At 38.9% G+C, this 144,179-nt stretch overlaps 1 pseudogene; it reads left to right on the top strand.

The window, feature by feature from the left end:
• Positions 1–57,253: 57,253 nt before the first annotated feature.
• On the top strand, positions 57,254–58,063 carry LOC118008152 (annotated as a pseudogene).
• Positions 58,064–144,179: the final 86,116 nt, after the last annotated feature.

Here is a 144,179-nt window from a genome sequence, read left to right as displayed (position 1 = left end):
CTGAAAAAGTGACATTTGAGTAAAGACCCGAAGATGATGAGAGAATAAGATGTCAAAGTGAAGAGATTCCCAGGCAGAGGGAGAGGTATGTGCAAAAGTCGTGAGTTGAGGTGGGAGCTAGGTCTCCTGGGCTTTTGCTTTCTGTTCCATGAGTCAATCTGTCTCTTTCCATCTCTTTCTCCCAACACCACACTGCTTTGATAGTTATAGCTTAATAGTAAAGTTTTGTACATCTACCTCATTTTGCTTATTTGCTTCTTCACTAGGGTCCTTTGTTCTTTCATACAAATTTTGGAAAAAGATTGCCAATTTTCCTGAAAAGCCTTGTTGGAATTGTAATTGGTATATAATAGACTATATAGATCAATTTGTGAAGAGCATCTTTATGATACTGAATCATTTTGTCCACAAACATGTTACATGTTTCCAATTATTTAGCTCTTATTAATGTATTTCAATGCTATTTTATAATTTTCCCTATACAAGACTTGGCAGTCTTTTTTTGTTTTTATTTAAATTTCAGTATAGTTTAACACAGTGTTATATAAGTTTCAGATGTATGATAGAGTGATTCAGCATGTCAATACATCACCCAGTGCTCATCATAAGTGCACTCCTTAATCCCCATCACCTATTTCACCCATTCCCCCATCCATCTCCCTTCTGGTAACCATCAGTTTGTTCCCTATAGTTAAGCGTCTGTTTCTTGGTTTACTCTCTCTCTCTTTTTTTCCTTTGCTCATTTGTTTTGTTTCTTAAATTCCACATATGTGTGAAATCATATGGTATTAGATTCATTCTGAAGATATGTCTATTTTGTTGATATTATAGAACACATCTAAAAATACATTTTTAAATTCTGCTTCAAGGGGTGTTAATTGAATATAGCATAGTGGCTATGAGCTTGGTCTCATTGGATGTAGCCTACCTGGGTTTGAATCCTGGCTCTGCAAATATTATTGTGTAAAGTTTCTTAAAGTGTAAAATAGGAATAATATATTGTTGGGTTGTTGTGATTATTGAAGTTAGTTAAGATAATTAAAGTGCTAATGATATAGCACCTGACTCAGAATAAATGCTATGTAAATGCATATGCTTTTTCTTGTTAATATTATATATTGTTTTTATGCACAGTCTCCATACTAAATGTTCCTTATTTCTCATAATTTGAGGTAAGTTTTGCTTTTCTTTGTAGACTGTAAGACAAATCATCTGTAAATAATGACAGTTTGTTTCTTCCTTTCCAATTCTTACAGCTTTGATTATTTTTTCTATTGTCTAAGTGTACTTGCTAGAGCCTACAGTACAAATTAGAGTACAAGTGCTGATGGTGAATCTCTTTGTCTCCTTCCAGATTTTAAAGAGAATATTTCACATGTTACATCATTAATAATGATGTTTAGTATGGATTTTTAATAGATAACCTGTTTTTCAGATTAGGTCAGTTCTTTTCTATCTGAATGGATGCTATAGAATACCCCCCTTCTCTTGGTGAAAATTGGAATAGTCCAACATTAAGAGTTTGTTATTCAGTGTTTTTTATGCACTGTGGTGAACTGCTTAGATAATTTCTGAATTATTAATCTAGCTACTGTAATAGCTAGTTAAACCCCAGAGCTTCAAAATAACAAAATCAGGGTAAGAAAATTCTTAGACCTGTATAAGGAGTTTCAGTTAGTGGAGGCAGCAGAAGGTTTTCATTATATCCCATGTTTTAGCAAGGCTCCTGTGTGGTGTTTAAATATGAGAATCCACTTGGAGCTGCTCAGTGAGGCTGCATTATGAATTAATAATGTTCTCTGGTGACCAGGCTTTTCACTACATTTCTGTGTAAACTAACAACTCATAATAGTGTCTCTGCCTAGAAATAAATGCCATGAACAGTAAAAATAAGATTGGGGAGCATCATTTTAAAGACAGTTTATACAAAGGAAATTGTTATCATGCTTTCTTCAGATTTTAATTATCCAATTAGGTTCTGAATTTTAACAACTGTTTACCTTTAAGAAAATCATGCAATTATGTTCAGAGCAGTTATTTTACCAGACAATAAAACTATAGGAGACTAGAAAATTCTCTCTTGTGGTTCACAGAAAATAAGGATAAGAAAATGTACTAAAAGGGAAATGAAAGAAGATAGAAAGAAGTTAATGTGTTAGAGACTGCCAAGGGAGTCAAAACAGCATTAAATATCAGTGGGGAATGGACTTGACTTGTTTTCTTTCTAAATTACTTTTCAATTCCCATCCCAAATGCTGCATGTCAATATTTTAGCTGGTGCCATTTTAAAATTCATCAAAGTACATACATACGGCACAGACCCAGTTCATCTGGAATTCACAAAGTTCAAAGGCTTGGTATTATTATCTTCAGAATGTTGGGATGAAGGGAGCAAATGTCTTTTGAAAATGTAGTCCTTTATATCAAGCACCCTGGGTTCACTCAACAATATTAGGGGAGTTGTTTTGAGTTGTTTGCATATAAGTCTGCAAAACTTCTTTCCTTATGGATTGTAATGGAGGACTAGGTTTTTCTGGAGACCCTCCTTTGATGAGCAAGTGTTTACTGAGTAGCTATGTGTCGGGCTCTGTGGTGAATCAGTCAAAGTTGCTCTTTGGTAGAACTCACAGTAGGCTAGGAATGACAAATAAACAGAAAATTACAATGTTGTATGATAAGTGCTCATAAAAGTAAGCACTGAGGATTGTGAAAACATTGAGGAAGACTTGACTACCTCTACCTGTAGCATTCAGGATGGGGGGCAAGGAAGGCTTCAGAGAAGCTCTGGCTTGTGTACAGGAAATTTAAGGTAAGAGTTCCTTTGCTTACCAGTGGAGCAGGATCAACTTTCTGGGCATGTCACCTGTGGAGGCACATATGGCCCCATGCACTGAAGGAACCCATGCTTGGTTTCAGTTCTGCTGGTTCCATCTTGAATTTCTTAAGATGCCCTCATTTTTACATTTTCATTTTCTATGGGGGCTTGCAAATTTTGTAGCCAGTCCTGCAGAGGAAATAGGGGACTATAAAGAAATCTGTATCTTCTCTGTCCCCTTTAGGGGCTACTAGACTTAGGATGGGAGTAAGTGGCTTATATTGACAAAGAAAAAAAATGGTACAATGCAATGGACTGAGTGTGGTAAAAACATGGATGAAATATCAAGGCGAGTCAGAGAAAAAAACAACTAATTTTTTCTGAGATGGAGTGGGATAGAGAAGGTGTTCCTGATACACCTTATGTAGAAGAAGAAACAACTGAGTTAGATTTTGAGAAACGCTTTGCTGATTTCACAAAAGGTGAAGAAAGGCATTTTAGTCTGAGAAAACAACATATGCAAAGAAAGGAAAGCATTCATTCGCTGAAAAAAAATTTATTGATTGCCTGCTTTGTTCTAGGCACTATTTTAGGTGCTTGGGGATGGAGCTGTGAGCAAAGCAAAGTCCCTTCCCTGGTAGAGCTTGCATTTTCATGAGAGATCTGGACAATGAACAAATAGGTAAATAAACTTACAATGTCAGATGATAGTAAGTACTATGAAGAAAAATAAAGCAATGTAAGGGGTTAGAGAATGGGGAGAAGGCTTTTAAAATGCAGTTTCTGAGGTGATGACATTTGAGTAGAGATTTGAATGAAGAGAACATGCAATGTGGAGGGAACAGCCGGCAAGTTTAAAGTCCTGATGCAGTAATAGCACTAAGATCTAGGCAAATGTGGATGCCAGGGTGAGTGGAGCTCAGTTGGGAAGGGAAACAGTGGCAATCAATGATGGTGGAGATCTAGACAGGAATTAGACCATGGAGAGCATTGTAGACCATGGTAAGGACTTGGATTTTATTCAAAGTGAGATGGTTGGTGTTAGTTAAGAGCAAGAAAAGACCTTGTCGGACTTGTATTTCAAAAGGTTACCTCAGCCGCTGTGTGGGTAACAGACTGTAGAAGGGTAAGAGGAGTGGAAGCAGAGGGTGATGGCAGTGGCATCATCTAGAATGGCCTTGGTGGAGGCATTGAGATATGCTTATATTTGGGTCTGTGTTGAAGGCAGAGGCAACATGATTTGCTGATGGATTAGGTGTGGGGTATGCAAAAAGATGCTTCCAAGGTTTATGGATAGCCTAAGAAAATGGAAGAATGGAATTGCCTCTCAAGTTGGGTCTTATAGATTAGGAGAAGGAGTTTGGACATTACCTCAAAAATCATAAGTCACAAAATAACATAATAAATCCTTCATTTCAGAAGGATTGTTTTGAATGTCATGTAGGAACTCCTTTGGAGAAATGGGAGAGGGATCAATAAGGAGGCCATCATAACAGTCCACGTGAAAGATGGACAAGTGCTAGGAGCTGACTTAGAGAAGAGGAGGTGAATTTGAAAGAAGGTCCTGGATTCTTTTATACACTAAGTATTTTTTTTAACACCTGTTTTCTAGGCATCATTTTTGGGGCTTGATGATACACCAGTGAATAAAACCAATAATTACTTATTCCATTATGAGACTTTCATTCTAATGAGAGGAGAAAGACAATAAAATAAATAAGTAATGTATGCATGAGTTAAGATAGTGATCAATTCTATGAAGAAAAATATAACTGAGAAGGAGGATAGTGTAGGAGAGGGGGTGCAGTTCTAAGTATGGAAATCATACCAGGCCTCACTGAGAAAGTGACATTTGACTAAAGAGGCAAAGGCTTTGATTTTGAATTTCTATAAATCCATTCATTCATTCCACAAATATTTATTGAATGTATACTGTGTCCCCAGACACTTCGTTAGGTACTGTCATTCAGTAGAGCTTAATTTTATTTTTCCCTAACATCTGGAAGTATAAACAATGTAAATAATGTTCTTAAAAGACCTTGGCAATGTTTGTACTGCAACTGCCATGGCCCTTTGGGATCCCAGATATCCTTTATTGAATGCCCCCACAGACCAAATGCCACTACCGAAATAGTGGTTATAGGGACTCAAGGGAGGAATTAAAATATTTGGCCGCTGCAGCGAAGGACTCTAGTGAACTGAATGGGAATATAAACTGAGGCTTAATCTGATAATAGTGCTCTTTGAAAATGCCTATATGGTCGAAATAATGTAGGAAAAGATTTTGTAAATTATAAAGCCACATCTCATCAGAGAGACCTTCCCTGATGACTCCATCTAAAATAGCAGTGTTGGGGGGCGCCTGGGTGGCTCAGTCGTTAAGCGGCTGCCTTCGGCTCAGGTCGTGGTCCCAGGGTCCTGGGATTGAGCCCCGCGTCGGGCTCCCTGCTCCGCGGGAAGCCTGCTTCTCCCTCTCCCACTCCCCCTGCTTGTGTTCCCTCTTTCACTGGGTCTCTCTCTGTCAAATAAATAAATAAAACATTTAAAAAAAAAATAGTGTTGGCTCAAACACTACTCCTTCCCCCCACTTTCCTGCTTCATTTTTCTCCATATTAGTTACCACCAGCTGATATATTCTGTTTCACTAAGTTATGTGGGTTTTTTGCCTGTCTCTTTGAACAGAATGAAAGCCCCATGAGGTCAGGGATTTTCTGTTTTGTTCACTGCTGAATTCTCAACATTTAGTATAATGCCTGGCTCATAGTATGTGAGTTCTTATTCCTTTAAAAAAATACTTTTAAATCGTTAAATATATAGATTTTAGGCAGGAGGAAGAAGAGGAGGAAGACTAGGAGGATGATGTTATGAGCTCCTGACCCAGTAGAAGTTGGCACCAATAATTTTGTCAGGTATATCTGTACAGTCTGAGCCAGTCCTCTCTGGTCTTTTGGCATGTATTTTTGGTAGAGCTGGTCAGGTTGGGTGGCCAACCATCCTGGTTTCCCTGGGACCGAGGCTTTTCTCAAGAAAGGAGATTTTCAACGCCAAGATTGAGAAAGCATCAGGCAGATGAGGATGGTTTGTCACTCTCTGTTTGGAGGTACGGGTGGCATTTGAGAATGCAAGGTGCAACCAAGTTAGCACAGTGTGGTATTCATATTCTACCTCTTCTACTCAGTCATCCTATGAATTTGACAATTCCCTTCCCGCCATGAGGTCTCTATTTTCAACATCTAGAGAATAAGGATTTGAGCTGGCTGGTTTCTAACAGTCCTTCCAGCTCTGACAATCTGCAGTTCTTATTGCCATACATAGGAATTGAGCCCATTATATTGATCTACCACAGTGACCTTCTCAGCAACAACTGAGCGAGCTAGCCAACTGAATCCAACCACTTAAATTAATAATTGGGATAATATCACTTGTCATTGGGAAATGACACCTACATTTGTTTTAAAATTTTATTCCAGGGCACCTGGGTGGCTCAGTCAGTTGAGCAACTGCCTTCGGCTCAGGTCATGATCCTGGAGTCCCAGGATCGGGTCCTATGTCAGGCTCCCTGCTCAGTGGGGAGTCTGCTTCTCCCTCTGACCCTCCCCCATCTTGTGCTCTCTCTCTCTCACTCTCTCTCTTTCTCTCTCAAATAAATAAATAAAATCTTTTTAAAAAAATAACATTTTGGGGCGCCTGGGTGGCTCAGTTGGTTAAGCGACTGCCTTCGGCTCAGGTCATGATCCTGGAGTCCCTGGATCGAGTCCCGCATCGGGCTCCCTGCTTGTCAGGGAGTCTGCTTCTCCTTCTGACCCTACCCTCTCTCATGTGCTCTCTCTCATTCTCTCTCTCTCAGATAAATAAATAAAATCTTTAAAAAAAATAATATTTTATTCCAATATTATTATTGGGTGTTATTTTCCAAATTAAGTGATTTATGTTGGAGCTGACTCCCAACAAAATTTTCCCAGTGCTTTTGATGTGGTCCTTGTTGCCCTTAGGCTGATTAGGGAGGTGGAGGGAAGGCTGATTTTTAGTGACGTTGAGGAAAGACCTCTGTCTGCCCCAAATTGCTCACGCATTTGTTTTTGAGGACTTAAAGTCTATTCATAATGGCATAAAATTTAGGAGGAAAATACGTGTATTTGTTATGTGTATCATAACACAGTCATATTCCCTTATTCAAAATGGAGTATAAGGGCCTGATACTACAATTCTTTTCTCAACATAGATCATCAAGGAGGAACAGGAACACCCAGAGGACTAAAAGGCCAAGATTGGGAAGAGGGCAAAGAGCTTACCTTTGAATTGAAAAAGCCTGTGGGATCAGACATCACCATTTTGCCCAAGGCACCATTATGGATCATGTATCCCCAGGCCCTTATACTCCTCTGCGGTCTGGGTCCCCAGATTAGTCAAGTAGTATTTTTATAGTGACAACCTTCTATCTCATGCTCCTTATTATTTTGTTTCTTTTTCCCCCTCAGACTGATTTACTACTTCAGCACTGATGACACAGACATTTATCTGACCTACAATCCTCATGAGTTCTCTTAACTCTAATCAATTCCCAGATCGTTGACATCAAATTTGGGCTCATACATAACTGCAGTTAATATTACATGTCAGAATAAAGATAAAATATTTGCTGTGGATGGTAAATTTCTATGGAATGAGTAAATTTTTACCTGTCTTGCTTTCTTGCCTGCATTGAGTCCAACTTCTATATGTACTGTGTCATATTCCTTTGTACCTTTCCCTTTCCCTTCTTGTCTTGTAGTCTGAGTTTTGCCTCGATACCTCCTACTGAATCCATTTTCCCCCCTTCAGTTTCAAATTATATTGAGTATAGACTTTTTAAAAAATAACTCTAGTCTCATATTTTCCAACCATGGTATACCATTTTGGATACCATTTTATAGTTTGTCCTTATTTTTCCAAATGCAGTAGTTTCATATTGGCCAGACTATATAACTAAAGGCAACTATATTTACATACTCATAGAATTTCTCAGTCTTGAAGATGCCTCAGAGGCCATTTATTTCCAATTCCATATATGGTACTTAAACACCTTTTCCTCTGTTTTTAAGTATCTCAACTGATGGGAGCTCAATATTTTGGAAAGCAACTCAGTGTAACACAGGGCAGCTCCACCAGCTAGAAATGCCTGTCTTACTTCAGACTGAAGTCTGTCTGTCTCCATAGATGTCTGGCCATGGATTCTAGCTCTACTTCTTGACACTACCTAGAGTAAATCCCCTTTGTCCAAGTAAGAGCCCTTTAGAGATTTGAAGAGAATGATGTCCTTGTGTCCTACCTAAATCTTACCCTCTCCAAATTACATGGTCCTGTTCCTTCACAAGTTCCTTGTATGACATGGTCACAGGTCCCTATTAGAACTAGTGGATAATACTTATATTATTACCTATTTCATTGCACAAATTTTGCTTCTGCTGCCTAAATTGTTGCAGAAACTTTTTTTTTTTTTTTTAACACTCATACCACACCAGTGATTCTCAAAGGGTTGTCCCTGGACCAGCAGCATCGGCAACAACTTCACTTGGGAATTTGTTAGAAATGCAAATTCTCGGATTGGACCCCAGACCTATTGAATTAGAAACTCTAGCAGGTGAAGCCCAGCAAACTGTTTTTTAACAAGCCCTCCTGGTAACTGTAATTCATGCTTGAGTTTGAAAACTGTTGTATTCTTGACTGATATTCAACCCCCTAAATATTTCTTCCACATGCTGCTTCTATGCCAAACTTCCTTTCCCAAAGTACTTAGATATGTGGCTTATGTTCGCTGAATTCAGTACTGCATTTCATCAGATTCATTCCACTGCCTCATTTTGTCAAATGCTTCTTGGATTCTAATTCTCAGAGTTAAGTCACCAAGATGGTGACATAGGCGGCTCCTGACTTCACTTCCCCTCAAAAGAACAGCTAACAACCCTTCATGGACAAGATACCACTGAGAGACTTCTAGAACATGAGAACGAGGCTGAGGCACCCCGCCACACCACAGAGGTCAAGAGATACTGCATTAGAAGGGTAAGAGAAGCAACTACATGCTGACCTGACTGCATTGCCCCTCCCTGCAGGCTGGCGCAGCACTTTGCAGGGGGTTCTGATTCTGTTCTACAATGTACTTGCTAACCTTCACAAATCTGGCTTTGTGTCAACTGCAGTTTTGATAAACTTGAATCAAATACTTGTTTTGAAAAGGTTTCATTTTTAGGGGTGCCTGGGTGGCTCAGTCAGTTAAGCGTCTGCCTTCAAGCTCCACATTGGGCTCCCTGCTCAACGGGGAGTCTGCTTTTCCCTCTGCCTCTACCCACCCCCACCCCACTTGTGCTCACACTCTCTCTCTCCCTCTCTCTCTCTCTCAAATAAATAAGTAAAATCTTTTAAAAACAAAGGTTTCATTTTTCTGTGATAAAGCTATGTTCATAATTTTCCTCAGAGGAAAACTTAGGTTTCTAAGCCCCTGAAACTGACAGATTCTGAGGGGAATGTGTTCAAAGTAAGCTCTTGTGTATTGATTTACTTGTCCAAAGAAGCTAGAACTTGAGGCAAGTATTGGAGAAAGATGTTAATGATTCAGAAAGAGGCAACCCTTAGTCTAGAATGGGCCTCCAGTCTACAAAGTGGAGGCAGTTAACCAACTCTTCTTGCTTCTGTAGCTCAGATTAGCTCTTATGGTTCTCAATCAACCCTGACATCACATTGGAATCACCTGGGGAGGTTGAGAAACTAGCACCCCTAAGGACTCAATTCACTTGGTCTGGAGTGAAGCTTGGGCATGGATTTTTAAAAATAGTTTCTGACATGAATCTAATGTGTAGCTGGGGTTGATTGAGAAACATTGGAACAGGAGTTATTAGGGACTTTGGCATTTACCTGAGTGAGATGGCGGCCACCACAGAGTTTTGAGCAATGAAGTGGCTATGATCTGACTTAGGGGTTAATAGGATAACTGGCTTCCTTGGTGAGAAGAGGCTAAGATATGTGACAGCAAAGACATCCAGAAAAAGTGCTATGGACATTCAAAGAAATGGGAGATCCCTGCTCAGGGATGATTAGGGAGTCTTCACAGAGGTGTAGGCTGCATGGGAAGCAGATTTTGCAGCTGGGAAAAGGAGGCACGTGAACGGAATTCCAAGCACGTGAAATGACATGAACAATGGCAGGGAATATTTGTGGAATGTAGTAACACTGTAAATCAGAAACAAGAGAAGACAAGTAGGTTGAGGCTCTAACTTTGCAGGTCCTGAGTGCCACGGTCAGCATTTTAAACTTATTACTACAATCTAGGAAAAGCAGTTGAGAGCTTTCAAGCTGGAAAATGACATTACTGAAGCTATATTTGACTGTTTCTTCTCACCCATCTCCCCCACATCCAGTTGCTCATTAAAAATCACGCTTCTGTCTCTGATGTTTCCACCAAATTTATCCTTTCTCCTTCACGACTTCTATCACTCACTCTTAGCTGAAGTCCCCATTCTCTAAATGCACAGTGCCAACGATCTCCTCCCTGGCATCCCCACATGTGCTATCTGGAAGATGGAGCAGACTCGCGCTTTAGCTTCAAATGTACCACTGTACTGTTTTCCTTTTGCATCCTATTGCGTTCAAGACCCTTTTAATTGTTCCTAAGGTACTTCACCAGCTTTTCTCCTGCTCCCAACAGACACACATACACGCACCCTAACCTTCCTTTTCTCTTTACCTTACCAAAATTCTTAGTTGTGTTGTATCGCAAGAATTCCCTCATGTTGCTGTATTTTTCAAAACCATAATTGTCAGTGGTTACATAATATTTCATTGGCCATCCTCTGCTGTTGAACATTTAGATCCTTATAATTTTGAGAGGTAGTGAATTATCTTTGTGTGCATATTTTTTTTTTTATTTCCCCAAGATAGATTTCCAGAAATGGGATTACTAGCTCAAAAGCAATGAAGAGCTTTGTGATTCTTCACACCTATTTCCAAATTGCTTTCCAAAAGTAATGTAAAAGAGTACTGGCTTCTCTGCTCTTACCAGTACTGGGTAGTCCCTGCATTTAAGTTAATGGATCATAACTTGTATCTCATGTTTGTTTTAATGTATTTTGCTGATTCTTTGGGTCATGATATATGTGTGGTATTTCTTGTTTGTTTTTGTGAGATTGTTTAATTTCCTTTGTCCATGTATCTATTTGTGTCTTTACTGATTTTGATAATCTCTAAATATACTTAGGATATTAATCCTTTGCTCTTTGATTTGATAGACTTGTGCGTTTGGCCAAAAGAAGTAGCACAGCTCTAGAATATACCTAGAAATACCAAGCATTATAGTTTCCTAGGGAAGGAACTTCTGGAAGAATGGTACTGGTGGGCAATGTGAGGTATATTCATATAGCTGGTATATTTTCAGAAACCATAATGTAATTTCACACACAAAAAGATATTTCTCACTTGCGGGTAATATCAAAATCTGAGGTTGTGATACCAAAATCTGAGCTTACCTTATGTTTATTGTTATTCCTCTACTTTTTCTTGTGCAGTGCAGATTTACTCATAATATTCTAATGACTTTGCTTTATAGTTCCGCTGCTCTTGCCAAATAAGTAACTGTAGCTCATCCAAACTTTTCAGGTATTTGTGAACATAGACCATATGACAGAATTACTCATATGTGTTTTCCTTCTGTTCATTAGCATGATGATTATGAGGGATGTTTTTCCCTAAAATAGGGTTTTATAAAAATTCTCAGAAAAGTCATCTTCCATCATTATTTAATAGTTCAGTTTAGCTAAAAAGTATAATTATAATATCTTTGATTACAAAGTCACAAAAATATTCCCTTTGGAACAAACATCACAGCATTACAAGACCTGTCGACGACCTTTCTAGAGCCCATATGAAGACCTTGTCTCTAGGGAGCAGGGGGATAGAGGTAGGAGATATTCACGTTTTTTCTGTAGTTGGGCATGCTCTTTTGCTTTGTGGTTCTCTGATGCACAGTTAGATCTGAAGTCTCCCCTCCCCCCCATCCCAATCTAGACAGAGTTGGAAATAGTGGTGGCTGTGGTTGCAATGGTGATGGCTGGGCATAAAAGGGGCTGGTCCTCTCAGAGAAAATCATAATGATGGATGCTGGCATTTTCATAGACTCTGTATTATTTTATTTGATTTGATTTTTTAGATTTATTTATTTGAGAGAGAGAGAGAGCAAGCATGGGGGAGGGGCAGAGGGAGAGGGAGAGAGAGAATCTCCAACAGACTCCCCACTAAGTGCAGAGCCTAACACGGGGCTCGATCCCGCGATCCTGAGACCATGACCCCAGCTGAAACCAAGAATCAGATGCCCAACTGACTGAGCCACCCAGGCACCCCATAGGCTCTATTATTTTAGAACAGAATCTGGGGCTTTTCCTCTTGATATTCCTCAAATCCACTAAGGCTGTACTTTGCATAATATAGGTGCTCAATAAAGGTCGTCTGTAGGATGGAAGCATGAAGCTGATGAATGTAAACCATCATGGAATGTAAATGTTATGCATTTATTTATTTTTTATTTTTTAAATTTTTAACATTTTTATTTATTTATTTGACAGAGAAAGACAGCGAGAGAGGGAATATAAGCAGGGGGAGTGGGAGAGGGAGAAGCAGGCCTCCCGCAGAGCAGGGAGCCTGATGCGGGGCTCAATCCCAGGACCCCGGGATCATGACCTGAGCTGAAGGCAGACGCTTAATGACTGAGCCACCCAGGTGCCCAATGTTATGAATTTAAAGGGGAACCTGAAACTCTTCAGTAAAGCTTACTTATGGAAACAAGCTGAAAAACAGTTGTAAAGACTGTGGCAAATTTAATGTCAATTTTTGATCAGGCAAGTTTGTCAATTGTTTGTGCCTCACCGATAGGCTGGGAGAACTGGTTGAGAATCAGCTTCCAACATGGAGGCATTTGGTAGTGATGTTGGTGGGGAGGGGATATATAATCTTTTTCTGGGTAGCATATAGAGTCTACACTGAGAGGGGAGGGATAGGGAGGGAAGTAGTTGGTGGCGGTGGGGAGCGGGTAGAGAGAGAGAGAGAGAGAGAATATAATATTTTAAATTTACCTGTCCCCAACATAAGTGTGTGGATGGGCATTATATACAAAGCATCCAGTTTCAGTGTGCCTTTGCCTTGTAGCTTAGGATTTCCCATTCGGTTTGACTTTTAGAAAGAAGGATGACAGTAGGGCACCTGGCTGGCTTAGTCACTGGAGCACACGACTCTTGATCTCGGGGTGGTTAGTTCAAGCCCCATGTAGGACAAAGAGCTTACTTAAAATTAAAAAAAGAAAAGAAAGAAGGATGACAGTTTCTACTGTAAAAGCCTCACCACCATTCATTCCCATACTTTGCTAAGAGTTCTAGCTTTGCATTGATGTTTCTTCTCTGGAATCAGGATTAAGTGGGTGCCCTCCCAGAGTAATTTCAGGAAAATCAGGTTGTTATGTCACGTTGCTCTACCTGGTCTTCTGTTTCAGATCAATTATTAAGAAGCAAAGTAGTGTGGAGGTTGTACTGTCTCCCTCAGGGGCTTGGTATGCCATCCAAATTATAGATAAAATCATTTTGTTTCCGTTAAGTGATGGCTGTACCATCTGTCCACTTTGCCTCTCCTATTCAGAATCTCAGATGATTTTTAATGTTAAAAATCATTACACCAAGAGAATATTTTGTGTTATTTTCGAAATTGCTTTTTATACAGTGGGAAGTGCTCTGAATCACTGCAAGTCAAAGCTTTTTGTCAAGATGAGACTGAAGGGTGAATTCAGATTGGAACTGAAGTTAAGGTGAAAAGAGAGAGAAAGTTTGGAAAAAGTGCAGAGAAAAGCCCCTGCTTCATAAAATGAAGACCCTTCCAAGGACTGTGTTCTCTACTCTCCAGCCATCTTAGCAAGGGTTCTTCCTATAGGTCAGGGGCAATCAAAGGATGGAGTGGAGTGCTTGGGCTAGTTTCCACAAAACTCTTGACAGGGCTTTTTTTTTTTTTTATTCTTATGTTAATCCCCATACATTACATCATTAGTTTTAGATGTAGTGTTCCATGATTCATTGTTTGTGCATAACACCCAGTGCTCCATGCAGAATGTACCCTCCTCAATACCCACCACCAGGCTAACCCATCCTCCCACCCCCCTCCCCTCTAGAACCCTGTTTGTTTTTCAGAGTCCATCGTCTCTCATGGTTTGTCTACCCCTCTGATTTCCCCCGCTTCATTCTTCCCCTCCCGCTACCTTCTTCTTCTTCTTCTTTTTTTCCTTAACATATATTGCATTATTTGTTTCAGAGGTACAGATCTGAGATTCAACAGTCTTGCACAATTCACAGCGCTTACCAGAGCACATACCCTCCCCAGTGTCTATCACCCAGTCACCCCATCCCTCCCACCCCACCCCCCACTCCAGCAACCCTCAGTTTGTTTCCTGTGATTAAGAATTCCTCATATCAGTGAGATCATATGATACATGTCTTTCTCTGTTTGACTTACTTCACTCAACATAATACCCTCCAGTTCCATCCACGTCGTTGCAAATGGCAAGATCTCATTCCTTTTGATGGCTGCATAATATTCCATTGTATATATATACCACATCTTCTTTATCCATTCATCTGTCGATGGACATCTTGGCTCTTTTTTTTTTTTTTTTTTTTAATTAAAGATTTTATTTATTTATTTGACAGAGAAAGACACAGCGAGAGAGGGAACACAAGCAGGGGGGAGTGGGAGAGGGAGAAGCAGGCTCCCCGCTGAGCAGGGAGCCTGATGCGGGACTCGATCCAGGGACTCCAGGATCATGACCTGAGCCGAAGGCAGTCGCTTAACCAACTGAGCCACCCAGGCGCCCGACATCTTGGCTCTTTCCACAGTTTGGCTATTGTGGACATTGCTGCTTTAAACATCGGGGTGCACGTACCCCTTCGGATCACTACATTGGTATCTTTGGGGTAAATACCCAGTAGTTGACAGGGCTTTTGTAAATAAGATAATATATAGAAATAGGTTATGGGGAGCCTGTGTGGCTCAGTGGGTTGGGCGACTGTCTTCGGCTCAGGTCATGATCCTGGAGTCCCGGGATCGAGTCCTGTGTCCGGCTCCCCGCTCAGTGGGAAGTCTGCTTCTCCCTCTGACCCTCCCCCCTCTCATGCTCTCTCTCTCTCTTTCTCTCTCATTCTGTCTCTCTCAAATAAATAAAATCTTAAAAAAAAAGAAATAGGTTACTATATTAGCTGGTATATAATAAGCATCATAAATAGCAGCTATTATATAGTATAGCATATTACAGTAGAAAAACTGATTTGGGATCATTACCAGTTACACCATTTCTTAACTGTATGGCCTTAGGCAAGTAAGCTAATCTATCTGAGCCTCAGCTGACTTTTTGGTAAAATGGAGCCGATGATAATAATTCAGTTCATAGAGTTGTGTGGATTAAATCAGATCAAAGTATATCCAGCCCCTAGAACAAGATTTAACCCTCAATAGCTTTCAGTGTGGCAGCTCTAACTAAAATGACCACTGTTTGCAATGTCACATGATTTCTCTTGAGTGTCTCTGCTGCACTCTTTTTCTAGCTACTCCCAGACTGTTTAGTCTACTGCATTGGTTTTCACCATTCTCCAAAGAATGGATTGCTGTGCCTATTTTATGATGGTAGTTGCACTTAATCTGTTCAGAATTCACCATTAAAAAATAAGTAGTTCGGGTGCCTGGGTGGCTCAGTTGGTTAAGCGTCCAACTCTTGATTTTGGCTCAGGTCATGATCTTAGAGTCATGACATTGAGTCCCACATTGCATCTCATCAGGCTGCATGCTCAGTGGGGAGTCTCTCCTTCTCTCTCTGTCCCTCCATCCCTTTCACTCTCTCTCTCAAATAAATAAATAAATCTTTAAACTAAATAAATAAATAGTTCAACCCCACTTATTTTGCATGAGAAGAAACAGGGTCCAAAGAGGACAGGGTTTGCCCAGCTCATGCATTTTGCTACTGGCAGGACTGAGCTGGGACCCAGCTTTATTGACTCCTTGTCTATGGTTCTTTCCTCAATGTCCTCATGGTCCCTCTTAAGGACCTGCCTTTTTTAGCACCCAGATCATTCCCAGAGCACATCCAGCCTTATGAGAAGAAGCCTCCTTACTCACTCATTGCAAGTCAAGACGTTATTTTCCTAGTTTTGCTTTTGTTTTGTATTCATGACATGAGATTGAATTAAAATTTAAAAATTCAGTTCCTCAGTCACACTAGACACATCTCATGTGGTCAATAGCAACATGTAACTAATGGCTACCATATTGTGTAGCATGGATATAGAACATTTTGCTCATTGCAGAGTGTTATTAAGTTAACAAGGGTCTTTAGCCTTCTCCCACTAGGGAGAGAGTTCAGAAAACCAGGCCCCCACCTGGACCAGGTCTTACCTTGGCTGCCTGCTCACTAGAATCACTGAACAGAGTTTGCCCTCTTCTCTCTACAGTAGCCATAAGGGAAAGACATTATTAACATCTTGGTAAATTTGATTCATGCCACAGATATTCAATGAAGCATCTGCCATGTGCCAGGGACTGATTGGGCAATAGAGATATATCGAGGAATAAAACAGGCAGAGCCCATGCCTTCATGAAGCTTACATTTTAGAAGGGGGAAAAAAACCCAATAAATTATTAAATAAAATAAATCAATAAACAAAATAATGTCAAATACTAAATACCGTAAAGAAAAATGTAGCCATGTAAGGCTGATAGAGTGACAGAAATACAATTATAAATAAACAGATAGAAAGTCTAAGGACATGGTATTTGATATTAGAGCTGGATGAAAAAAGGATCCAGTAATGTGAAGATTAGAGGGAAAAGCATTTCAGGTAAGTGGAGATAGATTGCAAAAGGAAGCCATTTGATGTATCCAAGGAACTAATAAAAGGTCCATGTGGTTGCAGTACTGACAGAAAGAAGGAGGATAAATCAAGCTGAAGTTGAGAAACAAGCCAAAAAAAAAAGAAAGTTTTTATCTTGTTGTAAGTGTGATAGGAAGACATTACAGTGTGTTAATCAAGGGAGAAAAGTGACCCGATTTATATTTAAGGAAATTGCCTTGAACTACGAGGTGCCATCATGCTGGAATTTTCCTGTGTTGGATCTCTTGTTTGCTGGATTCCCTCTTTTTCTGGGTTTCCTTCCTTATTTTGATGTTGCAAATTTTCCATAGCTTTCTTTTTAAAAGTGCAAGGGAGATTAATTTGTAGGCACTACTTATCTGGAAATATATTTTCCTTGTACTGTTGATTGATATTTTTTTTTTTAAGATTTTTAAAATTTATTTATTGAGAGAGATAGTGATAGAGAGAGAGCATGAGGGGGGAGAGTCAGAGGGAGAGGCAGACTCCCTGCTGAGCAGGGAGCCTGATGCGGGACTCGATCCTGGGACTCCAGGATCATGACCTGAGCCGAAGGCAGTTGCCCAACCAACTGAGCCACCCAGGCGCCCCTTGATATTTTTTTCTTGATATAGAATTCGAAGTTGAATGTCATTTTCTCTCATTTTGAAGGCATTACTTCATTATCAAATTAGCTTCCAGTAATGCTGTCGAGAAGTTTGATGGCACTGTAATTCTAGATTCTTTGTATGTGACCTATTGTTCTAACCTCTCTGTAAACTTTTAGACTTTTCTTTTTATCCCCAGAGTTCTGAAAGTTCGTGATATGCCTTGGTATGGTGCCTTTATCATGCAGTGTGCTGGGGGAAAGGCAGAACTTTACAAATTATGACCTCTTGTCCTTCAGTTCTAGGAATTGTTCTTGTATTTTAAATATATGTTTGCTCCGTTCTTTCTTTCTCCCTCCTTCCCCTTCCTTCCTTTCCTCCCTGTCTCCCTCTCCCTGTCTCTTGTTCTCTCTCTAATATCTCCTTATAATTTGGATATCTTAAATTGATTCTTTAATTTGCTTATCTTTTTTTGTCTGCTGTGTTTCTGATCCTTGTTTTCAGTTCCGCTTTTTGCATGATATACTGGTGTTTATTGCCCAGTTTCTACTGAGATTTTAAAAAATATGTAACCATATTTTTATTATTTTTAAAAAGATTTTATTTATTTATTTGACAGAGAGAGACACAGCGATAGAGGGAACACAAGCAGGGGGAGTGGGAGAGGGAGAAGCAGGCTTCCTGCCCAGCAGGCAGCCTGATGCGGGGCTCGATCCCAGGATCCTGAGATCATTACCTGAGCGGAAGGCAGACACTTAAGGACTGAGCCACCCAGGCGCCCCTGTATTTTTATTTTCTAAGACCATTTTCTTGTTTGGGGGATGTTTCTTTTTTAATATCATCTTTTCCTATTTTATGGATTTAATATATATCTTCTTTATCTGAGATAGTTAATTATTATTAATAAGATTATTGATAATATGTTTTGCTTCTTACATTATTTCTGTTTCTTAGTTTTTTTCTTATGTTTGTCTATAAAGGTCTCTATCCTTCCTTTGGAAAGTTTTCTCAAATGTCTGTTGTCCCTTGGATGTTTGCATATTTAAGAGTGAGACAGTAAAAATGCATTTGGAAATTCTAAGCAAATACATTTTGCTGTTGACTAGTGGACTTTGGTGTGGTAGATGCCCATGTGTCAGTACTTAGAAGTCATTTATCCAGAAATGGATATTCTAATCTTCCCCCTTGGGATCTAGCCTAGATTCCGAGAACTGTGCTGGCCAAGGGAGATCAGAAATCTATATTTCCCTATGTTTTCTTATGTTCTTTAATGACTTGATGCTTTACATGTAACTCCTTAATTCATTTAGGATGCATAATAATATATTACAGTCTAACATACATATCATAAGATAGCATAATGTAACATAATATAACATTAGTAGTTTTCATATACATAGTCCAGTGGTTTCAGACAGAGCCTGAGTTTGAATCTTGACTCCACCAGTCACTAATTGCATGACCTTTGGCGGTTACGTATTGTCTCTCTGTGTTAGTTCCCTCTCTGTAAAATGAGGATAAATAGAATCTACTACATAGGGTTGTTGCATTACAACACGTTAATATATGTAAAACTATTTGAATAGTTACTGGCATACAGTGAGTGCTATCTCATGATTAGTTATTATTTTTAATTACTCTGTATCAGTACCAGAGTGTTGTAATATTACAATTACAGTGTTTTAAGACCTGTGGAAGAAGAATTAGAATTTTTTCTGTGGCCTCATCTGATAAAACTAGGACTAATTAACGGAAGCCTTAAGGAGATGAATTTAGTCAAAATAAGGAAAAGAGGGGCTTTTCTAACTATTTATAAGTTCCCAAAGATGGAATAGACCACCTCAGGATTTAATGAGTTTTCTGTCAATGGAAATGTTCAAGAGAATGTTCATGAACCATTTTGTGAGTTTTGTGTCAATGGAAATGTTCAAGAGAATGTTCGTAAACCAGTTAGAAGGCATTCCTAGTAGCAAAAGACTATTTGCATTGAATGAACATTGAAGCACTTTTAAAATCTGATATTTTATAATCTCAACACCATAATCAGAGAACATGAGTGGGTCAGAAAGGCAGAAAAAGCAGTGTCAGCTTGGCCCTAGTTTTTAATGGCTCTGCAATTTTGACTAGGCAAAAATAAAAGAAGGTCTTTGTTACGCTATAATGGGCTATCATATACAACAGAACTGAAATCACATGTATATAAAGTATGAATTATGGGAAAATAAGTTCAAGTATAGAGAAAATGTAAAAATTTAGCTAAGCTTTGGAATGTCTAGGCAAAACTGCTTCATGACCACAGGAAAATAATCCACATTCCTCCTCAGTGGCATTTATAATTCAATAAAATGAACAATCAATATCATTATACTTGGTATTAAATGTAATGTTATGAGTGGGTGGCCAGTGGTGGTTGTGAAGAAGATAGAAAGCATTTAAGCTGAAAAGCAAAACATCTTTCCTGGCTTAATAGGAGCACATGTGTTTGTTAATGTTCTGGAATTCAGAATTTCTTCTCAATCTTTTAAGTTATACTATACAAAGACACCTTGATCTCCCATCTTATCGATCTTAAATTTCACTTTCCTTTCAAATAATTACTGAGTTCTGCTCGCAATAACACTCACTGTGACAGTTCTGTGTATTTAAAATCCTAAGTAAGTACGGAGGAGATTGAAAGCAAATGACCCCTGCGTGCCCATGACTAAACTTACTCACTGGGAGTGAGTCCTAAGCTTTGAGTTGCTTTTCCAATGGGGAGATCATATGTGGATTGAGCCCCAGCTCTTTCCGTGTGCACAAAGACACACATTTACAAAGTGCTTGGGTTAGGTATCAGCTGGAATCACAGAACTAGAATGCCTTGAGATGAGACCTGTGACCTAGGTTGGGAATGAAGGTAGTGGGTAGAAGTTAAGGGCACAGCTTTTGGAATCAGCACATCTTGACTGTACAATCTTGAGTGTGTCCTTGACCTTGCTGAGCATCAGTTATCTTTATCTGTAACATGGGGATAAAACTATGTCATAGGGTTGATGTGAGGATGACAAGAGATGATGTATATAAAATTATCTGCATGCAGCCTAGCGCTAGTAGGCTCTTAAATACTGAATTATGAAAAGTGATGGCCAGTCACTTTAACACTTGGGAAAGGGCACAGGGGATAGGAAGTCAACGTGGATAAAAATAAGAAAGCACAGGGGCACCTGGGTGGCTCAGTTGGTTAAGCGACTGCCTTCAGCTCAGGTCATGATCCTGAAGTCCCGGGATCGAGTCCCACATCGGGCTCCCTGCTCAACAGGGAGTCTGCTTCTCCCTCTGACCCTCCCCCCTCTCATGTGCTCTCTCTCTCTCATTCTCTCTCTCAAATAAATAAATGAAATCTTTAAAAAAAAAGAAAAAAAAAAGAAAGCACAAACTGTAGGTAAAAGAATTACAGGCGATTTTTATTTTTTGGTTTATATTTTTCTCTTCTTTTTCCCCTTTATTCTACAATATGCAAGCAATGTTTTTCTAATCAGTAGGAAATAAGAATTCCTTATTCCAAACAATTATCATAACCAAAGTCAATTGTGTTTGAGCTGTGAAATCAGTTCATCACCTAGGTAGTTGAGATCTGAATCTCTGACTGCTTCTTATCTTGAGTTCAAATGGTTTCCCTAGAGGGGCAAGGCCAAATGGAGAAGCTTGACCTTGTAAACTGTGGTCTAAAAATATGCTAAATAGTCAAAGAACTATATGAATACAGACTCTTTGTGCTATGAGCCAGATCCTGTTGTATGAAGTGGGGGTTGCAAGAAGCTGAATAATGACCCCCCCCCAAAGATATTTCCCATGTCCTAATCCATGGAACCTGTGAGTGTCATTTTATATGAAAAAAAAAAGACCTTGTAGATGTGATTAAGTTGAGTGTGTTGAGATGGAATCTCACACGTAGGCTGTAGGCAAGAGGTGGAGGGAAATTAGATCCAAATGCAAGAGGAGAATACAATGAGGCAGAGATTGGAGCAATGGGAGCACAAGCCAAGCGATGCTGGTAGCCATAAGAAGCTGGAAGTGGCAAGGAACAAATTCTCTGCTAGAGCCTTGGAGGGAGTAGGGCTGGACTGACACCTGAATGGTGGCCCAGTTAAAATGAGTTCAGGCTTTAGGCCTCCAGTGTGTGAAAGAATACAGTTCTGTTGTTTTAAGCCACCAAGTTGGTGGTAATATATTACAGCATCCAGAAGAATCTAACACATGGTTATTGTGACATGCATGAAACATGGTCTCTGGCTATGAATCTTCAAAGACTAGAGGGTAGAGGAAAGCATAAAGAGAGAAAATGACAGTATGTTGTTAAATGTGACTAAATCTCCCTGTGAGGTCTGAGGAAGTCATTTTCAAGGAGAGATGATGCTGGAGCTAGGTCTTAGAGAATTAGTACAAGCAACAGGATTTGCCAACCAATCTTATGGGATGGGGGTACTAGCCTCTTGAGGGAAATGAGTTGTGGTTTCGGTCCTATTTGGGTAGCACGGTGCTTAGTTGGTAGCAGTAGTGAGTAGGGCGCAATGGAGAGGCTACTGGACTGAGTCAGGAGATAGATGTTCTGTCATTGCAATGCCACTAACTGTGTGACGTTGGGCGAGTCACTTCTTAGATCTGTGCCTCAGTTTCCATATACAGGTTTCTCCTGCTAGCTGAAGGTAGAGTGTCCCTATGAAACCTTTCCTATGCCAAAATGGCATAAAGCAAAGAAGCAGTTACCACTAATTTATATGGAAAAATTTGGAAGCGTTCCCAGTCCCAAAAAAAGTACCTCTTGTGGGCTTTTCTGATACCTTAGGATATATCTTACTAACAGATGCACAGAATAAATCGAGATAGAGCACAGATACCCACAGGCACAGTTCAAAGCCCTGGTGGCTTGATGCTGAGATGCTGAATGCAGTGAATGCTCTTTTCACTTTTTGCCTTTTTTCATAAAAGTGAAAATCCTCTTTGGATTTCTTTCAGTTAGTGAAAATGGATACTAACATAGGTCTTTCATAAAAGCAAAGTGGCATAACACAAACCTTTGAAAAGCAGGGGATAGCTGTATATAAAATGCCAAGTTTGGACTAGATTTCTAAGGGTCTCTTGCTATGAGAATGGATTTATATGAATGTAAATCCATGTAAATATTTGCACATTTATGCAACAGACCCTCAGAAGACATACAAGCATTTATTGCATAGTATGTTTACCAAATTTTCTACTATTAAGATGTTTATGTTAAATTAAAATAGACTCCTAGCCCATATTTAAATAATACGGCTATAGACATTGAATTGGAATCCAAGGGAGAAAAGATAAATGAGAGCAAAAAAGGTTAGCACTTGATGACAAATGCTTTTTAGTCTTCATGTTATGTCACAGTGATGGAGTATAATGTGCGAGGCTGGAATGGTTTAATCAACCCAGCTTCCTCAAAACAAAACAAAAAACCACCACCAACAACAAAAACTTGCTCTGATTCTTTGCTGAAGCCTTAATAAGAAGGTTAAGACTGTCCCCTAGGGTAGTAGGTGAGATGAGGCAACGGTTGCTCATGACAGCACTACAGATCATTGGTAGGATTGACTCAGTGACTCAAAGGAACAGGTGAGGAGAAAGAAATTCAGAGGTTATTAACCAATTTCTCTTTCCTGCTAAGCTAAGGAGGAGCCAAGCTCATAGTCTGTTTTCTTCATGGCATTAGGACCAGTCTTCTTCTATCAGACCATATGTAACATTGCATTGGTGGTGTGTATCTGTATGAATCTGAAATCCCCTGTGGAGGAGACTTCCCCGAGGAAGTGGCCCAAGAGGCACAGTGAGTCAGGTGAAGGAAGAATTGGGTGTTGCATGGTGTGAGCCTCAGGCAAAAACAACAGTAATGACAACGGGCCAGGTGAGAAGCAGCTTGTTGTGAGCAGAGAACCCCACCTGCTCTGGCATTGCTGGAACGTAAATTGTGGGGCAGAGCCTAGTGAGAGTTGAGCCTAGAGAGTTCACCAAGGGCCAGGTCACAGAGCCTTTTGTCTTTGTAGCCAAGAAGCTTGGATTTGAACTTGTAAGCCAATGGAGAACCTTTGCGAGTAATACTGACAGTGGAGTCAGGTGGACCGATAGCTGGAAGAATACGCACGGAAGGCAACTATTTTGAATTCCATACGTAAATAATGCCAAGCATTTTACAAAGCTTACTGGAGAATCAGTATAATTGAGAAGGGAAATTATGAAAGTACACATCAAGCAATCGTATGAACTCAGAGTTAGAACAATGGCTCTGACTTAAGGCAATGAGTTGAGGTTAGATTCAAGGGCCAGGATTTCTTTTGGGTAAGTTCTCTGCCAGCAGTTCCAGAAACTTCAGTGTTGCCTGAAGACGTATTCTATTTGTCTTAAAGGATCATGTCCTGAATTAAGGTGAAGTTCCTTAGCAGGACTTTTTAAAGTCTCTTTACTTATCTCTTTGCCTTTGGTCTTTCTTCCCTTTATTCCATTTTACATGCTGTGATCTGATTTATCTATCAAAGCATGACTGTGATCATGCCCTTGTTACAAAACCACCATTGACTCACATCCCCATTTAACCACTGCCTAAAAATACAAATCTAGATTTTTCTGTCCTCAGCTCTCTGGTTCCAAGCTAAGGTTCTCCCATTATCTCTTATTATTCCTTTTCATATACCAGATATTATGGCCGAACTAAACAACTGTTTGCTTCTCTTAGCATCGTGTGTGTTTCTGACTGTGGTTGTCCCTCGTGTCCTTGTCATCTGTGCCCATTTGCCTTCTATCATTGGCTAGGGCCCAGCTTAGGTGTTTGGTCTGCCATTATGCTTTTCCTGATCCACCTTGTAAAATTCAAGCTGGATGTCTTCTGTTTCCCCCACCCTCACCTGGTATTTTGTCTATACCTGTCTTATAGTTCCTCTACCTTGTGTTGCGTATCAATGTCCCTCAACTAAGCTTACTGAGAGGAGAAAGGATCCAATATTACTCATCAAAAACTCCATTTTTTATGTGGTCACCTTTGCCTGGAATCCTCTTTTATCTGGGAGAAGGCCTGTATACCTTTTAAGGCCTAATTCATTTATTATGCCTCCAGTGTCTTTCCTGACTTCCTTTTCCCCAGTGTAGAAGAAATTTTCACCCACCCGTTATGCTTCCATAGCCTTTTGTTCATTCCATTATGGCCCCTAGATTGCAAGTATTAATTGAATACTGAAGTTCAATTTATACAAATGTCACCTTTTTTTCCCCTTCAAGTCAAATTCTGACAATAAAGAACAATGGCATGAAATCTGAAAGCATGGGATCTTTCCAGACATGCAAAATTAGCACAATTGATGTATTTTGTGAAAGCATAATCAAATCCATGAGGGATGCCAACATGTAGGCACATTAAGCCTTATCCAAATGTGTTATCCCACATCTCTTTCTTCTGATTGGCCATGTAGAAGCTACCATACCTAGGATAAAGCACTGCTGGATTTGAATGAAATTAGGATTAAACTAATTCTTGTAGAGTATGTGGACTCATTTATCAAGAGGGATTTTTAACGAGTATATTTGCAGGTGCCATATCTATACAGGTTAATGTCAGATGAAGAGGGAAGTCTTCAGCAATTGCCTCAAACTTCAGTCAGCATTAGAGACTCACTTTTCAGGCACGATTTCAGGGCTGGAACCTGACTGAGGTGAGTGAGACACTCAACTGAGATGCAAAATTTAAGATGTTGCCAGATTGAGTGGTATCCATATTTAAAAGCTTGGATTTTTTTAAATCATGTTTTAAAAATATTTTTGATTTATTTATTTTATTTTATTTTTTAAGATTTTATTTATTTGCGAGAGAGAGAATGAGAGACAGAGAGCATGAGAGGGAGGAAGGTCAGAGTGGAGAAGCAGACTCCCCGCTGAGCAGGGAGCCCAATGCGGGACTCGATCCCGGGACTCCAGGATCATGACCTGAGCCGAAGGCAGTCGCTTAACCAACTGAGCCACCCAGGTGCCCTATTTTTGATTTTTTAAATACTGCATTAAAATATTATCTTGCTTACTGAGTTTTGTGGCATCCCCCCTTAATTTTGCATTTAAGGTGGGTGCCCCACTCACCTCACACTAGCCTTGACCTTTCTTGGTTTATAGCATAGACATACTAAGATTTACCCTCATTTTGTCTGCCTCACCCCTGGACCTTCAAAACCAGGTGACTAACTCACACATCAGGCTTGATGGTACTTCGCCTGCTTTCAAGATCAATGAATACAATGTATACTTTCACTCATGAGTAATTCTTCTTTAAATATTTTATTTATTTATTTGAGAGAGAGAGAGCACAAGCGAGAGGAGGGGCAGAGGGAGAGGGACAAACAGACTCCCTGCTGAGTGCAAAGTGGACATGGGGCTTGATTGCAGGACCCCGAGATCATGGCCTGAGCTGAAGGCAGAAGCTTAACCAACTGAGCCAAATAGGCGCCCCTCATGAGTAACTCTTGATGGACACTGTGTTGTCATGGGTCTTGGGTACCATATTAAGTTTACTGAGAAACTCAAACAGTTCAAATTGGTAGACTGCTTTGTTTGTGAAATCCAAAGTGGATTTCAGCAGGTAGTGGGACCTAAGGGATTGGTAATATTAATATGTGAGAATTTTGCATTTCTTCAGGATAAAAGGAGCTGACTATAAGAAACTAAAATAATCTCTACTGTTGGCATAGTAGTCTGTAAGACATTTCTTTTCTTGATTCACATGCATCTAGTGATATTAGGTAAGGAGTATTTTTAATCTCTAAAGACTGCAGCACATGATGGTGGGCCTTTTCAATGACCTCTGCTATATAGCTACTTAGGAATAAAAATTAATATTAAGCACATGAATTCAAGGGCATCTGTCCAAATTCTCAGGTGGATTTCCCCATTGCCTTTAAAATCTAATAATAGTTCACACAGTACAAGCTCTCACTGAGCTTTCCACTCCATCTTATTAATCATCAGTGTCCTAGGATTTTTCTTACAGAGATTATAACCTAACTCTAATAATGCTGGGAAATGTCATAGCAGCTAGTGTTTAATCTTCAAGTACTTTTTTTTATTTGAATCAGATAAAGATTGTAGTTTGCTTTTTTGGAACTTTGAACATAACCAGAAATTTATATTGTTATGTACAGCATACATGTCAGTAAAGCAATTGAGAATCAGAAATTGTAAGGATTGTTGGCAATCATACTTTGCAGTGCCTTAATTTCATAAACGGGGAAACTGAGACCACAAAGGTAACACTGTTATTACAACCCATGCTTCCTTTCCTTAGATATACAGTTGAGCCTTGAACAGGGGTTTGAACTGTGCAGGTTAACATATATGCAGATTTTTTTTTTAAGATTTTATTTATTTATTCGACAGAGAGACACACAGGGAGAGAAGGAACACAAGCAGGGGCTGTGGGAGAGGGAGAAGCAGGCTTCCTGCGGAGCAGGGAGCCTGATGCGGGGCTCGATCCCAGGACCCTGGGATCATGACCTGAGCCGAAGGCAGACGCTTAACCGACGGAGCCACCCAGGTGCCCTATGCAGATGTTTTTTGATAAATACAGTGCAGTACTGTAAATGTGTTTTTTCTTCCTTATAATTTCCTTCATAGCATTATCTTTTCTCCTTCATAGCATTATCTTTTCTCTAGCTTACCTTCTTGTAAAAATACAGTATAGAATACATATAGCATACAAAATATGTGTCAATTGACTATGTTATCTGTACTGTTTCTGGTCAACAGTAGCTTAACAATAGTGGTTAAATTTTGGGGGAGTCAAAAGCTATACATGGATTTTTGACTGTGTGTGGGGGAGGTTGGTACCCCTAACCCCACGTTATTCAAGGGTCAGCTGTATTTATGTGCAGCCTGTGGCTTTATTTAATGAAAAAGTATATGACTGTAAATATTTATTTGTCCATACTCATCTGCCTGATTTGGGGGGCACATTTTATCTCTCTTCTTCTCTACTAAAAAATAGTAAGTGCCCTTATTGCACTAAGTACTATATGCAATGAGTGAAATGGACAAGGTTTCTCCGAGCCTTTTTTACCCCTGCACTTTTAAATCACTTTTCAAGTCTTTTTTTGTAATTTTTCATTTCTTCTTTCACATCTAAATATTTCTCCTAGCAATTGGCATTATTTTGGTTTTATGAGCAAAATATAGGTATTGCAAAGGAAGACAGGAGATAAATAAAGAGAACAGACATTTTTTTCAGTTAGGCTTTGGGGGACATATTAAGACATTTGAATTTAAAAATCACATCTTTGAACCTGAATTTTATTCCATTTCTATCTGGTATACTGGGGAGCACTAAGATGTGGGTGAAAGGTTTGGAATCAGATCGGACTATCATTCCAGAGTCTGCCATCTTCTAGCCTGAATTTGTCTTGGTTGAGACTTCCTTGTGCAAAAACCTCATGCCTTTGGAAGGGGGCTTGTGGAATATTCCTACTTTTTATGGAGGATTTTCCACTGGTTATCCTAAATGAAAAATAATTCACTTGATAATATTCACTCAGGATTTGAGGCCCTGGCTATATGATAATGTACACAACTCTTAAGAAATTGCATCCTGGGCGCCTGGGTGGCTCAGTTGGTTAGGCGACTGCCTTCGGCTCAGGTCATGATCCTGGAGTCCCGGGATCGAGTTCCGCATCAGGCTCCCTGCTCAGCGAGGAGCCTGCTTCTCCCTCTAATCCTCCCCCCTCTCATGTACTCTCTCATTCTCGCTCTCTCAAGTGAATAAATAAATCTTTAAAAAAAAAAAAAAGAAATTGCATCCTTATGGAATAAGAAGACACTCCCTAATAGTCAAATTCCACCCCTGACTCTTGGCTTATGGACAATATATTGGCTATTATACAAACATGGAGCTATAACTAAATGCTTCTCATATCAGACACCATGCAAAGGATTTCATTTCAACACTTGTACCAGCATCCATGTAAACTATGGGGAATGTCCAAAATAGAATATGAAATGAAAACTTCGTCATGTCTCCTCCAGACAGATAGGAAAATCTCTTAGAGCTGAAACTTGATTTTTACTTAAGACATATCTTTCAAACACCTATTATATCGTTAATATAATCATGTGAAATTCTCCTTCGTGGGCACTTTACAAAGGTTTTCCTTCATAAAAACCGTGATAGAGAGTTGTAAACAAAGGCAGTAAAGTGTTCTTGAGTAGTTCCCCTGTGAACATACTTGACGTGAATTAGAGCAGCAACCTTCTTTGTTTTTTTCCAGGCACTGAGTATGCAGATGCATGTGACATGAGACTCTTTCTATTGGTTTTCTTTTAACATCCTTTCTTTTGGTATGGTGAAACCTCCTTGAGCATATCACTAACAAATTAATGCTCAGTTCCCTAGGAACTTAGTTGTCAGGAGAGCAAAAATGTACTTATAAAATCCAAGAAACTTGACAAGATAAAGAACTAGCAAAGGCTTCTGGCTCACTCCTATAAAATGCACCTCAGAATTCGTGGAGGGGAAATAAGTATTTCAACTATGGTTGATGAACTTTTTTTCCCTCTCATACCCTGAACAGAATTTTGAAATATGATATACCCTCTCATGTATTTTAAGTTGATGGTTTAAATTTATCTTTATGAGCTTACACAGTTGTAATGGTTCAATTCTTAATACACTGTGGATATTTAAAATAAAACTATTATCATGCTTTTAAATGAAATTCAGTGGAATCTAAGTACCATTTATATGGGAGCTCAGTATGCAATAAAAGGGAGGCAATGGGGGTGCCTGGGTAGCTTAGTCGGTTAAATGTCTGCCTTGGGCTCAGATCATGATCCCAGGGTCCTGGGATGGAGTCCTTAATTGGGCTCCTTGCTCAGCAGGGAGTCTGCTTCTCCCTCTGTTCCTCCCCCTGCACGTGTGTGCATGTGCTCTCTCTCTCTCCCTAACAAATAAATAAATAAAATCTTTAAAACAAAAAAGGGAGATAATGAATTATGGGTAAAGGAAGATTGTTTAATAAATGATATTAGGAAAATAAGCTCATTATCTGGAGGGGAAAAATAGACCTGATTTCCTCTCCACCACCATATATAATGTGGGACAGTGGATGAATTAATGACCTAAATGTGAAAGAAATACTATAAAGTGACTAGAAGAACTGATAGATTATTATCTAGGTTTGGAGAAGGAATTTGCTATGGACTGAATATTGGTGTCCTCTTAAAATTCATTTGTTGAAGCATAATCCCCAAAGTGATGGTATTTGGTGGTGGGATCTTTTGGAGGTAGTTAGGTCATGATGATGGAACCCTCAGGAAAGGACCATTAGTGCCCATATCAAAGAGACCTTAGAGAGCTAGCTCACTTTCTTTCCACCATGTGAGGCTACAAAAAGAAGTCCGCAGTCTATGACCCTGATTTCAGACTTCCAGTCTCCAGAACTGTGGGAAACAAATTTCTGTTTTTTATATTTTGTTATAATAGCCTAAATTGACTGATTTTTTAAACAAAACTCCAAAAGTGCCAAATACAAGGCAAAAATCTGATGAATTTAATTACACTTACTAAAATTAAAGATTTCTCTTTAACAGAACAGACCATGGACAATATTAATAGAAATGTGATAGAGTGAGAGAAGATACTTGTCAGTGTCTAAAACGAAAATGAATATATAGATTATTCAAGGGACTCTTCCAAATCAATATGAATGTAAAACAGTAACCTCAAGTGAAAGACTGGCAAAGGGCATGAACTGCCATTCTACAGAAGTAGAAACCCAAGAGGCTAACAAAACTATGAATCAGAAATGAAAATTAAGAAAAAATAACATATTTTTAATCCATTAGAATGATGAAACATACAAAGCTTGATCATACCACGTGTTTGTGGGAATGTGGTGAGAAGGGAACCCTCATGCCCTGCTGGTGGTGTCCACATTGGTGAGTCATTTTCTGGAAAGCATACTGCTGGCATTTAGTCAAAGTACAATAGAGATACACATACTTGTGGACCCAATCGTTTTGCTGAGTGTCCCAAAAAGCGTTACACAAAGGTCCAGGCATGGGTGTATACAAAGATATTTGTTGTGGTTTTTATTTTATTTTTGGCTGTGGGAGGGATTTGGATGCAAACTTGTCTATTACTAGGGGAGTGGTTAGGTAAATGTAGTGGGTGTGGCAGATAGAAAGGACTAAATCTACATATAGCAAAATGCTAAGGGAAAATAGCAAGGAAGGGGATGAAATCATAACCCCAAACCACTTACATAAATTTAAAAGTACGTATACACAGAAAGATAGACAGTTTACAAGACATATGAATAAAGGGGTGTGTGTTAAATCAATTACAATGGTTATCTTTGGTGGGAAAAGAATGGGAGAGCAGATTGGGGCTAAAAAAGAATAAGTAAGTATATGTAAAATAAAAAAGGGCTTTACAAAGACTAATAATTACAATGTGCCGCAAATTGAAAAATAAGATTAATGCCACACTTTCCACTTGAGATTCCACTAACAGGAATGGAGGAAAAGGTTCTGAGGAATTTTGGGCTTAAGTCTTGCCAATATGTCAATGTCTCACTGCAGACAGTCGTGTATTGGATCTTGTCAAGTGAGTGTAAAAAGTTAGACTTATCGACTAATTTGAACAAAACTGTAAGTCTGATACTGACATCAGTTCTTTTACCTTCAACTCTTTTGGGTAGAAAATATGGCAGAGTGGGAAGAGAATGGCCTTCAAAACCAGACACCCCTAGGCTTGAGCACCAATCCACCATTTATACCAGTGTGGCCATGGGAAATCTGTCTGTGTCTCATTTTTTCATCTATAATATAAGGCTAATCATGCTGATCTTATAGAATTGGGAGGATCAGTGATAATGTTTATAAATTATTTGGCCATCAGTGAATGGGAGACAATATTATTGCTGTTGCTGATTATTCTATGAGGCACAGAAATGTGTCAGCAGTACACTGGCCTGCTTTGTTATGTTTATTATGTTTTTTAAACAGTAATTAAAATATTAGAAGATAAAGTATTTGAATCTAATAAAAGGGAATTTCCCCTTAATTCAATATGACATCTTTTACAGTGCATCCACTATGGCCTAAGCACAGTGTTAGGGACTGGAGTGGGGCTGGGGAGGTGAAGAGGGAAGTAACAAGAAATAACCATAGTCTGGGTTTATCTTTGCCTCAGCCTCGGGGTAGTGACAGACACACAGTGTAATGAATGTGATGCAAGATGGACTCAATTATAAATATTTATAGCTCTTCTTTCTTTTGCCTTTTCTGTGATTTTCCCCAAATTGCTTTGCTGTGAATGCTGGTAAGTCTGCTGGAGGCAACTAACTCCTTCTCTAAACAAATATTCTTTTAGTGCCCATTCTGTGCTAGTTACTGAGGTGGATTCAGTGGTGAACCACCCTACAGTTGACCAGAAAAAATATGGAATGTCTTGTTCAAAACTCACACTTTGGTGATCTGGGCACCATACCCTGAACTAATTGAAGAAATTTGCATGTATCTTGAGTATTGAGAGTTGAATGAAATGTGTCCCTTTATGGTCTTGCTGCATTTTGGGAGGAATCCTGTCTTATATTCTGTATGTGAATTTAGAGGGGAAGTGCCCATTTCTCTGATAATTTATGGCAGCTGGAATCCTGTCTGCTTGGCATTAAAGTTGGTAGTCTTGGCTGGTTTTTAGCTTCAGAAAAAAGTGTGGTTAATAAAAATAAACTACTCTTTACCGTTGTAACTTACAAAGCATAAACGTGTTTGTTGTCTCATTTGGTCCTCAAAACAGTCTTTTAGGTAGGTAGCATCATGTTGTAGGAGTCAAGCCATGCATCACAATTTGGACTTGAACTCCAAATCCACTCCTGTGGCTATTTCTACTTTTCCATAATGACTCTTAGGATGGGGAGTGTTCACTTTCATTTTTACTTATGCATATTCATTAAATTATTAAAGTAAAACTAGGTTAAGTAAACTATTGAAAACTCCAGCAACTATTAAAGTTGAAATTTCCCTTTGTCTTTTCGTTTCTCCTTTCTTTCTATTCTGTGGTATCTTTACTCCTAGGCTAAACCCACGACAACGTGCATTCCATCCACCCTCTTCTGCCTTCTTTGGGCCTTACTCCATTTAGAATGTCTTCTTTCTCTTTTGTACACTCAGCCTTCTCCACTAGCTGCTACTTCTTTGTCATCGAGCACAGTCAATCATTTTCTTTCCTAAATAGGAAAGATTTTTTGTGCTATATGCATCCTCACCTATATCCTTCATGCTTTGAATAGTTTAAGCTTCTTGAAATAAATAGCTCAAGCTTCTCAAAATTATCTAGTCCTCTTTTCTGAGCTCTTGTCCTTCTTTTCTCTTCAAATCTTTGCAAACTTGTTTCTTTTCTCACCAGTCTACTTAAACCACTTCTCTGTTCCTTTTCTCACCAGTCTACTGAAACCTCTCTGTAAGGTTGTCAGCCTGTTAACCTGGTTGGTCCAAGTTTAGCTGCCTTAGGCGTGGGCTATTGTATCAGGCGATGGTGATCATTACTTAATGCTCTTATGACTTGCCTATGTAGATGATATAGTAGGTCTGTTGACAGGGTCTAAACATTGCATTTTTTTAGCATCTCTTACTTTGGTGCCCTAATTCAGCAGGAGGTTTTCCAAGTGAAATGAAATAGCCCCCCCTAACAAGGGCAAACCAACAAAATAATGAGTCTTGCAGAGGAAAGATTCTACTTGCCTCATGTTATCAGGCTGTTTAGGTGACCTTGATCAAATAACATTTCCTCTCTGAATTTGTGTTTCTTCATAGCAAAACCTAGTGCACTTCACAGGGTTGTGGTGAGGACAGAATGTGTGTGAAAATATTTTGTAACCGCTAACGTATGTCATACACTTGTACTTGGACTCCCAGGCTGTGTAGCCTAAAGCAGTGTCCATCAATGGTTTGCGCAGTTCTCTAAACTTGTTTGATGGACTGTGGCAATAACTGTTAGAAGACCACATGGTTCACTGAGGGCCTCCTGAGCAAAAACACACGGAAATGGAAGAAAGAAACGGGTCTAACAAGCTTGACCCACTGCCTTAGCCTTAGTTGTTAGGGGAGAGGAGAGGTTTTATGGAGAGTTTGGAAGCTATTACTCAGGATTTCCCCGGTCCAGTTCCCTTTGCGTGGATGCCAGAGTCCTCAGCAGAGAGAGAACCGTAGATGAATATGCAAAGGGCTGTTTCACTGCTCAGATGTGTGTCCTCTGTGACAGAATGTAATACAGAGAAGTTGAGCATTCTCTCCCATTCACCACAGACAAGTTCGATCATTTAAGGGTTCTAGCGCAGCGGTGGCAGAGCCCAGCAGGAGACGGCAGGAGGGTCTGTGGGAGACTAGTGCCGGGCACAAGACTGGGAGCTCGGGCGGAATCCTGCCGTGTCCAGCAGGAGAGAGCGGCAGGGCCGCTCAGAGGCAGCAGCTCTGTCAGCGTGGCGAAAGTTAAGAGCAAATGCAGGTGGTGTACAGAGCTGCCTGGACTTGTTCATGAGAAAAATGCGCGATCCCCTTTGGGAATTTCCAGAAATACGTGAAAGTGTGGGGATCTGAACCAGAGGCTGAAGTCCTTCCGGAGTGGGTAACATAAGAGGATAAGACATTTGGGTTGGTATTGTTAATCCCACTCAGCTTGTCCTGACGATCTCTTGAAGCCTGGAGAAAATTGACTTACAGACCTGAGCTACCGTTTCATTATCAATCAGCCCATTTATATTTCTGCACATATATTTCTATTTACTGCACAAGCACAGGGAACATTGTTCATATCATAATCTCTGGTAATGACATCCCTTTGAGTTATGCAGCCCCAGAGGTAGCCTCTTCTCATTAGGTAATTGGATTTTTCTCTACTCGCTTGTTGCTCCATAGACCTCACTTTCTTTTGGACTTGTGCTATAATTGTGCATATTTTGCGTAAAATTCATCTCCAAAGAGAAATATCTTGGGAGAAGTGTATTTAAAATTATGCAATAAACATTCAGACTGACATAGTCACATTTATAGCTCGAATGAAAGCCAAACCTCCCGAGGTTTAGAATGTCAATAAATGAAAATTAGGGTCCCTGGCCCCTCACTCTTCAACGCTTTATCACCAGGCAAAATTAAGGAGTTCATGGTGATATTTTAGGGCCTGTGTGGAGTCCTCACACTGCCCAAGTAAATCAAATGAACACGATGCAATCACTTCTTTTTTAGTATCTTGATTTAGCCATATTAAAGACACCTGTCAACTAGAGTCGGGAAGTCTCACTGAATGCAATTCCCTAGCTATGAACACTATGCAGTCTTCCTTCTGATTCATACTATAACTAAGTAATTGGTATGACAAAACACTTGGGATTGCAAGTTAATAAAATTCAAATGAATCTAGGATATATTTCAAGAAGCAAGTCAGTCTTACACAGAAATTAAGCAGCCTACATGTAGTGGTATAGAAATTGATCTTATAAATGACTATCATAGCAATATTGTGAAGTCATAAGGCAGGCCACTTGCTGCCAAATAAAATGAAAAAAAAAAAATAACCATCTGTAGCACAGTGATTCCTATTGAATTCCTCAATTTATGTGTTGATTATAATACAACTTGGAATTGTGTTCCAGTTTAAAAGAAACATCTTTTGTGGTGGCAGCCTCTGAGAAAATGTGTATCTACCTAGATGTGTGTGTAACCAGACTTGACAAAAAATTGTTAAAAATGAATTTACATGTAAATTTAGAACTTTGAATAAATATTTCAAAAAGCCATCTGGGTTTATTTGTGAGAGAAAATTTGAAAACGAGGGCATTTGAATTACATGTTGGAATGGTTCTGATAAATATATAACCCCTTTCAATAGCTAATTATCCTAGAATTACTGAAGAAAATGTAAGTGCTATCTTTTCATCTGCGGTAGTCACTTATTGAGTATGTGCAGCATCCCATTGTCAAGTCTTTTCTAGAATAATATTTTTAGAAAGATGTGAGTGCCACAGTTAGCTAATTTTTATTAATAAAACATGAACCAAGTGGAAATTTTACCACACAAAATAGAACATTTTTTTCTGTTTTGCATATCTTCTGGAAGAATATCATCATTCTTAATTTAATATTTCAGAACCTGCTCAGGATATGTGATGGTAATATTAAAACATCACATCATTTATTACCAATTACCTTTACTGGTTGGTAACTTTACTGAGTTTCTAGGAACTGAAGTCAGTCCCTCAAATTCTCTAATAAATTGAGAATTTAACATGAAGGAGATTCTGTGCTCAGTTTAACACATATATTCAGTTTCTGCTACTTCCTTTGTCTTGAAAATGCTTCATGCAAATTAACAAATACTGAATTTCTCCCTTGTCTAGTCAGAAGATAGATGTTTTTAGTACCTCTTTTGTAATTTACTAGCTAGATGACAACTTTTCTGGAACACGGTTTTTCATTCTGTAAACTGGGGCTGATAATAGCTGCCTAACTTAGAGCTTTTTTTAGGGGGTCTCACAATCAATGCAGGTGAAAGTACAGTACTTATAAAACAAAGTGTAACGGAGCTTTGAATTTATAACACAATTGTTGTTATTAATATATTGGCCAGTAAGTGAAGTTAACAGATCACTTTCATATAGAACATCTTATTTTTTTAAGCCTTAATAGGAGTCACATAGATCTGCGTTCCTGCCCCAGTTGTCTCACAGGGTCATGGGGAGGGTTGGAGGGTTGCATGAGAAGATACTGTGCTGTAAACATAATGCAGTATTGGTATTGTCCTGCTCCATAATATATTTTATGAACCGTTGTTTTTAGCTTCAGAGATGTTTTACTCCTTTTTCTGTTAACAAAATTGCTACAAAATTATTTATGGAAAATACCAGAAATTTTCTGTTCCTTCAATTTTCTGAGAACAGTGACCTTTGAACACAAACCTACATCAACCTCTTTCCTCCCTTCTTCCTATGCCAGGTGCCAACTGTTGAGTAATTTACACAGTGTCCTGGATTGATTGAGCCACTATCAATGAATCAGTCCATTTCAGGTGGATTTCACAGGTAAGTTATCCTTGGGCTCAAAACCAAAACACGTATGATTTTGAAACCAAAAGTTGCAAGAACAAGTTCTGCTGGAAAGAGAAAGAATGTGCAAGATTTCATTATTTTATATTTTCAAGATCCTGTGTCTGTCAAGAATACAGTATTCTTGTATTTTAAAAAATTTATATAGATGGTATTATGATAGGCATTGTGGCTTCTGATGTTTTCACTCAGTGCTGTTTCTAAGTTCTACCCAAGGGGGGCTCTAAGGCCCCCTCTAATTTATTGCTTCTACTGCTGCAGAGTATTACATAGTACATATCCACATTTTTTTTTATCCACGCCCTTGGTGATGAACACCTTGGTTGCCTCCAACTTTCAATACCACAAACAACTCTGTGGTGAATATCCTTGTACTTACCCTTTTATGGTCCTGCAGTGTGAGTTTCTTTAGAGCGATATTCCAGGAGTGGGGGCTGCTGGATCACACAGTATGTATATACTTAATTTCACTAAGTTCTGCCAGATTGCTTTCCAGAATGGCTACACTAGAGTACACTTCGATGTACATGAGAGGACATGTTACCTCCCAGCGTTTGATATCAGATTTTCACATTTTTTACAGGAGTATGGACGTCAAATGTTAGTTCATTGTTTCATTTTCATTTCTTTGATCACTGGTGTTATATATTCAGTTTTCCATTTCTGCGAATGGATTATTCATATTTTTGTCCATTTTTCCTATCGGTATCTCAAGAGTTTGTTCTGCTGTTAATTTGAATATCTTATATAGTCTAGATACTAATCCTTTATCAGATTTTGACAATGAACATTTCATCTCCCAATCTGTTACCTGTTTGTTAAGATTACGTGTCTTTTGCTGAACAGAAATCCCTGTTTTGAGCCATTTTATCGAACAACTGCATCACTAGATAATATTCAAAACACACAAAATAATTTGTTATGCTTATGTAAATCATGAAACGTGATGATAAATTAACACCCATGAATCCACCACCCAATTTAAGATCAGGAAATTACCAATGGTGTTTAGTGTGTCTTTGTCCTCGGCATAGCAATTCCACCTGATAGCAACCCCCTCCCAGAGGTAGCTGTTATTAAAAAAAAAAAATGTTTTTATTCTCATGAGTGCTCAATTTTAACCAGTTTTTATATACATCCTAAACAATGTATTGTTAATTTTTTCCTGTTTTAAAGATTTTATTTATTTATTTATTTATTTATTTATTTATTTGAGAGAGAGAGAGAAACAGCATGAGAGGGGATAGGGTCGGAGGGAGAAGTAGGCTCCCCACTGAGCCGGGAGCCCGGATGTGGGACTCGATCCCAGGACCCTGTGATCATGGCCTGAGCTGAAGGCAGTCGCTTAACCAACTGAGCCACCCAGGCGCCCAATTTTTTCCTGTTTTAAAACTTAATAAAATGGTATCAATCTGTGTATATTCTGAATCATGTTTCTAAGATCCATCCATGTCAATGTGTGAAGTTACCCTCTTACACTGTGGGTATTCATCCTTTCTGATGGCTGAGTAATATGTATATATGAACCACATCTTCTTTATCCACTCATCTGTTGAAAGGCATCTCAGCTCCTTCCACAGTTTGGCTATTGTGGACATTGCTGCTATAAACATTGGGATGCACGTGCCCCTTCTTTTCACTACATCTGTATCTTTGGGGTAAATCCCTAGTAGTGCAATTTCTGGGTCGTAGGGTAGCTCTATTTTTAATGTCTTGAGGAACCTCCACACTGTTTTCCAGAGTGGCTGTACCAGCTTGCATTCCCACCAATAGTGTAAGAGGGTTCCCCTTTCTCCACATCCTAGCCAATACGTGCTGTTTCCTGTCTTGTTAATTTTTGCCATTCTAACTGGTGTAAAGTGGCATCTCATTGTGGTTTTGATTTGTATTTCCCTGATGGCTAGTGATGTTGAACATATTTTCATGTGTCTGTTAGCCATTTGTATGTCTTCTTTGGAGAAGTGTCTGTTCATGACAACTTTAAAAAGTATTCTGGACTTTTTGCTGGTTATATGTGTAGCAAATATATTATTCCAATTGGAATTGTTCTTTTCAGTTGTTTTATGGTTTTTTTGGAAAACATAAATTCTAAGTTTTAATGTAATTTAATTTAGCAAACTTCCCCCTTATGAATACTGTTTTTTGCCTGGTTTTAGAATAATTTCCCTACCCAAGTTATAAAGTGAATTGCATATTTAATTCAAAGATATTTAGAGTTTTACATTTCTGATTTAGGTATTTCATATATCTTAAGTGGATTTTTATGTGTGGTTTGAGGTAGAGATCCATTTACATTTCTTCCATATGGAAAACAGTTGTTCCAGCAAACCGCATTATGTTTATTTTTGTGGTTTTCCCACTGATCTGCAATGTCACCTGTCATCTATCAAATTTTTATGTATCTTTGGGGCCTATCTTTGGATTTCAATCTCCCCCACCCCCACCCCGTGCCACGGTGTCACGTGGCACTGGGTTTTGTCTTTTGTATTGCAGTTAAGTATTATCACTGCACCAATATCATTCATTTACTCATTCATCCCTTCAACCAATGCTAAGCATCCGCTATGGGCCAAGCACTTGTCTAGATCATTAGATCTTATCAGTGAACACAAGAGAAAACTACCTGCCCTTCTAGAACTTCCAGTCTAGTGAAGGAGAGCATCAATAAAGTTATAAATAATTAAAGTGTATAAAATATCAAATGTTGACAAGTGCTGTGAAGAAAAATAAAGCAGAGACAGAAGATAGGAAGTGTCAGATGGGTTGAGGATTGCTATTTAAATACAATAGTCAGGGAAGACCTCACTGATCTTAGTGGAGACCTAAAAAAGATAAAAAGGTGAGTCACAACAGATACCTGAGGATACAACCTAGCAGGTAGATGGAACAGCTATCCGAAGAGGATAGCAATGCAGAGAGGCCAGTATAGCTGGGAGTGGAATGAACAAAGGGGAGACAAATTCAGAGAGATTGCATGGGGCAAGAACAATTATTACAACACACTTTTAATTTCTAAAGTTTTATAAAAATCATGGTATTTTGTAGATCAAATCTACCCATCTTTTACAGGAATATCTGGGTGACTTGGCCATCCTTGTATCGCTATTTCTCTAAATACAATTTAGAATCAACTTATCAAATTCCTGTAAAAGTCTGTAGAAATTTGATTGACATTTCATTGAAAGTATATATCAATTTGGGAAACTGTGATATGTTCTATCCTTCTGATCGCGAGTTTCCTGATGTAGAAACATGGTATCCCTTTCATGTACTTAGGTCTTCTTTTGTGTGTGTTTGGGAATGCTTTACTACTTCTTCGGTGAAAGCATTATACATACATCGTTAGTGTGAAAACCTGCATATGGGGTCTGCTTGCCACTTCCCTCACCCCCTGGTCTACACTGTTTTCACTATACTGCTCTTTTTTCTGTCCCTCAAGCACCTCAAGCACACTTTGTACCTCAGGATGTTTGCCCTTGCTGTCTCCTCTTCCTGGAATGCCCTTCCTCCACATAGCTGTGTAGATCCCACCCACACCACCTTCAGGTTTCTGATCAATTGTGACTGTATTAGTGGGGCTTTTCCTGACCACCCAGTTGAAAATAATGCCCTCCCTTCACCTGCTGTCTCTCTTTTCTTTGTTTAGTTTTATTTTCATGACAGTTTTTACTCATCAATATCTATTCAAAGTGTATGTTCCCCCCCATAATTATTAAGTTTTTGAAATAGATATAAAAATCCCTAGAAATTTTGTGAGCTCCTCTGTGGGATAAAGCCAGAGGAGTGAATAAATACAGTCTGCAAAACCAAGTGGCTTCTAAATCACTGCTCCCCAAGAGAGCAAATGTAACAAGTTCTTCTCTCAGTCCAGTTTGGAGAAGCAAGCTAGTGCTTAGTCTGAAAATGCAAATTTCCACTACTGCACACTGGGTGTTCTTTATGGTTGGCCCAAGTTCACAGGATATCACTGATCTCTGACCATTGTTTTCATCACTAGGTTTGGAGTGCTGGGTCATCTAGTAAAAGGACAAGTTAACATTAGTGGAGGATGTTGCTACATTGTTATTCAAATATCTATGTCATTTAGGGGTTGTTTGGAAATGTTCCCCTTTAACATAGTGTTCTCTCTTTCTCTGAACATATATGTGAATATATATATATTCCCTGGTGTGACATCTATTTGTAATATTGATCATTGAGATGTGAAAACATTCCTTATTATAAGTGGCAGTCTAAGAAGAAAGGATCTGAAGCAGAAAAATCACTACTAGGTGTAGAAAGTGTGAATTCTGCAGTATCCTCCGATATATATTAATATCAAAACAAATCCCTTGAGCAGATTCACCTAAGTTGTATTGAGCAGTGTTCATCATGAAAACATCCCAGGCATAAATGCCCAGGACTTGAATTTTGCCATTTAGAGCAGGAAACATAATTGCAAAGAAAGGGTCATAAATATCAATATTGTTCACATTACTACCTTTTGCTGAGTGCCTACTCTGTGCCAAGAATGATGCTGGAAATCAAGAAGCATTAGGTCATGCAATCGTCAAACAAGTCTGGCAAGTAGGTACTAACGTTATCATCATGCTAATAAGTTACTTGAAGCTCAGAAAGCTGAAGCAACATGCCTGTGTCACATGACAGCAAGAGGAGTAGCTGGGATTCTAACCCAGGGGTCTGGATCCAAAAACTCTGCTTTTGCCTACGGCATGTTGTAGGCTACATTGAAGGCTGAGGAGACTGAGACCATTTGTAACCATAAAAAAAACACAGAATCACAGTTTCACATCTAGACCACCCAATCAGCTCATTGAGGGGCATGTGGAAAGCGTAGCTCAGGAAGTTAACTAATTTTATTATTTGTATTTATCTCAAGTTACAAAGCATTTTTTACACATTATCTCGTTGAACGCATTATAACGACAGGTGTAACTTCCATTTTCTAATTGGTGAGGTGCAGAGAGATTCTTACTTGCCTGGAGTCATCTAGAAACCAGGACTCAAACCCAAATCTTCTGGCTCTAATAGATGTGTATGTTCCTGGGGCACCTGTTAGTGGAGCCTGTGACTCTTGGTCTTGGGGACATGGGTTTGAGCCCCACACCGAGTGTAGAGATTACTTTAAGAAAAGTAAGAAAAGATGTATATGTATATGCATATTTTAAACCTTATTCTGAATTATTTAAATGGTTAGGTAATTTAAAAATATGAAATTGATTTGTGTATGTAAAATTAATTGCTGTTTGCCCTTTTCCATTGAAACTCATGTGTGTGTGTGTGTGTGTGTGGGTTTATTTATATGTATGTATATTTCTATTTACCAAAAGTTCTTTAATCAAAGGGAAAGCATAGTTTTCTTGTTAAGTTATAGTAGCGGTTGTAGAAGGGGGCATCAGAGTGATAATAAAACATGCCATCTATTTTGCTATTCTAAACACATCTCCTTATTTTTAAAATGTAGTTATGAAAAGCATAGTTTTAAATCTGCAACATATGGCACACATTAGTGATAATACATGTTTGATGGCTAAAACGCTACATTTTATTATTCCATTGTGATTTCTATTTTATTATTTATTGTCTGCAGTTAGCAAAATGCTATTATCTTACCTCTAGGCAATTGTTCTTTGCTTTAAGGAGATGAGGTTGCTTTTTGCCAAGTTCATACATCTTTGGAATAGCTATTTTATATTTGTTCAATCTTGACATCTAGATCACAGTATGTATAATGTAGTGTAGTATCATTAGAAGCTCTAGAAATAAATGGTTCCTAAGAATATGAAAATACAAAACAAATAGAACAAGCAAAAGAGAATACTAGTGGCAGATTTCAATGACATACTACTTTTATCATACCTTTTCCCACGTTTCATGTTATAAAAAGAATTTCTTGAATTCTTGTTTTCCACTGCAATAGGCATAGCAAACAACATGTTTAATCACTGTTAATGTTTCCTTTTAGATTTGATTACTTTCTACCTAATTCATCATCTCATCTTGTCCATTACTGCTTTCTGTTTACTTCAGTTTGCAGACGTAGAAAGTGTGAATTCTGCAGTGTGTTCTGATAAATATTAATAGCAAAACAGATTCTTCTGAGCAGATTCACCTTAGGTTATATTGAGCAGTATTCATTATGAAAAACTATCTTGTTAAAATAATAGTAACAACAAATTATTCTCTGATTGTGTTATATTATGACTAATTAAAACCAAAAACATAACTCTGACCTCAGCATAATTTAATGTTCTCCTGCTATTTCCCTGGACTTATGACCATTTTCTCTAATGTAATTTTCTATGTTGGGAAAAATGTAATATTTTTTCTCTTGTGGATGTATATGTTCCAAGATAGATTGACTTTATAATTTCAGAGATAATTGAAATAAAATATATAATCAAAGTTAAAGTAAATATATATATAGCCAAGCTAAAATGCTTTTCTGATCAAAAGGATATCCATTCTCCCGGCACCTGGCTGGCTCAGTCCATAGAGCATGCGATTGATTTCAGGATTGTGTGTTGGAGCCCCATGTTGGGTGTAGGGATTACTTAAAAATAAAAAATCTTTTAAAAAAAGGATATCCATTCTCAGTAACCATAATAGTTTTTCAGAAGTATAATCAACTGTGAGTGTGAGTGTGTGTGTGTGTTTAAGGATTAAGAGTATTTAGAATTCAGTTCTTGTTCTGCTACTAGTTAGTTGTGTGACTGTGGGCAAGTCACTTCACTGTTCTAGCCTCCTTTTTGTCATCTGCAATGTGAGGAATTTGGCCTTCCTAATCACTAATGCTATTTCTGTGTGTGCATTTTCTTTGGTAGCCTAGGTCAATTGCCACAGGGGACTAGAACAGAAAAACAAATAAGACACAGCTTTGACATAGAATAGGTTCCCGAAATATTTGTTGAATGAAATAGAAATAAATGCTGAAAAATGGAGTGATCAGCCTAAATTCTCTGCTCAGAACTGATTTGCCATTAGAAGCTTCCAGGTAGAGAGAGTAGTGTTAACTGGCCACCAAGTGCTCATGATTGACCATTATTTACCCTCTGATTGGCTTGACTGAACCCTAGTTCTCCCCATGGGCCCCTGAAATTTGACTCACCTGAAGCTTAAGCAAGCACCAAGGTGCAAAATATCCCCCCCCACAAGTTCATTTTGAGAACTGAGAATTGGTTGACCACAGAGAAAAATATTTCCTGATTTTACCAAGCGGCTCATTCCCAACCCTTGCCCTTCTCCTCCACAAAGTTCCTGCTAGTCCTGCCTACTCCTCCTTATGTAAGAGAAACTTTTCTCTGTTTGGTTTTGACACTCTCGTAGATCCTGAGGTCGAAGTGTTCTCCCTACTGTAATAGTCTTTTTGAAAAAAGTCTCTCCTTAGTTAGATCCTTAGTCTCTCCTTAGTTAGATCCAGGTTTGTTTCTGGACTGGTTCACTGATCTTCATAGTTATATTTAGCCTGATTCGTACAATTAAGCACAAAGATGAAGCTATGCAGAGTCTATGCCTCTATTTGAATTTCTCTATTGTGGCCTCCATCCTCTGACTGCACTGAAACCTTAACTTTGAATATTTTGTCTTCCTTGTGGTCAGACATAGAATTGAGGCTACATTGTATTCTCTCTTCAGTATCTATACAACTTTGACATTTCTGAAACATCCTTCTCACATGATCCTTTAACTTGTATTTTCAGGATCTGTTTGCTCATCCCTTCCCTGTCATCTGATTCTTGTAATTTGAATATATGTATCTAAGGACTTGGTTTAAACTTTCCTTTTTTAACTACTACAGCTTTTTTTTTAAGTTACTCCTATAGCTTAAGGATGCTTGCAATGATATATTTCCCATCCCTAAGCACTGTATTTATTTCTATTTTCCCATCTTCTGGATTTTTTAACTGGACATATAGGGAAAGGATTGGGCCCCTTCCTGGCCTAGTTGGGCCCTGTAGGACAATGAGAAGCCTCAGTGAGATTAACCATTTTGTGAGGAAACAAAGTGCCGAAAGTGGAATTGGTTGAGAACTTCAAATTGAGAACTCTCCCAGCCCGTTAGTGTTTCCAGAAATTTCTGTAACTAAATAGTGTGATTGTTGACAGCTAAAGAGAGGCTCTTAGTTGGCCACACCCCATTATAAAACATAGTCATGTTGCCACTCAGCGGGCTTGTCTTTGCCCTCATTTCATCTGGGCTTGCACAGCTTTGGCTTCACCATTCACATGCATTGACCATTAACCAGTCAGTTCATGAACCAGCAGGCATCTGAGCACTACAGTAAACCTCTGCTTACTTCATTCTGTTAGACCTAACAATTGTTTTTAAAAATGGGAGGGAGAAAGATTGCAGAGAAAGTGTAAAAACATGAATTGAGAGAAAGTGATGGGAAATAATAATGGAGAGAATGTGAGCCAAACTTGGGAAAATAAAGTTAGTAAAGGAACAACGTAATGAAAGGAATGAGAAAATAGAGAATAAAATACAAGAATGAAGTGTAACCTATGATACTGTAGAAAGCAAGAGTGAGTAAAAACGAGAGACTGAGAAAATAGAAATTTATAAACATGACAAAGGGGACAAGAGAATATGTGAAAATTAAAGAATACGAGACAGTTTAATGTGGGTGAGATGAGCCACTGAAATGAAATTTGAGAATGAAAACATGTTAGAGAACAGGAGAAATGTAGAGAATATGCTGAAAACGTGAGATTAAGCATGAGAATAATGTAAAATAAAGTACAAGAGCGTTTACAGGGAGAAAAGTGAGGAAATGAGAAGATGAAATGAACTAAGAGGCTTTGGTAACAAGCAAATAAGAGAGCGAGGTAAGAAAAAATGGGCGCAAGGATGAGAAACTAGAATGTTGGAAAAATGGAAGAAAAAGAAAAGAATGAGAAACCTGAAGAAACGAGAGATGAAAAACAAGGGTAAGCAAATAGAGCCAGGAGAGCATTTGCTGGAGTTGGCGGAGATGAGAGTGGAGGCGTCCTGCGGGCGAACCGGGGGCCGGCGGGCGGGGTGGAGGCCACGGGGCGGGGCGGGGGACCGCACATGCGCAGGCGCACATTCTGGCACCGACGGTACTTGGGAGGGGGTCCCCGCGGGGTCGCGGGTAGGGATCAGGAGCGGGTCGCCACCGGGGCAGATGTCAAGCCTCACAGATTCAGGTCAGCAAGGCAACCCGGCGGGAGGGATGCTGGAGAGTCCAGAACATTCAGAATGGAGGGGGCAAAGCGGGGCAAAGCGGGGCAGGGCCGGATGAAATGTGGCCCGTCCCTGGAGTCTGACCATTTTAGCTTGGGGTAGGTGGGAAGGAGTGTACAGACATGTCTTTACTCTGAAGTTCGAATTCGTTTGTTATACTTTGGCTGAGCTCTAGAGTCTCACGATTTCAGCTTTCAGAATCCCGTATCCTTTCTTTACCCTTACCTGGAGGTTGAATTTGCTTTCCTGTTATTTATTTATTTATTTATTTATTTATTTATTTATTTATTTATTTATTTATTTATTTTTTAAGATTTTATTTATTTATTTCAGACAGAGAGAATGAGAGACAGAGAGCATGAGAGGGAGGAGGGTCAGAGGGAGAAGCAGACTCCCCGCCGAGCAGGGAGCCCGATGTGGGACTCGATCCAGGGACTCCAGGATCATGACCTGAGCCCAAGGCAGTCGCTTAACCGACTGAGCCACCCAGGCGCCCCTGCTTTCCTGTATTTTAACTAATCTGCATGAAAAGAGGCTTCTACTTTGTAAACGCCCATCTGGCCCTCATCACTTGCTGCACTGAAATGGGAAGCACTGTTGCGACATAAGAGTATTTTGGACACCTTGGGTCTCCTGTCACTAGCGGAGGTCCCTTACTTTCAGCGCATAAGGGCTCCAGAAACTCTCAAAATTCCTTATCTGTTGTCCTCCCTGTGTTTTGCACAATTTTCCTGTTTGGTCAAGTCTTTGTCATCGCTTTAAAAAGAAATGCTTTTGTTTGGTTTGTTTTATATAGATTTTTCAGCAGGTTTATTGTTTATCAGACAGGTTTATCAAACAAATGCCTCTGGTTATTTATTTAAATTCTATTTTAATGACAAACTACTGCTTTTTAGGGAAGGTGACAGAGATGGTTTGTCTTTACTGTGCTAAATTAAAGAGGTGACTTTGGATCTTGAGCTAAGGATAAATCTAGGAAATGTCAATGATCTTGTGATTTTTGAAATGTGAAACAGTTTATTAAAATTTCATATAAACCACTTTTTAAAGAATATTCCATATTCTCTTTTTAGAAGCTTTATGTGATGAATGAGTGAAAGTGAATTAGTAGGTTCTAGGAATTAGGCATGCGCTTGAACAAGTGAACAAAAGAGAATTTTTTTTTTTTCCCTAAACAAATGTGCGTCCATGGTACCATCTAAGCTAGGAATTTACAGATGGAAAAAATGCCTCAGGATGATTCAGTAAATCCTTTTACCATGCAGATTTTTCCGCATGAAAATTTCAGTTTCTTCAGAGGGGAAAAAAGTTACCTTGATGGGGAATATATATATATATATATTTTTTTTTTTTTTCTTTTCCTTGCAAAAAATAGAAAATCCAACATGTAGTAGTGAGATCTATCAGGAACTGTTACTTCTAGTCAGTGGGCTGGTACTTGGCATTGCTGAGAGACTTGGGTCTAAGAGTTTACTAAGCAAGTAAAATTCATTTTTTCCCACCAACTGCTTTCTTCTCCCATACAACCCATTCTTTTTTTTTTTTTTTTTTCCTATTAAGCATTAAAAAAGTCATTGTCAGTTTATGGTGGGTTTGAAAACTGAGTCACTTGCTTCACACCCTGTCTTGGTTTCTAAGGTCTACTCTTGGAAATTTTCTGTTAAAAGATTCAACATATGTTACATGGAAATCTTTCAAGACATAACATAATAAAAAAGAAAAAAAGATCTTTTTTTTGAAGTATATTCACAATTCAAGAAAATGCCTATCCTCTGAATAGCTTATGGATAATTATTTTAATGTGATAATTCCCAAATAGATAATGTGTTTCTAAATTATTATATTTAGTAAGCTATTTTTATTTCTACATTTTATCTCATTGTAATGTAACTTCTAGATCTATATTTATTTGTTGTTAGTTCCTGTTTGTTTCATTTTTACTCTTCAGACTTTTGGCTTATCGGAGAACATTCTAATTAATATTTCTGTAAATTAATGGTAAGGGTTTTACAAACTACAGAATGCAAAGGGAACAGATGATCCTTCAAATTGGACAATCCAAGGATTATTTAAAAGATGTTTCCCTTGTAAATGCAACGAAAGAATGTGGCAATTAGAATTGAACCATATAAACGTGGACACCGATTGTGAACCCTAGAAAGGTGACAGTGTAATGAGATTTGACAGCATGTAGAAAGGTGGAAACTCATTAGCAAGCTAGGATCTGCATGAAAAAAATTGATTAGCATTTTTGTATTATGTAAGAAGATTGCTTAGCATTTCAGGAGGAGGGCAGCAGTTGTGTGGCATTTAAATATACTCTGAATTAAAAAGGATCAGTTTAAAAAAATTATGGAAAATTCTTATGCAAATGAAATGTAATCAAGCCATGCTTCAGACTCATTATGCATGATGGATATGCACTGCAACTTGTTTACTAATTCAAGGAGCAGAGGAATTCCAGTTATCATATTGTTTATGCAGCGCTCTGCCACACTGCTGGAAGTGATATTAAATTGATTACGTTAAATGGTGTAAACCAACAAGATGGGTCCTCATCCAACTTGACATTTATTTAATATGAAATGATGAGAATTTCTTACTATCCTGAAAACCTCAGCTTCCTCATAAATGTTGAAATCTTTCTGAGGTTCTTAAAGATCTCCAAATCAAGAGGATGAGAGAGAATATAGAGAAGAGAGGGCAACACTTGGTAATTCGTTTAAGTAGAAGACTTTTGCTTGTTGACCTAAAAGTTTGTATATTTGTGATGTGTAATTGAGATTTCCTTGAAGTATTTCTTTAGTGAGTTCATGTCTAGTTGTGAGAATACTTGGTAATGAAATTGTAAATTGGGCTAACCTTGGGAAACGATGATGTCAACATTCTCAAATTGCTCACAGTTTTCAGTTTTAAAAATTAACTTTTACTTAGTATTTTTAGGCTTTTTTTCAGTTAAAAAAGAAGAAAACACTGGTTGGTTCAGGACAAAAGCCTATGTTAGCATATCAAAAGTGTCTTTTATAAGTTTTATGTGACAAGTTTTAAGATGTCTTTTTCATACTAATAACTTGTGATTTCTGATGATAAAGGCTTTTGCTGTTGATAGCATTTTTATTGGTGTTTTAAATGATACTTAATTTTTATGATTTTAATAGTAGTGTATTTTCATGGTTGAAAATTTGGAAAACAACTGTATGAGGCAAGCAAAATCATAAAAATCAAATTGAAAGGGAGCAGAGTATGTCAGCCTGAAATATGCCTCTTTGGTATAAGGATTATTTTCAGCTAAGTATTTTTTAAGAAACAGCAGACAAAGGAAAAGTTCTGACAATGAGTAGTAGAAGTTATGCTTTTGTAAGAGACATTTACATTTGTAAGGAAGTCTCCATTTCTAAAGGTGTCTTCCTCTTTGTACGAGGAAGAGGACAGTGACCCCAAATCTCTAGATAACTCTTTATCAAGGAGGAAGGCAAGGACTTAAATCTACACCATAATCTTACTGTGCTTTTTTCTGGTCCCCTCCCATAGCTGGCTATCTCCCCTCACATCTTCTTTTGTCTTTGGCTTCAAATGATATATAAGGTGGTAGTGTGAGCCATTTTGGGGAGTTAGTCAGTTTTCTTGGATCTTTATCATGTGTACAGGAGGTATACATGTTATTAAACTTTAGTTTTTCTCCTGTTAATCTGTCTTCTATTATAGGGGGGGGTCTCAGCCAGGAACCTACAAGAGTAGAGAGGAAATTATTATTATTATTTTTAAAGATTTTATTTATTTATTTGAGAGAGAAAGAATGAGAGACAGAGTATGAGAGATAGGAGGGTCAGAGGGAGAAGCAGACTCCCCACCGAGCAGGGAGCCCGATGCGGGACTCGATCCCGGGGCTCCAGGATCATGACCTGAGCCGAAGGCAGTCACTTAACCAACTGAGCCACTCAGGCGCCCGAGAGGAAATTATTTTTCCTCCCCTGCAATATGTAATGCTATAGCTTAGAGGTAACCTGTGGTTAGCATTTGTTATATTTCCTTCCAGTCTTTCTACTATGAGGGTTCTCCAATGTTTATTAAAACCCAACATAAACATTTAAATGTCTAAATATTAGGAAACATAACTGAGACCTCAAGCGTTGAAACTGAGGACATCTTATTTATTTTATTTTTATTTTATTTTAGTATTTTTTTTCCCCCTCCACCACAGGACATCTTATTTTGATTTGAAATGTTTTGTAATACTCATACTAAAACTTTTTTGCTTCCGTGTTTTATTGTTTGTCAGTGAGTTCATCAAGGAGAGAAAGTTGTTCCCTTGTTTCTGCTGGAGATTGTTAGAAATTTGTGAAGTCAGAGAAATTTAGTATGGGGTGATAATTTCTAGAGAAGGGTTTCTCAAATTCGGCACTGTTGACATTTTGCTCCAGATTGTTCTTTGTTGTGGGGGAGTGTCCCTAATGCATTGTAGGGTGGTGTCAGATGTCAGTAGCACTGCTCTGGCTATATGTGACAACCAAAAATGTCTCTAGACATGGACATTTTCCCAGAAGTGTGGAAGGCAAAAACACCTAGGCTGAGAACCATTGGGTTAGGTGGAGAATACTGGTAGGAAGAAGGAAGGGGGGTGCAGAATAGAGAAAGGACACCGGAGGAGAGAGATTGCAGGAGGGAAGGAGAGTGGGTATAAGAGGGACAGAGAATACAGGAGGGAGGAGAGGGGGGAGAGTGCAGGAGAGAGAACAGGAAGGAGAATGCTAGAAGCAAGGTGGGAGATCACAAGGGAGAGCTTACAAGGATCCAGTAACTAAGCTGAAGGGGTGAAGCAGGTGTGCTGTAAACTTTACTGTAGGGAGTGTCAGGGCTTGTGGTGAGCTAGAGAACACATGCTCCACTCAAGGGGCCACTTGTCTGCTGTTTCACGCAGTTGTCCCTGGCTGAGAGTACTGGCTCTCCTTTTTTTCTAGGGAGACCAAAGATCTCTTTTGATTTAAAAATCAAAATATTTCAAGTGAACCCTCTGATTTTTAATTTCAGGCAAGTCAACTGGACCTCAGCAAAGTTAAGTGACTTGTACAAGGTCAGTTCTCTCAGATGTGGTAGAGCCAAAAATACAGTTTCAGATGTTCTGATCCCGTTGTACCGTGTGGTGATATGTGTGTGCATTTGTGCATGTGTGTGTGTGTAAATGTGCTTGTGTGAAAGCTTGTGGTTGTATTTTGTTCTCTAGCTGAACAGCAGTTAGATATCTTCCTTTTTATTTTTTTCTGTCTCACAAATAACCATGCGCATTTAGAATAGAGTGTTCTTTATCTTTAAAATGATAGTATCTATTAGTTAAGAATACCAGACTGATGAGAGGAATAATACATCACCCAGCTGAAGAAATTACTGGGTGAAAGTAGTCACACAGCACCCCGCTGAAGAAAGAAAACACCAGTATATAGTTAAAGTCTTCAGGTGCCCTCCCCGATCCCATGTTTTTCTCTGCCCTTACAGGCTATACTGCATTTTTAGGGCCCACGTATTTTTAAATGAATACTCTTCTCAAATAGTAACAGTTTAGATTGCGTCTAAGAATAATTGCATATATATATGTATATGTGTACATATGTGCAGGTATATATATATATATATATATATATACACACACACACACACATATAAAAATGTATGCTTGATATTTCAGAAATTGATTTACTGTAATCTTAAGATGAATAATGATATATTGCATTTCTATAGCAATTTACATTTACAGAGTACCTTGAAATATTTCATCACATTTTACCTTTATTAATTGACACGTGTGCCTTAGTCCTCTGGACCTGCAAAGTCTCTGAAAGCTGAATAGATACGCATGTGTGAGCCTGGTTAATGCAAGGTAATCACTTTAGATATTCTATATCCTAACTGATGTAGGAAAGATGTTAGGGTTCAAAGCCGATGGCCAAGAAGGAACTCTTGAGACCTCCTTAGTGCAAAAAGATGGTTTTATGAAAGCACGGGGACAGGACCCATGGGCTGGAAGAGCTGCACCAGAGTCATGCGGTATGGCCCATTATGTACTTTCAAGTTGGGAGGGGGTTAGGGATAGCATAATTCTCTAAGGAATTTTGGAAGCAAGATTTCCAGGACCTTGAGGGGGCTAGCTATTGTTGGGAAAAGGTCATTTTAGTCATGAGACCCTTCAGATGTATATCGGTGGGCCATATGCTTGGGGGATGATTGCCAACATGTATCTTGGGCGGGGGGTTTAGAGATATAGGAAATTTCTAAAGCAATTTTTATATGTTAAAGTAGGCTTACAGGATCCTGGGGTGGGGGGTGGGCTAAGATTCCCTTTTCCCCTTAGTGAAGTATTAACATCAAGGCAGTTGAGCCCCTAGAGAAATGTCACTCTGCCTGTTTTAAGGACATGTCAATGGGCTGTGGGTAGTAAGGAAATTGAATAATTTCTCTTCTGCCTGTGTTTCCCACATCACTAACCACTGTACATCTGCTAGAGAATAATGCTTCAGAATTCTATTTTCTGAATAGGCATTAATGTGAAGAAATTGGGTATTATTCTGCTTTTGAGTTGTAATCAAATGCACCATCTATATGCATAAATACATTTTAATTCATGACACATTATTAGATATAAAAGCTGACATAGATTTGACTAAGAGCAACACCTGCAGGTTTCTTGGAGCTTCTTGACATTCTTTATTGACAGTTCTCATAAATCAGATTTTCTCCTATGGTTCCTTTCTTATTTCTGGTTAGATAGAGCTGGATGAATTGCCTCCCTCTGTTTCATTCCTTAGGCTTTTCCAGAGCCACATTTTGCTCTGGGAAGGGGAAAGAAAAGTCAGCTGATTTTCTATCTCAGACTCAGAGTGGCTGCAATAATTTTCTATAATATATTTAGGCCATTATTCTCATTTTCCAAAGCAATTTATCATCTTTAACCGGATTTTTTTCCCTAAGGCTAAATCATCATTTTCATATTAGGGATAACACAGCTGCTGGGGGAATGCATACAGGCCTGAGGAATAGTTGAATTGGAAGAAAAGCAAAGTCACCCTTAGCCACTGGTATATGCTAAGTCATGTAAGGAAGGGAATGGAATAGGGTTGTAGTCCCAGAATAGCACAGGGTGGAAGGTGACACAACTGTATTGTTTATTAGCAGAATCTCGTGACTGTCAATAGAGAATTCAGTCTTGAGAATGTGAGGAGTGATGATAGGTCCTGGATGAAGACATGCTGATAATCTGTTTTTGTTGCCTGGATTTCTTATATTACCAAGTGTGGTACTTATGGTAATTATTATTTTTTAAAGAACTGATTATATCCATGAACCTCAAAGGGATGATTCTATTAGTTAAGAAGTACCAAACTGGTAAAAGGAATAATACAGTGATTACCTGTGTACACATGACCCAGCTGGAAAAATAAAACATTATTTACAGTTCAAGGCTTGAACTCGCCATTTCTGCCCTTTGGAAATCTGAAAATCTTTCATTTGGACTAAATTAACTCTCTCAGGGAATTGAGGCTATGCAAGAGATGATTTGTTCCATACTTAGCAGGCTGCTTGGAAAGGCGGTATTTAATATTCTATGCATTACCAAAGTTCCAAAGTCAGTAGAAGGCACTCTAAGAGGAGGGGTGGGGAGCGGTATCTCAAATCCAGGCTGCTACAGCTCAGATTCTTCCAAACTTGCATGCATGCCATGAACTTGTCCAGAAAACTACTTGTGAAATTTCAAATTGAGCTTTCCACTTGACATTGAATAGTGGGCATAAAGCTAGCTGACATATTAACTAAAAGATACTTCATTAATAGCTGCTAAAGAGCGTAAAGAGTAACTTGACCACACAATATAGATTAAGGAAAGCATAATAAGGAAAGATTATAGATGGACTAGATGTCATACCCTGATTAAGAAATTTTCCCCCAGTGATAGAGCCTGCTAATAATGGAATCATTTTGGCATCATAACACAACAAAATACTTGACAGTATTCCCATGTAATCATTCTGCATGAAATCAGGTGTGGCCAAGTCTAGACTGATAACACGGTGCCTGGGATGAATTGTAGTTCAGCTGACTACTTAGCATTAACAGCAAAAATAAACATATAATTCCTGAAAACAAGGGATGGTTTATGAAATAAACATTTCCTGTGTGAGAAGAAAAAGCTTTATGAAATTCAAGAGGGTTTTGTTTTTAAAACATTACTTACTAATTGCATTTAAGCATAAAAATAACTCTTAAGATTTTCTCTCAGTGTGCTCCATACTGTTGCATATACAATATTTAATTAGGTGATTCATTAAATTTATGAATGTTTTCAACTCGTGTTGAATATAACTTATTAAATTTTAATTTTAAAAGACAGTATAATAACCTCTTTTGGAGTTGCCCTGCTCAGGCTGGCTGTGACTGTAGACATTGATATGTTTTGCCTTGGCAACTGGAGGTGTGTGTGCACGTGGAGCCCCCGAACAGCTGTTCTTCCCTCTGCTCTTTACCTGCCCTCAGCCCAAGTGTAACTTCTCAGTGTTTCTTTGGTGCTCTGCCCAGTGATCTGCACATTGAAGGTATTCAACAACAAATGGTAAGTGATGAAAATATTTGTCTTTGAGCACCCAGTGTAATAAAATGGAACAGTTGCAAGATTTTAAAAAGCCAGGTGCCCCAGCACTGTCTTTGAGTATCTGTGCAATTTTGGACCCTCCCTTGAACTCTCTGGGCCTTTGTTTTCTCACCTGTTATCTGAATGGCTTAGACCCAGGGATTTCTGAAGACCAGCCCAGAATTAACCTTCTAGAGTTCATTGAGTCCCTCCGCCATCATTCTGCTTCCTATCTTTAGTTCCATCTTTACATCCAGAGGAGATAATACTGTATAAGTTACCATACAGCTAAGTATTTGTTGTGCTTTCAGCTTTAGATTCATCAATAACTTCTAAATTGGCCTTTGGAGAAAAATAAAAGCAGCCTTTTCTCTATAAACTGAGAACATTGCTACGTATTTGAAATCTGTATTGTCAACCTTAACACTCTTCCGATTGGGAATGGCCTTTGCCTTCCTGCCCTTAAATTTCTTCCGTGAACATTTTCTGGCTGCTCCCATTTTGTGCCTCGATGGGGAGTCAGGAGGACTAGATACCAGATAGCCATCTACTACTAAATACCTGTGTTATGGAGGGCCACTCATTTCTCAAATGATACCTCCATTTCCCCAACTGTCAAATTAGGGAGCTTTATTTGATGATATCAAGAATCAGTTATATTCTTGGGGCGCCTGGGTGGCTCAGTTGGTTAAGCGACTGCCTTCGGCTCAGGTCATGATCCCAGGGTCCTGGGATCGAGTCCCGCATTGGGCTCCTGGCTCAGCGGGGAGCCTGCTTCTCCCTCTGACCCTCTCCTCTCTCATGCTGTTTCTCGCTCGCTCGCTCTCTAATAAATAAATAAATAAAATCTTTAAAAAAAAAAAAGAATCAGTTATATTCTCATTCTGTATGAATCTTTGTTTATGGATGCCCATTATTTAGAGACAAGGAAAGTCAAAAGAACTTTTAATGAGCACCTACTGTGTGCCAAAATGATAGGTATACTTTAAAGCTAAGGAAACTGTGGACCAGAGAGGTTAAAAAGCATGCCCAATCATTAATAAACTGACAAAGCTACAAGTGGCAGGCAGGACTTGAATCTGTGTCTATCTGGTTCTATAAGCTATACTGGTTGGAAAGATTAGTTAGATAGGTTTTATTTTATTCATTGTATTTGGTAGGTAATGGGGAACAAGTTTTTTTTTTTTTTAAGATTTTATTTATTTGAGAGAGAGAATGAGAGAAAGAGAGAGAGAAAGAGTGCACATGAGAGAGGGGAGGGTCAGAGGGAGAAGCAGACTCCCTGCTGAGCAGGGAGCCCGATGTGGGATTCGATCCTGGGACTCAAGGATCATGACCTGAGCCAAAGGCAGTCGCTTAACCAACTGAGCCACCCAGGCACCCCGGGGAACAAGTGTTTGAGCAAGGGTTAGTGTGATAAAAGGCATAATTTAAAAAGGTCAGCATGATGGTATTCATAGAGGATGGTGGCCATATTTAATTGATCCTTTTATTTTCAACATCTAATTCAGTATTTAGCAAACGGTTGCTATATAGTTGATATTTACTGAATGAATGGATGGATGGATGAATGGATGATGGTGATGAATAAGTCATGAAATCAGAGAAAGGAGAAATACTAGTGATAATGCTACTGTGGTGGTCTGAACACAAAGTAATAAAACTTAGACCTAGAGTGGTGGCAGTGGGGAAGGACATATGCAAAGAGGAAGAATGGACTGGACCTGGAAAAAAATTAGATGTGGGCATGAGAGAAGCCAGAAATGACCCCAGAGCTTTGAAGCCTTGTTGGTTGCCATGATGGTTTGATTCCATTCTCAGAATTCTGGTGATCACCTTATAGTTAGACATCTATTACCAAGTGCAGTGGAGGTCTGCAAACAATAGAAAACAAGTGGAACACATTACCATCTGAACGGATTGTAAAACCGAACCCATTTATATCCGAGTTAGACCCACATAAGGATCAAAATACAGTGAAAGAAAAGTGGTGGAGAAAATAGAAGATACAGGTTTCCTCTAGAGGTAGTTGCAAAAGACTTTTGTTGACACTGATTTCTTTTATTTTCTGCCTCATTTCCCCCTTTTCTTTCTTTAATCAGGATCTGCCAGTTGGTATTGAATTGGGTTCCACTTATTCATGTGTAGGGGTCTTCCAGCATGGAAAACAGAGATCATTGCCAATTACCAAGGCGCCCATACCAGTCCAAATTATGTAGCTTTCACAAAGTGATCACCTCCTCAGTGAGGTTGCTAAGAGAACCAAGAGGTGGTGAACTTGAGTACCATCTTTGAGGCCAGTAGGCTGATCGGTCACAAGTTCGGTGACGCCACAATTGAGCCAGAATCAAGCATTGGGCTTTCCAAATGATTTGTGAAAAGGGAAAGTCCAAAGTAATTGTAGAATATAAAGGAAAAGGAAATAATATTTTTCCCCAGAGGAGATCTGTTCTAAGTAAGATAAAAGAGTTTGCTGAAGTCTACTTAGGGGGAGAAAAAGACAAAAAAATACAATAATTACTGTTCCAACCTACTTAAATGATTTACAGTATCAGGCCACCAAGGATGCAGGGACCATCACTGATCTTAATATCCTGAATATTAAGGTATTAAATCAGGATACTGAGGATCAGGATACTACTGCAACAGCCCTAGTTTATGGCCCAGATTTAAAAACAACAACACAAATGAAGCTTTGAAAAAGAAAAAGATGTTGGTCTTTCACTTAGGTAGTGGTGCCTTTGATGTATCTATCCTAAACCTCCAGGATGACACCTTTGAAGTAAAATCCATAGCTGGTAACACCCATGTGGATGGGGAAAATTTTGACAACTGTATGGTGGGTCACCTGAAGTGCTGAAATGCAAGCACAAGACAGACTGTAGCCTCCAACAAGCAGGCAGTTTCCTATGAGAAGGCAAAATGTATCTTGAGTTTCTTTGCTCGTGCCAGGATTGAAATTGATTTATTCTGTACAGGCATGGATTTCTACACTTCTCTTTCCTGAGCTCACTTTGAGCAGCTGAATGCTTATCTCTTCTGCAGTGTCCTAAAGCTAGTAGAGGAATCTCTGAAGGATGCCAAACTTGACAAGAGCCATATTAATGAAATTGTGACAGTTAGTGGTCCCGCTTGTACCCCAAAGTTTCAGAAATTGCTGAAAGATTTCTTGAGTGGAAAGGAGCTCAACAAAACCATCAGCCCTCGTGAGGAAGTGGCACATGGTGGGGCTGTGCAAGCAGCCTTTCTCATGGGTGACAGATCGGAGAATGTGCAAGAACTCCTGCCCCTTGGTGTTACCCCTTCTCTTTGCGCATTGAAACAACAGGGAGGTGGGATGGCCTGTCTGATCAAGAGAGACACCACCCTTCCTACAGAGCAAACCCAGATGGTTCACTACTTTGACAACCAGACCACTGCTTAATGACAGTGTATGAGGGAGAAAGGGCTTTACCTAAAAGAAATAAACTGCTTGGCACGTTTTGTTTTCTGGGATCCTCTAGCTTAGTGTAGTATTCCTAAAATCCAGGGGACTTTTGACATAGACTCCAGTTTCACTCACAACATAACTGATGCAGACCAGAGTACCAGTAGGAAGAACAAAATCAACATTACTAATGGCAAAGGCTATCTCAGGAAACATGATACTGACCAGATTGTAAAAGAAGTAGAAAAATATAGATTGGAAGATGAAGTTAACAGAGATAGGGTAGCAGCCAGAAATGCTATAGAATCCTAACCTTCAGTGACATGTAAACAGTTGAAAATAATACTCTGAGACTGGAGTTCAGTAGAGAAAATAAAAGGAATGTTCTTAAAAAGCATCAGGAAGTGTTAAGCTGCCTCAAGTATTAGCACACTGCTGAAAGAGTTGAGTGTGAGTGTAAGCAGAGAGTTTGAGAGTCTTCAGGCTGAGTGTAATGAGGCTTCGCTATGCAGTAGGATTTGGCTGCGATGCCTCCCACAGCTCAGAGGAACCCAGGTCTAGTATTGCTCAAGTGGACTGAAAAGTCCACTCTTTGGAAAAACTTTCCTTTTCTCTACAACCATTTATGAAATTTTTATTTCAATAGTTCATGCTTAGTTTTTAGCCTCTGTGTGTATGAAAATGGAAAAATTCAAAACTTAGTTTAGTGATAAAAAATTGTAAGTTTATTCAACATTGTAATATTAATGCTGCTACATCTCTTGGGCTTATGAACTTCCACACATTTGTCAGCACCTGCAGTGTACGTATAGTAACGTGTTTGGGAATTATTACTTATAAAGTGTTTAAACACTTCACTTCGGTAATAAGAAACAGGTTGTATTACCATCCCACAGTCTCACCACTTTAATAACAATTACTACTTGTGAGCGAATATTGTGGCTGCAAACTTCATAAACATCTTATTCTACCCATCTATCTACTACATTAGAATTTACTACTTCTAGTCACATGTCTTTGTATTTCTTTAAAAAGTCCTCATGAGGGTCCCCTGGGTGGCTCAGTTGGTTAAGTGTCTGCCTTTGGCTCAGATCTTGGTCCCAGGGTTCTGAGATTGAGTCCCATGTGGAGCTCCCTGCTCAGCAGGAAGCCTGCTTTTCCCCCCTCCCTCTGCCCCCCCTCTGCCCCTCTCCCTCTGCCTGCTTTTCCCCCTCCCTCTGCCCCATTCATGCCTGCGCTTGTTCTCTTGCTTTCTCTCTCAGATAAATAAAATCTTTAAAAAAATAAATAAAAAGTCCTCATGACCCACTGATGTCTGTGTCTCTCAATTTACAGAAAAATTACAATCTTTCCCAGGTCCAAGTTGATATTAGAGATTTTAAGTCTTTTCATTGTATGTTGTTTAACAAGGGCCAAATGTTCCACTGTTCGTACTTTGACATCTCCACTGCATATGTAAAAGCATCCATTGATTTAAGGAGGAAAAAATCTGTTTCTTGATCTTAAGCTCAACACAATTTCCATGAAAATACGGTTGTAATTACAACTTATCAATGAATCCTTTGGCATTTGTGAGTTATAGAAAAGGAATATTTCTTTATGCCTCACAATTATGATACTATAGTTTTACTGTCATTGTTCAGGGTAGGAGTATATTTTGTTTACTTAAAAAGGAGAAAGCATATTAAAGGGGGGATACTGACATTAGCAACAGTTACAATAGAATTTAAAGGAAACAAAGGAAAATACTCATTTTGGTTAGGTGAGATATCTGATTTTCCACAGTGACAGCACTAGTTTGCATTCCCAACAGTGCACAAAGGTTCCTGTTTCTTTACATCTTTGTCAACACTTGATGTTTCTTGTGTTTTTGATTTTAGCCATTCTGTCAGGTGTGAGGTGATATTTCATTGTAGTTTTAACTTGTATTTCCCTGATGATGAGTGATGTTGAACATCTTTTCATGTGTTGTTGGCCATCTGCATGTCTCCTTTGGAGAGATGTCTGTTCATGTCTTCTGCTCATTCTTTAATTGGATTATTTGGTTTTTGGGTGTTAAGTTGTATCGGTTCTTTATATATTTTGAATACTAATCCTTTATCAGATATGTCATTTGCAAATATCTTCTCCAATTCTGTAGGTTGCCTTTTAGTTTTGCTGATTGTTTCTTTCGCTGTACAGAAGCTTTTTATTTTGATGTATTTCCAGTAGTTTAATTTTGCTTTTATTTCTTTTGCTTCAGGAGACATATCTAGAAAAATATTGCTATGGCTGATGTCAGAGAAATTATTGCCTGTGCTCACTTCTAGGATTTTTATGCTTTCAGGCCTCACATTTAGGTCTTTAATCCACTTTGAATGTATTTTGGTGTATGGTGTAGGAAAGTGGTCCAGTTTCATTCTTTTGCATGAAGCTGTCCAGTTTCCCAGCACCATTTGTTGAACAGACTGTCTTTTTCCCATTGTGTGTTCCTGCCTTCTTAGTCAAAGGTTAATTGACCATATAATCATGGGTTTATTTTTGGGCTCTCTATTTTGTTCTGTTGATCTATGTGTCTGTTTTTGTGCCAGTACCATACTGTCTTGGTGACTGCAGCTTTGTAATATAGCCTGAAGTCCAGAATTGTAATGCCTCCAGCTTTGCTTTTCTTCTTCAAGATTGCTTTGGTTATTCGGGGTCTTTTGTGGTTCCATACAGATTTTAGGGTTGTTTGTTTTAGCTCTGTGAAAAATGCTATTGGTGTTTTGATAGGGATTGCTTTAAATGTGTAGATTGCTTTGAGCTCTATGGACATTTTGACAATATTTGTTCTTCCAGTGCATGAGCATGGGATGTCTTTCCATTTCTTTGTGTCGTCTTCAATTTCTTTCATCAGTGTTTTATAGTTTTCAGAACACAGGTCTTTCACCTCTTTGGTTGAGTTTATTCCTAGGTACTTTATTATTTGTGGTGCAATTGTAAATAGGACTGTTTTCTTTCTTTTTTATTTTAAGATTTTATTTATTTATTTGAGAGAGAGTGCATGCATGAGCATGAATGGGGGAGGGGCAGAGGGAGAGGGACAAGCAGACACTGTGATGAGCGGGGAGCCTGATGCAGGGCTTGATCCAGGAACCCAAGAGCATGACCTGAGCTGAAGTCAGAGGCTTAACTGACTGAGCCACCGAGGTGCCCCTAAATGGGATTGTTTTCTTAATTTCTCTTTTTGCTGCTTCATTATTAGTGTATAGAGATGCAATGGAGTGGCGCCTGGGTGGCTCAGCAGTTAAGTGTCTGCCTTTGGTTCAGGTCATGATCTCAGGGTTCTGGGATCGAGCCCCACGTCAGGCTCCCTGCTCAGCGGGGAGTCTCCTTCTCCCTCTCCCTCCGCCCCTCCCCTTGCTTGTGCTCTCCCTCTCTCTCTCAAATAAGTAAATAAAATCTGAAAAAAAAAAATGCAATGGAATTCTGTACGTTGATTTTGTATCTAGCAACTTTACTGAATTCATTTATCAGTTCTAGTAGTTTTTTGGTGGAATATTTAGGGTTTTCTATATATAGTATCATGTCATCTGCAAATAGTGAAAGTTTTACTTTTTTATTGATTTGGATGCCTAAACTCGGTTTTCTTTTCTTTCTTTCTTTCTTTCTTTCTTTCTTTCTTTCTTTCTTTCTTTCTTTCTTTCTTTCTTTCTTTCTTTCTTTCTTTCTTTTTTTTTTTTTAAGATTTATTTATTTGAAAGAGGGTTGGGGCAGAGGGAAGGAGAAATCTCAAGCAGACTCCACACTGAGCTCAGAATCCAATGCGGGGCTCGATCTCACAACCCCAAGATCATGACCTGAGCCAAAACCAAGAGTTGGACACAACCAACTGCACCACCCAGGTGCCCCTAAACTCAGTTTTCTGATATCTTAATTGTACATATTACTTTAGAGTATTGAATTAACCAAATCAATCTCTGAATGAGATTCTTTCCCATTGGCTCAATTATCAAAATTTAATTGAACATTGTATATTCAAATACTTGAATTAAAGCACTGTGTTGACCCATAGGAACCCACATGTCAGTGAAGCAGTAAGGGCGAAAGGAGAGAGCTGAACATGTGAAGGTTACAAGACAATCCAGAGCAGCTGAGGGTATCATACTGGCTTTAGAGGAGTAGATAAAAGGGGGTGTGTTAGACCTTGCAGAATACCTGCCAGTAGGAGTTGTGCTTCACGAAGAGCAGTTACCTTTCTCCTTTCCAAAGATGTGATTGGGTGGATGCTTAAGGCCTTAAAACTGGGTATTTCAAGAAGAGAAGTTGTGAGAAGTGGTGTTTCAGGGGCCAAATGATCGTCTTGGTGGTGGAGGAGGAGTGGATAAATACCACAGGGCAAAATTAAGGTGGAATTTCTTCAGTTCATACAAACAGCAACTAGACAGTTTCTATGAGAGGAAAGTCCAGGCAAGTCAAGGCTTATGTTCAAGGCTTATGTTTGAAGCCACTGAAAATTGGGGAATAAGTAACACCACCAGCCATAGGAAGTGCTGTATGACTTTACTCGGACTGCCATAACAAAGTACCATAGACGGGATGGCTTAAACAACAGAAATGTATTTTCTCACAACACTGGAAGTTAGAAGTCTGAAATCGAGCTGTTGGCAGTTTTTTTTTCTGAGAGCCATGAGGGAAGGATCTGTTCTGGGCCTCTCTCCTTGGCTTACAGATGATCATCTTCTCCCCATGTCTTCACATGGTCTTCCTTCTGAATGTGTCCATGTTCTAATCTCGTCTTTAGAAGGACACCAGCCATATTGTATTAACACCCACCCTAATGACTTCATTTTAACTTAATTCCATTGAGATCCTGTTCCAGATGTGGTCACATTCTGATAGTGGGGGTTAGGACTTCATCATATGGATTTTGGGGAAGACATAATACAGCTTATAACAAGTGCCTTGGTTTTAATAAACACCATCTTTTCTTGGAGTGACTGCTGGACTCTGAGCCAGATAAAACAGTTGAACAGGACAGCTCTTGCCCTTAGAATGCTCATTATTAATTGGGATAGGTGTTTGGGTATTTATTCCTCCTTGGTATCTGAGTAAAGGTTCGCAGGACTTGGCGATTGGAATGCACCTAGAAAAATTAATGAGAAGGATTTGGAGGGAGTGTGAGGAAGAATGACATGGGTGAGAAAAGATGCAGAATTTTCTTTGTAGGTACATAATTTAGACACCATCAGTGGTAGAATCATACAAGTCTAAGAAATATTAATATGGAGATGTCTTAAATATAAATGTAACTATATATTTGCATCACTTTCAGTGAAAATGAGCCTTTGTTTTACTTTTGTTTTTGCAAAACATTTAGACACACTGCCTTGATGACAGCTTCTTGTGGGGACATGAAATATAAACAAAACTGACAGGACACTAGTGTTTTTCCATCTGCCTGATGTGAATTTAGTGGTATTTAGAACTAAGTGATTTTCCAGACTCTCATAATAGGAAGACAGTTTTTCTAAATTTTGTTCAAGAGGCAGGAATGAATAACTTCTGTAGTGTTCCACAGAACACTGAGACAGTTTTTTGAAGCTGAGACAGTATTTTGAAGCTATTGGCAGGTATTTTTGTATTGAGGAAAAATAGATACTAGGTGGGACATAGTAATTGCTCAATAAAATAGCTCATTGACTAATAAATTCTTGGATATAATGGCCTTTAAAATCAAAATTATATACTACTGTTAGGTTTCCAACAGTATTACATTGAAACTCTAAAGGCCAGTACTTAATGAAAGATCATTAGATTTAATTAATCAAACATAGGTTATGTTTTCTAATATAAATTATATCTGCATACTTAATACATGCTTTCATATAGTGGTAAAATGGTGATTTATCTCTCTCACACACACACACACACACATGAAATTGGTGTGTCAGATAAAGGCCACACAACATTCTTTTTACTGTTGTATCCCTCTGTTAACGTCTTGTACCAAAAGATTCAACAAACACAACAGATATTAAAAAGTTTGCACTTGGTTCAATGACTTCAGACCCCTACAGTACTGACCCCTGAGCTTCCTCGGTACTTGGTAACTCACCTCAAATAAATCAAAGTGAGTGAGGCCTAAAGGAGAAGAATTGTTTTTAGCATTAAGGTAAATTCTTCAGGAGAACCACACTGGATTCAGTGTGGGGTAGATCTTTTCATTGTGACTCACCTGGGGCCTGTTTATATTTTGGGAATGCTCCACCTCACTGCTTAGTCATTGCCCCCCACACTCAATGGGCTGATTGCTGAGGTGTAAATTTACCCTAATATTGGTTTCAGGAAAACCCAGAGAATCAGGACAACTAACTGTGTCAGTATCATTGTTGGTTTTACCTTATAAACATTCTGTTCATTGGGCTCCTGGCTGATAAAGAACATTGAGTTCTTTCCAGTTCTTGTAAGTTGAGAGCAAGTTCCATCAGGAGATACCAAAGAGGCCTTGTCAAGTGTGAAGAATATTTGAGAAGGGACACACCATGAAGGAAGACATTATAAAGTAACATGTCAACAAAAGCCAGGTCACTTGTAGGCATTCAGCATATAAACCTTAGGGAGCTGGGAGGAAGGAAGGCAGAGGAAGGAGCTGGTAGAGGAAGGAGCTCTGGGTCCAGCTGACCCCTAGGCTTAGCTTCTGTCTTAGCCTGTTTGCTCTGATATTGAGGAAGCCATGTATAACAACAAATTCATAAATATCACTGTGGGACAAGCACTTTATAAACACACACACACACACACATACACCAATTTGATCCTTAGTAAAGCTTTATGAGAGAAATACTTTCATTCTACATTTCAGAGATGAGGAAACAGGCAAAGAGAACTTATGTAACTTTCCCAAGGTTATACAACTAGTAAGTGTTAGAGCTGGGATTTGAATCCAGGCAGTATGTGCTCAGTCCTTGCACACCCCACCCCCATACACACACTTAGAAGCACACACAAGGATTGGAGACCTGTCTCTGAGTTCCAGCCCCAGCCCTCACCTTCATGCCCACTTCCTGCAACTGGATGGGGGTTCTCATACCCGCTTCCTGCAACTGGATGGGGTTTAGTGTGTACTTCTGAAAGTTGATTTTTATTTTTGTTTTCTAAAAATAGTGCTCCCAGAAAACCCTGCTTACTTCTTCCTGGATGGCTCTGTTAAGCTCCTGTTGCTAACTCTCCCCTCTGGATGTTGTACTTTCACTAAGCGAAGACTTCTTGCCCCTTGCCAGTATCTTCTGGATCAAATTAGTGGTGCACTTTGGACCTACAAAAACCCAGCTGCTTTCTCAACTCTCCCAGTGGGCTTCATATCACAGTAGATATATCTGTTGTTCTTGGACTTTGATGACACATGAAAGGTATGTGGTGACTTGTTTTTTTGTGAAGTGGTGGAGTTGATGTAGATGACAGCATCCACAAAGACCAACAGAGGGCAAGACTGGCAATTGTAAAAGTGACTCACATGGAATATTATTTAGTATCAAGAGTTGACTTCCTTTCTCATTTCTTAGGTACTGGTTCATTTTCATCTATTGAGTAAAATAATAAAATGAAACATTTCCACTTAACTAGCCTTAGAAATGACTTTAAAATTTTATGGTTGGTTATATTTCAGTACTTTCCCTTCACTTCTGGGAGAGCAACCTATCACAGTCCATAATACAGTGTTAAGTCCCACCTTACGTACAGATATTGCGTAGAAAACTTGTCTTACTAAATTATTTGACCATTTTATGCCCCCATGGTCTTCCTTTTTTTTTTTTTTTTAAGATTTTTTAAATTTATTTATTTGAGAGAGAGAGAATGAGAGAGCACATGAGAGGGGGGAGGGTCAGAGGGAGAAGCAGGCTCCCCGCCGAGCAGGGAGCCCGATGCGGGACTCGATCCCGGGACTCCAGGATCATGACCTGAGCCGAAGGCAGTCGCTTAACCAACTGAGCCACCCAGGCACCCGGTCTTCCTTTTTTTATTATTTTAATCACAGTATCGTTAACATACAGTGTTATATTAGTTTCAGGTGTACAATATAGTCAATCAACAATTCTATACATTACTCAGTGCTCATCAGGATAAGGGCACCTGGGTGGTTCAGTCAGTTAAACATCCGACTCTTGATTTTGGCTCAGGTCATGATTTCAGAGTCCTGGGATCGAGCCCCATGTTGGGCTCTGTGCTCCACATGAAGTCTGCTTGAGATTCTCTCTCCTCCCTCTGCCCCTCCCACTCATGCTGTCTCTCTCTCTCACTCTCTGAAGAAATAAATAAATCTTTTTAAAAAAAGGTAAGTGTACTCTTAATCCCTTTTTTAGCTTGTATTTCTTTTATTTGTTTGTTTATTTATTTATTTGTTAAGTTCAGTTAGCCAACATATAGTACATCATTGGTTTTTGATGTAGTGTTCAGCGATTCATTAGTTGCATATAACACCCAGTGCTCATCACAACATGTGCCCTCTTAATCCCTTTTATCTCTTTCACCCATCCAGCCATCCTCTGCCCCTCTGGTAACCATCAGTTTGCTCTCTGTAATTAAGAGTCTGTTTGTTGGTTTGTCTCTCTCTTTCCTGTGCTTATTTTGTTTCTTAAATTCCACATATGAGTGAAATCATATGGTATTTGTCTTTCTCTGACTGACTCATTTCACTTAGCACAATACTCTCTAGCTCCATTCATGTTGTTGCAAATGGCAAGATTTCATTCTTTTTTATGGCTCAATAATAGTCCATTGTGTATATATACACCACCTCTTCTTTGTCCATTCATCTATCAGTGGACACTGGGACTGCTTCCATAGTTTGGCTATTGCAAATAATGCTTCTGTAAACAGAGATGCATGTTCTTTTAATTAGTGTTTTTATATTCTTTGGGTAAATACCCAGTAGTGAAATTACTGGATCATATGGTAATTCTATTTTTAATTTTTTGAGGAACATCCATACTGTTTTCTACAGTGGTTGTACTAGCTTGCATTCCTACAGTGCAAGAGGGTTCCTTTTTCTCCACATCCTCAACAACACTTGTTGTTTCTTGTGTTGTTGATTTTAGCCATTCTGACAGGTTTAAGGTGGTATCTCATTGTGGTTTTGATTTGCATTTCCCTGATGATGAGTGATGATGAACATCTTTTCATGTGTTTCTTGGCCATCTGTATGTCTTCTTTGGAGAAAAATCTGTTCATGTCTTCTGTTCATTTTTTAATTGGATTATTTGTGGGTTTTTTGGTGTTTCAATCTGCATTTGTTTGCAATCTGAAAAATCTGAAATGGGTCTCTTGTAGGCAACCATATAAATGAATCTTGCTTTTTTATCCATTCCATCACTCTCTGTCTTTTGATTTGAATGTGTAGTCCATTTACATTCAAAGTAATTATTGATAGTTATGTACTTATTGCCATTTTGTTACTTGTTTTATGGTTATTTTTATAGTTCTTCTCTGTTCCTTTCTTTTCTTGCTCTGTTCTCTAATGGTTTTTTGGCTTTCTTTAGTGATGTACTTGTATTCCTTTCTCTTTATTTTTGCATATCTATTACTGGTTTTTCATTTGTGGTACCATTAGATTTGTATATAACATCTTATGTACATAGCAGTCTATATTAAGTTGATGGTTGCTTAAGTTTGAATGCATTCTTTAGTCCTCTCCCCACAATTTAGGTATATGGTGTCATATTTTATGTGAATTCCTGGCTGATTTTTATAGATATACTTATTTTTAGTGCTTTTGTGCTTCCTACTTTTCTTACTCCTACTTATGGTCTTTCCTTTCTTTTTTTAAAGATTTTATTCATTATTTTAGAGAGTGAGAGTGAGAGAGTGCATGCAAGTGTGGGGGGGAGAAGAGGGGTGGGGGAAAAGGAGGGGGAAAGAATCCCAAGCAGACTCAGCACTGAGCATGGAGTCTGACACAGGGCTCGATCTCACGACCCAGAGGTCATGACCTGAGCCGAAACCAAGAGTCAGCCCACTCAACCAGCTGAGCTACCCAGATGCCCCTGGTCTTTCCTTTCCATTCAGTGTTCTCTTTAACATTCCTTGTAGGGCTGGTTTAGTGTTCGTGAATTAATGGACTTTTGTTTGTCAGGAAAACTATTTTTCTCTCTTTCTTTGTGAATGATAGTCTTGCTGGATAGAGTATTCTTGGCTGCAGGTTTTTTTCTTTCAGCTGTTTTAATGTATCTTGCCACTCCCTTCTGACCTGCAAAATTTTTACGGGAAAGATCAGCTTATAGAGTTTTTCTTGTATATAACTATCTTCTTTTTTCTTGCTGATTTTAAAATTGTCTCCCTACTACTTTTGCCATTTTAGTTACTATGTATCTTGGTGTGGACCTCCTTGGGTTGATTTTATTAGGGGGCTGTCTGTGCCTTCTGGATCTGGATTTCTGTTCCCTTGCCCTCAGGAAGTTTTCAGCTATTACTTCTTCAAATAAATTTTCTATCCCCTTTTTTGTCTTTTCTTCTGGGATCCCTATAATGTGAATGATATTGCACTCGATGGTGGCACTGAGTTCCCTAAGTCTCTTCATTTGTTGTTATTATTTTTTCTCTCTCCTGTTGAGCTTGATTTCTCATTATTCTGTCCTCCACATCACGGATCCATTCTGTTTCCTCCATTCTACTCTCTATTCCATCTAGTGTATTTCTAATTTCATTTATTGAGTCCTCATCTCTGTTTTTTTTCCTTTAGTTTTCTCTTTGTTAAAGGCCTCACAGTGGTCCTCCACTCATTTCTCAAGTCCATTGAGTATCTTTATGACCGTTACTTTCAATTCTCTATCAATTATAATACTTATGTCCATTTATGTTAGGTCTTTTGCTGTGATTTTGTCCTGTTCTTTCATCTGGGACATATTTCTCTGTCATTTCATTTTGTCTATTTTCTGTGTCTGTCTGTGTTAGGAAAGTCAGCTACATACCCTGCTCTTAAAGTAGCAGCCTTCTGAAGAAGAGGTCCTGTAGTGCCCTGCAGCTCAGTGTCCCCTGTTCGCTGGAACCTGGTGCTTCAGGGGTGGCTTCTGTGTGTGTTGCATGTGCCTTACTGTTGTGGCTGACCCGTGTTTGCCTTCAGTCCAGTTGTCTGCAATGCCTCTCTTTCCTGTTGTGGGCAGAATTTGGTCCCTGTGCTGTTAGTGGGTGAGTGCAGGGCTGTCTTGGGTTTGCGTTGAGTGAGACCAGGTGTTTGGTAGAGATGCAGTAGCACCAAATTGCAGGATGTTCTCCCTATGTTCTGCCCTGAGAAGCTTTTCTTGGTGGGTGAGGCTTGTAGTCAGACCGGACATCTGCCCCCAGCTCACTGCTAGGTCCTCAGTCCAACTTGTGTTGTGTTTATCTTCCCCTCTCCCCAGAGTAGCAGTTCCTTTGGGATAGTGCTGGCCCCTGTCAGGGCTGCTTGCATACCGCCAGGCTTGTGGCACTGCTTTGGATGGGCTCCAGCCAAGAGTATATTTGGGTGGGGGGGGTGCAGGTCTATAGGAAAGTGTGGGGAGAAGATGCTGTTGGCAAGTTAGGTGGAGAGTGTTCATGCTGTGCTGGTTTCTGCAGGTGTCCATGTGTCCAGGCTGGGGGGATGGCAAGGGAAATGGCACCTGCCAGCTCCTTTGTTCCTAGAGAAGTCTCCTGAAGATCCTTCCCCTCCAGCACATACTCTGAGATTAGTAAATACATCTTCCTCCCATACATGCCAGGTATTTTTCAAACTGCTGCATCTATGTTGTATCTCTGTGGGGCTGTTTGTTGTGCTGTGTCTTTAAGGATGGGGACTCAGTGTCCTCTCACCCTCCTATGTCTCCCATAGCCCAGCCTGCTGACTTCTGAAGTTCCAGTTTTAAGCCCTGCTAATGGTAAGAACTCACAGAATTTGTTCCTTCTGATTTTCAAAGCCAAATGTTATGAGGATTCGTCTTCATGTGCTGGTTCCCTGTTTCTGGGGTGCTTGGTATGAGGGTCTGTTTCTCTCCTCTCTCTGTGCCTGCGGCATCCCTCCCTCCTGTGGACAGTCCCATGGGTCTGTTTAGCTTCTGACTGCATCTCTGCTCTTCCTACCCTCTTTGATGTGGCCTCTTCTCTATATTTAGCTGTGGAGAGTCTGTTCCGCCAGTCTTTGGGTCATTTTCTGGGCTATTTACACTGATGTGGGTGTTATCTTGTATTTGTGGGATGAGGCGAGTTTAGTATCTTCCCACTCTGCCATCTTCCCTGGAAGTCCATGTCCCCATTGTCTTTTTATACATCTCAGGGTATGTGGTATTTCTAAATGAGTCACAGCAAATCAGAATGACTAATATGACATAGTTTTAAGACGAAGAAGGAAAACCAGTCTGTAATATCTTCTTCTGATAGTTCATCGAGGGCAGTGGCTCTTATGAGGAAGCATGTTGAAGTGGAGAATGGTGTTCAGAGGACTTAGTCCATCTCAGCCCTCCCCGTTATCTGGGTGTTTGACTTTATGCAAGCCACTCAGCAGCTTGCAGCCATAGATAACTCACCTATAAAAGGCGGGTTTTGGAAGTGTCCTCTCAACTAATAAATTGCTTCAGTTCAGCTAGTGAAACTAAAAGCTGGTATTGTCAAAATTGTGCAGAAATAGGTATATATTACTGATGATGTTAAAATTGACCCATTTAGAGCAGTTTGGCAGAATATAAATATCAGCACCGTTTGGCCTAGTCATTAGATTCCTCACACTTAAGTTTATGTTAAGAAAACTAATCAAAACTGAGAAAAACTGTCACTAAAATCCTATTTATAGTAGTACATTATTTATTTTAACACCCATCCACAGAAAGGAAAAAAATAACTAAATGCTCAACAATAGAGTAATACTCAAATACATTAGTGTTTCCACTATATAGAATATTATGTGGCTATTAAAAATGGTGGCTATGGAGCCCATTGTACTACAGGATTCAGCAAATTATGGCCAAGTGGGACCAAATCTATCCCACTGCCTATTTTTGTAAATAAATGTCTTTTTAAATGTCTTTTATTATTTTAATTTCATTTGATCTTTTTTAAGGTTTTTTGATTTTTTTTTCAAGTAATTTCTACATCCAATGCAGGGCCTGAACTTATAACCCTGAGATGAAAAATCACATGCTGTACCACCTGAGCCAGCCAGGCACCCCTGTAAATAAATGTTTATTGCCAGACAGTCACGCTATTCCTTTCTGTATCCTCTTTGGCTGCTTTTGTGCTGCATTGGCTGTGTCAGAGGCTGTGTGCTTGCACGATCTAAAAGATTTACTTTATGGACCTTTACAGAAAGAGTTTGCAACCCCCAAACTCTAGAAGATACTTAATACCGAATGGAAAGTGAAACCTTAAATTGCATATACAGTGATGATACTGTAAGGTTTATTCTGTGTGCACACCGAATATACATATACCGACAGCATGCAGATAAATAGAACCAACATGGATATGGATGGACTATAGAGGTGAAATAAAAGGACTTACTTCTCTAAATCCTTTTGCTATTCCTGTTATAAGTTAATAAACCAGCATTTTCATCCTGGCCAGGCCAGTGATACTAACATTACCTCTTGTCTGGGTATGATACTCGTTCGTTGGTCGTGTTGCTTATCTGCTGTCAGTGGGCAGTTCTTTCCCCTGCTGCGTCCCTAGACTATAAGCAATGGAAGGATCAAGTAAGGCACTGCTGACAGGAAGACCATGATGCTGTTCTCTTGTTCGGACTAGCAGTAATGAAATTAGTGAGGTAATTGAGTTGACTTTATACTCCATTGGTGCTTAACAATGGGGTATTTGCGTTTGGAACCTCTCAAGGCGTGGGCCAGTCTACAAAATGGAGAAAACAAACTCGTAGATGGTGTGTTACTCTTCAACGGGGATGGCTCAAAATCAAGTCAAATAGTAGTTATCACCAGTGACATGGACAAGGCTCGTTTTAATCTCAGAATGATAGTTTACTCTCTATTACCAACAGGAGGATTCTAGAGTCATTAAGGTTCCAAAGTGAGGAGAGACCTTCACCAAATCAGGCAATTCCTAGACCTCACTTTCCAGTCTGGAGAAATGAGGCCTGCATCAGGAATGTACTCCTCAGCTGTGGCCACAGTAGAATCACTTGGGAGTCAGAATTGTGGGGGTTGAGGGGAGAAAGGAGGAACTGGGGCACCTTTTAACCACAGGATTCTTTAAAATCCATCTGGATAATTCTGATGTGCATCCAGGGTTGAGGATGTTTGGGCTAAATTGTCTCTAAATTCCTTTGTAATTGTGTTTTAGAATATACACATGTGTGTATACACGTTGTGGGGGTATCAGTTTTATTTTGTCATCAAATGGCAATCACAAGCTTTGAAAACAAATGATTTTTTTTTTTTTAAAGATTTTTAATTTATTTATCTGAGAGAGAGAATGGGAGACAGAGAGCATGAGAGGGGGAGGATCACAGGGAGAAGCAGACTCCCCGCTGAGCAGGGAGTCCGATGCGGGAATCGATCCCAGGACTCCAGGATCATGACCTGAGCCGAAGGCAGTGGCTTAACCAACTGAGCCACCCAGGCGCCCACAAATGATTATTTTAATGGTATATGTACCATTTATTGAATTTCCTGTATATGCCAGGTACTTACTAAACCTCCTTACTTTTAAAGTAAAAATTGTCTGTAAATCAAAACCACAGTGAAATGTTACCTCACATCTCTCAGGATATCTGTTATTAAAAAGATGAGGGGCGCCCAGGTGACTCAGTCCGCTGAGCAGCTGACTCTTGATTTCAGCTCAGGTCATGATCTTGGGGTCCTGGGATCGAGCCCCGCATCGGGCTCCCTCCTCAGCAGGAAGCCTGCTTCTCCCTCTCCCACTCCCCCTGCTTGTGTTCCCTCTCTCGCTGTGTCTCTCTCGGTCAAATAAATAAATAAAATCTTTAAAAAAAAAAAAAAGACAAAGATACCAAATGCTGGTGAGGATGTGGAGAAAAGGGAGCCCTCGTGCACTCTTGGTAGGAATGTGCACAGGCACTATGGAAAAAGTATGGAGGTTCCGCAAGAACTTTAAAATAGAACTAACATATGATCCAGCAATCCCATCTCTGGGTATATGTCACAAGAAAACAAAATCACTATCTCAAAGAGATATCTGTACTCCTGTGTTCATTGCAGCAGTATTCAGTTTCCAAGGTATGGAAACAACATGAGGTCCATCAACAGATCAGATGAATCGATAAAGAAAATGCAAGATGCACATGTACACACACACAAACACACACACACACACACCCAGGAATATCATTCAGTCTTTGAAAAGAATGAAATCAAAAAAAAAAAAAGAAAAGAATGAAATCTTGCTGTTTGCGACAACATGGATGAATCTGGAGGGCATTATGCTAAGTGAAATAAGTCAAAGAAAGACAAATACTGCATAGTATCATTTATATGTGGAATTTTCAAGAAGTTAAACTCATGGAAACAGAGAGTAAAATTGTGGTTGCCAGGGGCTGGAGGGTGGGGGAATTAGGGAAAGGCTGTAGAGTAAATAAAGTAAAAATTGTCAAGTTTAGCCTTCGTGATAGACCTCTTAAGTTGATGTCATTATCATTCCAACTGAAGCTGAAGAAACTGTTTATCAGGGATTAACTATTTTGCTCAATGTCATAGAGCTAATAGACAAGCAGAATTTTAAAAAGGTTTGTTTTAAGTCTAAAGCTGGATACTCTCTGCTGCACTATATTCTTTTCAAAGGTGATTTTCCTTAAGCTACCAAGTTATTTTGTGTATTCATTGTTAGTGTATAATACCAGCCACTTCACTTAAAGATTCCTGGGTCAAAACTTTCAGGCATTTGCCTAAAGGTTATTTAGACAAAATACTGGCGCATGTCTAGTGTTTGGCTGTTAAAGTTTTTCATTTGTATCAATCAGGATTTTGCAGAGAAACAATCAGTAAGATAACATACACACAGAAATATACATGTGCATTTATCTGTCCATCATAAGGAATTGATTTGTGCAGTTGTGGGGGCTGGTAAATCAGAAATCTGAAACTCAGGCAGGAATCTTGAAGCAGAATTTCTTCTTGTTCAGGGAAACCTCAGTTCTACTCTTAAGACCTTTCAACTTACTTGATGAGGCCCACTTACATTATCAAGGATAGTCTAAAGTCTACCATTATAGATATCAACCACAGCAACACCTAGATTAGTGTTAGACTAGCTAACTGGGTACATATAAAATAAACCATTAGAACATTTTATGTGGGCCTATAGGCACACTCCAGCTGGAAAATTCCAAGGGAATATCCCTACTGTGAATGCGCCAGCATTTTGTTTTCACTTTTCTTACATTCTTAGAGTTAATACCTTCTACTTTGTCAGAATGAAGTACCAAGCACTGTGTTAGATGTTGAAGATTCAGAAAGGAATAGGTAACAGTCTTTGCTGTTAAAAAAAAACAAAACACCACCACCCTGCTTAATAGTTCTTAACATCATTCCTTGTATGTAACAGGTACTCCAGTGTTGGAATTAATAGAGAACACTTTGCTGCTCAATAGTGTCAGTAATATTCATGCCCAAATCATCAACATTTATATTATAATCCTCTTTTACTCTTTGGGTAAATTTCATGACAGATATATTATGGACAGAAGCCTACAGTCATTAGAGGACTGTAGCCCAAGCATATTTTGATGCTGCTGGAATCAGCATGATTTCAGAAAATCTATTCACTTCAGCCAAAAAATCAGTACATTCGTAGCAATTGATGCAATATTGCCAAATCTGGATGTTTCACATAATATATAGGCTGTGGTCACAACTTTCCAAAAAAATGATTGAGTGAATTCAGTGGAGGGAAAAAGAGAAAGATACCTAATTCCTTAGCAACACTGTTTCTGGGCCTGGTTGTGCTGTTGTGAAATGAAACTAAACTTTATAATGTTATCATAGTCTTGTCTTCCACCAGGAATGCTTGGGGGATTGCAGAGGGTACCGTGAGTTTTACTATATTAAAAACAAGTGGTAAAAATTTTTAAACTTTGGTTGAACTCTGTAGACACACATCTGTACGATACTTTGTGTTTTGGGATATCAATAAAGTAAGTATTCATTGAATTCTTCCCATGTGCTAGACTCTTCATAAATATAATCTCTTTAACTCTCAGCAACCCTGTTTGGTAGGTGCTGTCATTCATGTTCTAGATGAAGAAACTGAGACTCGAGGCCACGCAGATAGTACATGGCAGAACTAAAATTTAAACCTAGATCTGACTCTTATGCTATGTTTTTTTTTCATTATACCATACTGTGTTTCATTAACTTCATTCATTATTTTGTTGTGCAAGAAGAAAGTCTTCTGACTTTGTAGACAAGCTAATGTGCTTATGATTTAAAAATATGTAACTATAGATTATTTGAAAGTTGTCAAACACTGTCACTTGTCACATCTTTTGCTAATAGATTTTCCTATAGAGCCCTTCTTAGCTGAGGAAAGAAATAATCATTCTCATGCCTGCTTTTAGAGATCTGTATTAAAAACAAATGGTTGGCTCAGGGCCCTTCTAGATGTCAGGTACTAGAGTCGTGCATCAGGGATTTTCCCTCTTGTGAATAGCAAGCTTTTTGTTTGCATATCTGCTGCAGTTGGCCAAGGATGTGTGGCACATGGTTGCTTGGATTGATCTTTTCTTGTGAGACATCTTCCTCATTCATAAGCTCTATCTTTTCACATTAAGGAAACAGTGAGAAGTGGTTTTAAAGGTATGGAAATGGACTTTGTCGTTTGTACGTTTGAATCAGATGTGAATCAAGTGACATCTAGCGGACTACCTGATGGGACCAGTGGGGTAAAATGAAAACCAGAGGCAGCGTATTGGCAGATCCTGCTATAAATGAACTTTCAGGAGTATACCTGGGTTAATGATAAAGTGACCATATAATTTATCCTCCTAGATGGGATCCTTTCAAAAGTGAAATTGGGACCTCATAGTAATTATGCTGGGATAGCAGGCATTAGGGTGGACATAGGATCACACTGTGTCATGGACATTATCATGAAAATACCGTTTGCTGTATTAGAATTTTAATGCTAAATTATCATGTACCTAAGTTGTCATTTCTTTTAGTTCCAATTCAACCAATATTTATTAACTATCTACTCTCTGCTAGGTTCTGTGATGGGTGTTGTAGACAGTACTGGATAATGGGTACAGTACTAGCAGATAAGCACACAGCTGGATGGACAGGGATATGAATGACTGCTCCTCATGTAATTTGGGTGGTAGTGAAGAAATGAGAGTTCTCTGGGAGTGTAGCAAAGGTGATAAATTATGATCCAGATGTGGAATGGAGGAGGGGAGGGTTATGAAAGACTTGAAATGTTTGAGCTAAATCTTGAAGGATAAAGTTAGGATTGAAAATAGGACATTTAAGACAGTGGGCAAAGCATATGTAATGGCACGTGGGTGTGGAGGCACATGGGAGTTAGGAGAAAGTAAGGTAGATTGGTGTGGCTGGAGTATGAAGAGCATAAGAGAACAAAATGACATATGAGGCCTGAAAAGTTGGTGATGAGCAAGATTGTGAGGGCTTTATCACTTTGAGGGCCTCTCCATAAGAAGAAAAAACACGAGTACTCCTTATATAAATCACTCAAAAAGAGAATCGGATAATGACATGAATAAAGTAAATTTCAGTGCTTTCCCCAAGCAACATATCTTCACGTACATTTTTTCATTCATTAAACTGGTACTACTCATATTGTGGTCCTCACACCAGCAGTATAGGCTTCACTTGTGGGCTTATTAGTAATGCAAATTCACGGCCCCCAACCTGAACTACTGAATCTAAATCTCTTGTGGTAGGATCCAAGAAACTGTTTTAACTAGCTCTCTAAGGGGATTCTTATGCATATTAAGGTTTGAGAACCACTGCATTAAACATTTATTGAGTGCCTCTTTGCTGTCAGCTTCTGTGTTGGACACTGGAGATGGAGTTGAGCTGAATTGGGTACAGTCTCAAGGTTTGATGGTTGAACAATAATGTCTAAATGAAAACTCCTCTTTGAGAAGCCGCAAACTGATGAAATTGTCAGCTAGGTTATAATGCTTTCCTACTAAATGTTCCATGACTTCAATATTAAGAATTTAGGGTGTATTCCAGACTTTTCCAGAGAAACATGGGAATCTTTTCTTAGCACCTGAAGCAAACATTTGTTTCATTGTGTATAGGTTTTTAATATAGCTGAATTTGTCTTCAGAGCTTGTTCAGATGCTAGTGAGGATTTGGAAGAAAGCTATACTTTTTAAGGTTTTATCTTTTTAATAACTTTGTTTACATTTTCTGCTTTTGTGACATGTTTATCCATTCAGAAACATTTAAGCACTTGATAATTAATCCTTAGCCATGGGCAGTTATTATTTTTTTATTATGAAATAGCTTGAATGTACTGAAATACCCATGCAGATATAACCTGTTATCATTTTGTTGTAAGAAATATTTTAATGTATATCAAACCAGAGACCAAGAAGTATAGAATAGAGAGAACAGAAAAGGAATAATTTCTGAGGCTATAAGGCCTGAATATTTTCCAGAACTGCTGAAATTCATGAATCCCTAGATAGAGGAGACACAGGAATACATAGTAAGAGACATAAAAGAAATACATTGTTGTGAAAGCCAAAGACAAAGATCTCGAAATCAACTACCAAGAAAATGAGATGGAATAATACTTCTCAGAGTTGAGAGAAAACAGTCATCAACATAGAACTGTAAACACCTAGGCAAGCTATCTTATGAGAGTGTGGGAAAAACAAAGATGTGTAAGATAAACAAAACTGAGAGAGGATCCGAATGGCCTTCATTGAAGAAACTTCTAAAGAATTTATTCAGGCAGAACAAAGAATCCTGAAGGAACATCTGAGATGCAAGAAAGACTAGTGAAGAAACAAATTATGAGACAAAGAGGTAAAACTAAATAAAAGGTTTCTGTATAAAATGCCACCAAATATTTTGTAAAATGTTTGATATGTGGTAATGTTATTACCATTTAGTTAGAAATTGCATTGTGATTTATCTCAGGAGTTATTTAGGAGAGGGTACATGTATATGTATATGTTTAATTGTTCTTGTTGATTTCTAATCTAATTGTATTGTCAGATATTTTTATCTGTTTGATATCAATTCTTTGAAAAATGTTAATGTCCTTTATCAGTTATGCTTCAGCAGCACTCAGGATCTAGGAAACTGAAGGCACACTCAACTGGGATTTGGACAAAAATTTTCTTAAATAAGTTGAGAGAGGTTGGAGCACCTGGGGACTATTAAGAATGAGTAGGGACTGTTACTGTTTCCAAGCTTTATGGGACAAAGGGAGGAAACAAATATTGCTGCAGCCCAGTGACATGGCGAGCACTGGAAACAAGGATGTTCTCTATGAAGATGCAGATGCTCTGTATGCAGCTAAAGTTACAGAAGGACACTGCCACCCAGGCAGAGAGGGCACAGAGGAAAATCACCCTGATCTCCCTTCACGTTCTCCAGTCTCCTGCCAGTACCTCCCAGTAGCCATCCCTAACTGGAAGCCAGAAGAGTCCAGGTAATGCAGCTTATAGGGGTTACACATAGAGCAAAGGCAAGAAAAGCAGAGAATAAATGGCGGAGAGGAGCAAATGGAAAACCAGCAAATTCTGTGAGATGTGACATGACATATTTTGTGTATGTTTGATTTTTGATCAGAAAATAGTATGTAATTGTGTATAGGTCATGACCCATCTAGGAAAACCGAAATCACTTGAAGTGTTTTACAAAGACCAAATTTAATTGGTTAGCAGGTGATATCAATGCAGGGAAACGACACGGAAAGGGGAAGCAATTGAGAGATTAGCCAGAGTAGGAGCTGCATCGCCTCAGGGTCTGGAGAGTCAGAGAGTAGGTGATGTTATCAGAAACCAGAAACCAGGCCATGTTAGGAACCTAGGCTGTTCTGTCAGGGACATACAATTCATGACTTTAATAATTCTTTTTTTAATTTTAATAATTCTTGATGAGTTGTTCCTTTTATCATTGGGTCGTCTCTCTGTTTCTATGAATGCTCCTTATGTGAATTATTTGCTTCTGGCATTTATATTTTTTACAGCTTTTTTGGTCAGTATTTCCCTTTCATATTTTTGCTTTATTTTCAAGCTTGGTATTGTTTCACTTATAACATGTCTGTCTCTTTAAATTATTTTGATCTGTTGTGATAGTTTATCTTTCAGTGGGTAAATCCAATCCAATTACATTTGTTTTGACTGCTATTATTTTCATGTTTTTTTTTCTTATCACAAACTTTACTTCATCAGATGCAGTGATCAGACACTTTGCATTTTTATGTCTGAGGAGTATTTAGTGCTGACTTTACCATTCACGCGAGCGGCTGTAATTGGCCTTCAAAAAGAGCTGTTTTCATTTAGCGTTGAAATAAAAAGAAGGACCTATAGAAATTTCGTCCTAAATCCCTGTTCTGCTTTGATCTGTGGGGTCGAATCGTTCATGGTGAGTCTGGATTTTATTCTAAGTGTAGTGGGCATCCAGTCAGACTAGTTGAGAATATGTAGATGACATGTTCTGGTTTGAGAGATGAAAGGATCAATCTGGCTGAAGTGTCAGTAGACCATGGAGCTAGAGGGAAAAGTAAGGAAACCAGTCACCCCCGTATGAGATGATGGTGGATTTGGCTTAGGGGGATGGTGGTGGAGGTGGGGAGAAATGGTCCAGTTTTGGCTGCATTTTGGACGATAAACCTCATGCATTTGCTGATGGAAGAAAAGCTAAATCAAGGCAGGTTCCTAGGTTTAAAGTTTGAGCAGTTTGGAGTCACAAGAGTACCATTTACTGAGATACGGGCCTGGGAGAGGGACCTCGGAAGTTTTGTTTTGAATATGCTAAGTTTGATTGATTGATATATTTAGTCAACAAATATTTCTTTAGTAGCTGCTGTGTGTCAAGTACTATTTTAAATGTATGGCAAACAGCACAGATGAAACTGACTCCCCCAAAATAACCTTCCTGTCAGAGATACTTCGTTATAATTGTAGGATACAGATAGTAAGCAGTAAGCATAGTAAGTGCACTAGAAAAAAATCAGGAACGTGGGGGGTGGAGTGCCAGTGAAGGGTTCTTGGTGGTGGAGGAACATAGGTGCATGGTAGGCCCCACTGGAAAGCAGACTTTAAGAAAACACTTGATGGAGATGCCAGAATTAGCCATGCCTTACCTGGGAGAAGAGTTTCCATGGGGAAGGAAAAGCAAGTGCAAAGGCCCTAAGGCAGGAATGTGAGTAGCAATTTTGAGGCCAAAAATAATGTTATTGTGCTTCAGGCCCAGTGATCAAGGGGCAAGAGTGTAAGCAGGTGAGGTCATAGAGTTAACTGGAGTCTATCATGGATGGCTGTGTAGGAATTTGACTTTTACTCTGAGCTCTGAGTTAGAAAATAGCTGAGGATTTTTTTTTTTAACAGAGGGATAACATCTGATTTATGTAGTAACAGGGTCATTTTGGCCACTGTTTGGAGACTGAGCTATAGGGGAAGGGGTGGAAGGAGGGAGAAGAGTTAAGAGGCTTTTGCAGTGAACAAGACAAAAGATTATGGTGGCTTGGACAAGCAGTGTGAGGTGCTGAAGACTTAGATGCAAACTATGAGAGAGAGAGAGAGAAGGAAAGAAAGAGAATCTGGGATGACTCCAGTTTTTGGCCTGAGAAGGATGGAGTTTCTGCCTGCTGTATGCGGAAGACGGGAGGGAATAAGTTTTGGTAAAACATCAGAAATTAAATTATGAACATGCTCATTTTGAGATGTCAGTTAGACATCCAGTGGAGATGTTGGATAGGAAGTAAAATAACCTAGCATGGAGTTAAGGACGGAAGTGAGGACCAGGGATAGACATTTGGGAGTTATCAGCATATAGCTGCTATTTAAAGCCAAGGAAGAGTGGAGATAGAAAAGAGAACAGCTGATCGAGCCCTGGAGCCCAACAGTCAAAAAAGTACAAGGAGAAGAAAGCAACTGACAGAGGAAACTTTGAAGTCAGATCGGAGAAAAAGCCTGGAGTGTCTGCTTAGTGGAGGCGAAGTGAAGGAGTGTAATAAGAAAAGGGAGGGGGTGTCTGTTATAATCAAATCTGCCTATAGATCAACGAAGATAAGGATTGAAAAGTGATCCTGGGATTTATAACATGAAGGTCATTTTTGAACAGGACAAGATCAACTTTGGTGGAGGTGCAGCTGAAAGCCTGATTGTAGGTGGCTTAAGAGGGGAAATCAGGAGATGAATGAGAGGCAGGATGTGTAGATAACTGTTTCCAAGGGTTTTGCCGCAAATGGAAACACAGAAATGAGGAGATAACTGGCAGGGGAATCGAGGTCAAAAGAAGTTTGTGTTGTTTATTTTGTAAAATCAGAGAAATGACAGTATGTTTGATTACGTGCTGGTGGGAATAGTCTAATAGAAAGGGGAAAAGACAAGCATAAGAGGGGAGAATTGCTGAAGTGATGTCCTTTCACAGGGAAGAAGGGATGTGATCTGGGGCATAGATGGAGGTATTGGCCTTATACAAGGGCAAGGGGATTTCATCCGTAGCAACAGGGCCCTGTAGACGGGCTATGGAGATGTGACTAAATCCATAAATTAATTATAACACTAAAAAGTTCTCAAAAGTTTCATCACATGGTCTGCTCTGAAATTCTCCATGCCTACGGTTGACTAGGGAGAGTCTCGGTTTTAGAGAATGTAGCTGGAGGCCTAATTAGCTCCTAAGAACATTCTGGGTACCTCATGAGGCTGAAGTGTAGGAGTGACCCCCACAACACCCTGCTTTCTGTCTTCGCATTTCAGCTTCTCCGGATTCTTCCTTCTACCCTAGGCAGGGCCAACAGTGCAGTTATTTTAGAGCATGAGTCATTTCCATTAAATGTATTTAATTTTATATTTAAGAAAATACTTTTAAACCTAATGCTTGCATTTTCAAACTGAAGCCAGTGAAGTATTTTGTGATTCTTATAGCAAAACTATATTCCTTATTCCTAGTGAATGAATGAAATTGCAGGCACATTTTATGTTCATCTGTTTTTATATTTTCTGTCACAGTATTAGCTCATTTAATTATTCACAAATATAAAAATACAGCTATTTTAGACCTTGTAAATCAAACATATAAATGGCCTAAGGGTTATGATCTGACATAGCAATGCTTCTTAGTATAATTTATAATTTGACAGTAATGAAATTCATGAATAGGAATAGCATTGATAAAATAGGCAGGAAAAAAAATCTAACTTATAATGACCAGTTATGATAAGAAAATAGCTTTTTCAATTGTTAAAAGTTGATAATAGCTTAATTGCAGGCTATTAAATCTGAGAAATAATCTTTCAATCTTTTTAACCTTTAAATATTTCTAATACCAATTCTTGCCTGCCTACAATAGTTTAATAAGAAGATTGCCAGTTTTTTTTTTTAAAGATTTTTTAAAGATTTTATTTATCTGACAGAGACACAGCGAGAGAGGGAACACAAGCAGGGGGAGTGGGAGAGGGAGAAGCAGGCTTCCCGCTGAGCAGGGAGCCCGATGCGGGGCTCGATCCCAGGACCCTGGGATCATGACATGAGCCGAAGGCAGACGCGTAACGACTGAGCCACCCAGGTGCCCCGATTTCCAATTATTTTATCATAATAATCCATCTTTACAATAATTGTTTCAAATTACCATTGTTAAAAGTTTTGGGGGAAAACTAGCAATTCCACTCCTAGGTATATAGCTAAGAGAAATGGAATCAGATATCTACATATGAATGTTCATACACATATTATGCATAGTTGCCAAAAAAGAGAAACAACCCAAATTTCCATTGGCTGATGAATGGATAAGCAAAGATGGTCTGTCTACAGTGGAATATTATGACAGTAAAAAGGAATAAGTACTGATCCATGCTACAATGTGGATGAACCTTGAAAATGTTATGCTAAGTGAAAGAAGCCAGACCCAAAAGGCCACATATGATATGATTTTATTTATATGAAATGTCCAAAATAGGCAATCTATATAGGTGGAAGTAGGTTGCACCTTGGTTGCCTGTGATGGTGGAGAGAGGTGAGGGGCCTGGAAATGGGCAGTGACTGCTGTTGGGTATGAAGGTTTTTTTGGGGAGTGATTAAATGTCTTAACATGAGATACTTGCACAACTCTGTAAATATATTAAAAACCACTAAGTTGTATGCTTGAAAGGAGTGACTTTTATGGTATACAGATTATATCTTAATAAAGTTTTTTTTTTCAATTTTTTTTAAAGATTTTATTTATTTATTTGAGAGAGAGAGAAAGCATGAGGTGGGGAGGGTCAGAGGGAGAAGCAGATTCCTCGCTGAGCAAGGAGCCCGATGCGGGACTCGATCCCGGGACTCCAGGATCGTGACCTGAGCCGAAGGTAGTCGCTTAACCAACTGAGCCACCCAGGCGCCCTATTTTAATAAAGTTTTAAAAAAATATTAGCTTAAGGGGTACCTGGCTGGATCAGTTGGTGGAGCATAGGACTCTTGATCTCGGGGTCGTGAGTTGGAGCCCATGTTGAGCGTAGAGGTTACTTAAAACAGTAGCTTAACAAAGACAGCATGGAAGTTACTTTATTTTTTTAAGAGTTTATGTATTTATATATAGAGAGAGAAAGAGTGAGTGGGGGGAGGGGCAGAGGGAGAGGGAGAGAGAGAATCTCCATGCTGAGCATGGAGCCCGACGCAGGGCTCAATCTCACAACCCTGAGATCATAACCCTAGCTGAAATCAGGAGTTGGATGATCAACTGACTATGCCACCCAGGCGCCCTGGAAGTTACTTTAGATAGTCACTTAAAACCACCTTTCAAATAAATTCAGAAGTTTCTTTCCATTCTACTCTTAAAAAAAAAAAAAAATCCAGCCAACATATGACTCACTGTGAAAAAAAATAATGAGGTAAAAGAATAGGCATTTTCCATCGTTTTTCTGTTATAGCAAGTGACTATTGAAAGGTTGATTAAAGGTCACAGGGGCATTATATTTCTGGAAATATTTTTTAAACTGCTTGAAATCCCAGACAATAAGTGTTGATTATACAAGCAGACCAGCACAGATGGATATGAAAAAGTGCCATTGCAATGCCAACTTAATATTTTGAAATTTTTCTGTAGAATAGAGTGATTCCTTTCTCCTGTGTCTAGTCTTTTCCCCAGCTAGAAACAACTATGAGAACCATGCAGTAAGTTGTGTTGTGGGTGTGCCTGTGAGGGCCGTGGTGGAATGGGAGACACTGGCGTAATGACGCACAGCTCCACCCAGCTGCTGGTGATCCAGACTAGTGTCTGACCGGACGATTCAACCAAGACAGTCCAAAATGTCATATCTCTATTTCTCCCCAGAAGAACTTACATATCTTCATCTGAAGAATTCAAGGTATTGGAAAGATAAAAGCAGTTGACTGAGTACACCTCAAAAAACCTGCTTTTCTCTGGATGGTAAATCATACTTTCTAGTATACACAGCACACTCACAGGCATTACCATTATGGGAGCATCTTGACAAACCTTGATTTTGGTAGAATTTGTTCCCTTTTCTCTATTGTGCAGATGAGGAAATAATCTCAGTGGTTGGAACTCATTTAGGGTCACATGTCTAATAGGTGTCTTAGCCCAAAATTGGACCTTTGTTACTGACTCCTGATCAAGGTTCCTTTCATTGTACAGTGCTGCCCCCATCAACCACGGCCTCATGAATACGCCATCCAGAACCACTTTGGTGAAGAAGTTGCTTCTGATCTTCTGTCATCACAGGTCCTGATAGAGCACTCATGCCATCAGGCTTAGATGATCCCAATTCCAACCTTGACCTCTTTGCATAGTATATAATTTCTTCAAATATTTATTGTGTTTTGCATTATCACTCCTATTATGATCTCATATCTACTTAGTACGTCTGTCTTCATTCTTCCTCTCCCTATGGGAGACATCAAAGCAGAGTAGTCAAAAACGCTGACTCTGAAGTCAAGACACAAATTTTATAACCCGGTTTTGTCACTCACTAACTTTGTGAACTTGAACAAATGACTTAATGTAGTTGGGGCTCGGTTTTCTTATATGTAGTACAGAGATCGGAACCAAGTCCCCTTCAAATGTTGTCATATTTAAATGTAGGGTGGTGATCTAATTCATCATCCAAATAACCACAGAGGGCCACAGGTGCAAATGGGATTGCTGTGCATATGCAAGGACATATGGCACCCTACATAGATGAAACAATGCATGGAATGGGACTAGCACACTGCCTGGCTCATAGCAAGGCTGTCACATGCGCTGTTCTCTCTGACTCAGACACACTTCCTCCCTCCCCGCTCTTCCCTGGCTGGCTCCTCCTTATTCTTCAGGTCACAGTTTAAATGCCACTTCTTCAGCAAAGCTGTCCCTGACCACCCTATCTAGATCATTCTTTTCTTTCATAGAACTTATTGCAATTTGAACCTATGCTTGTATTTGTGTTTTGTTGATTGCCTCTTTTCCCTTTTCTGTTGGAAGCTCCATTAGGGCCGAGACTATATCTTTTTCATTCACCAGTGTATTCTCAGAGGCTAACTTAATGCTTGGTAGGCATTCAAATAATTTGTAAAATGGATAAATGGATGCATGAATATCAATTCCTTTTCTCTATACTGGTGGTTCTCAATTAGGTTGATTTTGCCTCCCAGGGCACATTTTGGGATCTCATGGTCAGGATGGAGTTGCTCCTGGGATCTAGTGGGTAGAGGCCAGGATGCTGCTGAACATTCTACACAGTGCACAGGACAGCTTCCCACAACAAAGAATTACCCAACCCAAAGTATCAGTACTGTCTATGTGCATTACGTGGTTGAGGAACCATGCCCTATACCTAGTGATGTAAGGGTTTTTATTACCCTGAGTGGGTGCCAAAATAATGGCTCTACTGGAAAAATTATTTGCATTTTAATCTTAAAGATGCATACCATTAAAATGGTGACAGAAATCAATTAGATTCCTTTCTCAAGAATTAAGCAGTAGATGGCACTAGAAGACACTGTAATTTACTCTTAAATTTCTTTGTTAGGTGAGTCGTCTTTATGATTTATAATTTATCATAGTTAATTTCACCCCTTTTCTACACATACTTATTTTTGCACTAAACTAGATGTATTAAAATTATATAGCAATATTTCTGCCATTCAGTTAGTGCCTAATATGTGCGTGTTGCTCTGCTGTGTATGGAGATACAGGAGTCACTCACAGGCTTTGTCCTCAATAAACTTGAGTCCTTGACTGATCCCATATGATCAACATATCATTCTGGTGGTCTCAGACCATTACTTGGAGTAATTTATCATTATTCAGGATTTTCTAGGCCCTAGGTAGGTAAGTCACTCTAGTAGTGTGATATGCGGCATTGATATGTGTGAATTAAGAGAGAATCCTGTCTGGCCTTCTGGAATATCCGCAAGACTTCAGACATCTATAGTTTTTATTTCCATAGAAAAGGAAACCCACATTCTTTTCATGTTACAGTAAACAATGGATCTGTGCTTCGGTTCAGTTAAAGCACAGGAATCCTAGAGCACATTTCAACTGTTATCAATGATTTTTGTTACAGGAAATCTAGCAAACCAACTTCTCGTGTGTCAGGCACTATACTAAGCACTGAGGATAAGAAAATGAATAAAACAATTTCTTCACAGGAGGAAGAGGTGCTCAGGAGATGGCATTATCATTCATCCAGTAGCACAGGCCACAAACCTGGGAATCATTCCTTTTTTTTTTTTTAAATAAGCTCTATGCCCAGAGTGGGGCTTGAGCTCATGACCCCAAGATCAAGAGTTGCATGCTCTACCAACTGAGCCAGCCAGGCATCCGTTGATCTGTCATTTTAGCTGTGCCAGGAATCATTCTTGACTCCTTTCTTTCATTCCTGTATACAGACCATCAGCAAACAGTGTCGACTCTATCTCAGATATGCCCATTTCTTATACAACCTCCTGTACCACCCTCGTCCAAACCATCGTTCTCTCTCTCCTAGGCTATTGGGATAGCCTTGTACCTGGCCTCCTTTTCTTCCACTCTCTTTTTAAAAATTTTTTTTTTTATTAACACATAATGTATTATTTGTTTCAGAGGTACAGGTCTGTGATTCAACAGTCTTGCACAATTCCCAGCACTCGCCATAGCACATACCCTCCCCAATGTCCATCACCCAGCCACCCCATCCCTCCTACCCCCACCACTCCAGCAACCCTCAGTTTGTTTCCTGAGATTAAGAGTCTCTTATGATTTGTCTTCCACTCTCGATATGATTTCTCCACCCAGCAAGAGTTGCCCTTGTAAAATGTAAGTCAGATTTGTCATCTCTCTACTGTCTTCCCATTGCAGTTAGAATAACATCTAAACTTACGTGGTCAAGCTTATGCCAGTCTCTCCGACCACCTCTCCTACTGCTTCTGCTGTCCCCTCTACCACAGCTCTAATACACCAGTTTCATACCAACTGGCATCTTCAACTGATACTAACTTAACATGTTTGGGGAATAATTCAGTTAGATGCTGGCTCCACCCTCAAAAAGTTGAGCATTTGTTGGGGGGTGGTAGATCAGATTAATATAGCAATGGGATGAACTGGATCAATAAGTGCTTTCTCATGATGTGAGGAAGACTTTCTGGAGGAGAAAATTGAGCTCTATCTTGGAAAATACAAGGGGCTATGACGCAGTGGATTTGAGAAGAGAAGGATAAATTAACTCAGATATGAACAGAAGTAAAAGGATGATGAATGAAGGCTTCATGGTGTTCCCTAGCGCTGTGGCCTAGAGATGTATTGTACAGGCAGATGTAAGGGTTGCAAGGAGATAGAGGCATTTTTAAATATCTGCATGGCTCTTTCTTTCCAGCAAAGTACTGGAAAAATTACCTAAAATCTGTCTACTGTGTGCCTTGTATCAGGCATTCTACTAGTTAGTTTATGTGCATTATCTCATTTGATTCCTAAACCACAGATAGGGCATTGGTGGTATAATCCTTTTGGGAAACACAAGAAACTGAGGCACAAAGAGGTTACATTACATGCTAGATGTTATAGGGTAAATAAGTGGCAATTGGGTCTAGGCCCATCGGCTTCCAAAATGCATTTTATCCTGCTAAGATATACTACTTCCCTGTTAGGTTGTTAAACTGTTAAATACTGTAGTTCCCCCCCATCCCCAGCGGTATCATTAGTCACATGGTGAAAATCTCACAAGTGATTAGGTAAATGGAAACGACTTTCTGAAATCTTTGAATATGTGTTTGAACCACATCAGGTTTACTCAAAGAAGGTGTTTGCTTTGCCTCAGTGACTCTTCGGAAAATCATTTTCTACTAATACAAATGTATTTAATCAGTTAAGACTGTTCCAAATGAATTGCTCATTTGCCTAAACATAAATTTTGTTTGGAAAACACTTGCAAGTGTAGAGACAGCTTCAATATGAATTATGGTGCTTGGAGTGTTCAAGTAAGATTGATAGTGGCTGGACTCAGGATTAATGTCATATTTTTCTGCGGAAGGGCTTTAGTAAGTTTAGTTATGGCAGCATTTGAAGTCAGCTTAGTCCTTGGGAATTTTAATTAAGTTCTGGGCAGCAACTAAGTATACCATATTCTGAGGCCATTTTCTCCAAGTAGCCATAGAAAATTGGGCATGTGTACATGAACACCATTCATGGATATAAATCATAGTCAGCAGGAAGGTTCAGAGGGTAGGAAGTTGGCTCCGAGTGATGTTCGCAGAAACTTCAAGCCAACTTAACCATCAGATTTGCATATTGGTTTCTACTTCTTTTAAAATAATACTTGAGTTTTTTCCAATTACAATCATATCTAGCTCGTGAACTCATTTTTCACAACAGCGGTGAGTGTTCGTGATGCCCAAAGCTCACAAAAATTGCTTACGTTTATTTTTGGGGTACAGTTATGTACTTTAATTTTGGTCTTCTTTATGTCTGTTTCTCCCTGTGTTAAATCTTTCCCCTTTGACAATATTTGCCAGTCTCTGGGTATGGTGGACCAAGAGGTGATGGGTGATGAGACCACACTAAGAGTGCCTGGGCTCAGGCTGCTGCCTCGAGTTCAGTGTTTGTTATTTGTAGTCGTGTCTATCCTTACAACGCTACTGATGAGACTGCTTATTTGGAAAATTGCTATTCTCAAGTGGAAACTTCAAAATTTTCTGTTTTGAACAAGACTTAAAAGTGTACTTCCTGTGTACTGCATGAAAAACACTTTCAGTTTGAGGAGAAGGTCATGAAAATGAAGAATGAAGATCTGTTTTTAAAATTCTTTTCCTCTTTCCTTCTCTTAGAAGCTTTACTTTGGGTAATGACAATACCATCCTTGCAGTCACCCAGGCTTAAAAATTCAGTCATCGTTTCATTTCTTTCTTGTCCTTAAGACCTATAGCTTTTGCCTTTTTTTCTACTTAAACATCTCTCTGACCCTCAATATTTCTTTCCTAAACAATTAGAAAAATCTCAAAAAAAAAGAAAAATCTGGGGCGCCTGGGTGGCTCAGTTGGTTAAGCGACTGCCTTCGGCTCAGGTCATGATCCTGGAGTCCCGGGATCGAGTCCCGCATCGGGCTCCCTGCTCGGCGGGGAGCCTGCTTCTCCCTCTGACCCTCCCCCCTCTCATGTGCTCTCTCTCATTCTCTCTGTCTCAAAGAAAGAAAGAAAGAAAGAAAGAAAGAAAGAAAGAAAGAAAGAAAAATCTGTTTGTCTGCTTGACTTTACTCTTGCCTCCATTGCAGTGATGTCTTTTCATATCCGTCTCCCTTTTCTAGACCATTAGCTGCTTGACAACGATACTATCTTATTAGTGCTCTCTCTTTAGTACCTCTTACAGTACCTGCCACACACTTGTGAATCAACATTTATTCAACAAATGTTTATTGAACACCTATGCTGTTCTAAGCACCGGGGCTGCGGAAGTGAAGAAAACAGACATGTCTCTGCCCTCATGCTACCTAAGGTCTAGTGGGGAGAGACAGACCAAGAATAAGTAGGAAACAAATACAAATTAAGTTGTATTAAATGAGCTTAAAAAACAAGGGAATGAATAGAGAATAATAAGGGGGTTTCTAATTTAGGTAGGGTTCACAGGAGCCTGATGGAAGAAAAGTAGCAAGCCACATAATGAAAGGGCAAAGAGAATGGCAGACAAAGGAAACAGCGTGTGCAAAGGTCCTGAGGTGGGACCTTTGGTCTATTTGAAGAACCAGAAGGACACTAGTGTGGCTGAAGCCTAGTGTCACAAAGTGTGATGGGATTCCAAGGCCAGGCACGCCAGGGTCACATCATGAGTTTTCATGGAAGGGCAAAGGCTTTTAGGATAAGGACGTCAGATAAGCATTTGCAAAGGATGAATCTTGCTGCTTTGTGGGGGAGCCAGAAAGGGGTCAGTAAGGCCAGTAGGTGCTTTGTAGGGATCCAGGTAAGAGTTGTTCTCACATGAATAAATGGCCCCCTTTCTAGATTTTTGTAATTGCCTTCCGTCTCTGTAATCCTAATTCACTTGCCACTGTTGATTTATTTTTCTAGTGAAGCTTTAATCACATTTCTGTATTCTGCATTTTCCAATACATAAAAATTCCAGTGCACACTCCTGGGAATGGAACTTAACACTTCCTGTGACACTCTTCTGTGTAGGCTTATCTCCCTCTTCTTTCCTGTGCTCAGGCCAAACTGTGTTACTCGTCACGCGCCAAAGGTGCCCCTCATTTTCCCCCCTCTATTGAATCAGGTGAGTCTGCTTGGAATGCTTTCTTCCTCATTTCTCTCTGTTAAGTGTTTGTGCTTCCTTTCGGGACTGGCTCAGGTACTGACACTTCCTGGAAACTTTTTCTGGTACCAAGAACCTAGTGCCTCCCTCAGTGGACTCTCTCCTGGCCGCATGTTTTTCTTTTTTTCTTGCCTTGCGCTTTTTTAATCTTACCGTCCTCTGTGTCATTCCTTTTTGAATCTACTAGCACCTTGACCATAGCATGAGCTTGGTTTTTATTGAAATTAGTGCATTTTTTTGTATTGTAGTATCTAACAATAGAGTTAGAGTGTGTGTGTGTGTGCATTTAGTGCCCCATAGCTTCATAGTTATTGCATAATTTTGAGATTATTTTTTAAGAAAACGGGTTTGTTTTAGAGCTCCGTATTCTTGGATCAGTACTCTGTTTGAATCTTTGAATATCTGGTTCTCAGAACAATTTTATGTGCACGTGTTTGCTCCAGAAAATCCCCCTACTACATAAGAGTAGTAAGAGCTTGGCATTTACTTCTAAATCATACTCTTTAATTAATCTTGAGATTTCAGAAGTTAACAGGTATAAAGAGATAACAAGAAGCATAACTGTAATAAAGAAATAGTGCAAGGAAGGAAATTATGTTAGGGTTGGCATTAGCCCAACCAGATACGCCAGGAAAAAGCTGAGACATGATTAGAATCTCAAATGTCAGAAAGAAATGAAGGCCATCGAGAGCAGTAGGTGAGTAATCATATAAGAGAAGCAGATATTTGTTTGTCAGAGGGTTGAATGACTCAGGAGAAACGTTCTAAAGTGCAGCATTTCGGGATTCTCTAGTGTGACTGATAGTGCGGATGAAGCCTAGGTCCTGGCCTTGGACAGACTTCAGTTCTACCTTGTGCCTTTCTGATAGGAAGTAAGTTTCGAGAATTGTAGTGTTGCTTTCAGTGCAATTACAGTATGGTCTGGTATATCACCTCTAGCTCCAGACAGAGCTGGGTTCAAATCATGGTATTTCCACTTTTTAGGTTGATGGCCATGGATAAATTAGTTTATCTCTCTAAACCTCAGCTTTCTCATCTGGAAAATGGCAGTAACAATACTCCTTACCATGCACGGTTGAAAATTAAATGAAGAATTTCATGCAAAAAGCATTTAGTTTAGAGTCTGGTACACAGGAAAGTGCTGTCGGTTTCTCTCTCCCTCTCTTTGCCTTTCCAAAGAGACAAATGGGGATTTTCACCTGTATATATAGGCAGATGTACGACATTGAGAAGTTACAGCCCTTTTTAACACACCCAGATCAAAAGGTCAATGATGACCGATATTGTATTAAGATCTATACTAGATTATGGGGGAAGTGAATATGATCCCCCCTATATAGGATTTTCACTTTTATCCTCTAAATAAGCAGGAGAGGGAGGTGAATTATTTACAACCCAGAAGGGTCATTCTGAGGCTTTGGGGGTTAAGAATGGATGGAACTTGGGCAGTTGTGAAGTTAGAAAGACTGGTTAATAGACTGTTGCTTGTTAACAGGTTATAAGAGAGATTGAAATTACAAGAGACGAATAGGAGGCTTTTACCTTGTTTATAAACCTATATATTGCTTCACTTGTTGCAAAGAACAAGTTTTTTTTTTCATAATTGAAGATAATAACCCTTTAGCTTTAATTTAGGCAAGAGGTGATGGTATCCTGGTCTAAGCTAGGGGCAATGGGGAAGGCAATACAGGTATCCCCCACTTTTTGAAACTTTGTGTTATGCCACTTGCCATTTATGAAAGACCAGCATTAGTACCTGGGTTGGTTGGTTGGTTGGTTTTCTGTGTTTTTTTTTTTTGGCCAAGAAAATCCCAAGAAATGAAAGAAATCCCAAGAAGGTTTTTGCTTTTACGAGAAAAGGAAAGTGTTCAGCATTGGTTTTATATGGAGCTGTGACAGAGACAGCTCTCACCCCAAGCAGGGAGAGTGGCGCCGCCCAGCTCCTTCCCCAGAAACCACCCTCAGCAGTTCAGCATCCAGCCACCAGGGCTTTGAACTCTGTCTGTGAGCATCTGTGCTTTATCTCAATTTATTTTGTGCATCTGTTAGCAAGATGTGTCCTAAGGGATCAGAAAAGCCTAAGAGAGGTGATTTTGGGGGAGAGTCTGGGAACATTCAAAAATTTTCCATATAAATTAATGGTAATTTCTTCTTTGCTTTACACTGTTTTGGCGTAGGAAAGGTTTCATTGGGACGCTCTACTTTCAGATAGCAGTGGTGGGGGGAACCTGTAATTTCAAAATTGCTTAAGTAGAATTGGCAGGATGTAATTATTGAAAATTGGGGAGGATGGGCAGGAGAGGGCAGAGATCAGGATGATGTACAGACTTCTCACTGAGATAAGGAGATACTGGAAAAACAATAAGTAGTGGGGAGAGAGGACAGATTTTCCAGTTAGTTTTCAACACAGTGAGTTTGATGTGCCTGTGGGTAATTTCAATGGTAATGTTTAGCAGGAGGATGGCTATCAAACTCTGGAAATCAGGAGAGAAAAGTGGCCTGGAGATACACCATTGATACCTATCAGCACAGAGAAGGTATCAAGGAACAGAAATGGATCACTAGTGCCACAGACTGAATGTTTGTATCCCTCCCCCACAATTCTTTACACTGAAATCTGTCTTAGCCTGTTAGGGCTTCTATAACAAAATGCCAGAGACAGGGTAGCTTGTAAACAACAGAAATCTATTTCTCACAGTTCTGGAGGTGGGAAGTCTAAGATCAAAGCACCAGCACGATCATGTTGTGGTGCGGGCCCTCTTCCTGGTTCACAGCCACCACCTTTTTGCTGTGTCCTCACATGGTGGAAGGGACTCGGGATCTCTCTGGAGGCTCTTTTATAAGGCACTGATCCTATTCACAGTGGCTCCACCGGCATGCTCTAAGCACCTCCCAAAGACCCCACCTGCTAAAACCATCACTTTTTGGGGGTGTGATTTCAACGTATGAATGTTGGGGGAATACAAACATTCATGTGGTAGCAAAATCTAATCCTCAGTGTGCTGATATTTGAGGTGGGGCCTCTGCTCAGTGATTAAGTTATAAAGGTGGAGCTCTCATGAATGAGGTTAGTGCCCTTATAAAAGAAATGCCAGAGGGGCGCCTAGGTGACTCAGTCGTTGGGCATCTGCCTTCAGTTCGGGTCATGGTCCCGGGGTCCTGGGATTGAGCCCCGCGTTGGGCTCCCTGCTCCATGGGAGGGCTGCTTCTCCCTCTCCCACTCCCCCTGCTTGTGTTCCCTCTTGCTGTGTCTCTCTTGTCAAATAAATAAATAAATAAAATCTAAAAAAAAAAAAAGAAAAGAAAAACAAAAAATGCCAGAGAACTCTCTTGCCCCTTCCACCATGTGAGGACATAGCGAGAAGGTGGCTATCTATCAACTAGTAAGCAAACACTGAATCTGTTGGGGCCTTGAGCTTGGACTTCCCAGCTTCTAAACTATGAGAAATAAATGTTCGTTGTATAAGCTACACAGTCTATGATAATTTGTTATAGCAGCTCAGAGTATGACATTCAGAGGAACTATATAGACTGAGAAGACCTATGATAGAGCCCCATGGTTGGTATAAGGGATGGGTGGGGATGAACAAAGGAGATGAGAAAGCATGAGCAGGAATAGTCATCTTGCTCAGCCCTATGTCCCCAGAGTCTGGAATAATGCAAGAATGTCATTATGCAAATAATGAATGGGTGAATCAGTGAATAAATGACTGGATGAATGGAAGTGTTCACATGTGAGAACGAGAGAAATAAGGCTAAGGAGGCAGGTATTAGTCTCATTATGAAAGGTCTGATTGGTTAAGCAAATTTGCTTAGACTTTATCCAATAGCCCACTGGGTCTCAAAACTTATTGTGCATTAGAATTACCTTGGGAGCTTGAAAAATACTGATTCCTGTTCCCAATCTTCTTTTTCAGCAGGTCTTAAGTGAGATCCAGATCGGCATATAGTTGATCAGCATGCTAGGCAATCCTATCGCAGGCAGTACCGTCACATTTTGAGAACCACTGGCCTAATCCAGAGTATGAGGGGTTAAGAGAGAAGTTTTTCGGGCGCCTGGGTGGCTCAGTTGGTTAAGCAACTGCCTTCGGCTCAGGTCATGATCCTGGAGTCCCGGGATCGAGTCCCGCATCGGGCTCCCTGCTCAGCGGGGAGTCTGCTTCTCCCTCTGACCCTCCTCCCTCTCATGTCCTCTGTCTCTCATTCTCTCTCTCTCAAATAAATAAATAAAATCTTTAAAAAAAAAAAAAGAGAGAAGTTTTTCAAACTGGAAATTCAGCTATATCAATTTTTATAGTTTAGTGATACTGTCCCTGAGCTCTTGGGTTGCCTTATATGGTGGACTAGCTATGGTCATAAAATGCAGGCATCTTCTCTGGCATATAGAAGTGGAAAGAGGACCAGGAGGTAGGAATAAGGTCATGTCATTCCTAATATGTAACACTGGTATTTCTCACAGGCAGCCACTAATTTAATAATTACACTTTTTGTAATTACATTTTTTTGGCAATTACATCATTTTATATACATAAACTTTTGGTCTTCTACATAGAATTTGGGTCACAAAAGCTATACTTTCCTAGAAAATATCAAATTTGAAAGAGAAGGGAGCATTTTAAATCAGATCTAGGACCCTTGGAAACAAACAAAATATTTTGGCTCCCAAACAAACAAAAAGCACGCAATGGAGGGGTTTTTAATAAAAGTGTTCTAGGAGGAAGGAAGCAAATAGGAAGGGAACAGTTCCCAGTACTTCAAAAGGGAAAGAAATTTGATTCAAGGACCCATTTCCCAGCTCAAGAAGCAAGACTTAAAATGCCATGCTTCCCTGAGGGACTGGGTGTTCTCATGGCTGGAGGTTTCACTACTGATTGGTACAAGCTTTTTGAGATGAACTGAACGAACCTTTTTCTCTTGCATTTTCAATGGCCAAGGCTGGAAATGACCTTTTCAGAGAAACTGGAGAAGGAGTTACCAGGACAGTGTATGTCATAAGGGCAGGGCAATGAGGGCAGCGCAGGGCAGTGTGGGAGAGAACACTTGGCATGCCCTTTGGGGAAAGGAAGACAAAGAGCTGGGAAATGACAAGAGTGTCAGAAAATAGAGCAGAAAAATGTCTTCTGGCAGAGGTTAAGACTTACCTAACAGTTTTTGGTGCCAGAGTCTCTGTATTTAGCCATTTTAAGAACACATTCCCATCTTTGTGGCCTGGAAACAGTTTTGCTGCTGAGGCTGGAAGGTGGAGCTGGGTCAAGGTTAGTCGACCGCGATTCTTGTCTTAAATATTTCCTTCAGAGCTTCCTACCCCACTCAGCCTGCTTTATTGATTACCCCCTGATGTACTGTGTTTGTTTATCTTATATATCCCTTCACTAAAATAAGCTCCATTAAAGCGGGAAGGTGTCCTAATTTAGTCAGTACTGTATCCTCGGCATCAAGACCAATGTCTAGCATATAGTAGCCACTCAGTAAATACATTTGGAGGAAATGAATGAATAAATGCTCTTTGACATTGAAGATGGTAGAAGTCAGGAACTAATGATAGGAGGCGGCTAGGGGATGGCGGCTTTCAATCTCATCTGCCCATGGGAAAACTTACTGGGACAGGAGGGAGCTTTTCAAGACAAAATGGAAAGGGATAAATCAAGATAGCAAGTCTAAAGAAGGTGGCAACATAGCGGAAGTTGGTTGAGAATCTAAAAAAGGAAAACTTGGAAAATAGTTTAACCCATATATCGCAGGCTTTATTCAACTTTGACTACAAAATAAGGTCTGTTGGAAAATAGTGATGAGATTTGAGAGTAACTGAGTGGTATTAGGTCAAGAATCCAGGAATGTGCTAATCCAGCTTAGCCCAGAACTCCTTTGCCTTGTGAGATTCCTGAGAGGCAGCCACACAAGGGGAAATGAAAAATAAAAAATCAAGTGCCACTTTGTGATTATGTGAATAGTGATGGATAAATTCTCTAACTGGGGACCTCTCTGGTTAACTGTGCTATGGCACATGGCTTCTGCTCATGATCTAAGAAGCAGCCTCAGACAGAGACCAGTTAGAATTGGTTCTGGTTCCTTACGACTGACCAGCAGGCGAGGTAATCACAGAGGTTGTATAAGGCAGCTCAGTTAACATGTCCCATTGCCTCATTGAGTTACTCATGAAGCATAAATAAAGTGTTTACTCTATAAAGGGATAACATTGCTTTTTTTTTTTTTTTTAAGAATCTTATTTGTTGTCTCATCCATTAGAAGCATGCTCCATGAGGATAGAGATCCCTTGTTGCTTTGTTTACAGCTCTTGCCCTCATTGCCTAGAACAGTGTCTAGCACATAGCTGGTGTTCAGGGAATAGATACCAAGTGAATGAGCAGATTTGCATTTTCCATCTTTTAAGGAGATGAGAGCTGTTGGATTCCCTTGAGAAAATAACGGTAAGTGCCAAGGAGTTAGTCCCTGTGCCCCAACCGCTAACTTGTGCTGTGCATGTCGGAGGTCACAACGTATCAGGAGCTGGTTGCAAAGAGCCCTATGAGGGAGGAGGGGAGAGTCGTGACTGAGACAAAGAAATGGCAGCAGCATTTACATGGCAGATGCTATGAAATAAACACTTGGACTCCATCAAATGTTTGAGGGAGGCATGGGCAAATATTGAAATTCCTGTTTGGGAGGTATTTCTATTAACTGAAACATTGCTGCAGACAGGAGCTACAGAAGTCACAGCTTTTTCAGGTACATGCCACGGCTGGGATTACATAAGACGCAAAGGGCACTGATATCATCCTAACCCCTGAAATTGAGTTGCCAGGCTGATTGGCTAAGATGCCCAAATGGGAAGGCCAAGTTCACCCAGAGAGAAACTGAGAAGTGACTATAAAATCAACTGGGGAAAACCAAAAACTTCGCAGCAGGAAAAGTGTGTGTGTCATGCCCAGCAGTGAGAACACTGGGTTTTCTTGTTTTGTTTTGACAAGCATCTTACGTATTTCAGATGGATAGCTTAAGACTTAAGCAAAGAGATCTTGGAGGAAGCCTAACTTCAGAGGGGAGATGCACAGTTTGGGGTGACAGTGTCTTACTGATATTAGATTTGGAAGCTTTTCCAATTGCCAATAATCCAGCTATATATCCTTGAAATAAATTGTGAACTTTGTAATTAAGAATGACTAACTCTAATCTGTGCTACTGTGGCCTGAGATAGCTTCTTCCAGATGTTATCACCAGTGGACTGCGGATGGTCGTGCAGTGGGGTCCTTAGAGCTTATACATGAGGCGAGACAAATGAGATCAAGGTCTCTAGGCCTATTTCACTGGCACCAGTTCCTCGCTCAGCTTACTATTGATCATATGACATGGAAGAGAAGAGAACGAGGTTAAGGTGGCCATTCATTACCCTAGGATGTGGGCCTAGCTCAGTTTACCAGTCAGTGAGTATGGATGGAGGAGGGTGAAGAAAGAAAACCCCATCCACATGACCTGGGCCATTCCTTATTAAAGATGGCCTCATCAGTCTCCCAAACCTTGACCTAATCTGATTGGCAACTCATTTTTGTGTGTGTGTATAGAGAAGCTAGGAGAAAGTTGAGACGTTTTCTTTCTCCTTGGTCCAGGTTAAGATTCACCTAACACTTCCTGGAGGCAGAGTCCAAGAGTGTTAGAGAGTCATATTTTTCAAAATCCAAATTTGGATAGCATGAATACCCACAAAATTGATTGCCATGCATTAACTCCCTGAAAATAAAATAAATCCTCCTGTTATTTTGAAGAGTCCCCATAGTTCGTCTTCCCATGTATCCGTAGACCAGTCTGGTGGCTGTTCGGTTATTTTCCTCCTGCTCTGGTGCCCACCTGGCCCTGTCAGAGCCACCAGCTTCACCTTCATCACTGTCTATTCTGAGAATATGAATGCCCATATCAAATGTACTGTATCCAGTTGCTCCAAAGCTTCCCAGGTTTTTAGGGTGCCAGGGCATTGCTATGGAAAGACCTCTGAGGGCTCCAATTTGGGGCTTCCTTTTGGCGTTTGGATGGTGAAATGACTCAGCTCCCGAAACTATATCACTGAGTCTCCCTGAAGAGTACTGTCAGCTTCTGTCCAGAAGCTCAGTCCTTTCCCAGAACCTCACAAAGTAGCTCATGAAAATCGTTACCAATATGACCTTAGCACAGCCAACCATGGAAGCACAGAATAAAGACAGAGCTGACAGGGGAAAAAGTTGTTGTGACTTTGTTCTGCAAGGGGAGACATGAGGGTCTTAGGAGCATTACTTACTCTTCAGAATGTGCAGGCCTGCACAGATTTCAGTTATGTGATACTTTCCATAATCCCAGCAGGTGGTTTTTAGGCTCTGCACCAGAGGCAGGAGAAATGGAGAAGGGGTGGATTCAAGAAAAAATGTAGACGAGAACTCACAGGACATTAAGCAGATGACATGTGTTGAGCCAGGATGAAGGGAGCCCAAGAGGGCTCAGTTTTATTCAAGAATGATGGGAAATGATGGTCCCAAGACCATCCAGTCTCAATCTGCCGTCTCCTTCTCAAGCATGTCTCACACATTACTGTTTTCCACATATGCATCCCATATGCCAGTGAAATTAAATTCATTTCTGCCCCTCGTGTGCCCTCATACTTTCCCTTTTATACACCTTTGCTAATATTAAAGCTCCACTTGGGATTGCTTTCTGCCAGACTAACCATTAAGACCAAGCTCATGTATTTATTATGTTTACAGAAGCAGGATAGTAGAGTTATTAAGAGCTCAGACTTGGAAGAAAGTCAGCCTGAGTTCAACTCTTTGCTCTGATACTTAAGAGCATGTGACCTTGAGACATTACTCACCCCATCTGTGGTTCAGTTTCCTCATCTCAACAATGGAGATAAGCTGGGTACTGACCTCACTGTGTTGCAGAGAAGATTAAATGAGAATATCTATGTAAGGCATCTGGAACAGTCCTGTTATTAGTCAGTTCATTGTTACTGAGGAATTATTATGCATCAGACATTAACTCAAAGGATTTTTTCCTTCTCCTGAGCAATCCAAGCACAATAAGGAGCCTTCACATTTTTACCTCGTATTAGAATTATTTATCTGAAGTCTTACCTCCCCAATTAGACTGTAAACTCCTTGAGAGTAGGCGCTGTATTTTATTGTAGTTTAGGTTTCCTAAGCAACAAGTAGGAGACCCTGCCCAGAGTAGGTGTGCTCATAATAAGGAAAGGGACGAAGTAGTGAGTGGATGGTGGGCAGGGCATGTGACACTGGGACGTGGGTGCAGTAGGCCGCAGTTTGCATTGAGGCATTGGATCACTAAGCAGAAGATCTATGGTGAGGGCTCTTGGGAACTCGGCCGCAGAAGAACATGCTACCATGTGGCTGCTTTTGTAGTCAACCCTGCATCGAAGGAGTGACTTAATTCTAAGTTTCCAGACTGAGAAGATGGTGGTGGATTTTGTAGAAACAAATTTCTTCTCCGTAGTTTAGAAATCGCCTTGGGACTTAGGCAGTGCTGAGCTCAGTTTTGTGACAGGTTCCTGTTGGGAAGGCATGGAGAGCAAAGGATCCTGGCAGGCTCTGCATAGTTCCCTGCTCAGAAATCTTTCAGACCCACCAAATAAAACGTGGCTGGCCTCTTTGAGGATTTCCCTCACAGGGGCACCAGGGCACTTATTTAAAATCAACAAACAAAAGTTACTTGTGGCGGACAAAGTTAGTAGACAAGGCTTCTGTATGTTTAGGTACAGGAACCAGAGTGGTTATAGGTAGAACATTTTTGCTGGTGACATCTGGTACAGACCGGTTATAGATGCATAGGCCTAGCAATTACATGCTTGGGGGATTTGGTCCTCAAAGGGATTTTTTTTTTCATACCAGGCTATTTTTTTAAGAGAAATACATTCTTTGTACAAAGAATCGAATGGGAGCTGTGCATTAAATAGGCATAGGTTATGCATTCTTTGATATATAAATTTTTTTTTATCTCCGAAGTATTTTTTTCTTTTTTTCTTAATAAAGAATATGGTGCTGATTTTTACTAATTATTTCTTTCCCTTATTCTGTGTATTAAGGGATTCTGGGGAAAAATTTAAGCTTCCCGTAAAACCCGATTTAAAATGTCATTTAAAGATGGGAAAGCCCCGCTTACTGCATTATTAAATCTTTTCCTGCCTAATACTGGGAACCGACAGAAACAATATTCTGTTTGTTCAGATTTAGAGAAGAAAGAAGTGGAAATTCAAGTACTCCCAGTTTCGTATATTCTGAAGCTTCAAATTTTCTGTATATTTTCATTGTGAGTTACATATGCTTAAAAATGACAAGATGCAGTAATAGAAGACAGTCTGTACTCAGATGTTATCACTTAGCTTTTCTTTATTGCTGATTTATGGTTTTGAAACCTTCAACTTGATATAAAAACATTTTTTTTTACGAAAACAATGAATCGTGAATCACATCAAAAACTAATGATGTATGGTGACTAACATAATAAAATAAAATTAAAAAAACAAACATTTTTTTCTTGCATTAATTTTATCCCATGTTTTATTATATGAAGGGGAGTAGAATTTGCCACCCCAAAATATGTTTCTTTGGCATAAGGATTATTTTAGGCTGATTATTTTTTTAAAAAAAGAGCAGACATAGAAAAGCTCTGAAAACCAAGTAGAAGTCACCCTTTTGTAGGAGACATTTACATTTAAAAAGGAAATCTCCATTTCTAAGGGTGTCTCCCTCTCAGTACCAGGAAGAGGGGGACGACTGTAAATCTCTGGAAACTCTTCTCAATGGAGAAGGCAGCAACTTAAATCTGCTTAACAGTTGTATCATTGTTTATTGTGCTTTGCCTGCTCATCTCCTCAAACTGGCTTTTCCCCCTCCCCGCCCCCAAATCTTTCTTTAGCCTTTACTGGAGATGGTCTTTAAGATGGTGGTTTGGGTCATTTCACGGGAGTTGACTCAGTTTTCCTGCGTGTCTCGCATGTATACGGGAGGTATGCATGTTATTAAACTTGTTTGCTTTTGTCCTGTTAATCTGTCTTTTATTAAAGGGGTAGAAGGAAAATTGTCTTTCTTCCCCCACAATTATTTGGAACATATGAAAAACAGGTCTTAGAAAATTGTGATGTCTTGCTGTGTTTTAGTCCAATTTTTCCAAGTTTAAGGGAATCTGTGTTATCAGTGATATGTGAAGATGGTATTATTTATAACTTTCTCCTTAAATATCTAAGTGTGGCCACCAAGGACACCCCAAATCCTGTTTTTGTTTTTCCTCTCCCTCTGTCAGATTGCATGGTGGATTTTGCAGCATCCTGCCCTCCCGCCAAGGGCCACTTGCACCTGTGAGGTGATGGTCCTGGGGGCATGAAGGGATTTCCTCCGGACTGACCATGTTTTGCAGAACTGAGATTGAAAAAAATGTATGAGTGTGTTAGGACAGGTTTTTGTGTCCCATCGGCCCCCTTTGTTCCTGTGTTTTCCCATCTCCAGTAGAAAAGATTGTTGACTGAAGCATAGTAACACCTTAAAATGAGACCACAAGGGGCAGTGACTATTTGCCTGGAATAGGTTGATGTTGTCCTGTTCCCATATGTGTCTTGAAAGGCAGTGCCGGGTGACGAGCCCAGGCTCTGGAAGGAGACTGAAGACGTTTGGACTTTGGCCCCGCAGTGTACTAGCCGTGTACTCTCTCTGCCTCAGTTATTGTTTCATCTGTAAAATGAGGGAGATAATTGCACTTGACTCGGAGGGTTGTTGTGAGGGACGCAGGTATATCTAACCGTAATCAGGCAGTGCCCAGTGTGTAGTGAGTGTGTTAGTTGTTACTCATTCTTCTGAAAGTCTGAAGCTGGCCCTGCAGTGGGCTATAATGTGGTAAGGAGCCACATCTCCTCTGGGGGAAGTTGGGCGTGAAGGTCCCCCGGCTTTGACCTTGCAGGGTGGGATTCAAGGAAGCAGGGGCTGGGAAATAAAGGGAGATGGGGGGAACTCAGGGAGGAAAGAGGACCTCTTAGGCCTACTGGAAATGTCTTCATTTTGAGTGCAAGGTAGACAGGTAGGAAAAGGAAAGCAAACTTTTGCATCATCCTTTAGACAGTGAGTATGGTTCTGTCCTACAAATAGAGCATTTTCTTTCAAGTAATAGCCCACATTTGAATACACTTCCAGATGTGGTGGGATCTAACAGTGTGGTGACATAAAAGATCTATGTTTTACTTTTGAGAACAAGACACACGCTAATAGTGATGTAGGAAAATATTGGGCTTCAGAGCAAATGGTCAAGAAAGAATTCTTGAGATGTCTTCAGTGCAAAAAGGTGGTTTTATTAAAGCATGAGGACAGGACCTGTGGGCAGAAAAAGTTGTATTGGGGTTGTGAGGAATGGTGATTATATACTTTCAAGTTGGGAGGGGATTAGGGATAGCGTAAGTCTCTAAGGAATTTTGGAAGCAAGGTTTCCAGGACCTTGGAGGGGCTAGCTAGTGTTAGGAAAAGATCATTTATTACTGTTTAGTAAAAACTCAGTCATGACAGCCTGGGTGGCTGAGTCAGTTGAGTGTCTAACTTGTAATTTCAGCTCAGGTCATGATCTCAGGTTCCTGGGATCAAGCCCCAGGTTGGGCTCCTTGCTCAGTAGGGAGTCTGCTTGAGATTGCTGCCCTTCTCCCTCTGCCCCTCCCCACACCCCCTTTCTAAAATAAAAAAATCTTAAAAAAAAAAAAACCTCAGTCATGAGACCCTTCAGATGTGTATCAGTGGGTCATATGCTTAGAAGATGACTGCTAAAATGTATCTTGGGGGGTGAGATAAAGGAAATGTCCAAAGGAATTTTTATATGTTAAAGTAGCCTTACAGGATCCTGGGGGTCAGGCTAAGATTGCCTTTTGCCCTTAGCCAAGTGTTAACATCAAGGCAGCTGCGTTCCCAGAGGGATATCGCTCTGCTTGTTTCAAGGACTTGTCAATGGGCTGTAAGTAGTAGGGAAATTAATTTTTCTTTTGCCCTGTTTCCCACATCAATAGAAGTAGTTTGAATACTGGATTATTGGAATATTCAGGATATTTTGATAATTTATGGAAACCATGAGAAAGGATATTTGGAATAGAGACTATACCACAAAATAGGGCTGTGATTTTGTCATATCCCTGTAAGGAGTGTTCAGCAGACACCTGGCTTACATGACTTGCCCCACTGTTGTGGAAGCTCCCTGTGGAGATGTATAAAAATGCCTCTAGTTTTTGTTAAGCTACTTGATATGTAGGCAGAAAAAAAAGTCACTCTTTATTCATTTGGCTCCATCATGACATTACATCAAGCTTTATCACTCAGTATATACCTATGTGGGAGGTTTACTTAAGTTATGTGAATTATTCTCTTTTAGCCAAGGTGGAATGCTTTGGTGATTTAGTGAATTGTGAGAAAGCTGTCTTGTATGAAGAAAGATGGCTGGTTTTTAATAGGATGAAATCTGAGAGAACAGTCTGGGAAACAGATTAATTGAAGAATCTCCAGACTTCTTGATATGTTGCTCATTAATGCATGCTTGTAGCTTTCATTTCCCATATGACCATGAGCTTTGGAATGCTTTATAGAATAGTCAAACACAAAATAAATGAGCTTAAAATTATGTCCATCTTTGTAAATGTCAAAATAGTACACTAAACATTTTGATTAATTAAAAAGTCTATATCTTCTAAATGAATATTAAGAGGTGTTTATAAATTGAAAGGGTTCTTGAGAACTACAGAAAAAGGTATGTATGACACATGGAGAACAGGAAAAAAATTTGCTTGATGATCATAGAATATTAGAGCCAGAAGGAACATGGAAGACTATCCTTCTCAATTTATAGAGGAAGAAGCTGAGGCCCTGATACTTAAAGTGTCTTGTTCTCACATTCAACACAGCTAATTACTCTTACTAATCAGGACTAGAACCCATGTCTGCCAGTGTTCAGTTGACACATTGCTTCTAATTCAGCATAGTGCCAAGAGCCCTAGTTGGGTATGTTTGTGAAAAACAGTAGGAAGCTGACCCTTTCTGGTACTTTTTGAGTCACCCTCAGTAAATTGCCTCAAGAAAACTCATGCATGCATTAAGGTTAGTTTTGATTTGATGGTTTTCTGCACGTTTCTTTATGTTATAATTTTACACATGGAGACTGATTTTGCTCGAGGCACTTGGAATGTTCCGGCAGTCGTGATAGTGAGGATACTGGTTCATGGTGACTCAGTTTCTGGCCATCCTCAAGGGAGTTAGGGGGCTAGCAAAGTTTGGCAATCTGGGAAGTATAGGCTGCTACTCTAAAACAGACTTTAGGACCGTAGTCACTGGAGAACTCTCAATATTTTTCCCACCAAGGAGTTTGGGAAAAACGGGGGAGTCCCAAAGGAATTATACTCTGTATCACATTCTATCTTATTGGTAGGATGCCACAAGATTCATCTGGGATTATTAAAAATGTCCAGGGGAGTGTGACACACAGTGACTGCTCAGTAAATATTGGCCATGGTGATGTAACACTTCTCTGCTATGATTTCTTCCCAGGGCATTAAACACCTTGTTTCCAAAATAATAGGGCACCCCAAGTTTATAAACTGAAGTTGAGAATGTCAGCAACTAAGGGCTTCTCTCAGATTCTGCAGTCAACACCCTCCTTTACAGAAGTGAAAATGGAGGCCGAGGATGGAGAGAGACTGAATCCAGGTCACTCCAGGAGTTGGTTGTGTTGTGCTGTGACTCATCAGTAATTGTGGTCATATTTTTCAATATGACCAAGTGGCCAGAGTTAAAATCCATACTTCATCTTTTTTTTTTTTTTTTAAGATTTTATTTATTTATTTGAGAGAGAGAGACACAGCGAGAGAGGGAACACAAGCAGGGGGAGTGGGAGAGGGAGAAGCAGGCTCTCCACGGAGCAGGGAGCCTGATGCAGGGCTCGATCCCAGGACCCTGGGATCATGACCTGAGCCGAAGGCAGACGCTTAATGACTGAGCCACCCAGGCGCCCCCATACTTCATCTTAAAAAAGGAAAAATATAGTTTGGCAAAAGGTGATGAATATGCTTACACTATACCTGATGGATTCTGGGAGCAGTAGCAATATCAGCTGGCCTTAAGATGAGCTCCAGAGATTATAGACCAGTTACTTGGATTCTAGAGTCAAAGGATGGGGAGGGGGGCAAATGCAAAAATGAGGTAAGCTTCCAAGGTAGACTCTCCCCATGATCTGTGATGTGGTTGTACAGCCTTTGGGACTCTTTCAGAAAAATGTTGGGTGGTTATATTAATGAAAAATGTGGGGTTTTTTTAAGGTGATAGAAATCCAGTAACATTTCCAACCTCAAGATAGACTAACTCGTTAAGTATTTTTTCCCCTTCTTACTGAATAAAAAATGCTGAACCAGCAGAACAGTTTTTCTGCTGGACTACGATTATTTCAGAAAATGTATTATTGGACAATTTGAGAATTGTGATTAGAGAATGTAGGCTGAATTAATGGTTGCTGGTAGGCAGCTGTCTCATCAGTTTGTTCCCTGGGAATTAAAGTCTTTCTGAAAGAGATTTACTCAGGGATAACCAGATAATCTGAAGGATGATCACACTCACTTCCTGAGGCATTACAAGTGTAGATGAGAGGATATGTCATTTTTCCTTTCCACTCCATATTTAATGCCCTTCTATTAGTCCCCTTTTCATTCAAGCTGAAGTTCAAAATCCTTTGATCCTGATTTTCAAGGTCCTTTTCAATCCGACTGTAAACTACCCTGCATGACCTTTCTTCACACTGTCCCCAAACCTCTGTAATACCCAGCAGTCATACACAATTCTTTTTCTTCCCAATATGCCACGTCTCCGGCTCTTTTCTGCAACTGAATACTGTCCCCTTTGTCCTTTCATATTCCTTCTTCAAGGGCTACCTCACCTGTTTTCTTCTACATGAAGATTTACCCAATACAAATAGTAGCTACCGTTTCTTTCATACCCAATGTACGCTGGGCATTGGTAAGGGCTTTTTCTCATTCACATCTCATTACTGTTACCATTCTACTGATGAGAGATTTGAGACTCAAGAAAGTTAAGGTTGTTTTTTTTTTTTTTTTTTTTTCTTTGCAACATCACACAGCTTCTAAGTGGATAAGTCAGAATTCAGACTAAGTTCTTTCTGCCTCCAAAGCTCAGGGTCTTGATCACCGTGCCTGCTACATACACATGCAGACTGCTTTGGCCTCCCTCAGCCAAGTGAATGACTTTTTCCCTCCGTATGTACAGCCCTTTAGTCATTTCATTTTTATGCCACTTATCTGGGTTGTTTACATATCTATCTCCCCTGCTAATCTCTGAATTCCTCAAAAGCAAAGACTGCATCGTATTCATCGTGTAGCCCCCGACCCCAAAACGGTGCCTGGCACTGACTAGATGTTCAGTAAACATTTGATTCTCTGAGGGTTACAGATGATGCAGTCTATAATATCTCTGCCCAAAGGAACTTCTTATCTATTCAGGGAGACTAAACATACTAATGTGGAAAAATTTTAAAAAGAGAAATCTGTGCCCTGTCACTAAATGTATGCAAAACTCTAGAGAGGATGTCAGTGTTTTTATGTATTTGTGCACATTCTCCTGTCTTGGGATGAGACAAGCCAAAGGCTCATTGAAGGGGCCTGAAGTCCCAGAGGTGGGTAGGTGAGGAGAACCAATTACGAAAGCCATGGGTGTTGCTCCTCCTATGGACAAGTATGGCTACAGCTCATGTGACTGCTTGAGGAAAGAGAACGTCACCATTGAGCTCCTGACAAGCCATCTATGAGTACTTTAAAGGAACCTATGAAGGCTGGCCTGGTCAGAGGTAACAGGGTGTGGTAAACAGGAACATGGACTCTGGAATCAGCCTGCCTCAGTTTGAATTCTAGCTCTGACTCCTACCAGTTTTGTGACCTTGCAATTTCACTTTGTCCCTCAATTTCCGTACCAGTAAAGTGGGATAATACTAAAACCCAGTTCACAGACTTGTTGAGAAGGTTAAATAAGTAAATAGATGTAAAACACATAAGATAGTGCCTGGTACAGGGTCATCACTCAGCATGCAGCACGCATTTGCTTTTTCTCACTGAGCCTGATTTTTTTTCTTCTTCCTCTATTGTCATGAACAGTTGCATATATCAAAAGTGTATAATGAAGTCAGGTTTGCCAAGGGTCAGCAATACTGCCTTCTTACTTTTTTTCTAATCTTAGTTTCCCTTAAATTGATACTGACTAAATCATGAGCAAGTGACACCCACCACAGTGAAATCCCAATTTGAATAATTGACATGGATCTCAATAAACTTTAGAGCTAGAAAATGTTTAAGAGCTCATTTAATAAAATCTCTTCTTTTTACCAATGAGGAAAGCAAGGTCCAGAGAAGTTAAGTGGCTTGCCCAAGGTCACACAGGAAATTAATGGTGGAAGTAGGACTAGATATAGTCCATCATTTATTGAAAGAGATAAAAATTTTCATCCACTAAGTGACACTAATTTCATCATATTTACAATAGTCAGAGCAGAGATCTCTGGTCTTCTTTTTTTTAAGGTTTTATTTGTTCATTTGACAGAGAGAGAGCCCAAGCAGGGGGAGCAGCAGAGGGAGAGGGAGAAGCAGGCTTTCCGCCGAGCAGGGAGCCTGATGTGGGGCTCGATCCCAGGACCCTGGGATCATGACCTGAGCCGGAGGCAGGCACCCAACCGACTGAGCCACCCAGGCGCCCCGAGATCTCTGGTCTTCAGAGTGAAGCGGGACATACTGTCCTGCTAGAACTACCCTCTCTTAGAAGAACTGTTCAAATATCATGTCAGTTAAACAACTTTCCTGAGTGATAGTTCAAAATCCAACTATTATGTCTCAATAGGGGAAGAGTTCTTATCAAACAATGGAATTATTATAAGTTGTCCTAAATATGCTGGTTTTGTTATTGTTGCTGTTATAGTAGGTCTCAGGATTATTTATAGAGACTAGATTGGGGTAAGTGATACACTTAAATAGTATAATCTAAAAAGAGACATTTTAGAAAATTCTAGATGGAAGAATAAGAACATGTGCATGTTATTTGGAAGGTCATTTGCTTGTAAAACAGTCAAGGGTTACTGATAAGGGCTTGGATTTTAAATTACTTGCCCCTGAAGATACTACTCAGAAGCTTATCACAATAATGCTAAATTCAGTATTAAGATAATAATGCAGCTTTTGTTGCCATGGAGATCATGGGATTCCAACAGGGTAGACTGCTCTGTTGCTATCAATATGGGAAATGCAGACTTATATGCATATCATTCTATGATGTAAGTTGGTTTTTATAATTATAAAGTATATGCTTACGGTTTAAAATCTAGACAGTACATACAAATTGTAAAGAAAGTAAAATTCATCTAGAATCTCACCACCCAGAGGCAGCCGTTGGTGATTTTTTGGTGTACTTTTCAACAGATACATTTTAATACCTCCTATGTATCTGGAAGGTACTGATCTAGGCATAGGGGATTTAGCCATAAACAAAGCAAAGATTCATGCATCGTGGAACTTACATTTCAGTGATAGGAAACATAAAAAAAGTTAAGAGATAGTTAAAGACAAATTCAGGCTATCACAGGTGCTCTGAATAAAATAAAACAGGACAATGGACTAGAGTACTGGTTCTCAGAATGGAGGGCACATCAGAATCACTTGAAGGGTTTGTTAAAACCCAGATTGCCAGGGCCCACCCTCAGAGTTTCTGTCAGTAGGTTTGGGGAAATGCTCATGCTGCTGGTGCATGGACACATTTTGAGAATTACTGGGATGGAGAAGAGTGATGGTGGTATGGGGGTTGTTTCAGGCAGAATGGCCAAAAAAGGGTTCTGAAGAGATGAGCTGAGATGTGAAAAGATGAATAAGAAGCCAGACAAAGAATAGAGAGGAAGAAGAAGTTTTGATTGGAGGAATAGGAAAGTAAAAAGACATGAAGATTGGAAGGGGCTTGGATGTTCTTGAGGAACAAAAAGAACAAAAGAAGGCCAGTATCACTGAAGCATATAGCACATGAATGAATGATGGAATGAATCAGTACTTTGGTCTATTTCAGGGTCATCTATGCTATTATCTTTAATCACTCTTTTGAGTTTAGATTAAGTACTACAATGCTTTATCTCTTTGGGTAAGTGTCTACTTGTTCTTAAAAAATATATGACTAAGAAACATGTGGAGCCTGTAGTAACTAGTGTTCATTTTCATAGATTTTTGATTTATTTTCCTAATTATGATCATAAAATTCACAAATAAAACAATTTATCTTCTTTCCTAATAGTTATACTTATTTTAACCATTTCATGTGTTAATGCCTTGATTATATTTTCAAAGCAATACTTGTTCCTGATTTAATTTTTTACCATTGAGTACAATGTTCAAATCCAATGAGAAAGTATTCTTCTATATCTTGTTTTCTAATAACCATGCAAAATGAACATACAAAAGATGTTTAACCTCATGAATAAATAAAGTAATACAAATTAAAACAATAACAAATACAGTTTTTCACCTATCATTTAGCAAAGATAAAAAAGATTGATATATCCAATTGCTGGCATAGTTATGAGAAAACAGATTCTCATATTCTGAATATTCTGAAAGTTTAATCTTGGTTTTTTCCTTTAGTCAGTATTTATTCATTAAGGAGTTTTGTTTTTTCCCAAACATGTACGTAGGTTCTGTTTTAAATGTGCTGTTTTTATTTTTACCATATTATGGTTAAAGAATTTGGCCTTATCATTTTCCAGATTTACTGAGGGTTTTTTTTGTGCGGCCCAGTAAGTGATTTTTCATCAAATTGTGTCATAGATGCTTTTGTAAAAAGCATATTTATATTCCTATAAATATAGTATTTATATCATATTTATATTCTATAAAATTGGTCGACATGTTTGCACTGTATTTGTTCATACATATTAATTATATTATTTAGGTATTTTGTATCAGAAGTCAGCAAATTATGGCTCATGAGGTAAATCTGGATAGCCACTTGTGTGGTAAACAAAGTTTTATGTGAACTCAGCCATGCCCACTCATTTACGCATTATCTTATGACTGCTTTCATACTACGGTGGCAGAGTTGCATAGTTCCTGCAATGCCTAAAATATTTAGTATTGGCCCTTCTACAGAAAAATATTGCTGACTGCTATTCTATATAATTTTACCTCCTTTGGTGTGATTATTTGTCGGAGTAGAGCTGTTAAATTTTTTTTTTATTAGTTTTAAAGATTTTATTTATTTATTTGACAGAGAGAGACACAGCGAGAGAGGGAACACAAGCAGGGGGATAGGGAGAGGGAGAAGCAGGTCTCCCGTGGAGCAGGGAGCCCGATGAGGGGCTCGATCCCAGGACCCTGGGATCATGACCTGAGCCGAAGGCAGATGCTTAACGACTGAGCCACCCAGGTGCCCCTAGAGTAGAGCTGTTTAAAAAAAAAAAAAAAAAAAAAATAGTGGGGCGCCTGGGTGGCTCAGTCTGTTAAGCATTTGCCTTCGGCTCAGGTCATGATCTCAGGGTCCTGGGATTGAGCCCCGTGTTGGGCTCCCCACTCAGCGCAGAGTCTGCTTGTCCCTCTCCCTCTGCCCCTCCACCCTGCTCATGCTGTCTCTCAAATAAATTTTTAAAAATCTTTTTTAAAAAACTCTAGTAATTATATTTTTGTCAATTTCTCCCGTTCCTATATAGATACCATTTTCATACATTGGCCATGTAAAAAGCTATGGCTATCCTGTAAAATGACACGCTTTTTCACATTAAATACTTTTTGTCTTGCAAATAATTTTGTTACTCCTATGTGTGGTTTATGTTTGCTTGGTAAATGTTTGCCAGACTTCTTATTTTAATCCATCTCCACTGCATTGGGAGCAGAGGTGGGATAAAAAGGAAACACTCTTGAGTGGCTTAGAAAGCAGCTCCCAATTATAAGGAAAGTAAGATTCCATGTTCGTGGTCCTTAGTTCAGCCTTCCAACTCTCCAATAGTGGGATATGAGGTGTGGGTAGGTGGAAGCTTCTTTTTCCCCCTCCCTCTGTGCTCATGTTTCAGAGGGTTAGGCATGAGTTGGCTTCTAATTATATTATTTCAGTTAGGACCATCTGTTCTAAGGGTAATTCTCTATGTAGATTAACATTTATTGATATCCTTAGTTTACAGAGCCATTTCAACTTTGTAGCTTTTCATGTGTTATTTTGAATTTAATATTTTCAATGGTAGGTAGGGTGAAAAGGTGTATTAGGTACAGTAGATGGCTACATCACAACTCACAATCCCATGTGAATTTTTAGAAATACCTAAATGTTTAATAATTTTGATTAAATCACTTCAACACTTTTAAACTGGTATTACATTTGTATAGCACTGAAATGGGGCATTCATGCATTCTTTAAGTATGTATTGAGCTCCTACGATGTATCAGACACTGCTCGGTACTAGGCATATCACAGTGAACAAGATTGGATCACTACTTAGAGAAGCTCAGAATTTAGTGTGTGAGACAGATAAGAAATTCACAGTTTTAGCAGTGTGAATCTAGGGGTAAGAACATGGTTGCTAGACTCATTTAATCTGGACTTAAAAATTACATTTTTATTGAAATAATAAATATATATAACTACTATCTGTAAACAGGATAGCCTTTTCAACAGGGTAGTGCTGTAATAACTGAACATCTACATGGAAAAATTGATTCTAGACACTGATATTAATCTTTTCACAAAAATGAACTCAAAATAGATCACAAACCTAAATGTAAAATGCACAACCATAGAACATCTAGAAGATAACATAGCAGAAAATGTAGGTGACCTTGAGTTTGGTGATGACTTCTTAGATACTATGCCAAAGGCATTATCGATAAAAGAAAAAAATGGTAAGTTGAGCTTTATTAAAATTAAAACCCCCAAAATGTCTCCACTCTTAGGTAAGATGGTTATACTTCAGCTAATTAACATTTCAGATCATGGCATGATGGTGTCTCCATCCAGCCAACTGGTCAACGTCTTTATTGTCATCATCTTTGTTTGCTCTGCAGTGTTTGTGCAATTATTTAAAAACAATTTTGCTTATTTTCATTTTGTTAAAAAAATAGAAATGAGGGGTGCCTGACTGGCTCAGTTGGAGGAGTGTTACAACTCTTGATCTTGGGGTTGGGAGTTCAAGCCCCATGTTGAGTGTAGAGATTACTTAAAAATAGAATCTTTAAAAAAACAGAAATGAAAAACAATGGAAGTCTTGAAAAGTAATAAACATAGATCTCATCATTTAATAAAATTGATAGAAGAAAGTAATCAGACCTGCTAAAAGCTGTGAGTCTTGTTTTAGTTAGATGATCATTGTGTGAATTTAGAAAAAAAGAACAAATTCATATCATGCAAAAATACTTTACATAAAAATTAATACAGAATAAGTCATAAACTTAAATATAAAATTCAAAACTATACAAGTTCTGGATATGACATGCAGAAAATTTAAGTGACCTTAGATTGGATGATGAGGTTTTAGGTATGACAACAAAAGTATGATTTGTGAAAGAAAAATTGAATACATGGAATTTTATTAAAATTAAAAAACTTCTGGGGGCTCCTGGCTGGTTCAGTTGGTAGAGCATGCAACTCTTGATCTCAGGGTCATGAGTGCAAGCCCCACATTGGGTGTGGAGTCTACTAAAAAAAACTACAACAGTAAAAACCCCCACCTCCTCTTTATGAAAAACATTGTTAATAGAATGAAAAAACAATTCACAGACTGGGAGAATACATTTGTAAAACGTATATCTGATAATGGACTAGTATTGAAATTTTACAAATAGTTAAAACTCTACAATAAGAAAATAGCCCAATTTTAAAAAGGCAAAGATCTGAACAGACACCTCACCAAAGAAGATATACAGATGGCAAGTAAGCATATAAAATTTGCTCAACATCATTCGTCATTAGAGAAATACAAATGAAAACAAGATACCACTGCACACCTGTTAGAATGGCTAAACTTTCAAAAAACTGACAGCACCAATTGTTGTGGAGTCTATGAAGCAACTGGAACTCCCATTCATTGCTCATAGGAATGCAAAATGACACAGCTTCTGTGGGAGACACTTTGGCAGATTCTTAAAAAGCTAAATATAATCTTACCATATAATCCGGCAATTGCACTCCTAGATATTTATCCAAATGTGTTGAAAACTTATGTTCACACAAAAACGTGCCCATAAATGTTTATAGCAGCTTTATTCATAATTGCCAAAAATTGGAAGCAGTTCAGGGGTGCCTGGCTGGCTCAGTCTGTAGAGCATGTGACTCTTGATCTTGGGGTCATGAGTTCAAGCCTCATGTTGGGGGTAGAGTTTACTTAGAGACAAAACAAAACAATAATGTATCAATATTTGTTCATCAGTCATAACAAATGTACCATACCAATGTAAGATGCTAATAAATAGGGGAAATTGTGGGAAGATGGAGTAGTTGGAGAGCAAGTTTATGGGAGCACTCCGTACTTACTGATCAATTTTTCTGTAAAGGTAAAACTACTCTAAAAAGTAAAGTCTTTTGGGGTGCCTGGGTGGCTCAGTCAGTCAAGTGTTGACTCTTGATTTTGGCTTGGATCATGATCTCAGGGTCTTGAGATTGAGCCCCGTGTCAGGCTCCACACTGACTGAGTGTGGAGCCTGCTTGGGATTCTCTCTCTGCCTCTCCCCACTGCTCATGTGTGCTCTGTCTCTCAAAAAAAGTCTTAATAAAAAGTTACTATCTATCAATCAACTATCAGTTTACAACTTTTACTTAGAAAAAAACCTAAATATCATGGCCATATATTACAGAGAAGATATTGCCTTATATTCATTAATTACTTCTAGTAGGCCTAACTTTCATACCTGACTGATGTTGTGTTACAGAGTTGAATAAACTAGACTGGAAAGCAGAAAACCTGGGTTCAAATATTGGTTCTGTCATTTGGGTGATCTTTTGCTTGGGTTAGGCCAAGACATTTAGATGCAGAGGATAGGTACCACTGTCATTATGTAAGAAAGTCCCCAACTATTATATATCCCTCCAACTATTTTTAAGTTACTTTTTCTTATAGAAATAATTCATGTTGATGCCAAAGAATTTCATGAAGAGAGAAAATTCCAAAGATCAAAGTAAAAATGATCTCTTCTTATATAGCCCAGAGATAACCACTATACAATTTTTGGTTTAACCTTTTTTTTGGTTGTTGTTTATCCCTAAATATACATGTATATAATTTAAGGACAAACTTGGGGTCATAATAAGCATACTCTTTTATACTTTTTTTACTCTTTTTTTAAACATTTTAAATATCATAACTATTTTTACAGTAACATTTTTAATTGACTGAAAATCATTTAGTGCATGGATATAGTTGATTACCTTCTTATTATGTATTCAAATTGGTTCCAGTTTTCTGGCTATTGTAAATAATGCTGTCATAAATATCTTTGTGTCGGCATATTGTTTGGAATTTAGAATTATGTTTTTCAGATTAATTCCTGGAAATGGAAGTATGGATAGATTGGCAAAATTTAAATAAACAGAGCAAACTACCGTTTTAAAAGTTAACTCATAAGATTTATACATGGAAAAACATAATTGTTAGCAACACGGGGCCTTCTCTTTGAGGACCCTTGATTGTATTTTCTCCTGCAAAACTAGTGTTTATTTGGTGGACACTGAGAACATTGTGTTTAATCATATCTCTTCTTTTTTTTTTTTACGATTTTATTTATTTATTTGAGAGAGAGAGAAAGAGCACAAGCCTGTGGGGGGGAGGGAGGGGTAGAGGGAAAGGGAGAAACAGACTCCCTGCTGAGCAGGGAGCCAAATGCAGGGCTTTATCCCAGGACTCTGGGATCATGACCCAAGTCGAAGGAAGGCAGATGCTTAACAGACTGAGCCACCCATGCGCCCCAAAGAGTATCTTTTCTTGATATTGGTTGCTGTGAATCTTAGACACATCTAGTTTATGGATTCATAATATTTTGTGTGTTACCCTTCCTTCAGGCTTGGCTTCAGCTTGCTTTACTATGTAGTTAATTTTGTCTCAACTTATTTTTACCTGTATTTGATATTGTGATACTATGTGCATATTCTTAAATGTCTTTAGTACTCTTGGGAACATAGTGAGGAATAAAGACATAAAAAATAAATGAATGACAGTTTTTATAAGTATAAATCAGTGTAGATTTCATCAGAAGGAATGATGAATGATGTATTTCTTTACAATACAATACTGTTTTTTATTTAGTATGATTCTTGTTGGCTAATTCTCAGCATTGTTTCCAGTTTGCCTTATCATCTTTATATTATTCAAGTTTTTAGGCAGGCCATATGTGTATTAATATCTTGTCCTATTAGGATTTATGCGAATAAATGGCATACAGTTGAGAATATGCTCCAGAAGTGTAAATAGCGAAACATGTTCATTTTTCTTTCTTTTGGTTGATTGTAGGTAATAAAATATTGAAAAATGTACAAATTTAAGCTGAGAAAAATGTTAACTGCCCAAATGTTGGTAGTTACTGATGAAATTGCATGTGTAATGGTGTCAAGAGGGTGATTTTGTAAAGGACAATTAGTCTCACCAGAAAACACTTATTGAAATTTATTTGTAGTGAAATGAACCTGAAAGTATCACATGAATTGTATTTGACAATTAAATTTGATTGGAAGCTGCTGATCTGAAGAACAGGCAGAGTATGGGTGTGGATTTAGCAGTACTGATCAATTGTTCACTGTCTGGTGCTTTCTGGTAACAAAATTCCCTCAGGATAAGAAGCAACATATTTATCAAATTTAATAAATGTATAGAGCAAATTAATTGAATATTTCGTGTACTATATACATATCAACTGCTAGACTCATGAGCAAATATGTTTCCTATGTTGAAAGCATTACTTTTCACTGAGTTTCCTCATCAAAGGACTCAGGATTAAGACTTCTGCCTCGTTCCTCCAACACTGGGCATCAGCTTCCTTGACAACAAAATAGGAATGTGAAAGAACAACTTTGCCCATTTCTCCAAATAGTTATGAAGGGAAAAGTTTGACAATAAATTCGGTTCATAAATGTGAGAAGACAGCCTATAGTGAGGCCCTTGGAAAACCATTAACTCCAAAATGATTATAACACCAATAAGCAAGCGAATCATATCAAGCTTTCTTTGTGCTGGGAGAAAGTAGTTAATGGATAAGTGCTTGGACTCAAGGTTAATTCCCAGGCTCTGCCACTGTTATTCTTTGAGAGATGTTGGGGCAACTACTTAACTTTGCTGAGTGTCAAGTTTTTTATTGAGAAGAGTATAGGTGGACGCCTGGCTGGCTCAGTTGGAGGAGCTTGTGATTCTTGATCGTGGGGTCGTGAGTTCAAGCCCCATGTGGGGTGTAGAGATCACTTAAATAAAAGTTTTTTTTTAAAAAAGAGTATAGGAGTATAGGAACACTTACCTATAGGAGTAGTGTCAGGATTAAATGATGGATTTTGGGCAAGAAACAAAAGGGACACATTCACAGATGATAACATATATATGGAGAGACACAACCTCAGGGAAAACCCTCAGACAGTTCTGCTCTTATGCATAAAGCATAACTGAAAACTTTGAATGTATAAGATAAATAACAGCAAGTGTTATAATATGTGTGTGGGTGGATGGATGGGTATTCTCAGAATGTTCTCTCTCTCTTATACACACACACACATATGCGTCAATTTTATGTTTCTTGAGGTGCAGAAATTGGATCCAATCGTACTGCTACTTCAGGATACAGGATCATGCAAAGCCCTCCTCTTTAATTTATTTTTTCCTCTTTGTCTCTGATCCCTTACCCATTCTCTTCCTCCACACAAGTTTTTGATTAATTATTTGATACGTCTTTGTTTATATTTGTAAAATGTTATATAAATAATGTGAGGGTTAATTATATGTGTTAACTTGACTGGGCTAAGGGATGCCTAGATAGCTCATAAAAACTTCATTAAAATTATTTCTGGGTGTGTCTATGAGGGTGTCTCTTAAAAAGAGTAGCATTTGAATATTTGAATCCACAGACTGAGTAAAGAAAATTCCTCCTGACCGGTGTCAGCAGGCATCGTCCAATCTGCTGAGGTCCTCAGTGGACTAAAAAGGCAGAAAAAGGGTACATTCATTCTTTGCTTGAGCTGAGACATCCGTCTTGTCCTTCTCTCTGACATAGGTGTTCCTGGTTTTCAGGCCTTCTGACTTCGACTGAGATTTACACTGCTGGCCTTCCAGTTCTCAGGCTTTCAGACTCAAACTATGAAGCCACTGGCTTTCCTGGTTCTCCAGTTTGCAGATGGCAGATCATGGGACTTCTTAGCCTCTATCATCACGTGAGTCATTTCCTATAATAAATCTCTTCTTATATATTTCTATATATCCTCTTGGTTCTGTTTCTCTGGAAAACTAATACAACTGGTACTGTGAACTTGTTTTGCTTCTATTTTTTTATTCAACATTTTAGTTTTGAGATCCATTCATACTATGTGTACATCAAAAATTCCTGGCTTCAGAGTGCTGAAGAGTGATCCATTGCTTGCATCCTCACACTTCCTTCATCTGTCCTCAGGTGTTGGAAGCGTAGGTTCATCAATACCCCAAATTCACAACCAACAAAGTAATAAGCATGTTCATACACGTACTTTAATGAGCAGATGTGAAAGGTGTGAAAATTTCTCTAGAACATATAACCAAGAATGTGATTGCTGAGGCATTTGGCATATGCACATTTAATTTTATCAAACCCTTGCACCCTAGCTCACCAGCATGGCTGTTCAGACTTACCTTCTCTCAACAAGACATGAGAGTGTGCCTTTTTCCACACCCTCTCCAAGACATGATATTATCCTTTTCATTTTTGCCAATCTGATGGGTGTCAGTCAAGTGGTGTAGCATTGTCTGAGGGTTTTCCCTGAGGTTGTGTCTCTCCATGTATCTATTATCATCTGTGAATGTGTCCCTTTTGTTTCTTGCCCATTTTTCTTAGATTTGATGTCTTTTTCTTGTCAATTTGCACAAGGTCCCCATGTACTTTAAGTTATTTCCTGTCAGTTTCAAATGCTACAAACATCTTATTTCAGTCTGTCACCTATCTGGTAAATTTGTCTTTGGTTCCCTTCATTGACCAGAAATCCTCCATTTTAATGTCGTTAAATAAAGGTTTTATATGTAAACAATATGGTTAGTATTTTGGGGGTCTTGATTTAAGAAGTTTCACTAATATTAAGGTAAAGAAAAAATCTCATTCATTTGCTTACCTCTATTAACTTCCCTTTCACATTTATGTTATGAATCCATATTATGGGTCAGTTTTCTCAGTACAATGTACTAAATGACTTTCTCCCATTGATTCGAGATGTTACCTTTATCATAAATCTGCTTCTGATCTCTCTTTTCTCTTCATCTATTATTTTGTGTATATGTGCCAGGACTATACCGTTTCTGTTACTGTGCCACAGAGGTAGTTAAACTAATAATAGTTGATACTTAATACATACCATTTTAAGTACTTTACCTGTATAAACTCATTTAATCCTCACAACAATGTATGAGGTGGGTACTGTTATTATACCCATAAAATTGGATGGGAAACTGAGTCCCAGAGAGGTTGAGTAATTTGCACAAGGTCATATAGCTAAGAACTGGTAGAATGTAGATTTGAGCCCAGGGAGTCTGGTTCAAGAGCCAGTGCTCTTAATGGTAGCCTGCTTCTCCACTACATTCTAATGCCTAGTGGGTATTAGTATAGCATAATATTAATATTGTATAGTAAATAAGCATGATATTGTGGTTTATGAGAAAAAAAATATGTATATATACATTGGTCTTAATTTCCTGGCTCATAATTTCCAAAACTCTTGAAATTTCCTGAGTAACAAGGGCAACAGGAGCGTCTTTTGTTATAATATTTGGTCTCTTGTTTTCAGTTCCTGAAAATGCTTTAGAGCCATAAAAGTGAAATGGTTGTCTTGTTACTCATAATACCCCTTTCCACCACGACTAGGTTTTTGTTAATAAGATGAATTTTGGAAAACACCCAAGGATGGTAGCTGGTCGCCAGGGGCACTAACCCTGACTAGAGGGTTGGAACTTTCAGTCCCACCCCCTGATTTCTGGGGAGGGGGATGGGGCTGGAGGTTTAATCCGTCCTCAGTGGTCAGTGATTTAATCATTCATGCCTATGTAATGAAGCTTCCATAAAAACCCAAAAGGAAAGGAGTGGGAGTTTCCAGGTTGGGGAACTAGACCACTTTCATGGGCTACTGAGCTAGGCCTCAAACTCCACGAGGATAGAAGTTCCTTTGTTCGGGACCTCGCCCTATGTTTCTTTATCCAGCTGTTGGTTCGTGTCCTTTAAGATCCTTTGTAATAAATCAGTAATCTAGTGAGTAAATGAATTTCCTGAGTTCTGTGAGCTGCTCCAGCTAATTAATTGAACGCAAAGAGGGGGTCATGGGAACCTTTGATTTATAGCCAGTCGGTCAGAAGCACAGGAATGACTTGGTCTAGGGAGCGGCATCCTTAGTTGGAAGGGATCTTTGGCACCTTCAGTTTGTACCTGGTCATTCAGAAGCACGGTTATCAAACTGGGTTTGTGATTGACCTCTGAAGTGGAGGGTGGTCTTGGGGGACTGAGTCCTTTACCTGTGGCATCTGATGCTATCTCCTAGATTTGAGTTGCATTTTTGGACACTAGCAGGGTGTTTGACAGTTGCTTGTTGATAGCGGGTAAGCCTCCACAGACACACTGGAATTGGGTCCAGGAACCCATTTAAGAAGATAAATAAAATAGGGGTGTCTGGCTGGCTCAGTCAGTAGAGTATGTGACTCTTGACCTCAGGGTTGTAAGTTCGAGCCCCACATTGGATGTGGAGATTACTTAAAAATGAAATCTTTAACAGGCGCCTGGGTGGCTCAGTGGGTTAAGCATCTGCCTTCAGCTCAGGTCATGATCTCTGGGTCCTGGGATCGAGCCCCACATCAGGCTCCCTGCTCAGTGGGGAGCCTGCTTTTCCCTCTCCCTCTGCCCCACCCCATACGTGTGCAAGTGCTTGCTCACACACACTCTCTCTCTAATAAATAAATAAAATTTTATTTTATTTTTAATTTATTTTTAAAGATTTTATTTATTTATTTGACAGAGAGAGACACAGCGAGAGAGGGAACACAAGCAGGGGGAGTGGGAGAGGGAGAAGCAGGCTTCCTGCTGAGCAGGGAGCCTGATGTGGGGCTCGATCCCAGGACCCCGGGATCACGACCCAAGCTGAAGGCAGACACCTAATGACTGAGCCATCCAGGTGCCCCATAAATAAATAAAATTTTTTAAAAAAAATTAAAAATTAAATCTTTTAAAAAGATTAATAAAATATAGGATTAGTAAAGAGAAATAAATGAATTTGTTGATTCCTGCATAAATTCTTATAGAATTATTACTAGAATTATATTGAATTCATAGATTATTTTTAGGGAAAATTATCATAGTTACAATATTAAGTCATTAAATCCATGAACATTGCATTTTTCTCCATTTGCTTATATCTTTTTAAAATTTTTTATATATATTATTTTTTATTATGTTATGTTAATCACCATACATTACATCATTAGTTTTTGATGTAGTGTTCCATGATTCATTGTTTGCGTATAACACCCAGTGCTCCATGCAGTACGTGCCCTCCTTAATACCCATCACTGGGCTAACCCTTCCCCCCACCCCCATCCCCTCTGGAACCCTCAGTTTGTTTCTCAGAGGCCATAGTCTCTCATGGTTCGTCTCCCCCTCCGATTCCCCCCCCTTCATTTTTCCCTTCCTGCTATCTTCTTTTTTTTTTTTTTAAGATTTTATTTATTTATTTGACAGAGAGAGACACAGCGAGAGGGGGAACACAAGCAGGGAGAGTGGGAGAGGGAGAAGCAGCCTTCCCGCTGAGCAGGGAGCCCGATGTGGGACTCGATCCCAGGACCCTGGGATCATGACCTGAGCCGAAGGCAGACGCTTAATGACTGAGCCACCCAGGCGCCCCCCTTTTTTTTTTTTTTAACATATAATGTATCATTTGTTTCAGAGGTACAGGTCTGTGATTCATCAGTCACACAATTCACAGCACTCACCATAGCACATACCCTCCCCAATGTCTATCACCCAGCCACCCCATCCCTCCCATCCTCCACCACTCCAGTAACCCTCAGTTTGTTTCCTGAGATTAAGAATTCCTCATATTAGTGAGGTCATTTAATAAAGATTTTATTTTTTTAAAGTAATTTTGGGGCACCTGGCTGGCTCAGTCAGTAGAGTGTGCAACTCTTGATCTTGGAGTTGTGTTGAGCCCCACATTCGGTATGTAGATTACTTAAAACATCTTTTAAAAAAAGTAATCTCTACACCCAACATAGGCCTTGAACCTCCAACCCCAAGATCAAGAGTTGCAGGCTCCACCGGCTGAGTCAGCCAGGTACCCATGTTCATATCATTTTAAAGGTATTTTTGGAGTTTTGCAACTTTCTGAACATGAGTATTAGGAAGTTACTGGGTTAATTCTTAGATACATTATAACTATCAGTACTATTATGAATGCTGCCTTAATTTCTTACTACAATTTCTTTATTATTGCTGCTGTAAAGGAAAATGATTCATTTGTATAAATTAATATTGTGTCAGGTAACCTTGCTGAAATTTCTATTTTTGATAAATTGTGAACTTACTGAGTGGTGTTTCTATGTAGATCATCCTATCATGAGAGATTATAACAGTTGTGTTGCTTCACTTAAAATCCATAAACATCTCATTTCTTTTACTGTGATGGCAAGGAACTACAGTACTCTGTTTAAAAGGAGCATTGACAGTGAGCTTCTTTTCTTATTTTAGATGCTAAAGTTAATGGCTAGTAAATAAAATGTTTATTGGAGGATTTGAGGAGAGTTTTTTTCAAGAAATTTCCTTTTTATTTTAACTTTCTGAGTTTTTGCTTTCATTCTGAAGTGCTGAATTTTATCAGACATTATTTTAGAACATGTTGAAATAATCCTGTAGTTTTTTCTTCTCTCCTTTGGTTCTTTAGGATTTTAAATATATTGTTACATTGTCTTCTGGCTTCCTTTTGTTTTGGATGGTAATCATTCTTCATTTCTATCCCCCTTTCTCTGTTTCTTTATTCTGATTTCCTTTAAGATGTGCTTTTTATCTTTAGTTTTAGCAATTTGACTATGATGTGCTTTTTGATGTTTTTTTCCTGCTTGGAGTTGACTGAGCTTCTTGGATCTGTAAGTGATGTGGATAAATTGATTTTTTTTCTCCTTCCATTTCAGATATTATACTTTCAGTTCTCATTTTGCCATTTGGCGATAACCATTCAATCTAAGTATTTTGTAATTACCCTCTGTTTTCCTTTCACCTGGGTTCCACACCTGGCCCATGTGGAATGCTGGGCAACTTTTGCCCCAACCTAGTGGTGCAGGCTGATTCTAGTTTGACAATATTCCTTTGATTCAGCCACCAAAGCAGTTAGCTCATCTCTAGCCCTCTAGATTTCCAAGAACAGCAATTAGATCCCTATTCTTGGTAGTCCTCAACTGCAGGGCACACGTCAAGCTGTCCAACTCTCATTAGGCTTGAGATGAAGAACATGGCATACTCCTACAAAGATGAGAGTAGAGAATCTCAGTAGGGCTAGACCTTCCTCCAAAGAAATGTCTTCATTATCAGAAGCCCAAGCTATATGCAGTTACATTGTCTGACTTGATACCTCATTCCTTTTCATTGCTGAATAATATTCTATTGTATGGTTATACTGCAGTTTTATTCACTTATCTATTGAAGGACATCTTGGTGGCTACCAGTTATTGGTAATTATAAATAAAACTGATATAAACATTGTGCAGGTATTTGTGTGGACATAATTTTCAATTTATTTGGGTAAATACCTAGGAGTGTAAATGCTTGATTGTATGATAAGACTATGTGTAGCTTTAAAAAATATATATTTGTTTATTTGAGAGAGAGAGAGAGAGAGAGAGTGTGCACAAGCGGGGGGTGGGGAGGGGCAGAGGGAGAAGCAGACTCCCCGCCAAGCAGGGAGCCCAATGTGGGACTTGATCCCAGGACCCTGGGATTATGACCTGAGCCGAAGGCAGACACCCAACTGACTGAGCCACCCAGGCACCCAAGACTATGTGTAGCTTTTTAAGAATCTGCCAAACTGTCTTCCAAGGTGGCTGTGCCATTTCGCATTCCCATGAGCAATGAATGGGAGTTCCAGTTGCTCCACAGATTTTACCTCAATTGGTGGTGTTAGGTTTTCTTGGTAAGTTTAGCCATTCTAATAGGTGTGTAGTGATATCTCATTGTTGTTTCAATTTGTATTTCTCTAATGACAAATGGTATTGAGCAAATTTTTGTATGCCTACTTGACATCTGTATATCTTCTTTGGTGAGGTGTCTGTTCAGATCTTTTTAAAATTGATTTTTTTTTCTTAAATTTGTTTTCTTATTGTAGAGTTTTAAGAGTTCTTTGTATATTTTTGTTAAAAGTCCGTTATCAGATATGTGTTTTTCTAGTGCTTTCTATCAGGCTGACCAGTCTTTTCATTCTTTCAACGTCATCTTTCATACAGAAGTTTTTTTTTAAATTGTAATTAAGTCCAACTTACATGAATCATGCTTTATATATTGCATGTAGAAACTCATCATCCAACCCAAGGACATGTAGATTTTCTCCTCTCTTTTTCTAGAAGTTTTATAGTTTCACATTTTAAAATTTATGTCTATGATTGATTCTGTGTTAATTTTTGTCTACAGTATTGCATTTTTCATGTTCTTTATTCCTTTTTTCAAATTAATACAATGAGTGTCTAAAACTGGAGAATCATTGCTTTTAGCAGGCATGATGATTTTCTTTTATCATTTTAAATAATGAGCTCTAGGCTTCTCATCAGTACTTCTATTTTTTATTTCCACTTTTTTTTTTAACAAAATGACAGTACATAGCATTAAAAAAAAATAATTGCATAAGCACTTCCAAACAAAGATGGTGACACTGAGCAAGAATTGTTGACTGGATTAATATCACTATGCCATAGTTTGAAATTTTAACTCATTAGCTGAAATATGAAAATCTGAACTAAATGTGGAGACATATTTTTATTACTTTATTATTCATTGCATAATGTCAGAAGTAGGGCTTTTCATAGTCATGGTGGTCATTCTCCTGGCCGCAGTGGTGAAATACAGGAAACCCCAGTGGTGAAGCTGACCACATCCCTGAGCAAACGGAAAGTGTGTAAAGTTGTGTAAGACCTAGAATTCATGACTTGAATAAGAAGCAGTTTTAACAAATTATTGGAAGAATGGTCTTAATATAATGTGTTTTTACTGTTCAAAAATGAATCTCAACATTGCTAACTGGGTCTTAAAAGCTATCTCCAGAAATACTGTGATCCATTTCTTTTCTCATTTTTGGTTGGTAATTCAGATAATACTATAAAGTAGGGATCTGATTGTGGTACACTTGAGAATTGTGTTACTGTATCTGAATTGATTAAAATTCATGCTATTTTAATTTCATGATTGTTTCTTTTCCCTAGTTTTGACACTGTTTTGATGTTTTCTCTTTGATAAGTTATCTTTATTTACCATTCTGGTCTATGATAATGCTCTTCAAGTCTTACTGTAGTCAAACTGCTGTGATTCCAGTACAATGATTTGTTGTTTCAAATGTTAAAGTTTGTGCATTTATTCTAGTAGTTTCCATCCAATCATAAGTCTGTGCTGCCAGTATTGTTTCTTTAAGCATTCACTTGAACCTGAGGTTAAATCTTATTTTTATAACTATTCAGACTAATTGCCTTTTACCTTGGAAACCCTTTGTGATTCAATAAATGAGCTCAAATTAGAATGAGTACAGAGAAGTTAGGCTTCTCCCACCAGTTATTATGTAATTTGGTTATTCATCACATTTAAATTGTCTTATTCTTTCCACATTTTAGTTATGTATTTTTCCTAACATTCTCCATGAAAGTCACTGCGAAAGTGAGGAAATAATGATATTAAAAATTTTTTAGATTTTATATGAGGATCTTATTACCTAAATTATAGGAGCCTTTTTTTTTTACTGATAAAAGGATTATCATTTCACAATGTATTATTACAACGAATAAAATCTGGTAATGAAACAGCTGTCAAACTTAATTGAAATTCTATAAAAAAATTCAGCTCTAAATTTCCTCTTTTATCCAAGTACTTTTCAACGTTTGAAGTTATTATGGGATTTTACTTTATTTCATTTTATTGGAGTCTACTGTCATTCATTAAAAATTCTACTAAATCCATCCCTGTGGTATACTGTTTCCTCAGATTAAATTAAGAACACATTCAGACTAAGAGAAAGTGAGAAAATAGGACATTCAGGCTGTAGAAAACTTGTTTGCTTCAAGTACTAATTCTTACAATTTGATCAAAATCCCTGCATTTTCCTAAATGTTCCACTTGCTTTTGCCAGCCTAATATATCAGTGATCAACAAACATTGATAATGAGCCTAGAAGTCAGGTGACCAAGACAATAGTCCTGTTTTGTTGCTTTTGAAATCTGAGGTGTTGGGCAACTCAGTTTCCTTTTTCTAATAGGAAAAATGAAGAGGATTTTAACTAGGTGATTTCTAATGTTCTATTCAGCGTTTAATCTATTTGAATTTAATTGAGTCATAAGAGAAAGTTTTATTTTTCAAAGAATTGTTTTATATTTTTATAATAATAAAAATTCCATAAAGCATTCTTTTTTCTTGAAGATTTTATTTATTAATTGAGAGAGAGTGCAAGCAGGGGGAGGGGCTGAGGGAGAAGGAGAGAGTATCTCAAGCCAACTCCAGAGCTGAACAGAGCACTGAGCAGAGCATGGAGCCCGGATGTGGGGCTCAACCCACCCTCCCCTACCGTGAGATCATCACCTGAGCCAAAATCAAGAGTCAGACTCTCAACCAACTGAGCCACCTAGGCGCCCCTCCCTAAAGCATTCTTTTTTTTTTTTTTTTTAAGATTTTATTTATTTATTTGAGAGAGAGAATGAGAGAGAGAGAGAGAGCACATGAGAGGGGGTAGGGTCAGAGGGAGAAGCAGACTCCCTGCCGAGCAGGGAGCCCGATGCGGGACTGGATCCGGGACTCCAGGATCATGACCTGAGCCGAAGGCAGTCGCTTAACCAACTGAGCCACCCAGGCGCCCCTCCCTAAAGCATTCTTAAAAGAGTTTAAATAGCTATTAGTTTTCTCTGTTATCAAAAAGTTCCCCAGAGTATTTCAATAAATAGTTATGGTTGGGGGCCATCCTTGGACTTAGTCCTTAGACATGGGCACCCAAGCTGTATGCATGCCTATCACCAACAGTGTGTTCAGGCTTCAGGGAAACGTTTCTTCATATGTCTTGTTCTTACAACAGAAGGTAACGGTTTCATTGCCAAGAAAGTTTCTTGTTATGTCACCAGCAACACTGGAGACAAACCCTGCCTCATAATGTAGGGAGGATTTGAGCTGTAAATGTGCTAAGGTGAGAAAAAAGGCAAATTAATTAATCAGATCCTTTTTCTCAAATTATATAATTGCAATAATTCTTTCATGAAGAAGTGTCATTTTTTTTTAAAGATTATATTTATTTATTTGACAGAGAGAGACACAGCGAGAGAGGGAACACAAGCAGGGGGGTGGGGGAGGGAGAAGCAGGCTTCCCGCCAAGCAGGGAGCCCGATATGGGACTTGATCCCAGGACCCTGGGATCATGACCTGAGCCGAAGGCAGACGCTTAATGACTGAGCCACCCAGGCGCCCAAGAAGTGTCATTTTTTACTGGTGGCAAGCATTAATGCTCTGGTTTTTCCTTACATCCAAAGGTGCTATAAAATAGTATGGTTTTTGCAAAATTTGCAAATGGCAGCGAGGAACATTTTTTCAATATGCAAAAATCCATATTTCTTAAATTTGTATTTATATGTGCTAGATATAAAATGTGTAAAACAGGATACTGATTTTTTACATTGGAAACAAGATAGATAGGGACTGACTGCTAAAATTAAAAGTTTTATTTTTATAAGAATATTTAATGAGACATAAATTTATAAAAAATATGTATCAGCATTATTTAAATAAACTAATACTGTTGAGGGCAGGCCTGTGTGAATGGTTCTAAAAATCTGGCAAAGGCAAGGGTGTGCAAACCAGAATTTTGGTCAAAATCTTGAAGCATTTTTTTGTGCCACATGAGACATTTATTTTAATCTTATTCTTTGGAAAGATGGCCTTAACTGTATTGATAGTGATAACATTCTTTGGAAAAATTTAAAAAACTAAATATTATATTGTAGGGGCCTGGGGCAGGCTGCCCCAAGATGGGTCACTCTGGCATAAAGATAATTTCGAGGGACGCCTGGGTGGCTCAGTCAGTTAAGCGTCTGCCTTCAGCTCAGGTCATGATCCCAGGGTCCTGGGATCGAGTCCCGCATCGGGCTCCCTGCTCCGCGGGGAGCCTGCTTCTCCCTCTGCCTCTGCCTCTCTCTCTCTCTCTATCTCTCATGAATAAATAAAAAAAAATCTTAAAAAAAAAAAAAAGATAATTTCGAGTTAAAAGTAATCAAAACCCAGCAGATTCAGGAAAAGCTCTCTGCCTCCCTGACAACAAATTTACAATGGAAAGGAGAGCATGTACAGGAAGAGAGCTATTAACAGAGACTCCGCTTTACCTAAGAAACTTATCTATGTGATAACCTTGTTTTTCCAAACATCTCCTTTCACCTTTCTGCTAATGGCTTTCCTCCCCTTTGTATCCTCAGACCCCTCCCCCTCTCCTTAGCTGCTAGAAGCTTCATGTTGCCTCATTGTTCTTGGAATCCCATGCCTGTGTGGACTCCCTGTACACACACCTATTAAATTTGATTTTTCCTATTGATCTGTTTCATGTCAATGTGATTCTAAGTCCAGCTAGAAAAACCATAGCGCAGAAGAAGGTCTTCCCAACAATATTTATGGATCTGTTCCCAAATGGAATATCTTCATGAAGTACATATCTGATTTTCCCTTAAAACTATCTAAATATAAAATGGGAGTGATGCCATCAAAGCAATTAAATTTAATTTTAGGCATGGTACAGATTACATTAGAGCATAGATCCTTATTTAGGAACAAATTGTATCTTTGGTAGAAAGTGATTATTTTGAATTTACGCTATTCAGTTATTTGGTATGAAAAATTGCTTACTATCAGTAATGTTAACAAAAGTTTACAAACATTTTTGAGGGATTGAAAATATAAAAAAAATAGATAAAAATTTAATTGAAAGAAACTGCATGGGAAATACATAAGAAAAATTGGCATTCCATTATAGCACAAGGATATTAGAATAAGGAAATGAAAATGTTTGCAATTCTATGAAGAAGCTTCAGGTAAAAATAATAAGTTCTCTGTAAGGGTTTATATGATTAAATTGGGTCCATTTGGATAATCTGGGATAATCCCCTTATTTTATGGTTCATAACCTTAATTATATTTGCAAACCCTTTTGCCCCAGAAGGCAGTATATTCACAAATTAAAGGGATTAGGGTATAGCCATCTTTGGGAAGTCATTCTGTCTACCACAAGAGAGATGACTAGAAATGGAGTTGCATAGCTTAAAGGCATGAACAGTTTTAGGTTTCTTGGTACCTGTTAGGAAAAGTTGTACTAATGCATATTCCTCCCTACCACCATATGAGAGGACATGTTTCATCACGTGCTTACCAGCATCCATAATCATTATTTTTTAATCGCTACTGATTTGATGGTAGAAAAATCCTGAGTCTTTGCTTAATTTTGTTTTTTTCAACCACTGGGGTAAAGTGGAAAATTTTCCATACATTTGATAGATAACTAACTATATACTTTCATTTATGAATTGTCTATTCATTTTCTTTGTCCATTTATTGATTGGGTTTCTGAGTATTTTTAATAGATGTGTATAAACTTAAGAATGTATATTCACCTTTAATGTGTATGGCTTATGAAAACAAGTAAAAAATTTGACATACAGAGAAATACTCAAAAATTAAAATTTACTTATGATCCCATTATCTAGGGATATTTGATATACATACATGCAGTTTTCATATCTGTACATTTTCCAAACAGTTGATATCACACTATTTATGTAAATTAGCATTCTGCAAATGAAATTATAACAATAATTTCCTATGAGAAAATTTTTTAGGGAAAATTTATTCATAAACATACCAGTTATTTAATACTATATCATGTGGATGTTATTGATGTGGGAAACAAAGGCAGAAGAGAAATTATTAAATTTCCTTACTACTTACTGCCCATTGACATGTCCTTGAAACAGGCAGAGTGACATTCCCCTAGGAACTCAACTACCTGGATGTTGACACTTTGCTAAGGGCAAAGGCAATCTTAGCCTGACCTCCAGGATCCTGTAAGTCTACTTTAACATGTAAAAATTCCTTTGGACATTTCCTTTATCTCTATCCCACCCCCCCAAGATACATGCTGGCAGTCATCCCCCAAGTATATGACCACCGATATACATCTAAAGGGTCTCACTGAGTAAGGGACAGGTGGGGCTAGTTAGGGAGAGATACGTAGGTGGCTATGTGATCAGGCTCACAAATTCCAGAAATGCTGAGGCATAACAAAACCAGACCATCCTGCCCTGGGCATCAGATGTGGGATCTTTTTATGGCAGTCACATTGTGACCAACAAAGAACAACCAGACCCCAAAGAAAAAGTAAGCCATTAAAGATGTTATCACTAGTCCTTACTCAAACCAAGACATCACAAGAATAAGGCCACAAGTTACCTGGTCAGTTCTAAACAAAAGACTGTCAGTGGAGGCCCATGTCAGCAACCCTGTCAGGACCCCTCTCACTCCCGAGAGCATTTTCCTGTATCCTTGCTTCATAAAACTATTGATTTACTCAATCTCCTTTGTCTGCAAGATTCATTCTTTGCCAAGAACCTCGCTCCCCCACTTCAATATAAATGGAATTATTAACCCTTTGCCATATGCAAGGCAAAGTTTTCAGTTTTGCCTTTGGATTTTGGTTGGTCTTTCTTTTTTACATTCAGATGTTTTAAGTTTATCCATTTTTAAAGTTCCTGTTTTACCACTTTGCAGTTTCTTGCATTGCATCTAAGCATTGAAAGTTCCAAATATAAGATAAATATTCACCACTTTTTCTAAAAATATATGATTTAAAAGTATTTCACACTTAAATTCCTCTGGAAGTTATATTTGCACGTATTGTGAGGTGGAGTTTTTAATTTATTCCTGTTCTCTCAATTCCATTCCAATAACTGAAGAGTCTCATTACTATTTGAAAATTTTTTTTCATTATGTTAACTTATGATACTTCTTTTATCATATAGTAAAGTGACATATATATTACTGTGTATTTTTTGGTCATATATTCTATCCCATAAAAGTGTTGATTCTTACGCCATTTCTATACTGCCCTGTTAATCTTTATGATATGCTTTGATATCTGCAAATATATAAAATTAAAAATATTAGCAATTTCTGTCAAATTATCTTTCCAGTTTATCTTCAGAATTATTTTTAAATTTCTCTAAATAAATTATGTAGATATTTTGATTGAGTTTATATCAAATACATAATGTCTATTTGGGAGGAATTGATTTATGATATTGATATTCTTGTCCAAAATCATGGGATGACTTCATTTATGCAGATTTTCAAAAATTTACTCCTTAAAGTTTATATTTTCTCATGTAGATAACCATACTTGTTAAGATCATTCTTAGGTGCTTTATTTTTTAATTAATTCTATGAATTGGGTATTTCCCCCTATTATTTATAACTTGTCTATTTCTATACACAGGAGCACTATTAATTTTTGAGCTTTTAATTTAATGTCCAATTGAAAACTTTTCTTATTTATGGTAGCTTTTCAATTTTTAAAAAAAAACTTCTGGCTCTATAACCACATAATTTGCAATAATGATACAGTTTTCTTCCTGTCCACTGATACTTTTTATTTCTGTTTTAATAGATTGGCTAGAACTTCCAAAGTAATGTTCATGTTAAGTGGTAATGGCGATAGTATTTTTGCCTTTTACTTGATATTAATGGGTAGAACCCTACTATTTCACTATTAAGAATATTGTTACTCTTTTGTCTGACGTAACTCCTTTAATTTTCATTTCCTTTGTGAGAATTGGAATTTCTTTTTTTTTAATGAAGATTTTATTTATTTATCTGAGAGAGAGAATGCATGTGTGGGGAGGAGCAGAAGCAGAGGGAGAGGGACAAGCAGACTCCATGCCAAGAACAGAGTCCAACACAGGGCTGATCCCACCACTCTGAGATCACCACCGGAGCTGAAACCAAGAGTAGGTCCCTCAACTAACTGAGCCACCCAGGCACCTCGAGAATTGGAATTTCTTGCATTTGTTTTCCTCTTCTTTCTTTCTAAGTGTTTGAAAATACAACCTGGGGTTGTAGAATTGATTTTTGCATTTTAACTTTTATTTTTGTTTGGTTTTCACAGTATCATTTTGTCATTTTAAATTAAATACAAAATTAATTTTGTAATTACACTAAAAGCAATTATTTTAAGTGTATATTTACGGTTATTTAGAGTGTATATTTATACAGCAGCCTGTTCTTTCAAATTTTTCCAAAATTGCCTTGAATTTTAATTGTTTGTTTCTTGATATTTTCTCTCTCTCTCTCTTTTTTTTTTTTTCTCTCACATACATTTGCAAATACTTTTATTTGGGAAGAACTTCCAATATTTTATTCATGAAAAGTACCAAGTTGGCATAATTCCCGAGTGATAGCTTGCTTACAGATGTATTCACACATGAACAACACTTTTTCTGAGTAAAACTGTCTCAGATTTTGCTTCCATATTCTTCAGGACTTTGGTGTTGCAGAGGAGCCTGGGGTCAACCTAAATCAGTCTTTCGTAGGCTTTTCTTCTTCTTTTGTTACTTTAGTGGATATTCATGAGATTCTTTCTTTGGGAGTGAAGTCTAGAAATTCCACTAAGAAAAAAAAATAATACACTGAGATAAGTGTAGGTATGGAATTAATTTTATTTATTTTCCTTAATACATTTTGAGGACTCTCCATTGTCAGGAAAAAGGTCTTTGTCTATACTATAGATGGAAAGCTTTCTATTATATCTTTGCTTATTAGCTTTGTTCTCTCTGTTTTATTCTTTTTTTCAACAGTAGGTTGCATTTTTGGAATATGTCTTCTACATTGATCACGTATTTATCATAGAATTTTTATCGTTTTATCCCTTTCCGTCATGATCTGGAAGAACTTGTTCAAGTTTCTCATACTTTTGGTCATTCTTCAGCTCACATTTATTACATATTGATTAGATACTAAGTATTCTATATACAGTATCTTGTTTAATTCTCCTAATTCTCTCTCCATGAGTGAAGTTCAGTTATCATCTCTGTTTTGACAAATGAGATGACTGATGCTGAGAGAATTTAAGTAATTTTCACATATTCATAGAGATGGTACATTTCAACCCCAGAGTCTATGTTCCAAAGCAATTCATCATCTGGTTTCTCCGGGCGGCGGAGGGTGGGGGGGTCATGTATTCATTTTCTTCATTGTAGTTTTTCATTTGACAATTGTGGTTTCCATCTTTTTCCTTATTTCAGATTATTCCTCATTTATAATGTTTGATCTACTTAACTCGGGGCATTCTCCTCCAGAGTCTGGCAAAGAATACGAATTAGGTTATTTTTAGAAACAATAGTTTTGTTATATCCTCTCCTTTTAGCAAGGAACAGTATTTAAAGTCATTACTGAATTAAATGAGTGTTAAAGAAGTTAGCTTTTATGTTACAAAGTAACTGCTACAGAATGCCTTATATGAGTACTTTATTTTAATATAGATAGGGAATGGCTGGGTGGCCCAGTTGGTTAAGCGTCTGACTCTTGATCTCAGCTCAGGTCTTGATCTCAGGGTTGTGAGTTCAAGCCCTGCACTGGGCTCCATGCTGGGTGTGGAGCCTACTTTAAAATATATATATATTTTATTTATATATATATAAAATATATATTACATATATATATGTAATTCTTACCTCTCTGATAATGAGATCTTTGTATTTCCATCTATTTACTCAAAAATAGATATTGTACACCTACCAGCATATCCCTGGCAGTGGGGAAAAAAAAAAGACATTTTAGCTAGAATGTAACAGGATAATTGTGCATTTTCAGTTTTCTAGGAATTTTGGCTAAAATCCTAAAGCTTAGAAAAATAGTGCTAGACACATTCATGTAGGACATACTAAAAGCTAGTGAAATAGGTCCAGTGACCTCTTCTCCATTGTTCCTATATAAGGGAAATATAAAACATTTTAAATGGAATTGTTGAAGGGAATTTTTAGGAATAGCAACTAGAATGACTTTAAAAATTTCCCTCTAAAGTTGAGTTGGAAGAGGGTTTCTTAAGAAATTACTTGTACAGATTCAGTATGCCTATAAAAGGAGACTGCCACTACATTCTCTGGATGGAAACTTCCTGAACTGCAGAAATTTGTATGTCCAAATCATGTTCCCACTCAGATGGGATACAGTGCAACAGCTCTTGGAGGAATTAGACATTATCTTCTGGAGTTCTGGGGGCATAAATGAACATAGAAATCAGGAGTGGATTTAGTAGCTCCAAATGGCAGTACAAGGAGAAGGAGAGATCAGCAGGTGGTCAGACTGTGGTTTTATCTTTTGGTATGTCAAAATGAGTGATTTTCCTTTGGGCCAAGTAGACAGCTCAAAAGGTAGTCAGCTTGAGTCATCTTGAGGTCTGGATGGGACCATGCCCAAGAAAGTTGTTTAATGGAGGGAAAGGACAGAAACAGGGAGAAGCTATGGGTGTACTGCCCTCCCAGGAGCTTAGAGGTGTTGCAAGAAGTCATCCAGAGAATGCAAGAATTCATTATGAAGGTCAATGGCTGGTGCTCTGAAGAATGACTAATGAACCCCACAAAGAAGGCAGCATGTGCCCACATATTATGAAATGGAGTCCTAGAGCCTAGATTTATAAATATGTCAGCCAATATTACACTTGTCCTTCCTCCTCCTCTAATTCCCCTATTCCTTCCTAACCCTGGAGGAGTCTGTTATTGATTGCTATGTAACAAATAATCCTCAAACGTAATGTCTTAGATATAATAAAAATTAATTTTTTCACAATTTTTGTGGGTCAACAATTCAGAAGTGGCTTAGGTAGGTAGTTCTAGCTAAAGATCTTTCATGAAGTTGCATTCCAGATGTTGGCTGGGGATGCAGCCATCAGAAGGCTTAACTGAGGCTGGCGGATTCACTTCTAAGATGGCATACTCCCTTGGCTGTTGGTAGGAAGCTTCAGATTTTTGTTGGCTTTTAGAAGGAGAGCTTGTTTCCTTTCTATGTGAACCTCTTCATTAGGCTCCTCAAGGATCTTCACAACATGGCAGCTGGTTTTCTAATAGAACATTATCTAATAGAACAGGGAGGATTGCCACAGTGTCTTCTATGACTAACTCAGAAATAGCTACTCTGTCACTTCTAAAACTTGCTGTTATGCAGGTCAGCCCTATTCATTGTGGGAGGGGACTACAAGAACAGGGTGAATACCGGGGGGTGCAAATTATTTGAGGTCATTTTAAGGCTGGCCACCTCTGGCTAGCAAGAGTGGTAAAGTTGAGGGAAGAGGGAAAGAGGAGGCCAAATATTTGCTGCTCACCCCCTCTTCTCCATGGAAGCCCCCAGAGCCTAATTCAGGAGAGGGAGGTGCTTTGAATCAGACTTAAGGCTGAAAGTGAGTCATAGTTACTAAATGTAGAACACTTTTAAGTCCCAGTTTGCCTGGGAGAGTCCCTGTTTACTCCTGAACTCCTGGCGTCCCGTCTGACTTTATATTTTTCCTGAATATTTAACTTTTAATGAAGTATTAATATTAATAGTTACATTAACATATGTCAGGGTAGCTTTGGCAGATCTGCAATTTATATTTCTGTTTTCTGACTTGGTCTCATCTAGTGGTGTGTGAGATGCTTGTGTAGTGAACAGTGCTAGCTCATTCTCATTCTCTGCCCTTTCTTTCTAAAGACAGCATGCAAAATGTTTGCAAGATAAAAGGAAGCGTGTAACACATGGTGCTGGGGATGACTACTTTCTAGTCTCAAATGGGAATGGGAGAAGTAATTGACTCAGTTGTCATCTTGTCTGTGCCAAGAACTGCAAAATTCATGAAGCTACTGAATCCTCACTTGTTTGGGTCAGTGGGAAACATGGGAAACATGGGAAATTAGAGGTTGTGTCCAAGAAATAGAGGTGGGAAACTACTGTTAAATCAGTAGTTTAACTACTGATAAAGAAATAGAGGTTGTGTCCAACAAATAGAGCCGTAGTCTGCGTAGAGTAATCCAAATGTGTTTCCTACTGTGGCTTCTCAGTTTTTTTTGTTTTTTTTTTCAAAAGTCGGGAAGGGAAGAGGGAGAAGGAAAGAAAGAACTCTAAGCAGGCTCCACACCCGTCTTGGAGCCCTACGTGGGGCTTGATTTCATGACCCTAAGGTCATGACCTGAGCTGAAATCAAGAGTTGGACGATTAACTGTGCCATGCAGGCACCCCATGTGGCTTTTCAGTTTTATAAGATACAATTTGGCAATTATTTTACTGTTTTTATGTGAAATTTTTTACAACATTCCTTTTCTGTAGCTATGAGCTCCAAAAAAGTGAAAGTGCATATTTAATGAATATTTAAATGCTTAAATATTTAAGTGCTCAATTTTTATCACTCATGAAAACTGATGATAAAAACAAAATATTCATTGGTATTTCCCATTCCCTCATTGGGGTCATAGTGGTATGATTGATCATGTGAAAACCAGAAATCACAAATCTGCTGAAGAAGTATCAGCAACCACTTCAAATGTTAGTTGTCATTTAAGAAGACTGTTCAGAGGGTGATGATTTCCTGCTAACACATGCAGCTGCAAAAGGTGTGTTTACAGGTTACTCATTGAAACGTGACTTGTCTTTCAGAATGAGATCACTGTTCTAAATTAATTTTTTAAACTTCAAAATATGCATACAGATAAAATAAAAGGGTAGCTCCACGGGCAGAAGAGGATCTTTGCAGATAGTTCAAAGATTTGAATTTCATATCAGTATCATCAGATATTTCAGATTAAAAATGAGTTTATTTCAGTAATAGTACCATTTTTAAGAAACCAAATTTATGGAATCAAGGCAAGGCTTTGGGAAGATCATTGTGTCAAAGATGAAATATCTGACATTTTTGTGAATGCTACTTTAAAAGTTCACTTTAAAAGTTCAAAACTGAGGGGCGCCTGGGTGGCTCAGTCAGTTGAGTGTCTGCCTCTGGCTCAGGTCATGATCTCAGGGTACTGGGATCGAGCCCCGCATCCGGCTCCCTGCTTGGCAGGGTGTCTGCTTCTCCCTCTACCTCCCGCCCTCCCCCCCCCCATGGCTTGTGCGTGCTCTCTCTCTCAAATAAATAAAATCTTAAAAAAAAAAATTAAAGTTCAAAACTGAAGGGGTGCCTGGCTAGCTCAGTTGGTAGAGCATGTGACTCGTGATCTCAGGGTCTTGAGTTCAAGCCCCATGTTGGGAGTAGAGTTTACTTAAAAAAAAATAAAAATAATTTTAAAAAGGTTCAAAACTGAAGAAATAACATTTTATTTTGTAATTTACACTTGCATGTCAATGTATTATTTATATTTAAATAAATTTAAAATACAAATGCAATTTGTTTTGTGGTAAAATACGAATGTGATAATAAAATTTTTGGTCGAGCCCAGCATAATGGGAAAAACAATGTTCTACTAAAATAAAACAAAAGATACAGAGCAGGAATATGCTTGGAATTGGTAGTAATGTATACATAAGTCATAATTACACCTATATATATATTCTACCATTCCACCTATAAAATATTCTACCAATTCAAATAGAAGCTGTGGTTCTCAAAATTTAAAAAATAGCATTACGTATATACAAACTATTTCCATTATGTTTTTGTGAAAATACTTACATTTTGTAATAGTAACTGAAAACATCAGCATAATTGTTTAGACATGTTTGATGTCCGTGATCAATCTGATTTTAGGAATGATTGAATTTTTGGGGTGCCTGGGTGGTGCCATCGGTTAAGCGTCAGACTCTTGTTTTCGGCTCAGGTTGTGATCTCAGCGTCCAGAGATTGAGCCCCGTGTCGATTGAGCCCCGTGTCGGGTTCCGGGCTCAGCGCAGAATTTGCTTAGAGTTTCTCTCTCCTTCTCCCTCTGCCTTTCCCTCCTGCTTTATCTCTCTCTCAAATAAAAAAAAAAAAATGAATATTTGAAGAACTACTGATAAAGCAGCCTAAGAGACCTGTGTTAATTTTTTTTTCCCATGGAGGTCTTCTCAATTTTGGCTGTGTTTTATTCAAAATCAATAGATAAATTTATATTCTATACCAGAATTTCATCAGATGAGAATATGTGTCAACACGGCTAAGCTGAACTACTTTTCACAGAGTTCCTTCCCCGGTATATTTTTGCCTAGCTTGGGCCATCAGAGACATTTTGCATGAGTTTGGTGGGTGGAAGAAAGGCAGCAGGGATTGAGGTTGTTGACCTGTGAGTGGTTGAGGTGGGTGCCTTTGTAGTTCACAGGCCTTTTCACTCACCTGCTGATTCACGTCCTTTATATAGCGGCAGTGGGCTGGCTGCCGACTGTTCTGTCTTCCTCTCCATCTTGCTTCAGCTCCTTTCACTCTTAGATCAGGTGAGTGTTAAGCGTCATGACAAAGGGCACCAGCTTTTCCTGAAGAACACCCACTCTTTCAAGGTAGGAGGCGATGAGAACCAACACAGTTCCAGTCCCATGTTCGTGGGTTCCTGCCCGAGCTCCCGGGCGGCAGCTCATGTTTGTAGGTTTCAGCTTGTTCTTGCTCTCCCCAACTTTACGTCCATCTCCCCTGCCTGCCTACCTTTCCTGGAAATAGCCTATTCCAAAATAAGACCTGAAGACAGCATTACAGAGACTGGTTACTTATACTTGCCTAATGTAAAGTCCCTGTAACAAGTACTTTTAATGCATATGGATGTATATATGTATGTGTATGTATGTACACATCAGACTTTTGAGTCCTTATTACCTTCATACTTCTATTCCTTTTATCTTCCATTGGTTTTGGATTTCTGTTCATATTGATTTCCTTAGTGATGCTTGAGTCTTATTTTTATATATTGTTTTTGTAAGCTGTTTCGAATTTTTTATGGAATAGTGGACACCTGTGGTTCTCCACCAGGGCAGTTTTGCCCCCCACCCCACTCCAGGACAATTGGAAATATCTGGAGACATTTGTGGTTGTCTTAACTGGTAGGAGGGATGCTACTAATATTTAGTGGGTAGAGATCAGGTGTGCTGTTTAACTTCCTACAACGCATAGGACAGCACCCCTACAAGTGAAGAATTTTCTGGTGTAAAATGTCAGTATTACTGAGGTTAAGAAACCCTGGTAGAGAATATAACTCAAATTGTGAAATTTTACAAGTACTTGGTGATGAAATGTTGGCTAGCACTTAATAGTGTATATTAAAAGTTCTTGTTGGATTATTTATTTTCTTCGTAGATTTAAAAAAAAAAACTTGTAAGAGGCCTGCAACAGCAACCAAGGCTCACAAAATCCCACCCTTTCCTTAAGTCTTTAAATCATTTGGATTGTGTTTTGAAGCCTGTAATTCTTCAAATTTAGAACTACAGAAAGCATAGAAAACTAATTAGCTTCCATTCAGGAAGGTTCATGAGTTGTTTCCTTTTTGAATCCTGCTTTTAACCTGGTGAAAAGGTCAAGTCCCAGCATAGATTCTATTCAGAGCCAAAAAGCTACTGTAGAGCTCAGTCTGCTTTTGCTTCTAGAATTGTAACATTCTTGCCTCGTTACAAGAGTTATTGTTGATTACACTAGGTTGGATAAGGGAAGTATTATCTCCTTAAGTTCAATTAATAAAGCTGATTGAAAGGAAGACAAAAAGGGAGAGAGGAAGAGAGGGAAAGAAAGCAGGAAAAGAACACCAATGTCGCATAACTTGCCCCTTCAAATGAGTTAAATTTCTAGGGGGATTGCCTCAAATGTGCAGCCCCTTACTTCTTTAGCTTCCGCTGTACTCCAAGCAGGGGAAAAGTATCAGTGTTCTGTAATCCCTCCTCTTTTTTTTTTTTTTTAAAGATTTTATTTATTTATTCATGAGAGACAGAGAGAAGCAGGCTCCCAAGGAGCAGGGAGCCTGATGCGGAACTCGATCCCAGGACCCCGGGATCATGACCTGAGCCGAAGGCAGACGCTTAACCATCTGAGCCACCCAGGTGCCCTGTAATCCCTCCTCTTATAATTAGCACAGCTATATTCCAAAGTAAGTGTGACGCAGATGCCTGTTGGAATCTCCCTAACCTTTAAGATCCACCCTGAGAAATCAGTGGCTTCTGGAAGTCTTCCTGTTCTTCCTTAGGGGCCCTAGGTTCTCATGGTCACCTCTGGCCCTGAGATCCTTTTTCTACTGAATTGTCCTATTCATTGATCATTTCCTCACCCTTTATGTGCTGGCCCACCTCTGTGATCTATCTAGTCCTGTGTGCACCTCAAACCCTTCCCTCTCCATGGTGTCCAAACAACCTCTCCCAACATATAAAGTGCAACAGTATACACAATATATTTGAAAACTGTACAGAAAGATTGAGAAGGGAGGTGCCATGCCAGCAGTGTGGCTGAGTCATTGAGATGTTTTTAAAGTGCCCCCGATGATGGTAATAAACAGTCAAGGTTGAGAATCACAGCTTAAAAGTAATTCTGGTATTGTCTTTTTTTTTTTTTTTTTTTTAAGATTTTATTTTTTTATTCATTGAAGACAGAGAGAGGCAGAAGGAGAAGCAGGCTCCCGAGGAGCAGGGAGCCCGATGCGGGACTCGATCCCAGGACCCTGAGATCATGACCTGAGCCGAAGGCAGACGCTTAACCATCTGAGCCACCCAGGTGCCCTCTGGTATTGTCTCTTAAGCTTCCCCCTACCCCCAACCTTGGTACATACACTGTACACAGCTTGAATCCCATTTCAGTATGTAAACTTCATGAGAGCTGGTCTGTTTTGTTCACTGATTCCCAGCATCTAAAACAGGCCCTGGTACACAGTAGGTGCCAAGTAGTATTTGTTGAATAAATGAATGGAAATCAGTCAGTTGGTATAGCCAAAGCAACAGAATCAAAGGTATTTTCAACCTGATAGCAGATAAAATGGGATGTTTTTGATTTACGCTTACTGCCTCAAGCTTTAATACATCTCTGAAGTGATTAGAGCAGAAATTCTAAAATTGTGAGACTTTGGGGTAGGGTCTTTGAGCTTCTGAAATTGCCCGCAAAGTTGTGTCCATGTGTCCTGTTTTGTTTCAAGAAGTTCCAAAACTTTCCATATATTCTCAAAGTAGTGGTCCAGTGACCCAGAAGGGTTAATCCCTGTGTCAGGGAATGTGTGGTGCTTTTTTTGAGAGACCTTTTCTTCATAAAGGTTTTCCCAGGGTTCCTTTAAAAAGTCAACTTGCCTTGCACATTTAAAATGGAATTTAGCAAGTAAAAATCTATACATTTCGTATACCTTCTCAGTAACCCATTCATTAACTAATATATTCACTTGTGCTTACAAAGTGGGGAGGTGAAAATTGTAAATCTAGGTAAGTGAAGGAAACCTTGAAGTAGCCTGGATTTTTGGTAGTTTCATGCTTGAGTCTCCCAACTTCAGACAGATTTGGCCAATTATAGGAGCTTCTGACTCACCATAGAGTGTGATTGATTCTGCCGTTGTGCCAATTCCCCTGCTCTCTCCAATTATCTGATTGAAAGCTTGCTTAGAAGTGCTGAGGAAGATTTCAGCTGGTAGAATGCCTTGTGATTGTTCCTTACAGCTTTGGGGAATAATCCGAGGTCGTCTTTTTATTTTGTGAATTGGTGAGGTCCTATTTTCAGATTGGTTTTCTCCCTTAAAGTAAACAATGTTTAGCTCTTGGGTGATAATCATTCAGTACATCAGAATGACCCATCTAACAAATACTGAGTTTTTTATAGTTTGCAAATTACTGCAAACCATCTGTATTTAATAATCAGCTCCGTAAAGATAATACGTGGTTAAAAATCACTATAGAAACAAGGAAACATATTAACATTCTTGGTTAAATTTTGGATCGTGCTGATTTTTTTTTTTTTAAACCATGTTAGTCCCGATACTTTTATTTTCTTACATAAACTGAGATTATACAGGAACAATTTTGAGCTGTTTATATTTAATTTCAGGTAGAATTTGAGGTGTAGAAGAATACTAGTAAGAATTTACAAGGTTTTTTTGAGCTAAATCTTGTCCCCCTAGACCTATATATGCAACTATTGTAGATTTTAAAATATGTGTCAGGTTCTCCTCTCTCTGAATTTAAATCTGATGAGCACATTCCAACTCTTAAACAGGACCCTAAAGTATTTTATTTTAATAGCAGTTTTGCACATCTCACAATTTATACTAATCTTCCATGACTTCTGGCATTCGGTAGATTTACTGACCCAGAGGTCTTGAATATAATCTCACATCAAACAGAATCATCTTTATCATCCTCTGCCACTGGTTTTGTGTGAAAAAATAAATGCTTTTCTATTTGAGAGGTAATGATATATTTAATTCTGGCAAAAGCTGGTACTCTTGTTTCAAGTTTTCAGAGTGCAATTCAGAGCTTGAAATTCTGCATTCCCAGTATTTTAAAAGTAAATGTTAACTGGGTATAAAAAGATTGACTTAGAATAATAAATGAGGGGCACCTGGGTGGCTCCGTCGTTAAGCGTCTGCCTTCGGCTCAGGTCATGATCCTAGGGTCCTGGGATCGAGCCCCACATCGGGCTCCCTGCTCGGCGGGAAGCCTGCTTCTCTCTCTCCCACTCCCCCTGCTTGTGTTCCCTCTCTCACTGTGTCTCTCTGTCAAATAAATAAATCTTAAAAAAAAAAAAAAAGAATAATGAGATATTTGAGATGTCCTATAAAACAGATTATTATTTTTTTTGTTTTAGATTTGATTTTTAAGTAATCTCTACACCCCCCTCCCCACCAGTGTAGGGCTCAGACTCACAACCCCGAGATTAAGAGTCCCATAGTCTACTGACTGAGCCAGCCAGGAGCCCCTTGAAATCCTCTTACTAGCAGTATTTTCTTCCACTTAAATTCTCCCCTCCACAAACAAAAGGAGACATAATGTGGAATCAAGCCTTTCAACTGGTTAAAGGCACATTAGTGATCACTCTAACCAACATGAGAACACAAAGCTTTCACAGCTGACAGGCTGCCAGGTGCTGTGGGGACAGAACATAGAAACGGACAAGAATTTGAAGGCAGGCCGAAGATATAATTGCCCATTGTCTTTCACTTGACAGCTGTAGCCTTGAACAATTTCCTTAACCTATTTGGACCTCAACTTCCCCATCTGTAGGTTAAAAACATCATAAAAACAAAAGTCCAGCATCTTCCAAGGTCACACTGAGATTTGTCTCAAAAACCTTTTCAGGATCAACTGCTCTGAGGTGTGATTTATGCATCTACTTTTTTTTTTTTTTTTTTTTTTTTTTTTAAGCTCCTCAGGTGATCCTTCTGTGTAGCCAGGGTTGAGAAACATAATAGAGCAGGTATCTGCACATTATCCAAGGGTCAAAGCTGATCAGCCTCCTATTTTTATAAATAAAGTCTATTGTGGTACAGCCATGCTCATTCATTTATGTATTGTCTGTGGCCGCTTTTGTGTTGCAATGGTGGAGTTGAGTGGTTGTGACAGAGGCCAGATAACCCATAAAAGCAGAAGTACTGTCTGGTTCTTTGTGAAAAAGATTTGATAACCACCATCATGGAGGAATGCAGAATCTGAAATCCGATAGGATTGGATTTAAATTTTGAATTTTTTTTTTTGGCCTCTTATTTACTGTGATACGGGGTGAGTCACGTCAAGTGTCTATGCCTTCAGTTTCCTCACGTACCATAGGTATGGCAAAGGATCTACTTTGTAGGGTGGTTGTAAGGAATGTAGGAGATAATGTACTGAAAGTGCTTCAGTTGAGTCAGGCATATACTAAATGCTCATTGAATATTCCTCATCTCCTCCCTCACCCCCTCGTGTGTGCGCACACAGATAGTATCTAGAAAAGGAGACTGGTTACCAAAAGACTGATGACCTTACATCCTGAGTCTTGCAGCGCTCTAGGTTTAGCACTCTAGGATTTAGTCCTCACCTCCTCTCCAGCAAATTGGGCCCACAGAGATGGTGAGCACATTTGCTACAAATCACCAGTTTGGGGGGGGGGGGCGGGAGGAGAAATGCCCTTTCTGAAATCTGAAATATTTCCTTGCTGTGGTACTTAAATGAGTAAAATTCCAAGCCAAGAATGGGCTTTCATTTGATAAACATGGATTGAACTATTACTGTGTGTCCGGTACAAGGCTGAGTTGCTGAGAATATGGTTATGAACAATAATACATGGTCATTCCCTGAA

Source organism: Mirounga leonina, unplaced genomic scaffold (assembly GCF_011800145.1).
Source record: "Mirounga leonina isolate KUSES-001 unplaced genomic scaffold, KU_Mleo_1.0 Mir_101608, whole genome shotgun sequence".
Lineage (NCBI taxonomy): Eukaryota > Metazoa > Chordata > Mammalia > Carnivora > Phocidae > Mirounga > Mirounga leonina.
The sequence above is the reverse complement of the archived record's forward strand: the minus strand, read 5'-3'. Positions and strand labels throughout refer to the sequence as shown.